At 41.6% G+C, this 144,179-nt stretch overlaps 4 protein-coding genes across 12 annotated transcripts in view; 2 read left to right on the forward strand and 2 right to left on the reverse strand.

Annotated features, from left to right (window-relative positions):
* Nucleotides 1-6,929: 6,929 nt before the first annotated feature.
* On the forward strand, nucleotides 6,930-23,208 carry Angel2 (angel homolog 2). Of its 5 annotated transcripts, none has more exons than XM_020185992.2 (9): nucleotides 6,930-7,166; nucleotides 9,411-9,736; nucleotides 13,869-14,125; nucleotides 15,052-15,121; nucleotides 16,457-16,878; nucleotides 17,720-17,846; nucleotides 18,370-18,427; nucleotides 18,996-19,159; nucleotides 20,730-23,208. In XM_020185992.2, exons 1-9 carry the CDS (start codon nucleotides 7,108-7,110, stop codon nucleotides 20,879-20,881), a joined length of 1,635 nt encoding a protein of 544 aa, XP_020041581.1. In that variant the 5' UTR covers nucleotides 6,930-7,107; the 3' UTR covers nucleotides 20,882-23,208. The 5 variants fall into 5 exon arrangements, with proteins under 5 accessions (XP_020041581.1, XP_073904462.1, XP_073904463.1 ...); XM_074048361.1 differs by lacking the exon at nucleotides 9,411-9,736 and adding an exon at nucleotides 11,211-11,461; XM_020185993.2 differs by lacking the exon at nucleotides 6,930-7,166 and adding an exon at nucleotides 7,252-7,314.
* A 236-nt stretch (nucleotides 23,209-23,444) lies between these two features.
* Nucleotides 23,445-61,036, reverse strand: Vash2 (vasohibin 2). Of its 3 annotated transcripts, XM_074048363.1 has the most exons (8): nucleotides 60,715-61,036; nucleotides 52,257-52,345; nucleotides 46,397-46,453; nucleotides 46,009-46,173; nucleotides 45,806-45,880; nucleotides 38,382-38,763; nucleotides 37,327-37,442; nucleotides 23,445-26,344 (listed from the first exon to the last, which is right to left on the reverse strand). In XM_074048363.1, exons 1-8 carry the CDS (start codon nucleotides 60,988-60,990, stop codon nucleotides 26,272-26,274), a joined length of 1,233 nt encoding a protein of 410 aa, XP_073904464.1. In that variant the 5' UTR covers nucleotides 60,991-61,036; the 3' UTR covers nucleotides 23,445-26,271. The 3 variants fall into 3 exon arrangements, with proteins under 3 accessions (XP_073904464.1, XP_020041601.1, XP_073904465.1); XM_020186012.2 differs by lacking the exon at nucleotides 46,009-46,173 and having other exon boundaries at nucleotides 60,715-61,034; XM_074048364.1 differs by lacking the exons at nucleotides 45,806-45,880; nucleotides 46,009-46,173; nucleotides 46,397-46,453 and having other exon boundaries at nucleotides 60,715-61,035.
* Nucleotides 61,037-96,611: 35,575 nt separating this feature from the next.
* Nucleotides 96,612-130,023, reverse strand: Flvcr1 (FLVCR choline and heme transporter 1). Of its 3 annotated transcripts, XM_074048365.1 has the most exons (10): nucleotides 129,038-130,012; nucleotides 124,525-124,669; nucleotides 118,084-118,224; nucleotides 106,924-106,991; nucleotides 105,611-105,714; nucleotides 103,464-103,574; nucleotides 102,865-102,970; nucleotides 102,533-102,644; nucleotides 99,303-99,370; nucleotides 96,612-99,138 (listed from the first exon to the last, which is right to left on the reverse strand). In XM_074048365.1, the coding sequence occupies exons 1-10, from the start codon at nucleotides 129,764-129,766 to the stop codon at nucleotides 99,064-99,066; spliced, it is 1,659 nt and encodes a 552-aa protein (XP_073904466.1). In that variant the 5' UTR covers nucleotides 129,767-130,012; the 3' UTR covers nucleotides 96,612-99,063. The 3 variants fall into 3 exon arrangements, 1 of the variants encoding a protein (XP_073904466.1); XR_012438993.1 differs by lacking the exons at nucleotides 96,612-99,138; nucleotides 99,303-99,370; nucleotides 102,533-102,644; nucleotides 102,865-102,970; nucleotides 103,464-103,574 and adding an exon at nucleotides 123,905-124,032 and having other exon boundaries at nucleotides 105,643-105,714; nucleotides 129,038-130,022; XR_012438994.1 differs by lacking the exons at nucleotides 96,612-99,138; nucleotides 99,303-99,370; nucleotides 102,533-102,644; ... (2 more) ...; nucleotides 105,611-105,714; nucleotides 106,924-106,991 and adding exons at nucleotides 123,406-123,496; nucleotides 123,905-124,032 and having other exon boundaries at nucleotides 118,178-118,224; nucleotides 129,038-130,023.
* The window catches only part of Spata45 (spermatogenesis associated 45), a 29,244-nt gene continuing 15,068 nt past the window's right edge, over nucleotides 130,004-144,179 (forward strand). Inside the window, exon 1 of the mRNA XM_074048366.1 lies at nucleotides 130,004-130,317. The gene's annotated coding sequence lies outside the window, so the exon portion shown is untranslated. The remainder of the gene's footprint in view (nucleotides 130,318-144,179) is intronic.

A 144,179-nucleotide genomic window follows, 5' to 3' on the forward strand; every position in this document is an offset into this window, starting at 1 on the left:
TAGCACAATGAGGGAGAAAGATAAGCTAATGAAGGAGAGGAATATTCATGTCTTTTCTGGAAATTGGCAGAGATCTTCCAGGAACTTACGTACCATGTACTTTTGCTCCATTTATGGTTTGGTGTTTACAGACATCGTGGCTGGTAGTGTCTTTAGCGCAAAGGTAAAAGCCACAAAGGAGTCAGGTACAATATGAAAACAGCAATACCAGTCACCACCCTATTGGACATCTGAAAGTTGGAGTTTTCAACAGAAGAAGCTTTCAGGTCCTGTGAGAGGAAGGCAGGGAGGGGGAAGGGAGATAATAAATGATATTGAGAGTTAATGAGTGCTACAGTAAAACAAAGAAAAACCAGAGTTGAAAAATGTTACCTGGAGATCAAAGAAAGGTCACCTCACCCCAGAGGTTAAAGCAGCCAATGAAATAACACGTGATTATGTATGGGGCAAGCTGTACACCCCCCCATTTCTGTAACCTGCTCTAAATGGTATATAAATAAAGCCCCCTTTGTTCTCAGGGCTCAGCATTTGGACTTGAGGCCACTGAGTCACTGCCAGCTTGCTTAATAAACGCTTCCTGAAAGCTTTGGTGTCCTCTCTGTATCTGTCTGATCCCTCCTGCAACATTTCTGGGGGATTGTCTGGGATTTGGAGGGTGGTGTTTTCACATTCTTGTCACTGCCTCAGTGTCCCCAGCCCACCAGGAGGGCTGTCCCTGCCAGGCACCACTAGACTGGTTGATCAGAGGGGATGGAGCCTCTCTCCCAGCAAGCCAAGGAGGTGAGTTCCAGTTGCACAAAGGAACCCAGAAAGGCTCAGGAACCAATGTGAAAGCCCCGCTCATCAGACTGGTAAGAACCTGAGTTCAAGTTCAGACCTGCCTCAGGAGGCAGAAGGGGAGTCTAATCAACTCCCAAAGACACCCTAATAACCCCCTTTTTGGGGTGAAACCATGTCTTTCAGGTTCAGGGAGCTGGGTGGAAGTACTGTGCTGTGTCAGAGTGTGTGAAAGTATGAGCCTGAGATGTAGCCTGGTTAGAAAGTGAGTGTGGACTCCCAATCCGTGGGTCTGTGGTGAACTCATATGGTCTAGGGTGTGCCCTAACAGGGCCCCCAGTCTGGGGCTTATACAGACTCACTATGGCAAAAAGACACATAAATCCCCATGAGAGGAGAAGCTAAGTGAATGGTGTTATTTGTTTTCCCCTGTGTGCCAGAAAGGAGGACCCCTTACCTTATCTCCATAGCCCTTATCCCTTCTGTCTTTGTCTCTGTCTTGATTTCTGGCAAATTGGAGGAATGGGAGGAGGTCAGAGTAAAAACACCCCCCTAGAGTACATGTTTATGAACTTTAAGGGGGATTTAATGGAGACTATGGGGTCAAGCTGACTCCTGGCAAGCTTAGGACCTTCTGTGAAATAGACTGGTGTAGGATGGCCCTCAGAGGAGTCATTAGATAAGGTCATAATCAATAGAGTTTTTAAAGTGGTTGTAGGGGAGCCTGGAACACCCAGATGTTTCCTTATGTTAACTGCTGGCAGGATGCAGTCCTGAATTGGTCCACGAGGCTAAAGTCCCACCTAGAGAAAGCATGTAAGGTTATGGTAGCCAGGGCAGCAGCAGCTTCCAAGTATAGGGAAAAAAATGCAAAAAGCCAGAGAAACTCATATTAATGGGGGACACCAAAGAGTCCCTGTCCCTTTATGCCACTGTACAGATTAGAGAATTTCTAGGAGCTGCAGTTTCTGCTGGATCTGGATGCCCAATTACTCTCTCTTGGCAAAACCCCTTTATGAAGCCACAAAGGAAGGCGAACAGGAACCCATGGTATGGGGAGAGGAGTAAGAAAAGGCCTTTAAAGAAATTAAGAGGGCACTCACAAACACCCCTGCCAGATGTGATGAAGCCCTTCTTCCTATATGTACATGAAGGATTGGGGACAGCTATAGGAGTCTTGACCCAACTGGTAGGTTCCTGGCACCACCTGGTGATTTATTTATCAAGCAACTTGATGCAGTTTCCTGAGGCTGGCCACCCTGCCTGTGCACCCTGGCAGCCACTGCCGTCTTGGTGGCTGAAGCAGACAAACTTACTTTGGGACAAAACTCACAGTCTGAGTTCCCCACTCTGTTTTGACATGCATAAAATATAAATAATTATTGGTTAACAAATTCCTGAATGGTCAAATATCAAAGCATGTTGTATGAAAACCCACATGTCTGGATAGAAATTGTTAAGTCTCTAAACCCAGCCATGCTATTATTCAGGCCCCCTGGAGCATGACTGTTTAGAGGTTATGGATGAAGTGTTCTGCAGCCGGACAGACTTGACTGACTAGTCCATTAGTCATCTGGATGTTGAAGAGTTCACAGATGGCAGCAGGTTTGTCTGGGATGACACATGTTTTGCCAGATACACAGTAGTGACACTGTCACTGAAGCATGACTACTGCCAGTTGAGACCTCTAACTCAGGAGAGAATGTTAAATATGGACAAAAAAATTCTAAAATTACTAAAAGCTGTATGGGCCCCTAAGTTAGTAGTGGTCATGCACTGCCAAGGGCACCAGGAGGAGTAGACAACAGTTGTTTGGGGAAATCAAAAGGCTGATAGGGAAGCCAAGTGAGCAGCCCTCAAGGAGGACAAACTTCAGCCTCACTGACAGCTGCCTTGTTCTCAAGACCATTATCTGAATGGGGCCCATGGTATACTTCACAAGAACAGGCTTGGTTTGAGACTAAAGGAGGAAATTCTCTACTGGACAGATGGAGGAAGTTTACTGATGGCTGCACTGCCATACCTGAGTCACTGGCTCTCACATTTGTCAAGCCGTTCCAAGAAGGAACTCACTCAAGGCAGACAACTCTCGAGACGACCTTGGCCCAGCATTTCTATGCCCTCAATCTCTCCAACATAAGTAAGACAGTATGTAAAAGGTACAGTCTGTGTGCCAGAAACAATCCCTAACAAGGACCAAGCTATAAATATTTGCTGGTGTTTGTCGGCACCATCTCAAGATATTCTTCCCCACTTGACTGCAAAAGCCCAAGAAGTGCCAGGTGCCTATTAAAGGAAATCATTCCTTGATTCAGGATACCTGTGTCTATTGGGTCTGTTTTAACCACATCTATTGCCCTTAGTATCAATGACTAGAGGTCCAAATATCCACCAGCAGTGGGAAGCTCATTAACTGCGCCCAGGTTAATGACCCCAACAAACCTGTGTCCATATACTTTAATGTGTGTGCCACAATAGTTGAAAACACCAGGCCTTAGGGCAACGGTGGGGGGCTAGCCTAGAAAAGGACCTATAGGTTAAATGACAAGTATATATGCCCAGAAGATGACAATGGGACATCCAGTTGTGCATACTATAAACAACTCTATTGCTCTTATTGGGGTTATAAAAGGTGCACAACTTGGCTAAAAGGAGAGGTCCATACCTCACATGGAACTGCCACTCTTTTACAAAAAGGAAACAACCCTACTGCACTTTTGGTGCCTATAACCCTATAAATTTCACTATTTTCAATCTCAATGAAACAGGTTGGGAAGTTGGGAAAAAGTTTGACATTTTAATCTATGAAAATGAAACAGACCCTGGTATTTTACTACATTTTCAACTCATCATGATCACTCAGGATGACATGAGCGTTCCTCATACCAGGGCTTTCACTCCTTTTATGAGGAGATATAAAGTGAGTTTCCTATCTTACTTAAAACCAAAAACCTGTTCCTCTCACTAGCTGATTCCATAATATAAACCCTAAATGTAACTTTGTGTTATGTTTCTGGGGGAACGAATATAGGAGACCATTTGGCTCCTAAAAACCTTTATTATTGTGAATTATTGTATCTCCCGTCCTAAAGGCCAATTCTCCACCCTGGTAGGGGACTTGATCTGTTTGGGACAAAAGTTTTATGATGATGCTACTCAGGAGACTCAGTGTTGGGGGGCTCCCAATCACACAGAGCCCCAACCTCACCCATTGGCTACCTTCCCTAAGCTTACAACAGCCTGGAATAATCTAACCACAGACATAGAGTGGTGGGCCCCTATGAGGCCATATTGGAACAAGATCCTTCCCAATGACTGGTTTGGATCCTGTGTGCTGGGCACCATCTGGCCTTGTTTCTTCTTGCTCCCCCTCAGACAAGGCAAAAACCCTACAATTTTCTAGCCTCAGAGGGTGGAATATGTGAAAGTCCAACCTGAGTAACTGCTGTTTACAGATTGATGATGAGGAATAGGTACTTAAAGAGATTACTAACAAGATAAAAAAGCTTGCCCATGTTCCTGTGCAGACCTGAAAGGGATGGAGTCCCAGTGACCTATTTGGGGGCTGGTTCTCAATCCTAGGTGGGTTCAAAACCTTAATAGAGACAACATTCCCTGTCTTAGGAACATGCCTGATATTAACCTGACTAATCCCCCCTGGTCCTGTGGTCTTTGAAGACCATTATGAAAGCCACTCTAAAAAGAAAGACAGCTGCTTATGTAATGGTACTATGAAAATATAAACCCCTAGATCAGATGATGCTCTTTGACTAAGATGTGGGTCTGAGCATCAAAGGGGGGAATGTGGCAGGAAGGCAGGGAGGGGGAAGGGAGATAATAAATGATAATGAGAGTTATCTTCCTGAAAGCTTTGGTGCCCTCTCTGTCTCTGTCTGAGCCCTCCTGCCACAGTCCCTGAGGAATAAACCTAGGCAACTGTTACCATAACCCACATAGTAGAGGTGTCTACAGCAAAGCTAGTGGAAAACTAATAATGTATTACCTAGCTGTGTGGCCTCCAAAATTAGTGATTTTTAAGTCAACTAAAAGCAAATGAAACTAGTTAGATTTTTCCTAAATAGACTAGGTCCATTAAAATTTGAAAATAATGGGTCATAGTGAGGCAGGCTAAAAATAGGGAAAGGTGCCATGGGATACTTCAGACCCCAAGTCACTTTCATGCTAAACTCCTTATCTCAACCCAATTGCTATCCTTTGCTGTTGTAAATTATAAAACAAGAAGCCTTGGAGTGATTCTGCCTTCTATTATCTCTCAGATTAAAAAAACAAACAAATATTGGGCTTGTGAATAAAGAATGATAGAGGGGGTGAATTCAAGCATGATATATTGTACGAACTTTTGTAAATGTCAAATGTACCCCTAGTATAACAAAAAAAAACTGATCATGCCCCACACATATGATTAAAATACTTCAAGTGTATGCAGAGTAACTGTCAATCAACCTAGTCCAACCCACCAGAACCTCCCAAATCTTCCCCCAGAGATTATGTGGTTTAAAATGCCTCAAAACAGTCCACTCTCTTTTCTGCTTCGATCCCACCTGGTTTACCTATCCAGGTGGGGCTACCATTGCTTTTTTTGTGATCCCTTCCCTTCCTTTTTCCTTTTTCCAGCAAGTGCTTCCATCCCACCTGGCCAGATGGTGCTACTATTGCTTTTGTAATACCTTCCCCTTACCTTTAATAAGCTTTATTACTTCCCTTATTATATTGTGGATGCTTCCATGCAAAAAATTTGGGAATCTTCTGGTCAGAAACTACATGAACCTACAACAATAGTCCTTACTCACAAGTTACTCACAACGTCATTGTGGAGACAATACATATAGGAAACAAATAAATACATAATTAGTCAAATTTAATAAAATGCAAAATTGTGACCACAATTAGAAAATAGGGCAGTATAAAATAGAAACACAGTCAATACTCATTATTTGTGGAGTCTGTATTTGCAAATTTTCCCACTCACTAAAATATATCTGCAACCTCAAAATCAATACTTAGTGCTTTTGCAGTTATTCTTAGACATGCACCGAGCAGCGAAAATTTCATTTGTCCAAAGTGCTTGTTCCAAGATAAGCTGAAGAAGGCACACTGTCTTCTTTTTCAGCTCTCATATTATAAGCAAGTGTCTTGTTTCAGTCTATTTATTGCCACTTTCTCACATTTATTCATTTTCCCGTTAAAAATGATCCCCAAACATAGTGCCAAGTGTTCCTAAGTGAAAGAAGACTGTGATGTAAAGACAAAATATGTGTGGATTTAATAAGCCTTGTTTAGGTATGGGTTATAGTGTTTTTGACCCTGAGTTCAATGTTTATGAACTAACTATATATTTTTTTCCCATAAATTTATTTTTTTTTATTGTTTTACTATTCATATGTGCAAACAATGCTTGGGTCGAACTAACTATGAATTAAATATGGGATTTTTAAACAGAAACACACATAAAGCAAGATTACACATTGATCAGAGGTTCACAGGAACCTAGCCTATGTTTCCTTTAAGAGCAATGGTTCATATTAACTAATTCAGTGTTCCAGGCAACTTTCGAGACCGAGACCATAACTACCGCATACTTGCGGTATACAGTGAAGGGGAAAGTATTTTTTGAAATGAGCACAAGAAGAAAGAAAAACACAAAAACAAAAGCCTTCCCAAGAAACTAGTACTCTACTCTGCCAAAGAACCTATCAAAGGAATGATTCTGCCTTCTAGGATCCCTTGCCTGTCTTCTCCCCATCTTACTCCTCCTGTGTCCTGCCTCTTTCTCTATTTAATGTTTTCCTAGAGTCTACAGTCCTATACCAGATTTGATAGGGAGGGATACCCAAGACACATTAAGTACACCTAGAAGTGGGTGTAAAGAAATCTGTGGTACCATAGTTCCCCGGGAACCCAGAAAAGGGTATTCCCTCAGCTTAGGCATCCACTTTTAACTCCCAAGTACGTTATGAAAACACGATACAAGAATATTTTGCTTTTTAGCTCTCACACAGTAACGGCAGAGCGCCTGCCCTTTCTGTTTCTTTAAGACGAAGACCGGGAATTTTGCCCTATTCCTAAATGGCTACTCGTGCGTCACAGGTTCTGCGCATGCCCTTTGGACGCAATTCCGCGTGAAGGAATTACCGACTCTCACTGGGCAAGATGGAGACTTGGCTAGCGAGACTGCATCTCCCGGCATGCCTTGCAGTCGGGCCCCGGAGCCGGGACTTGGAGTGATGGGGTCCCGGTGGTTCCGAGGTAGTTTGTAGTGGTTGAAGGGAATTCCCGGGCCTGAGAATTGGACGCCCGCGAAGCGGGAAGATGGAAGCGTGGCGCTGTGTGAGGAGAGGCTACGGCCGCTGTGTGGTGGGGAGAGGCCGGTCAGTAAGGCTGGGCGGCTGGAGGGAGGAGGAAGGGGCGGGCGGCCCAGGTGAACCCGGGGCGGGGCGGACTGGGGGAGGAAGGAGGAGGAAGAGGGTCTGGGCGGTGGCGCGGCCGGGACGTGCCCCAGGAGTTCCTGAGGGAGAGGTAACCCGGACGCGCGGCCGGCGGGACGGTCGTCTACGCGGGCCGGGGGCCCGGGGACGGCGCGGCCTGGAAGCCACGGGCTTCTGCTGCCCGCTTCCCCGCCGGCCTCGGGCTTCCCGGGCCGCCGGGCCTGACCCGGAGGGAGGCGCGCGGCTCGTGCACCCTCCCGGGGGCCGTTTGTTGGTGTGTTTAGTGTCTCTCCAACTTTTGGTCACTTGATCGACTTCTGTGGTCATTGCCAAGTTCTCCTTCCGTCCGTATTGTTTACTGCATGTTTTCCTTTAAATTGACCCGGGATCAAAAAGCTCTACGGCCCCTGCTGCCGAAGTGGTGCCCGCGGAATCTTGGGGTTGATGTATTGGTTGTATTTTTTTCCCCCTAATAAACTTTACAATGCGGACTTAGATATTGCAAACGAAAAAGTTCAGTTGTGTAACCCATGAAACCAACTGGTGTTCCACGCGTGGGAAAACGGCACTGTGGTGTTCCGTAGGTCGTGGGAATTTATCTGGTTTGACTCCCCGAGACTTGGGCTCGGTGGCATTTCAGCCCAGCAGTGTTTCCTGAGTACCAGCTGTGTGCCAGGCACTGTGCTAGGCACTTGTGAACAGACGGGAATCTGCCTGAGAGGGCGGGGAATGGCCCTACTTCAGTCCCCAGTACCAGAAAAAATAAACTAATTTAGTTAAAAAGAAGGCTCTGAACCGGAAGGAGCTCAACGTCTTAGAGAAAAAGATACCTGCACAAATAATTACAGACACAGAGAATAAGTGTCGTAGTCCCAAGTATTACATTTCAGTACGTGAACCTATTAGGATAGAAAATGCACGGACCAAGTACCCAAATCTCAGAGGCTTTCAGAGTTGTCACCAAATAGGGAGTGCCCATGTCGTGTCTTTAAAGATTTATAATTAAGTTGGTTTTAGAGAACATTTTGTTTGAGACTTACATAAACTGCAAAAAATTAAATGTTTTAAAAATGAAAAATAACAACAAAAGTCAAATAACAGTAAATACAATTTAGACAAAATTCCATTAGTGGTAGACATTCTTGACATTATCTTAGAAATGCACTTAAAATGAATTTCAGAGGAGACGATAGTCCTCAGAATCCCAACATTGTGCAAAAATAGTAGAGTAAGAAGATATTTAAGCCATAGTGTTTTTGAGAACCTGAGAGCAGCATTATTTATTAAAAATAATTTAGCACTACTTTGAGATCTTTTGAATGATAGGTTAAATTGATTCCGTGGGTTTGGAGTGTTGGTAAATTCTTAGTAAATAATCTCTACCTTCTTTAATTTCCCCAAGGAGACGCATGCTTTAAAAAAGAAAAGAATGGAAAAATAAATTGTCCACCCCCTGATTAGCAAGAGAAGTAGTCTTGTAAGGTTGTGATAGGTTTTGATTTTCTTAGCTTCACATATGTTTGGAAAGAAATCTAACCTTGATACAAAAACTGTTCAGCCTGGATGCCGGTGACTCACAGCTGGAATCCTAGCTACTTGGGAGGTTGAATCAGGAGGATTGAGGTTTGAAGCCAACCTCAGGAAATAGTTGGCAAGACCCCATCGCCAAAATAACCAAAGCAAAATGGACTGGAGGTGTGGCTCAGGCTATAGAGCACCTGCTTAGCAATCGTGAAGCCCTAGTCCCACCAAACAAACAAAAAACTGTTCAGAAACATTTTTATTCCAAATCCAAGTTGCAGTAGAGATTCCCTTTAATTGTAGTGCAATATGTGTTCCATATCTGATTTAAGTGTTGTTTGATGTGGATTTTATTTTTCCTAGTGCTAGAAAGCTACTCTGAATAGTAGTTTGATGGTTGATTAATCTCTCAACTGGACTATGGACTTTTTGAGGAGTCTGTGGCATTTTGGGAGCATTGGTGGCATTCTCTTGATTGTTTAGGAAGAGAGTATTGTGTTATTGATGCTGTTAGTTACACCATGGATACTTTTCCCTCCATCTTTCATAGATTTAGAAATCAGATTTTAGATAGATGCTATCTTGCCTTGAGGAAACAGATTTACATTTTGTGTACTATAGCTGAACTAAAAGTGGTGCCTCAAGGAGTGTATTTATGTTTTTTAGATACCCCATGTTTCCCAATCACCCGAAGAGTCTGGGCAGAGATTGGACTACTCCGTGGGAGAATCTGCAAAGGTGTTGCTGGAACAGACACATTTCTAGTTGTATGAGGTGGCCTGGACATTATTCTCGTGCTCCTTACCCATACTTCAGTAGTAGGCATTTTTCTCTAAAGTGGAGACCACCTTGTTTGTTTGAGTCTAGAACTCAGTATCAGTACTATAACTGGAGACCTGACCACCTGAGCCAGACATCCTTCATTCATCTCTCTAGTTACGTCATGAATTCTGAGGGAGATGAGCCTTCATCAAAACGAAGAAAACACCAAGGTAAAGGTGACATTTGTCTTGATGAAGAAACAGACATAAATGATAGCTAAGTTGAAGCTTTCATATCTAATCCTTAAAACCTCCTGCAGGTTTTAGAGGTGTTTAGTATTTATTTTTAGTGAGTAGTTTTCTGATAGGAAAAATAAATCCTTTTTAAATGAAGTATTTTCATTTTGTATTTCTGGCTATAAAAGTAAAAGTGACTCTACAGATAGAATAAGGCTGAAAGAGAGTGGAGAAATAGATTAAAACACTAAGTTTAAGTGTAATTTCACATCCAGCATTTTTGAAACAAAAGTCCTTTGATAACTTAGAAACTGGTGAATGTATTCTTAGAAGTCACAGATCTGAAAAAAATTATTTTGTGTTTTCGTTTTTAATACTAATATAAAAGAATTCTTTTAAGTAGTACTCAACTTTGAGATTTGTTTTTTTTCTAATTGTTGATTATGTTTGTTTTCCTCAGCCTTTTTACTCTAAACAATTCCTGAGGCTCTCTCCATGCTGTCAGCCATTCCCACACCCACACCCCACTCCAACTCCAGAAAACATAAATGAAGTATCTAACTAGAGTTGGGAATTATTGAACTAGAGTTTTCAGTGAAGATAATTCCTTTGAAGATATTTGAGAATAGATTGTGTGGGTGTTAATATGCAGGGAGCTGACAGACAACTTTGCTGAAGGAAGACACTGAGAGTCAGACTCCCGGAAGTCAGCTAGAAGTAATAAATTGGTTAATGCTTTTGGGTTCCTTCTGCCTGTATTGCCTAAAAGTAGTCTATAGGCTTTCAGCTGGGTTCCTGGCAGAGTTGTTAAACTAATGTTCAAGTAAATGTATAATTTATTGCTAAACAGTTACAAAGAACCTAGTTAGAATAAGTAAACACATATAAATAGAAATTCTAAGCACTCAGAAGTAAAAATCTATTTGTGTAGTTTGTAACCCCAACATATGGAGATAAACAAATGCTTGTTTGAAGGAATGAAACCTGTATTTAGAGGCTTTAAAGTCAAGTTCCTAAGAATAATTCATGATCTATAAATTCAGGTCTTTATGGTGTCCTTACATTGTTTTTCATTTATATATTTTCGTTCATCAGGTCAGCCAGCACACGCTGTTTTGTTTGTCCTTTTATAAATCTGGTATGCTCTCAGATACAGCTAAGGTAGTGACATAAGCATGGGCTTAAGAACCACTCCCTTTTCTCATTTATGCTCCACCACTAGTTTTATAAACTTGGAAGGTTACTTAACCTCTTTGCTCCTGGTTTCTTAGTATTAAATAATGCCTACTTTGAAAGTCTGTTGAGGAAAAAATGAGGTGTGTCAAAGTGCCTACCACACTGTTGGCTTCATAGTAGGTACTCAGAAAATTGTGGTGGTGGTGTTTTCCCTTTATCACATGGGGAATTACATTTGCATACTGATAATTGATGATTGCAACCTGACTCTTTATATGTCCATTCTTCCTAGGTGTTGTGAATAAGGAAAAGGCTCTTCGTTAAGCCATATTTGTGACTTCTGATATTTCACTAATACTTTTCAATCAAGAGAACAGCATTGCTAACTTGCCTGTCACTTTAAAGTGGTATTTGAAGGATTTGTGTGACACAATTATGACTTTTTAATTAGGCACCCCAAAAACCTGATCAGGCCTCTTGCTTCCTTTCTTTGATTCATCTATCTTCTCTGCTGTGATCACCTTGTTCCTCCTGACATGGAAGGTATATAAGTTTTTGCAGTGTGAATTTATGTTGTGAAGTATATGAAGGCCAAAGACTATTCACTCTTGTCAGTGATTTTGAAATTGTCTTCCATGGAACCCTAGCTTTTGAACACATTTATGCATGTTTATTAAAAGCAAATGTGGTAGGATAAAATGTGTGTTTACCCCTTTTTTCTAGTCCTGATGTGCCAGAAATTGGTGTTCTGTGACATGAAAAGCAATGCCAAAGATTTCTATAAGCTATAGAAATTTGAAAGCCACTGTATTCACTAGATTATCCAATGGTCCTGGTTCTTTAAAAAGTGGAATTGCAAAAAGAATTTGTTTACAAACTCATTCCCAGGACCCTAAAAAATCTTATATGCCATTAAATTAAATTAAACATACAATTAAATGCCATTGTATACATGTTTTATAAGGAACCAGGGACAAGTTTTTTAGTCCTTTATCTTCATATTTTAATATGGCAGTGATATCAGCATAGTACTCTTATTTGTAAGGACAGCTTATATTTTCTTGCATGATTAGAGAGCCCTTTGTATTGTATATATATAAAGACTTTGATTTGTGGCTAGCACCGTCATAGACAATCCCCAATTTATAAATGGTGGTCTGCAAATCTCAATGTAGCTCTGTGAAATTAGTACGATTAGCTTTTGTTCTGAGCTAATATGGAGGTAGGATTCTCCATATTCAGTGAAGGAGTGGGAAGGGGTTAGTTTCTTTCCCTTTCATGGGCACATAGGACACATACTAGGCAAAATTCTGTAATAGTTGGAAAGCTTTGTTAAGTTTCATTTTGTTTCCTTCCACCTTTTTGTCTTTACACTTTTCCTTGTACCTTCATGGCATCACATGTCTCCAACTCCCTTGTTCTATCCAGACCTGACTAGTTATAAAAGTTATCTTCTTCTTCTGTCTTGTCAGGATTTCTGTTCCTTCGATGCAGCAGATATCAGATCTTTAAATATTGAGGAAAGCAGTCTGATCAAACTAATTTAGGTATCTCAGTTATTATTTCATTAGTAGTTGTGTATAGTATATTGATAATTTAATTGCAAATGTGCCATCATTGTAGAAGATGTGGAAAAATCTTCCACAATCCTACAATTCAGACAACTTTTTAAAAAAAATAGTGGTGCAAACAAGTGGACTGGAGGAGTGGCTCAAATGGTAGAGTGCCTGCCTAGGAAGTGTGAAACCCTGAGTTCAAACCCCAGTGCCACCAAAAAAACAAGCAAACAAACTGGTGCATTTTCTTTTTTAAAAAAAAAAAACCATTTGTAACTGTACAGAATATTTTAACCTTAATTTTTAATTGGTAAGATTTTAGGTTTTGTATTCCAGTGAAGTGATTATTTTCATGCAGGATAGAAGAAGATATTTTAGGACAGAGTTTTCATATAATCTACTCATACTTGGCATTTTATCTCCAAATCTATTTTCTTCCCATTATTATATTTTCTCCTTTTGAGCTTGTGGGTTGATAAAATTTCTGTGTTCTTCTTCACGGCTTCATAGCAATAAGAGTGTCCCCTTTAGTGGTGAAGTAAGAGATACAAGGTCAAAGGTACATGTATATATACACACACACACAATGGTCATGTCTAAGTTGAGAACTACTTATAACTGCAGAATCTAATGCTTTTCTATCTTCTATTCATCACTTTTTCAGAGTGTGTAATGTCTTTATAGCATATAAACCTATGACATGTTCCTGGCTGTTGCATGCTAGATTCATTAATCAGCCATTATCATCTGCTGGCATTCTGTAACTGTCACATATAACTTGTGCTTTGGTGTACATTAAAAAGATTTCTTATGTTCATTTTGTTTGTATTCCACTTTACTATTTCAGACACTAAATACTATTTCCACACACTGCTGTTACGCAATCTTTATTCATGTGTAAACCAGAATTCTAAACTAAGAGTTGTTTCTGGAACCTAATCACTTGATGATCTTATCTTACTAATAGAGAATAAAATACAATGTGAAATCATCTCATTGAAAAGCCAACAGTGACATAGACTATATCATTAGGGTTATGAAGTTGCTAAGTTTGTCTGTAGTGAGACCACTTTGTAACCAAAAAGAAGTGAGAAACCACACTCCTGTATAGGCTCAGCTTTATTAGCATGCACTCTTAGTCTCCAGAATGATTTGCTAGGTCCCTTTAAACCTATTGTATGTTCCCTTGGTCAGTTAATGTATTAGTTTTACTGCCTTTGTAATTAATTTGATGACAACTTGTAGTTACTCAGTACTATGTTGCCATTTCCTAGGGGAAAACATATTACTTGTGGACTATGGGAATTTTAAGAAGCAAGAAGGTATTTATATATAGAAAAGTATATGTCTCTTTTTGATTAATTCCTCATGTTTTGTTCAATATATTTTAACAGGCACGATAAAAAGGAATTGGGAATATATACATAACCACAGTAAAGAAAAAATGAACATCCCAGGAGACAAAAATATTGACCCCAAATGTGAAGACAGTGAGAACAAGTTTGACTTTTCAGTGATGTCCTATAACATACTTTCACAAGATTTATTGGAAGATAATTCTCACCTTTATAGACACTGCCGCCGGCCAGTATTACACTGGAGTTTTAGGTTTCCCAATATTCTGAAAGAAATTAAACACTTTGATGCAGATGTAAGTGTAAAATACTACCAAAATTTTTCATACAATGCAAAGTTGGATTAAATATTTTATTTGTGCATTTGTGGGGTACGAAGGGGAGATTTAAAAGAATAGTTAGTGATGGAACAGTTCTTAACAAATGATTTCCTTGCTTATGGTTGTTGGGATAAAGTAACTTCAAAAAGATCTGAAGCTTTAAGTATTAGTTCATTTTGAGACAGGGACTAGAAACTTAAATATTTTCTTTGATAGTTTATAATTCATGCAAAAATTTCATCTATAATTGATAAGGTTAAAAGAAATTAATCTATTTAATTTTTGTTGAAATATATTAGTTGTTCAGAGTGAGGGGTTTCATTGTGATATTTCCAGTACATGCATGTATTGTATTTTGATCATATCTACTCCTCTATTACTCTTAAAGAAATCAATCTCTTAAGAAAGGACCCAAAAAAGGTTAGTACCAATGGACATGTAAATTCACACCTGTAATCCTAGCCACTCAGGAGACAGAGATGAGAATTGTGGTTCAAAGCCATCCCAGGCAAATTTTTGAGACCCTATCTCAAAAATACCCAGCACGCAAAAGAGTGGCTCAAGTGGTAGAGAGCCTGCCAAGCAAGTGTGAGGTCCTGATTTCAAACCATAATACCACTGAAAGAAAAAAAAAATCAGGAAAGATAGCTTGACTTACAAATTTAAATTACTCTTTTAGGAAATATTAATATTGGACAGTAAGATTAAAGGCCAGGGTTTTGAGATTGATCATATTTGGAAGTATTAATTTGATAGATCTATTAATAAGTAAAGAGGATTATAGGTCTTACTTCAACTCTCATCATATTTGGAATTTGAGAACCTATTTTTAAAGATGAAAGTGCCTAAAAATTTCTGTTTGCATCTATATGTTTTAATTCAAGCCATTGTTCTCTTCCAAGGTACTTTGCTTGCAAGAAGTTCAAGAGGATCATTATGGAACGGAAATCAGGCCACATCTGGAATCACTGGGTACAATACATAACTTTTGTTTTAGCCAAATTCACTTTTGAAGATTTGTGTGTTAAAGCATGTCTTGCTAAACAAAGATATTTGGCATATTTGGGCTAAAAATCTTAGTTTGAAAATTTAATACTTATTTTAAAAAGTCAGGAAAAGATTGAGGTATTTCAGTTGGAAAATTTATAAGTAATTTTAGTTCAAAGGGAAAAGTATATTAGAATCTCTTAATAGCTTCCTTTCCTGGATGTTGCTCTGCCCACCAGTAGACCTAAGATTCTGTGCTGCATGAGATCAGGGACCATTCTGCTTAGTTCATCGTAACAGCAGGGCCTATGCCTAATGGATAAAAGATTAAGGCCTCTGATGAAGAAATACTTCTAGAAACTAATAGCATATTAAGTGATGATAGTTTTCTGAAGAGAAGCAGGAAAGTGGAATGGGAAATATTTCAGTTTTAAGCAGAATGATGGGACAGAGTGACATTTGAAGAAGGACTTGAAAAGGTGAAGAAACAAGCCTATAGCATTCCGGGCATAGAAATAGTGTGTTAGGACAAGAGAGGAAACTGACATGGTTGGAATGGAGTGAGGAGAGAAAAGATCAGAGATACAGAGTGGAGAGGGGGTAGGTTATAAGAGCTTACCAGCATTGTTATGACTGAGTTTTACTAGATTGGAACTGGTTGAGTGGTAATGCACATTGCCACATGAAGGACTTAAGTCTGTCAATGGAGAGACCTATTAGGCCTATTAGCTTTTTGTTTGTTTTGTTTTGCTACTTGGCACAGGCTATCCTAAAACTCTTGATCTTTCTGCCTCTGCTTCCCAAGTCTGGGATTATAGGTATGTGCCATCTTGTCCAGCTTAGAAATGGATATATTAGGGTACCTGGTATGGTGGTAGAGACTCATAATCACAGAACTTAGGAAGTAGAGGCAGGAAGATCATGAACTTGATGCCAGCTTGGGCTACATAGGAAGTCTGTGTCTCAAAAACAGAGGGAGAAAGGAGTTAAAAAGAAGGAGGGAGGAAGAGGAAGAAAAGAAGGAGGGAAAAAGGAAGGGAAAGAAGGAATTATAGTAGTTTTTTTATTTTTGTTTTGTTGTTTTTTGTCAGTGCTGGGGATTGAACCCAGGGCCTTGTGCATACTAGGGAAACTACTACTGAGCTACATTCCCAGCCCTCGTCCCAAGTTCTTTGATTCCAACCCTCATTAATATTTCTATTACTAATGTTCTGCAGAATACACTTTGTAAAACATTGTTCAAAAATACTAAGGGAGCTGTATTTTGGCACATATGTAATGTAAACAGTCCCTGGTTTAAAATTCATTTCTTTCTTATAGGTTATCACTGTGAATATAAAATGCGGACAGGAAGGAAACCTGACGGCTGTGCCATTTGCTTCAAACATTCCAAATTTTCACTCTTGTCAGTGAACCCAGTGGAATTCTACCGCCCTGATATTCCTCTGTTGGACAGAGACAACATTGGATTAGTTTTACTCTTGCAGCCCAAAATTCCATGTGCTGTACCTCCTGCAGTCTGTGTAGCTAATACACATCTGTTGTATAATCCAAGGCGAGGAGATATTAAGCTCACCCAATTGGCAATGCTGCTGGCAGAGATTTCTAGTGTTGCCCATCGGAAAGATGGCAGCTTCTGTCCTATTGTTCTGTGTGGTGACTTTAATTCTGTTCCTGGTTCTCCACTTTATAGTTTCATAAAGGAAGGAAAATTGAATTATGAAGGACTTGCCATCGGAAAGGTAAGTCTTGCTTCGTCATTGTTAGGAGGTGGACTTAGTTGCTTTGTTATCATAGTGTGAGAATGTGGCTGTTTGAAAAGCTTGGATTATCCAGTACTTACTTTACCAGTCTGTGATGATTTTCTACAAGTAGGAATAAGTCACTTTTATTCACTGAGGTTAATTCCATCTTTTTCATCTATCAATCTGTGGAAATAGTCTATGTGGAGGTGTTAGAAGTCAGGAAAAGACAAAAAGAAAAAAGCATTGACAGATCTGGATATCTCACAAATAAGGAAGTATTCACAGGGTAGAATTTTGAATGCTGGATATGGGCAATACAATTGGCAAAACAGTAATTTAATATTTATTATGTGAACTTTCCTTTACATAATGATATTTTAATTCTTTAGCTTAGTATAACTTACCCCACATTATTATTTTTATTGTGCTTTCCTCTACTTATTTTAGATCATTTAATCTTTAGCATATTTAACCAAATTAAACTCTCTACCACTGGAGTTTTGGATGATAATTTTGCTTTTATAAGATTTGATCTCTTTTAGTATTTGATAGTAGGAACCATATTGCAGCTAACAAAAGAGGAGGGACAGTATTAGTCCGAAGTTACAGATCACTTGAATGTTCAAATTAGAGAAAAATATCAGAAAAGACTGTCATTTTCATGTAAACAATAAGCCCTTTCTGAACTATATTTGAACATGACTTAATAAGCACAAAATAATACAATGAGTAAAGGATCATATTTACCATTTTTGGTGTACCTTTTATTAAGGCGTAAAATTTTCAATACATAATTTAAAATCTATTCACTTAAGATACCTGTTGAAATTTTGTTTAGGTATCTGGCCAGGAACAGTCTTCACGGGGACAAAGAATTTTATCTATTCCAATTTGGCCCCCAAACCTAGGTATCTCACAGAACTGTGTGTATGAGGTACAGCAGGTACCAAGAGTAGAAAAGACAGGTAAGTGTTTGGAGTACATTTGGTGGTCTACTATCAGTGTTATCTTTGAAGACATAAAACTAAATTTTCAAAGAGATAACATCTCAAGAGATGGATATTTTTACATATATATACATATATAAATATGTAGTTATTTGCTCATCCTTTTTTTTTTTTTTTTTTGAGATAGAGCCTCTTTACATAGCCCAAGTTTGCCTTGAACTTGTGATCTTCCAGCCTCAGCCTCCTGAGTACTGGGACCTCTTTGTTTTTTTAAGTGCTCCAAATTTACTTTTTTAAAGTTGAGCTTTCACAATTATCTATGCATGAATTACTTGCATGTTGCTTTTGAAGTGTTTGTATTTTACTTTTCCTGATTCTGGAGATCATCAAAACATAGACCCTAGGATAAAAACACTTAACTAGGCATCTGCCTAAACTAGATATATCTTAAGTATTTCCTAAAGTAAGAGGACTATACTAAGGCAAACTAAAACAAAACAGTATTCCAGTAGGATTAATACCTTTTTCTCTGTTCTTACAGACAATGATAAGACACAAGTACAGCTGGAGAAAACAGAGGTCCAAGTGACGGCTGAAAAGTGAGTTCTGAATCAACAACAGTAGACATTTCCTGACTTTAGTGGAGTAAAAAAATTATTTCTCAAAAAAACACATGGATCGAAGATGATGATAGTCCCTGTTGGTAAAGAATGCTGGCTCTTTTCTTTTTTTTTGTTTTTGATGTTACTGGGGTTTGAACTCAGGACCTCACAGTTGCTGGCTAGGTGCTCTACCACTTGAATTGCTCTGCTGGCTCTTTTTGGGTTGGGTATTTTTGAGATAGGGTCTTGTGTTGGCATCAAACCTTGATCCTCTTAACCTCTGCTTCCTGAGTAGCTAGGATTATAGGCATGAGCCACCAGCACCCAGCTAGTGTTGGCTGTTAAGTCAGATAGACACAAAATCCAGTCCTGAGTCTGCTGGGTTTTAACTGTGGTTTTTTGGTACAAGAAACATAAAACCCTGATGTTCAGTTTCCTTACCTATAATTTGGGTTATTGTGAGGATTTAGAGACTGCTGCAGAAAAAAAAGTACTTTAAATAGGATGAATTACAGAAATCATGAAAAACTTGATGGATGCTAAATACTTTCTTTTTTCAATTTAGATTATCTTCAAATTTGCAGCATCATTTCAGCTTGTCATCTGTTTATTCACATTATTTTCCTGACACTGGAATTCCAGAAGTGACCACGTGTCATTCTCGAAGTGCCATAACTGTGGATTATATTTTCTACTCTGCAGAAAAGGAAGATGTTGCTGGGCATCCAGGTAAACACTACATGTAATCTTCATTCTGCGGGAGAACATAGCAGCAAAACCAAGACTGAAGTTGAGAAAGTTATCTAAACATTTAGATGAAGTTCTAGATTTAGAAGTTAAAAATATTTTTAAATACATTAGTAGTGTAGTTGAATAAATCAGTTAACAGCCTGCATATATTGAGGGAAACAGTAAAACACCCAAAGCAAATTATTCTAAGATTTATATCCTCAGTTCTACCATCGGGTTCCAGTCAGCTCCTGAGTTATAGGTCATTTATATTGCCCTATTTACTTGTTATAAATTTACAGTTTTTCCTGTGCTAGAAATTGAGTATATTATGGTTATCATACAATTTTGTTTTTGTTTTTCAGTAGGACTGAGGCATTGCATTCAGGGCTTCACACTTGCAAAGCAGGTGCTCTACCACTTTAGCCACACCTCCAGTCCATTTTGCTCTGGTTATTTTGGAGATGGGATCTCATGAAATATTTGCCAATGCTGGCCTCAAACCTCAATACTCCCAATCTCAGCTTCCCAAATAGCTAGGATTACAGGCATGAGCCACTGCACTCAGCGATCATCATATGGTTTTTTTGATCAAGTTTTGACTAAGGCATATTGCCTTCATTGTAGGACCATGCTTACGCCACCAACAACAGATAGTTTTGTTGTGTTGGCCCTGGAATACTGTATCTGAGGAAGAAAAGTCTATAATATGACAGTGTATTTTCAAAAAGCAAAGGCGATAACACTTTTCCTTGTATTACTCAAAGGAAATCAGGATGTATACACAAACCAAAGAATTTAAAGTGAAGAAGAAAATTTAACTAGAAATTTTAAAATAACATTCAGAAAACGTTTGGAAATCCTACATATGGGTGGTGATTTCTCTCTTCTGATTTTTTTTTTTTCCTCTTCCAATTTTGTGTGCTTCTTTTCCTCTCCCCTCCTGGGAATTACCTTATTAGTAATACTCAGGAGATGTCATACTCCTCACCTAAATCAGCTTTACAAAATGTGCTTGCTGCTTGCTGTCTATGAATTTGCAGTAAGGTTCTAGATGCCCTGCCTACAAAATTTCACTAGGTGGCAGGAGATCAGCATCTCAACTGTCTTAACATTGAGAGCAAGTTACCTTGTACTGTACTTACATGGGAATGATTCTTTGGGACTAAATTATACTAATTCTCCTGTCACCTCATGAATCCTACATTGCTGTGGTTGGATCTGTTTGGTTTTATAAAGTTACAGAATGCTTGTTGGACTTCTTAGGTAGTTATCAATATCAAATTACTCATAACACTTTAATGTATCACATTAGTATTTTCTTCCAAAGATTATTTGCAGTTGAAATAGAAAACATATCTGACATAGGAATAACACCGGAAACCACCGCATTTGATAATTCAATAAAACTTTTAATTGTAAAAACTTCCATATTAGTCTTCTGGAGGGGTGTCAAGTTCTTTTAATCTTTTTTTTTTTTTTTTTTTTTTTTTTTAGGAAAGAGACTTGTATGATTAATTTACAATAACCTGTTGACAGAGTTTCACTAAATATGTGCTTCTTAATGTAGGAGCTGAAGTTGCTTTGGCTGGTGGCTTGAAGCTTCTAGCTAGACTGTCACTGCTTACAGAACAAGACTTGTGGACTGTTAATGGGCTTCCCAATGAGAATAACTCCTCGGATCATCTGCCCTTACTGGCTCAGTTTAGACTTCAGCTCTGACTCTGACTCTTCCTCAATTATGTATATAATTTCTTTCAAAGAATGTAAAATTGTTCTTAAGTGTTTGCATGTTTTTTTTGTGCTGTGGGGTTTCTGAAGATGTTAAATGCTTGAAACGTATCAGAAGAAACAAGTTTACAACAGTTTTGTTTTTTCAGTGATGAAAAATATTTTCCTGACAGTTGAGGACTAAATACTCTTTATTATAGAAGAGATATATTTTTATTCTAAATCCCAGTAAAATTGACACCGGTTTTTAAATACAGTGTACCTTCTTTAATCCTCTAAGTAAATAAGTTCACTTCATGTTTTTGGCAAGCTTTCCAGTGGTTCCAGAATACCTTGCAAATTTTACAAGTTGTTTCCTTTTCAGAAGGCCTTATTTCATTGGGAGGACCCTATGTTGAGTCCTGATGAGTCATTTCAAATTCACTGAGTCAGAAGTGTCCAACCTAAAGGGGCTTGATGCTTTTTAATTATACAAAATACATTATCCTATTACCATTCTGAACCATATTATATGCCTCTAGGTTGTTGGGTAAATGTAGGTCACCATAACTGATAAGAGGACAAGGTCTTTCCATAAACCCACTCTTTGCAACCTGTAATACACAGTGGTGGGCTCAAGAAAAGCAGAGACTCTGGAGTTAAGCCTTTGTTTCCCAAGCATTTTTTTTTCCTTTTCTCTTCAGTTGCAAGAAAAGATTCTGGGTTAGGGAAGACACTTTATTTTATTGAACCAATTCTGTAGAAATTTATTTTATTAAGAAAATCATCTTTGGAACAAAATGGCAGCTATACTACTACTTTTGTTATGCTTCGGAAATATGAGGATGTTGTAAAATTCTAGTAGGAAGATACCAACTTGGAGTCAAAATACTCTTTTAGCAGTCATTTTAAGGGTTGGTTTTAATTGTTTTGTTTCTCAAATGTTTTACACTTATGCACCAGCACAAGATGGTGCTTATACTTTCTATGAAGTGTTATGAGCAGGTCTAATAAATCCTGTAGTTGACTCTGTACAAGTGTCAAAAATTATTGAAACATAAAAAGTGGAAGTTTCCTGGTTTTTAGATCAAGGAATTGTAGGCATTTTTACTAAGTAGTCATTTTGCACTGAATTACAACTTTTTAACGGAGTTTTATTAATAATGTTTTAAATTGGAAAACAGTAAGTCTTGAACTTTAAATTTTTGTACTAAATAATTTACTACAATTATTTTTAAATAAAATAAAGTGGATAAAAGCCTCAAAGAAGGTATATGGGTTATAAAGATATGTCTAGTAAAAATTGTTATAAGCAAATGCTTTTAAATGTTTCTCACTTTGTTTTTTATAGTATTAACTATAGTTCCATAATTTTTCATATCTCTCAGTAGTAATTTGTGGAATATTATGTGTCTTTACTAGCAGATATAATCACCATCAAATTATAATGATACATAGTAATCCCTTTTTAGTATTTAGTATTAGAGAAAGAAAAATGATTCTTTAATTACTGCTTTGTGACAAGTGAATTTATTAACAAATGACTTTATTATCATTAGGTCATTGTTAACAAACTAACATTCCTGAAAAACCTGTGTGAAAATTTAATTTTCTTAACATCTAATTAATATATTGTGAATTTAGGCTCATTTTGTGTACTTCACTTTGATAGTTAATCCATAAAACTGCTTCCTATATTAGCTTATCAAAGTATTATTTCATGGACCTGAAGCCAATGGGTACATGTAACCTTCTTGCAAGTTTTTAAAGCTCCACTAAAAATAATTATCTACTTTACTTTTTTTGACCAGAAGAGTTGGTAACTTTGCTGGAGCCTTGTATTTACCTGCCAAAACAATTAAATATGGTTGATTGCAAAAAACAAATCTATCACAGTCTTAAGGGTTATAATATCCAAGTTTTAAATGCAAAGGGAAATTGTGAAGTAAAATGATTCTGGTTTTACTACACCTTTTGATATCAAGATAATGTGAGTATTTGAAATCTTGTCTTTATTTGGAATTAGCTTACTGCTTTTAATCCTTTGGCTTCCTTTAAAAAAAAAAAAAAGTTAGAAACCAGAGTTCAAGGGATTGAAGAAACAGGCATCAAATCATTCGCACTTTGTACCTGTAAATTATGTAATAAATTATCATACTCATACATCTGTGCCTGAAGGTTTTGTGGCAGATGTACTATTCATTTCCTTTTTCAGTCTTTATTAGTTAGGGTAAAGCTAAAATATATAATTTGAGATATGCCAAAATAGAGTAATATTTAGCACAGAGTTTGAAAATTGTGAAAGGTGAGAGAATGATAAACTAGGTCACTAGAACAAGTGTGTAATAAGAGAACAAGAAAAAAAATCATATCATCTTGCAATTTTAGAAGAAAAACAACCTTAAGTTTCCAGGATGGTTTTATTAAATTCCCATGCTGTGTATAAACATACAAGTGACGAGAAAAACATATAATTGTAACATGCACTTATCTGGCATTCTCTAAAATACCATTATACAAGTTTTAATTTACTTAGAAAAATACCCACTAAAACGATCACAGTTTTTCTGAAAGATTTAAAAAAAAATGTATCAGCCAGAACAAAGTTCAAGAGAATAAACAAGATTCTGAACTGTAATTCAAAAAAACTGTACAAGGTTGTACATAAAACTATAGCTTACAAAAGGCTCGGGTATAGTAAGAATACTGAATTAAGATTCCCAAAGTTCTGTTTACCAATATCTGTTAATAAAATCCTTATGAAATAACTGACTTAGAAAAAGTGAAATGCTTATGATTTCAGTGTGTATAGAAAATGCTAAATATCACTAGATACCACTGTCTGAAATAAAGTACACTCAAAACAGCACAACATACAGTTTTAAATAAAAAAATTTCTGTTATCCATTTAAACTTTGCATATATTGCCATGGTAGCTTACACATAAACTTTATCTTGCATAACTTTTTAAAAACTGGATTCCAAATCTCTTCATAGTTTTATGTCTTAGTCATTTAAATTATAGCCAGTCTTAAAATCAGTTTGGGAGATAAAACATGTTGGGTTTTTTTGTCTATTTTTGCTATATTATTATTTTAATTGTTGCATTAGAATTTAAGAGTTTGGTGACTTTCCTGTGTCTTTTAGAAATTACCATATCCTATAGGCAATAAAGTAGAATGACCATGAACATTTTCAATGTTTCTGTGACTAACTCTTGCTTTGGAAAATGAATCCAAGTACTAAAAAGTGAGTGTGGGAGAAATTAGATTACTAATTGAATCATCAGACCAGTTGGCAGTTTCAAGGTTATATGTCAGCATAATAGGGACCATTTTGCACTCCTATTCTTTCCCCTTTTCTTGAGGGAAACAAGAGGCTACGTAGCTACATGACATTTTGTGTTTTAGATGGGATATTCCTCAAGTAATACTTGACAAATGAGATCCTAGGCATTTTAATTAGTTTACTTACTGGGTATAATAAAGTTTTAGATGAATAAACAGAAGATAAACGGCTAAGTCAGTATTGTTTCCAGATGAAAATGATTCACTTGCTACTCTGAACATCTAAAGACGTGTGGCCATGAGGCTGCAAATGGGTTTACTATGTGAAGATGTACAAAGATAAATGCTTTCTTTTGGTGCTGGGCATCAAACTTGGGGCCTCACACATGCTAAGCATGCACTCTGCCACTGAGCTCCACCCCCAGTCCCAATTACTCACTTTAACTCTTAACTGATAATAATACTGTTCTTGAAGAAAGTGATTAATTTTAGAATTTTGAAACTTACGCTGTAAGATGGATACTTGGTCCTGTTCACTAAAGGATGTTGGATTTCCTCTTTCAAGAAAACAATGTTTTCATTAATAACACTGATTTTTAGGGTAAAGTGAGCACCTTTTGCTTCCTTTGTTACCGCCCCACTTTTCACCTTGATAAAGACTCTTCAATTGTTACTTTTCTTTTTCTTTCTTTTTTAAAACACCTTCCTATAACCATTTTAAGTTAAAGCCAGAGGAGAAGCACTTTTGTGGACCAGCAGACTTTCCTTAAATATGTCCTTTGATCTTCTGAGTTGGTGTGGTTGCAAAGATAAATTAAATAGAAGCTCTACCAGGTGTTCGTAACATAAAGACTGTGCACTCCTTTAGAGTTACCTGTGTGGTCTGCAACCAGGAGTTACACTGTAACTACCAAATGCAGGTCAGGTTCATGGACTGAATCACACTATAGGGTATAACTGTACTGGAAGACTTTTTCATTTAAGAAAACAGTCTTGCTCTTAATAGCCCATTGTATTTTCCAGTACTTCCTAAATGCCATCAATGGTGCCTAAAAGCAAGGTGCTGGAAATAATCACATCGTATCACATTTGGCCTTAATATAAGACATCAGAATACAGCTTTAACAGCAGCCAAGTTCTTCAGAATCGAAGCCTGACTCAGAGTTCAGTTTACAAATCAGAGGAAATGTGAACCAGAAAGGTTATCTGCTTCTCAGAACCGCTGACTCATTCCTAGTGTCTGCCTTTCTAAGTGTGTGACTGTCAGGGGTGATCTCAGTAACTGGTAATTTTGTGTAACAAGTGCATGACCTCTTGTGCTTTTTGTGTACTTTGCAAAGTTTAAATGTTAGTGACAGAACATAGACTACCTTCTGAAAGTGCTTGTTTTGAAAGAAAAAAACTGCCTGCTGTCAGTGAATGCTTTATGAAAGATTAACTCCAGTATCCTAGAAATGGTTTCCCGTATTGCCAGAAGAATTTCAGTGCTTTTTTTTTTTTAGTAAAACATTTGCATATAATACCTTAAATCTCATCACATGTGCACCAGGAAAAAAACTCCAGGCTGTGGAGATCCCCATTGGAAAAACTGGGGAAACAATACAAATAGAATATAAAAAACCAAAATGCCATCAAGTTTGCATATCTGATGTAAAAATGCTGAGGTAATATTAACTGCTTAAAAAAACTCACCCATCTTTGCTTCTGTTATTGCTGAAAAAGACGGTAATGCTGATTGAGTTACCTTACTATACCAGAAGTGGGGGAGAACTTCATGAACATTTACTACTGGTGAGGCATAATGTCCAAAGCAAGTCAGAGAAAGTGGGTAAATGGGAAAATAGAAAACTGCAGTTAATGTTAGTTATCCTTGAGATCGTGAGTGAGGGAGACAGTCCAACCCCAGCGGGGTTTTTACTCTAGCCTTTTCACGGTTGCCCCTTAGAAAGTTTATAAAGCTAATTGTTCCCACCAACTCAGATTCTATTTCCAGGTGAAGCCTTAAAAATAAACTTCACAAGCTTGTAATAAATAGTTGCAGTTCCTCCTGAAGATGCTGGGTAAAGTTCAAAAAGAAGCACCACGGAAACCCTCTTGCTGGCCAGTATGGCCTGGCTAGATTCGGATTTGATAGCCAACTTCATTCAGAGTGCTGAGGTCAGCCACCTTCTTTTCAGGCAGAGCAGGCCTAAGGGTAAAAAAGAAAGTTGGGGAGAGGTCATGGAAGAGAGATAATGAGCTTTTCCAAAGAATTTCACTCAGTTTTGCTACCCTTCTGATACTTTTCTCTCTCCCTATATACACACACACACTCTGTCTCTCTCTGTCTCTCTCCCTCTCTCTCTCTCTCTCTCTCTCTCTGCCACTGTTGTCTCCCAACTCTACTTGTTCTTAAGTCTGCCTCTGTAGGTTTTAAGGAACATAACAGGCTTTCAATGTAGAGATTAAAAAAAATAAAAGGGTGTTGAATGAGCTTCGTCATCTTTAAGCTTCAACTTAATAACTTGAAACCCAGTATCTTGCAAGAGTCCAACAGGTTACATATACTGCAAGACTACAGCTTTCAGTCAGCTTCTCCCAGAAGTTGTGCCCCAGGGAAGTCCAAGAGTTACAGGGTGACTCAAGTAACAGGTTCTGGGAGAGGTTCTCAGCTACTCTTAATAGACGGTTAATATTCTGGGCTTGAATGTATAAAATCAAGGTGAACCTCGAAATTCAACCGAAAAAGCATGTCATGTGGAAAATCGTTCAGTGGCAAAGCACCTCTCTTCCCTAGAACATTTTCTAAAGTACTTGCCGACATAAGAAATAATATAAGAGCACTCGAAGCTGGAGGAAAATAGTTTAGTAGCACACATCTGTCTTCATGAAATAGACTTTCTAAATGACTTTCCAATGTGACATTATGCCTAATAGTTTTTCCATTTTCTATTGAGCCTCTTGTTACCTTGAGTAAGTCATAACCAAGATTGTAAACCAAGTTTAGGATGTTCAATATGTGTAGTGAGTTCTAATCCAGAAGTTTCACACTTAATTATTTTTACAAGAAAATCAATGACATTTTTTGATTGCACATGAACCTTGTTTGTAAATGTTTAAAAAAATTGAAAACGTAGCTGTTAAAAGTTTTTTCTTTGAAAGATTTCCTAACTGCAGATGGTTTCCTTGGCATCGAAGTAGTTCAACTCATTCAACTGGAAATGAGCAGCTAGCCTCCCTCTATCAGCTCAGCTCAGCTCAGTCAATGCATTAGTCTCTGTCAACAAATCTCGCCCCTCTTCTATTTCTTTTGCTGTCTTTCCCTGGGTTGGGATCTTGACCATCAAAAGTCTGTGATCATTCTCTCTGAAACTTGACTTCAAAGCGGCCAAGAAACCTTGCCTGATTTGTTACTCGGCCCCACTAAAACAACTTGCAACCTTAATCGTCTTTGTGTTGCATGGGGCATTCTTTCTCAGCTTGAACATCGGCCCAGTTTTATTGGTCAGGACCCATGCCTCATTTCTTTAGGTCTTTTCTCTTGGTTCATATGTGACACACCGACAATGCTAATAAATAGACCTGACTGGTGGTAGAAATCCCAACACTGTTGAGGTTGAACCTAACCAAGGTACATTGTAAGAATATATGGAAATGTCACAGTGATACCCCCTGTACAAATAATATATGCTAATAAAAATGTTTTTAAAAAATAAATAAAATTGCAATAGAAGCTAAAAAAAAGAAAAAGAAACCCCAATATTTGTGTACAGACTCTTGGTCATGGTACTCAAGAGCTCAAACGACTCCAGCCTTCAGGATGATAGGGTCTTCCAGTCGAAGTCATGCCCTGGAGATTAGCTACTCCCTTTAAACAGGGCCATGCCGACAGGCTTGGAAGAGTGGCTCCCAGGGGCTGTATGAGGACCCTTCTTGGATTAACAGAGAACACAATGTTGCTTAAAGACTCAGATATATTTCTGCCCTAGCCCTCAACCCACTAATGTGGTGAGAATTACAGACCAGCCAACTTTAAAGAGCCCACATATATCTTGTTTATTTTGTCAGAAAACCTAAAATGAAGTCTCTCTTTTGTCTCCTGGCCTGAGATGATATCATCTTTATAAACAGCTCATTTGAGACTTTCTCTCTTAAAGCAGACTCCCCATATATTAGCATCAGTGTAAGGCACATGCTATTAGGAAGGTAAGTCGACTTCTCACCTCCCCAGTGTGCTCCACTTTTAGAAAATGAAGTGATAAAAAATTCACTTGCCAAGGGATAAACCCAAAAATACTTCCATGCAGATCATTTCCTACAGCAATTAAAATATGACTTCTATACTATCCTTTCTGATACTGTTAACTATGAAACCATATATCCTCATCCAAATATAAACTACACTTGTGTTAGATAACTTTTTAGCTGATGTTTTTAATGATCCGTGTATAACCCGCAATATCCATTCCCCCATTCTTCTTTAGTGACCCCACCCTGATTTTTAGCTGAGCACACAGCTACCTAGGACATAAACTGTGTTTCCCAGCCTTTCTGCAGCCAGGCTTGGTCTTGGGCTAACTTGTAGCCAATGAGATTTAAGTGGAAGTGTGGAGTGGCAGGTCAATTACTAGGACACCTTCAAAAGGTAGCTGGCACACGGTCCTTCATCTTTTTCTTTCTCTGTCTCTTCCTGCCGAGCGGAATGTGAAAGTGATGATGGAACTCTCTCTGGAGGTAGTCACTGGAGACAGTGGAGGGGGGAGAAGCCCATTACCACCACTGGGGAGCTGCATTTATATATAGTGAACCATGTTTAAGCTACCAGCTTCCACTTAACAACAGCCAAGCCTGGCCCTAATTGATTCTGGTTGCCTACATTAATTAATACAAGGCTAATTCATGTTGGATGCTAGTAACAGTGGGTGTCAAGCGCCTAAGGGAGGTTAATATGTAGAGTAAGAACATGTTCCTAACAAGTACTAATTACAGTTGGGAGAAATGGTCACATCCCCAGGAGTCACGCTCACTTTGTTTTTGGAGACTCACAATCCTTCTGCTTCTACCTCCCAAGTGCTGGGATTACAGGCATACGCTACTGCGGTGTCATGTTCACTTCTAGTAAGAATCAGTCTTCTTCCCTGTAACTGTAAACTATGTAGGACATAAGTCATGGTGGCTCCTTTGATCTCATATTGTCCCTGAAAATTAAGCAATTCCTATGCTTAGCAAGTGAATCCCTTGCTCCATGATCCTTGCAGGATTTACCAGTTGGCTTATCACAATTTCTGAACACATGTGTGCACACACATGTGTACGGGTATGTGTGCGTGTGTGTGTGTGTGTGTGTGTGTGTGTGTGTGTGTACTGGAGCTTGAACCCAGGGCCTGGAGCTTGCTAGCCATACACTCTACCACTGACTACAGCCCCCGCCCCAGCACCTTTCAGGTACATGCTTTCTTCCTGACCTGGCATCTTACTTGAAACCAAGTCACACATTCCCTCCTTCTGAAGCTATATGAAAGTACTGCCAGTAAGACTTAGTATTGTATCTGAGGTGCTGGAATCCATCTGCACTGGCCTATTTTTTTCCTCAGTCCTGTGCCTAACAGTGCCTCCTGGGAAGCCTGTGGCCAGGATGGTCTACAGGGTAGGGTCAAGGAGAAAACAAAGCTTGCCCATTGGCCCTGCAATGTGGCCTCACTGGGATCACTGTGGCTAACGACATAGGCCATTTCCTCTGAGAAGACACTTTTTTGGCCATTTGCCTGTCTTCCTCATATTGGAGCCCCTCAGCTGAGAAACAGAATTGTCATCACACTTTTTATAGTCCGTGTGTTCCTCAGACTTCACTGTGCTCTGCTATTGGCACATCTGAAAAGAGAGGAAATTTAATTTGCGAGTCTTTGGCCTCCTTTTTTTAGACCCTTCCTTAGCACTTTCACCAGTTCCCTCTGTGCCTTCCAGGAGCCAGTTTCTTCCAAGAAACTGCCATGATGAATAGCTTTTATTTATTAGGCACAGACATTGTGCCAGATGTTGTTCTGAAAGGTTTACATGGATTAATTAATCTCGTCATAACCTTCACACTCGGTCATCCTCTGTCTGGAAAGCCCTTCCCCATGTCTTGTCATCCTTCAAGGTCCAATCCAAAAGTCACTTACTTCATGCTATTTCCTGACTTCCAATTGTCACAGTCCACCACTTGCTCTGTTTCCTACTTGCACCTGTTTGAGAATACTTGCCAACTGACATCCCTGCACCTGCCTTACAACTGAACAATTTGAGAGCAGGGATAAGTAAATTCATCTAGGAATCCCACCATCGAACACGCACCTCAATAAACTGTGGTTGAGTTCTCACTAATGTGTAGATGGAAGACAGAACTTAGATCAGGGAATATTTTATTTTAACAAAGTCCTAAGCCAGGAACTCAAGTTACTGCAACAACATTTTAAGAATTAACAAGTAGAAAGCGTTGGTTGGTTTCTGTGCAGGAGAGGTTTTACCCCTGAAACCCATAGAGAAGCTACCTACTTAGTAAGCTGAATGTGGTTCCATAAGGACAGATAGCTTGTGTTCTCCCAAAGACAAGAGACTAGGCTGTTTCCTTCCTCAGTATCCCCACCTTCCCTGTCCCCACCCCAGGTACCCAGAACCCAGGGGAAGAAAAAGGCTAAAAGCTGAGATTCCTGGGGAACTGCCTGGAAGTTGAAGTTCTTTTCTTTCACAGTAGCAATGGCTGCAGTTTCCTGGCCTGGCAAAGGGCAGCAGTGGGTTATCTTAGCATACCACCTGCCCATGGGGCCCAGCCAAAGACTGTATTCGGTCACCAGCTCCTCTCAGGGGCAGGGCTGATAAGCCATTGTGTGTGCAGAGGCCTCTCCCTAGAGCTCCCCAATTTATAATTCGAACATAGCCAGGGGGTTATTTTTAAGAAACACAAGCACCAGGATGATGATTCAGCCAGGGCTGCACTTGCCCAGAGCCTCTCAGCAGAGCCTCGTTATTATTTTAGACTGAACAACACATTTCTCCAAGCCCCTCCCAAGTCCAAACAAGGCAAAGAAATCAAAGACTTTGCTTTGCCAGGCTCTCAGGCACCGTTGTGTTTGGGGGAATGGAGTGGGAGACTAAGTTTCCTTTGACTCACTGTGGGAGGACCAAGGGGACCTTCTCTCTCCACACACATGGATGATGACAACCTCATTAATAAATAAGGGTGAATTAGGGTGAAAATCTGATGGTCCAGTCCAGTTCCCATCTATGTATAACCCGGATTGCGGATTTGCATCCCAGGAGCCAGCTGGAAAAGGGCTGGGAGCTTGGGAAGGACAGCTTGGTGGATCCACAGGGAAGGTATTCTGTGGAAAGTAACCCTGGGCTGGTCTTTGCCACTACCTCTTCTTTGACAGTGGGACATCGAGTCCTTCCGCACCGAGGCAGCCTCGTTGTTGAATGTTGCCATCAATTCCTGAAGCCACAAGATGTCTCAGAACCAGAAAATGATGGCAGCATGTTGGGGACTGAAGTAGAAACATCACTGCATTCTGGGGTTAAACACACAAGTAGGTGTGAGACTACACCTCTCTCAGTGTTCAGAGGCCGGTGGCCCAGCACTTACTCGTGGAAGTAGAGACCCCAGGTCCTCCTCTCTTGTTAAGTCTGGTGGAAATCAGGTCAGGCCCCAATTTAGCATTTCTGGCCTATTGGGAAGGCTGCTGAGTCAAAAGCAGTGCCTCAGCTGGAGGAACACTGGAGTGGAGGAGGTGTTCATTCACACTTGTCACCCTCATTCAAGGCCAGTCCTGCTCCTCCCTCACATTCCTTACTTCCCTGGATGGCAGGCACAGCTGACAGGACATGCAGATGAAGTTGCTATGTAAACAGCAAAGCCTGGCCAAGACATATTCTCCTGCCCTGTGCCCATCCCTCGAGCCCTTCCCAGGCAGGAGACTCTGGCCAGAGCCCAAGATCCACAGGCCACTGTTTGAGATTCCAGGGCACCACTTGCAGGCTCTGATGTCATCTCTCCTTTTGGTGACTCAGAATCTTTCAGCTCTAGGAACCCTGACCCTGTCTGACCCACAGAGTTCACAGAGGCTCTGGGCTTACTCTGCCTGAAGTGGTCTTTCCTGTTAAGGCCCACCATTCCATCTTGGCCTCTTTACGCATCCCTAGGGACCCTAGGTATCCCACGAAATCCCATGGAGAGCTAGACAGGGAATTCAGGGAGTAGAAATAGCTCCTTCAAAATATCTTGGAGATTTGCTATTCCTTCCATAGCCTTCCTAGTTTTCTTTTTGTAAATTTCCTTCCACCTTTCTCATGCTAAGGAAATTCTCTATCCTGGAGAAATTTTCTTGCTTGGGACCTAAGACGAATGACTTTTTTCATGCCATTTAATGTCTCTTTAGTGTTTTCAGACCACGGAATCAAATTCCTTCTTTCCCTCCTTCCTCCCCCCCTCCCTCCCTCTCCTTCCTACCTTTCTTCTTTCATCCCTCCCTCCTTTCCTTCCTTCCTTCCAGCACTGGGGTTTGAATTCAGGACCTCAAGCTTTCTAGGCAGGCACTTTACCACTTGGGCTATGCCCCCAACCTCCCAAATGTATTCTCTGCTAACTTTATTAAACAGCCTCTTTCCCCTTTCATTGAGATGCCTGGAGATGTGTAATCCTCCCTGATAGAATGGAGCAGGAATTCCATTGTCCAGCTTATGGCTTTGTGGGGAAGGAAGACTTTACTTGAAGTGGGGACTTATTGACCTCTGGGACCCAGAGGGTCTCCAGTAGGTTGAGCAGAGCCCACTAGAGTCACAAGCTACCATGCAGATGATGATAAAGGAGGGAAATCAAAGAGGATGACAGAAAAAAGAAGAAAAAGAATCAAAACAATAAAGAAGAGGAGGAATAGAGGCTAAAAAGGAGCCATATGGGGGATAGAAAACAAACACATCCCTCTTGGTCCTCAGGGACATTGGCCCCAGCGGGGAAGAATGTTCCATGTAGTCACTCCAATGCATGAGCTACTGTCATACCAACACAGGGTGCCAAGCCAGAAAACTGCTGTCTACTTCCTCCTACTCTCCCAGACCCAGGTCGCCCAGGTCCCAGGCAGCAAGCCAAGAGCTGTGACCTGTGAGAGATGGAAGGACCTCGGAGTGCATATGTGTTTCTTAGTTGGAGTACTGTTGACATTCGTGGCAGAAGGTTAGGCAAAGTGGTCCTAGGTTGGCAGGACATCTACCATCCCTGGTTCCCAGACCCTATGAGGGACTGTTGTCACCATTGTAAGAAGCAAAAAATTCCCACTGCATTTTCTTCCTCTTCCTTCCCTCCCCTCTTTCTTCCTCGTATGTGTGTGTGTGTGTGTGTGTGTGTGTGTGTGTGGTTTTTTTTTGAGACAGAGCCTCACTATGTTTTCCAGGCTGGTCTCAAATTTGTGGACTCAAGCAAGCCTCCTGAGAAGCACTGTACGTCCACACCAGGTTCCTATCCCATTTCTAATCCTGCTCTTCTAGACCAGTCCTCGCTGTAGAGCCACTGTGAATGGCACTTAGGGAAGAGCGACAGGAGACTGATGCCCAGGACGGGAAGGTCTTGGTTTGAATCAGAGGGGCTCTGAATCATGGACCTCAAGCTCTACCTCCTCTTTAAGAACCACAGGGGAAAAAACCTGACTATTCTGTGTAGAAGACACTTTAAACACTCCTCAGGGAGCAGAGAAGGGACCGTGGGTAGAGAGGTGGGGAGCCCTGGCTCCCTCTGGAAACTTGATCTTAATTGACTATGGTGAAATCATCGTTCTTAACCTTCCCACTCAGCTGACTCTTGTGTCAACCCAGTGACACGGATCCTCCTTTCTAAAAGGATTATTCAGGCAAGTGCAAAAATGGAGCGGAATTTAGGGCTGGAAGCAGCGCAAGCTGTAGGGAGGGGGTGGACAGGGATAGAAAGCCACTAAAATTATCCACACACAGTCAGAGGCTGGAATCCCACAGCTGATGGGCCTCTCGCCTGTTATAGCCATTTTCTACCCTTTGGGACACTCCCAAGCTTCCTTAGGGCACCTAACACATTTAGAAATGACTTGTTAGCCACATGTAATGCTGAAATAATAGCATGATGGTGGCATCGGCAATCCCTTCCTGGTGCTTGACAGTCCCTCAGTAGAATCCCTAAAGCTGGTGGAGTTATTGGTCAGACCATACTTGTTCCTTTGTCCATTCCTTGCTGAAAGCAAGACTGCCTGGAGCATAGCCTGCTTGTCCAAGGCCATGCCAGGAGTAGGGGGCAGTTATTTTTCTCCATATACCCTCTGGAAGTCAAGGTGTGCTGTAGTCTAGCCTGTGGCAACAGTGGAAGCAGACATCTGGAGAAGGGAAGGCCTGGGCGTTCCCTTCTTCCTGTGGCCCCACCTCTTACAGGCCTTCCTTTTGTTCTTATGTCCTATGTGTCTCTTCCCTCTCCTCCTGCACAGTAGCCCTTGCCACCTCTTCCCCAGCCCCAGAAATCAAGGTTTAGGAGGAATTGGGGAGACAATGTCCCCTCTTGTCCACCTCAATCCATTTTAAACTTCAGCAGCCATATCTGCTTCTTTACGTTTCCTCCCAACCCACCAAGTGGGGAAAGAGAAAAGATGTGGCATGAGCTTCTGCCACTGAGAACAGTGATCTTACTGAATTTGCTGCTATGAAATATACCACAGGCACCCACAGCTACCCAGGCTCCCCTGATGGCCACACAGTACCAAGGCTACCTGGCCCTAATTGCAGGGGGAAAATAGCAATCCAGGATTCTGACTTATTGGGAAGGCTTTATGAAGGACTCCTGGGAATCAGTGCTCTGCCTTGGGGCTATGGTGCAGGAGCATTAGTCTGGGTGTCTTGGGGGCTGGTTGTAGTCACTCCTCAACTGTTTTTTGAAGTTTATGAGTTCATAGAACCATGAGCCCTCACTCGGTGTCCCTAGGGCTTCCTTGCTGGGGCTGGGTGAGCCTTGGAGGCACAAAGGGAGAAGGGTGATGGAAGAGAATACCCTCTTCTGCTAAGACCTCCCTCTTGACTGGGGGACCACTGCCTTCCCCTGGTCTTTCTCCCCATCTCCAGGCCCACTCTGATGTGGGCAGGAGGTAAGGGGCAAGTGGAGCCCCCCGCCCCCCGGATTGGGGCACCAGAGGTAGCTTTGCACTCACAGTTGTTTAAGGTCTGGCTCCTGCAAGCTCAGGGCCAACACCACATTCCCAAGCAAGACTCTCCCTCTGACTATTCCTTCCCCATCCCCTGTTCTGACTTTCTTCCTCTGGCCTCCTCTGGGCCTTGTCATTCCTTCTTTTTCTCTTCTATTTCTTTCCTCATTAACATATCCAGCTATCATTTCAACCGTCACTCTGAGTAGATGGCTCCAGTTTTATCTCTAGCCTCAGAATTCCAGATCTGCATTTCTAGCAGTTTCTAGAACATTCCCCCCAGATGCAGAGGAAGCACCTCAAACTGCACAGTCTAAACTCAAATTTGCCTTCATCCTGCACATTTCTCAAACCACTACCACCACCACCAGACTCTGACATCATCCTGATTTCTGTCTTCACACCCTGTTCCCTGGCAATGATGTTCTGGTTAAAAACTTCACGTGCCTGTGACTGCAAATTCCTGTGGGTCCAAATTCCTGTGGGATTGTCTTAAAAACTAATTACTGCCACTCTGCCCATGAATTTACTGCCAGGGGAATTCGTGGGCTTTCCTAGGCAACAGACTCAAGGAAGAGTGTGCCTTTGTAGTCTGCTCAACTCTTGCTGACGACTGGGGGCTCCCAAGGAATGGCTCATCCTCTGTGGACAGAGAGAGCAACAGATCAAAGGGACCTCCCTGCTTTGCCCCTCAGGAAGGGTTTCCATGTTCACAGTCCCCTGAGACAAACGCTACTTTGCTTAGTAACAGCTATTAGTGTATGCCTCAATCAGAGAGAAAGATGGATTAGGTTAGGGTTAGGGTCAGGGCCAAGGGTAGATAGCAAGATTAGGGTCAGGAGGTCACATCTGAAAGGTCAGAAGTCATTCAGCTCCCTGAAAAGATAAACCTAGGTTGAATTGACAGTGTGACATGGAATGGGGCTAAGAAAGAACATTCTCTGGAATGGAAAACTCTTTGTCCTGTTCTGTTTTTCCCAGACCCCTCTGTCCTGCTATCTTTCTGGAGTCCAGAGACCGTGGTTGACTCTCTGGTTTCTTCACCTGAAGATATTCCCTGAATCCTCTATAGGACTTACATACTGATAATGTGCTTGTGTAACAGTTCACCACGAGCAATTCACTCCCATCATGATCCTTTCAGAAACCTTAAGAGGTAGACAGGAAAACTTGTGTGTGTGTGTGTGTGTGTGTGTATGTGTCTTCTTGTGAATGAAAACTAAGACTCCCTAAGTACCAATGGTCTGCCCAGTGGCACTGCTAACATGAGGCAAAGCTGGGACTCAACCAAGATCCCAAAGCTGGGACTCAGAGGCATAGCTGATCCCCAGCAAGCAAGTGGGTCCGTGATACCATATGGTGCTATATTAGGAATCACTATTTTTTCCCAGTGTAGTTATGGCTCAAGTATTTGCCAGTGGATTGTTGCTGGTTACTTTGAGAACCCTCGGCAGCAACAATCTGTCATACCTTAAGTGGGTCATTTTGACATAAGAAGTAGGTGTGGAATCATTAGGCCTGGGACTAACATGGGACGGTAGAGTTAGTCAAGAAATGGATGAGCCCAAGGGCATTTCTGATGCTCACCCACCAGTAGCAATCACATTTTTTTGCTGGGCAGAGGACTACAGAATTTTAAGAGATTCCTAAATTCTAACAATCTCAGTTTATTGGTGGGGAAGCTTAACCTCAGGAAGGTTGTAGCACATAACCAAGATCACACAGCTCCTAAGTGCCTGTGCTGATGCCAGATCCAATGCTTCTTCCATGCTACCTGGATTTCAGCTGTTCTTCCTCTAGGACCATTTGGGGCTTATCCCTTCCATGCGTGCACAATCCACAGACAACAGAGTGAGACTAATGGGGGTGACCTGCCTTCCTGCAGATGACACCTGAATGGGGGCAGTCCTCTTGGAGAGGAAACAACTATGACCCCACGGGCCAGGAAAACCCTACAAATGTGTGTTGCCAGGTTTTGCACTGGAGAAGAAGCAACATTACTCACGACTTGTCTCGCCTGCCGAGCCTTCTTGGGGGGCTTGCTTGTCTCCTTCTGGGGGACAGGGATTTCCCCCGGCTTCTCACTTGGGTTGGAGAGTGGGCACTTGCAGGTTTCAAGATCTGAAGGAGTGATGAAGAGTTAGCCACACTGGTTCCTAAGGGACTCCCACCCTCCTCTCCCTACCGCACGCATCCGAGCCTCCAGCACATCCATGATCACTGAGCAGGAAGGCTTCCAGAGATACACAAGTCCCTCATTCTGTGCTAGAAGTAGTGTACTACTCCCAAGAGGGTGCTGTGGATGTTATTTGTGTCCCCTTTTCCATGGTGGAATTGGGTCTATGTTTGGTTGCTTAGAAGTTTCTCTTCTCATGAGGGCAAAGTCTCATCTACATTGCCCCAAACCAGCTTCCTCTGACTCCCCCATCTCATGCCCATGCATAGAGCAGCTTCAGTTTATCAAAACCTCCACTCCAGTTTCCTCAGAGTGAAGGTGACAAGTCCCCAGGTGCTAAACATAACCAAGCCTGAAGTCAGCAGAATCCTTTTTCCCAGGTTCTGCATGTGCACAGGCTTTTTGTTAGTGACTCCACTAAGAGAGGAGGGACAAGGACAAGCTGGCATTGTGTCACTGTGGAGGTAAAACTGGTAGAGGGAAGAAAGGCTTATGAGTAAGTCTACTTAAGGCCAGTTCAATGAATTTTTTTTTTTTACAGTACTGGGGTTTGAACTCAGGGCCTACACCTTGAGACACTCCACCAGCTCTATTTTTGTGATGGGTTTTTTGGAGACAGAGTCTGGCAAACTATTTTCCTGGGCTGGCTTCAAACTGTGATCTTCCCAATCTCTGCCTTTTGAGTAGCTAGGATTACAGGTGTGAGCCACCAGCAACGTAGCAAATGACTTATATTTTTCACTTTCACAGGTTGATCACTAAGCAAAATAACCTCAAGAAACTTTTGACCATTCTAGAAATATGGGACCTGGAGCAAGAAGGGGGAGAGAGAGAAATGGGAAGAGAGTTCTGATATATTACTCATTTCTCCTCCCAGCACCTACCTTCATTCTCATATCCCTGGCATATTTCTCCAGCTCCTTCCTTATGTCAGCCCTCAACATCTTCGAGACATTGAGGACCAGCTGCTTCCACTCAATGGGTTGGAAGCTGTGAGGCTCATGAGGGACATACAGCCCAATCTTGACCTTCTTCACCGTGTGCAAGTATTTCTTGTAGGAGTCTTCAAAGTCAAAGACGAGATCACTCAAAGTCCGAAAGGTCAATGGCTTGTCCATCAGCTCAGCCCTTCGGCTCATGCCCAGTGAGCCATAGCGGCCATTGCAATAAATCCCCAGCACGACATGATGAAAATAGTTTCCTGAGAAGTAGGTTTTAAAGCTGATGGGGAATCGCTCGATGGAAGGCTGTCCATTGGTTAAGTATCTTAGACAATCGGAGTCAAGGAAGAGACAGAAGGTCTTGAAAATTCACAAAGCATGGATTCCCAGGAAGGGAAAGCATCTCCTAGGAATCAATGAGTCCATCCCTCTGTCTCTGAGCAGGCCCATGTCTAATCTTTCCAGAAGAATCTTTTTATAAGGGATTCACTTGGTATCTCTGAGTATCAACTATCTGGTACGTATCAAAACCAAATTAATATGGGACAAAGAGAAAAACTGAACATCTTCTTGAGCAATTAAGTGCAAAACAAAACAGTAAAAAGTCATTTTTAACTTGCTCAGTTTTCTACAGGGCATTGGGAGCTATTTAAGGTGGGGTTTTTTTGTTGTTGTTTTGTTTGTTTTTTGTTTTTGTTGGTTTTGTTTTTTGAGACAGGGTCTCACTATGCAGCCCAGGCTGGCCTCAGTCTCCTGAGTGCCTGAATTATGTATGTGATACCATGCCCAGCTTTTTTTTTTTTTTAAGGCTATCAGAGGGATGGACTCAGAATGCCATATGTGTAACAGACCAGAATTGAATATCCATGATGGCCCAGGTGAGAAATAAAAATCCAGCATCCACACAATGGAAATGTGAGACAGAGGCTGGCTGAGATCCAGATGGCCAGAGGCAGAAGAAGTCAGAAAGGGCCACGTCTACACCTTGTCAGCTGCTTGCATTGGCCCCGGTGCACTTGTGCCAGTAGTCTAGGGTACCAAACAGAAAGCTGTCTCCACACCTGGATCCCCAGGCTCTCCTCAGTCCCCAGTGCACAAGGCATCACTCAACTGCCTCTACTTACTGGCCCATTTGGATTTGGTGGCAGCCTCTCCTGTTACCTTGACTTTGACCCAGCAACTCCACAGGTACAGTTTGAAGTACCTATCCTACTGTCTCCATGCACTGGAACTATGGACAAGAGGCATAACATCCCCCAGCCCATCTGGAAATCCCACACCAGCCCTGGCTTGGCTGTTGTGACCAAGCTTTTCTAGAGAGGAAAGCTGGAAAGTCATCCTCTGCTATAAAGCTTTGGTGATCCCCCAGTGTTTCTAAGGTGGATAAATTTAGTCGCTTGACATAGTGCTTTATGCATGGTGAGTATGAATAAGTGATTACCATTCTCCACTTTCTGAGAATTCAACTTCATCACTGTATGCCCCATTCCAATCCACTTTTCCACAGTGGACAGAATGCCATATTTAATCCAAAATTTGGTATTTCTCACCCTTCCACTTAGGAGTTTCCAATGTCTCACCATCCTCAGAACTTTGTCCAAATTCTTGAGCCATGATTTGGCTCTGCCCATTGATCCTCTGTAGTCTCATTTTCCCTACACCCTTGGCTAGCACTCTGATGGACAGGACACCCTTGACATTTTTCAAGAACACACCCTGAGACAATAAAGAAAGCTTGGATCTATGCCCATTGTCCTTAGCGCCTATATTCAGTCAAATACAACTGAACAATTAGATGACCTTTCACTGATTTTTACATGACATAGCCCTTTATATCACAAAGATATGAGATTATGATACTTTAAAAAACATTTTGCTGTTAAACGAACAACGCACCATTAGATCCTATCGTAGCCATGACTGTGGCCACACTCACACTCCCTATAGCATAAGGGATTCAAATCCCTTTGGGGATCCTGAGATCTTTGGGATCCCACAGGAATCATGAGTGATAAGGATGCTTCAAGCTTGTGTTCTCTGTCCCCGAGGCTCACACAGGCTGTACCCCCTTCTTGAGTGCCATGCCTGCTCTGGCTTCCCTTAGCCTAGTTGTCTTCTCCCACTCCCTCCCCATCCAGAATTCCCATAGCACCTGGCGCATACCCCAGCCACACTGTAACTCCATATCTTATAAGGGCAGGGGCTGCATCTAGCATCCTGATATTCCTAGGGCATGGCACAGGTCCAGCACACAGGGGCTTATTTAACACTTGCTGAAAGAGTGAACCTTGGCTGGGAGCATGGCTCAAGTGGTAGATTGCCTGCTTAGCAAGCATGAGGCCCTGAGTTCAAATCCCAGGCCAACAAAAAAAAGAGTGAACCTTACAATTCCTTACACTTAAAAGGACAGCATTCGGTGGGGGCCAAGTCAAGGTACTCTGAAAAGAAGGCTTACAGAACCCAGCCACAGCCCTGAGGACAGCTTTGTACCTAAGTTTAATCGCAGGTGACTCCTCTGTATAAAAATGTAGCAGAAATAACAATGGTCACCTGCCTTCTCTTTTTCTCATCACGTTAGATTAACTGGTGCAAGCAGGTGGGGTCACATCCTCTGAGTGCTGTACATAAATTCTTACCGGCCTTCTGGGTGAGTTCCTTGGGCTGGAATAAGGTTTTCTTCAGTTATCTAAGCCAATAGCCAATGCTGTGAGTGAGTCCCCTGTGCCTGACAGCCTGTCAGCTAGGGCTTGTGCAACCAAAGACAAAGAATATGGAAGTATGGTTGGAGACAGACTCAAAAATGACCTAGGTAATCAAAGAATAAAACAGAATACCATATTATCCAGCAACTCCACTTCTAGGTATACACCCAAAAGAACTGGAAGCAGGGATTGCAACAGGTATTTGTATACCCATATTCACAACATTCCTGAAAATAGCAAAAAAAAAAAAGGAAACAATCCAAATGTCCATCAATGGGTAAATAAACAAAATGTAGAATATATATATATTTATACAAGGGATTGTTCAGCCTTAAAAAAAAGGAAATACTCGAATATACTACATCATGATTTAAGCTATCATGCTAAATGAAATAAGTCAAATACAAAGAACAAAAAGTATGTCATTCCAATTATCCAAAGTAACTTGAGTAGTCAAATTCATAGGACAGAAAGTAGAACGGTGGCTGCTGGGGGCTGGGAGGAGAGCACCGGGAGATGTTGGACACAGAGTTGCAGTTGAAAAGATGAAAAAGTTCTGGAGATGAATGGTAGTGACATTGCACAACATTACAAATGTACTTAATGCTTGGTGAACTACACTTAAAAATGGTGACAGTCGTAAATTTTATGCTGTGAATGTTTAAAATAAAAAAAAAATCAAAGTCAGGCATGGTAGCTCACATCTAAAATCCTAGGTTACTTGGGAGGGTTGTGGTTTCAGGCCAGCCTGGGCAAAAAGTTTGCAATATCCCATCTTGACAAATAAAAAGCTGGGCATTGGTGGCGTGTGCCTGTCATCCCAACTACACAGGAAGCATAAATAGGAGGACTGTGGTCCAGGCCACCCAGGCGCAAAAATGAGACTCTATTAGAAAAATAACTAAAAAGGGCTGGAGGCATGTCTCGAGGGCACCTGCCTAACAAGCACAAGATCATGAGTTCAAACACTAGCACTGTCAAAAAAAAAAAAACTAAACTAAACAAACAAAACCCCAACACACAATGTGACACAAGCTGTGAGAGAGGCAAGCCAAGCAATCACTGGGTGGGCAGAGAAGGGGCCTCAGTATGGGAATTAGTCTTATGGGACAAATAGAGTCAGCCAAGTGGGGAAGTGGAGGTGTGCAGATGACAGGAGAGACTAGCCATCATGTCACAAGTCACTGGTCTCTAGGATTTATTCCATCATCACTGCGACCAGCAAAGCCTTGGGACCTGGAAAGGGAGAAATGGAGGAAGAGGGAAGAAAGTACCTTGAGCTTGTCCAGAGAGGGGAGAGCAGTAGCACCTGAAGCCTTGGAAAACATGCCAGCACCCAGGGTCCTGGGCAAACCATGAGCCTGCACTTTATAATGTACCTGTTACTGGAATAAACCACGGTACTTTAGTACCATGAGCAAAGCTCACCATGATCAGCTAGCCCCTCCAAAAATAGGTGCCATAATTTAGAAAATAATTCGGAATCAAAGATCTATGTATCCAGTATGCACATAAAGGATCTATGTATCCAGTACGCACACTTGAGCAAGATAAAAATAAAATCTGGCTCTTCACAAAGGAATCCTGAACTGGGCTAAAGTCAAAACAGAGAAAACAAGGAAGGACAGGTGCAGGGATACAAGCTTCCATGCAGCCAAACCGACCAGTGTCCCAGATGTCAAGGCACTGCTTGCTTCCCAGGACCAATGGCAGGCTCTGTGAAGCATAGGAGGATGATCCAAGGCATCCTTCCTCATGCCCGAGAGGGAAGCAGCACACAGGGTGCTGACATAAAGCAAAGAAGAGACAAAGATGCTGAAACTTTTAGAATTTAGGTGTGAGTCCAAGAGTCACATTTCCCTGAGTTCAGCAGTGTGCGCTGAGTCTCCCCACCTACTCTGCACTTTTCTGAAATGTCACACGGGAAAGAACAAAGGAAAACCAAAAACACAGGCCCACAATCCCAAAAGGTTATAGGTAGTTCTGGTGACACAATGCTTAGATGTATAAAACTGTGCAGGACAAGACGACCTAGATACCCAGGTGCACTCAGATATCCAGCAGCAAAGAGGCTGTTAGTTCGTCCGCCCAGTGAAGGGCCTGGGCTTGCGTTCATCTTTGATTTCCTCCAGCAGATCCCTGGTCAATGGCTCACCCCCATTAAACTAGCAAGAGGCTCTCCTGAACAGCTGAGGCTGATTCCTGCCACTCGAGAGTTGTGGCCTGGAGCCATCTGTTGTCAGACCCCAGCCCTGGCCTCTTGCTGGGTTCCCCAGGCACATGGTCCATCACTTTTGTGGGGAGCAGGGAGGAGCAATGGCAGGGGGGCTGGGGAGGGCCTTCATTAAAGCTCAAGTTTCTATTTTTCAAGTGTCAGCCATGGCACCTGTGGACAGTTTCAGATCAGGCCTGCCAGTGGTCTGCAGAGGGCAGAGGGGCACAGAAACTCTCCTGTAGAAATAGATCCCCAGAACCACACACACACACACACACACACACACACACACACATGAATGTGCTCAGTATAAAACCCTATGAAGCTTTTGGGCTGGGGGTATAGCTCACTGGTAGAGTGCTTGCCTAGTATCCAGAAGGTTCTGGGTTTGATCCCCAGCACCTCAAAAAACAAAAACGAATCAAGAAAAAAGAAAAGATCCAGGAGACAAAGACTAGACAAATCTCACTGGCCCCAGTCTAATTCTGAACCATGTGTTCTTCCACTGTAGCTGCTGTTATCTCCTTCGTCTCCTGATTTTCCTTCTACCTCTTTGAATTTCCTTCCTAAGTCTCTTTCATGGGCTCTTTGTATTTAACTACAACAAAACATACTGAGATACCATCCTTGATAGTTTTCTCTTCTTAAACAGGAGCCACAACCCCACCCCCTCAACCACAATTCCCCAACTTGCATTTCCAGTGAGATCCCCCTCCTCACGAGCTTCTCTCCAAATATTCTATCTCAACATCCCAAATTCAATGACTCAAATCCAACACGTCTAAATCTGAATTAATGTTCCCATAAATCTGATTCTCCCCTTTTAGGACCTTTTCTTGAACCATGGCATTATTACACAAGTCAGAAATATGGGGTCACTGCTTTCTCCTCTAACTCCTCAAATCAAATCAGTTCACAGTGGTGTTGATGATATATCACCAACCCTTTCCCTCCACCTCCGCTGTTACTGTCAAAGTTCCGGCTTGCACTGAAGTCTCTCCCCTCTCTGTCACTCTCATTTCTTCAGTCCATCCTCCACAGACCATTGCCGAGTCAGGAAACCTGTATTTGTTGGCTCCTTATCAACTCCTGTGTCCAGCTGGTATCCAGTCCTGGACATTCAATCTCCTTGATATCTTGAAATCTCCCCTGCACCAAGTCCATTGCCACTGTCAAGACCATGGTTCAAGCATCACCAGCCCCTCCTGTAACAGCTTCCAGGTGGCTTTACAGATCCAGTCCCAGCCTGCACCAATCTGTCCTTTTCAGTCTGTCCTTTAGAAAGCTACTCTCTACAGGGTACATGTGACCTGGTCACACCTCTGGTTCAGGGCATCCATCTGACCTACCCATTGTGCCTCTCAGTGCAGTACTCAAGGACACAACTGGTTTTACCTGGGACGTCTGTCAAGCTCATGCCTTACTGTGTTTCCTTTGCCGCTGTCCCTTTCAGCTACCCACCCCAGAGGACTTGGAGTTTCTTGGCTCTTCTGTCTGATCATGTTTAACTGCTATCACAACCAGTAAGTGGGCGTCGTCACAGTTGTTCTGGACTATACTCCTCTCAAGCCAAAGAGCCAAGAGTGTGGTGGAAAATGGAACAGGAAGTGTGAGAGACCAGATCTGTCAATTCAGGACACATTTCCAGTGCTTGCTCTCCTCCACAATCTGCTCTTATGTTTCCCTTGGAGTTAGGTTCGGATGCCAGTTCTCTTGGTCTTGGCCACTTTCCCTGGAGTGTCTTCCCTGGCAATGTCAGATTAATACAAGAAAAAGCCACATACACTCTTAAATTCCTCTAAGAATTCTCCTGATAGCCAGGCACTGGTAGATCATGCCTATAATTCTAGCTACTTGGGAGGCTGAGATCAGGAAGAAGGCAGTTCTAGGCCAGCCCAGGCAAAAGGCTCACAAGACCCCATCTCAACAGAAAAAAAACGGACGTGGTGGAACACCTGTCATCTCAGCTATGGTGGGAAGCATAAAATAGGAGGATCTCTATCTAAGCTGACCTGAGCAAAAAGTATGACCTATCTCCAAAATAATTAAAGCAAAAAAGGCTGGAGGCATGACTCAAGTGGTAGAGTGTCTGCCTAACATGTGCTAAGCCCTGAAGTCAAACCCCAGTACCACAACAACAACAAAAAAGAAAGAAAGAAAGAAAGAAAAAGAAATTCTCTTTGTGACTAGTGAATCTGCCATCTGCATGGTCACTAACCTGATGTCTGGCCCCCACAGAGGCTATAGATGACAGGTTAGACTAATGGTCCAAGGAGTCAAACACTGATACAGTTCAATTTCTGAAAGTTAAGAGGAGCACCAGGGGAGTTTGACACTTTCATCCAAGGAAGCAATGCCATCATCTCTGTGAATTGAGGATGCTAAAGGCACAGCCCCATAGTGGAGTCACTATCTCTGCAGTAAACTTGAGCACATAACTTAAAGGATACATGCCCAGGATGACAGCCTCAAGGCATTTGATAGGCAAGGACTCTCGGGTCATTTCTCTCGCTGTTTCCATTAACCTGTAGGATAGAGCACAGCAGAGGATCTCAGGCCTTATTTAATTACGCAGTCAGGCAGTGTGTCAATCTGTCAGCATGCTTGTCTCTACACTAGGCACCATGCAGGAATACAGAGGAAAAGGGGAGACCTTGCCTTACAGGAAGTCACCAAAGCACATGTGCACTTGGTAGAACTAAAATCCTCAGTTCTCTCCTTTCCTCTCCAAGAGATCTTGGAAGTGAGTGCCAGGGGTTCATAGCATCTGCCCAACGTCCCAGAGCCAGGGGGATTACAACGGACCAAGAAAAGAGATCTAGTAAAGCCAATTTTGCAAGCTTCATTAAATGAGTTAGTCTTCACCACTAAACTGTCAAAGTGGCCTAGTCATTATCCCCACCTCCACCACAGCCCTGGAGCACCCTCCACCCCACCCTCTATCACCCAGAATATTTTAGCACCTAGAATACAGGGAGAGGGAGTTGGCAGCTCTCAGGTAGGAGAGAGGATGTCTGGCCCACAGACCATGCACCACTTACCCACTCAGAGGTCTCATTTTCCTAATTTCAAAGAACTGGGTCCCTGTGTGATTGTATCTGTATGAAGTACGTAAAGGGAAAGTAACAGAAAATTTGAAAGGTCCCAGCCATCCAGCAGAAGATAATAAACATTCTTATTCTCAATGGGTAAGGAAATAGGGGCTTTTCAGAAGCAACCAGTGGCCAGAGATCATCAATAACGCCTCGCTGTCCTGTCCTGGAAATCTAATTTCTAACAAGTCTCAAAGGGCCTTCAGCCTTTATAATAGTTCTTTTCAATATGCTTTGTATTCTGGTTACTTGAATGCATACCTTAATTTACCTGTTACACCATGAGCTCTTTGAGAGTTGGGACCATTCTTTTATCATCTTTAAACTACCTATAAATCTGGAGAAAGTCCAACATATTGCACAAGTTAACAAAAATTAAATAAATGAGGAGTAAGTGAGTGAATGGATGGGTGGATGGATCAATGGATGAATGAATAGATGAAAGGCTGGATGGAAGATGGATGGATGAAGGGTGGATGGATCAATGGATGAATGAATAGAGGAAAGGATGGATGGAAGATGGGTGGATGAAGGGTGGATGGATCAATGGATGAATGAATAGAGGAAAGGATGGATGGAAGATGGAGGGATGAAGGGTGGATGGATCAATGGATGAATGAATAGATGAAAGGATGGATGGAAGATGGAGGGATGAAGGGTGGATGGATCAATGGATGAGTGAATAGATGAAAGGATGGATGGAAGATGAATGGATGGGTGGATGGATCAATGGATGAATGAATAGAGGAAAGGCTGGATGGAAGATGGATGGATGATGGGTGGATGGATCAATGGATGAGTGAATAGATGAAAGGCTGGACGGAAGATGGAGGGATGAAGGGTGGATGGATCAATGGATGAATGAATAGAGGAAAGGCTGGACGGAAGATGGAGGGATGAAGGGTGGATGGATCAATGGATGAGTGAATAGAGGAAAGGCTGGATAGGTGGAGGGGTGGATGGCTGAATGAATAGACAGATGAATGGATGAAATGGAAGGGTGGATGGAGATGGTGACAGGAAGAATGGGAGGGTAGATGAATGGCAGTAAGGGTTTTTAATAGCATACAGATTTTGCAGCAAAACTTACTGCGGAAACATGATTTTATTTCATGCCAGGACTGACACCAGTCAGTCAGATAGCACCATTATCCACATCTTGAATTTGGTTGATTGCCCAGTTCTCAGGGACTGGCAAGCCTGTACCAGGTCATTCTGAGGAGACCAGAGACTCTGATGTTATGCTTTCTGGGACTGGATATTAATTTTTCTGATCTTAAAGAAAAGTTGTAGCAGGGTGCTGGTGGCTCATGCCTGTAATCTCAGCTAGTTGGAAGGCTGAGAGTGGGAGGATCGTGATTTGAGGTCAGCCCAGGCAAAAAGTTTTCGAGATCCCATCTCAACCAATATCTGGGTGTGGTGGCACACACCTGCCATCCCAAGCTATGCAGGAGGCTGAGAACGGGTGGATCATTGATCAAGGAGAGTCCAGACAAAAAAGTTTGCAAGACCTCATATCAACAGAAAAAAGTTGGATATGGTGGTGCACACCTGTTATCCCACCAACAGTGAGGAGCTTAAAATAGTAAGATCTTGGTCCAGGTTGGCTTGAACAAAAAACAAGATCCTGTCTCCAAAATAACCAGGGCTAAAAAGGCTGGAGGCGTGGCTCACACTCACACAGTACAGCACCTGCCTATAAAGTATAAAGCCCTGAGTTTAAGCCCCGAGTTTAAGCCCCGCTCCCTCCAAAAAAAAAAAAAAAAAAGTTGTTTTGTATGTTTTGCTCTTCTGCCTCAAACAAAATCCTATAGAGAAAGTGCATGCTTGTTGTAGCTTAGTGGTAGAGAGCTTACCTAGCATTGCAAGGCCCTGGGTTTGATCCCCAGTACTTCAAATAAACAAAAACCAACAACAACAACAACAAAAAGTGCATGCTGGAAGGTTGCTAGGGGAAACATGAACTTGTAGGCCCCTACAGTGGCTGAGGCAGCTGCAGAGGAAGCACTTCACACCCTCCTGAGAAGGACTGGTCCTCTCCCAGCACACATATGCTTAGATCTCTCTTTTTTTTAACTTTTGGCAGCACTGGGACTTGAACTCAGGGCCTCATGCTTGCTAGGTAGGCACTCTAGGCACTCAACCACTTGAGTCACTCTGTCAGCTCCTGTGCATGGCCTCTTGGACAACATACAACCATCCTGGGAACTCAAAAGCAGCTTCTGAAGACTCTGATTTCAAGTTATGGTTCCTAATCCTGAGTGCCATTCAGAGTCAGCCTACCTCAGATTACTGAATTGGAAACCCCACAGTGAGGGTCAGGGTGAGTTTAACTAGCTCACCAGTTTGGGAGTCACTGACCTGGTCTATAAAAATAACGACTACAGCCTTGTCTGGCATTTCTAAAATACGATATAAAGAAATCTTAAATGGTTTTAAAAAAAAAGAGGAAAGATATCTTAGAGGTAAAAGAAGAAAATAAGGGACTAAATATTCTTATTGTTATTTTTTAACTTTAACAAAGATTTTGTTCAAACAGTGAGATTCTCTGTACATTTAAAGTAGAATTCAATTGGCAAAAATTCAGTTGTATGAGAACTTTCTCTACTTACAGATCTAATTTATACATCTAATGCGGGAGGTAAGATAAGTCTGTAATTAAATAATGAAAAGTTACCTGCCATCCTCTCTCAGTTCCTTACAGTTAATAACTGAATCCCTGGAAGTGAGCAGGTGAGAAAAGCCTACCCCAAACCCCCCAGCCCCTACAGAAGAGTTAGAGAGCCTGTCAGAAGGCTTCTTCACATCCAGCAGAGCCAAGGTGGCAACTCTCTTTCCAGAAGCCATGTAAGGTCCGCACTCCACTTGGCTGAGAGGTTGACCCAGGGAAGCAAAATTAGTTTTTTCTTACTCTACTATCAGCTAAGCACATCTACAGTCAGGATCTGGCCCCAAATGGTCCCCAGACCCTGAGACCAGTGTCCAAGCCAAAGTAGTAGAAGGTCTCTAGAAACTAATACATCAGGTCAGGCGGTATCAGAGTGTACACTCTGCCTTCCTTAAGTGATGGCACCAAAGGCCAGGTGATAGACTAGGAGCACAGTCCCCACAGCTTCCTGCTGCTTTCTCCAACTCTCTCTGCAGTCAGTGACCTAAGCCAGTGACCACTGTGATGGGTCAGAGAAAAGAAAAATTAAAAAGCAGATTCTTTAGGGCAACAATGAAAACGTGGCTGAGTATGTGCTGCAGGGCATGCAAATTACCTCCCATTAATGCATTCTCAGCCAGACTCATTCTCTGAAATCTCTGGCTAGGTGATCGTGTCCTAGATAGAAGCGGGAGCCATTTTAACTTCTGTCACCTTCTGGAATAGTCTGTGAGGAGTTTCTTGTTTTTTGGTGGTACAGGGGCTTGAACTCAGGGCCTCACACTTGCCAGGCAGGTGCTCTACCATGTGAGCCACTCTGCCAGCAAGGAGTCTGTCACATTCAGAGTAAGTCAGCTCTTGGCGTCCAGATCTATTCTGGCAGGAATTTGTGCCTCTGGACTACAAGGTTCAACTCATGTGTGGGGGGGGGTCTCAGCTTGGAGATCAGCACCAACACTCAATAGCTTTCCAGGCCCAGGGCTGCTGGCCTCCCTCCGTAGGCTTGTGCAACCTTCTCCTTCTAATATTGCTGAGGGATTCCACTGGGAAGGTGCCATGCAGGGGAGGTGATGCATGAAGTGGGAACTGAGAGGCTAATCAAGTAATCTCTCTTCTCAATGAACAGAAATTGGTGTTATTCCCATCTATCAATATCCAGCCCAACAGGGAAGGCACCTGTGTTTGGTCCCTTTCACAGGAGGCACAAGAAGATTCTTGCCTGGGTTGAGAGTGAAGGCTCACATCTGTAATCCCTGATACTCAGGAGGCAGAGAATGGAGAGGACTGTGATTTGAGGTAAATCTGGGCAAAAAGTTAGCAAGATCCCATTGCAACCATAGCTGGAATTGGTGGTGTATGCCTGTCATCCAGCTATGTGTAAATAGGAGGATCCTGCTAGCCAGGCATAAACTGGAAACCCTATTCCCAAAATAACAAAAACAAAAGGGGCTGGAGGTGTGGTTCAAGTGGTGCAGTGTCAGCCTGGCAAGAATGAGGCCCTGAATTTAACCACCAGAGCTACCAAAAAAGGAAAGAAAGAGAAGGAAGGAAGAAAAAGAGGGAGAGAGGGAGGGAGGGAAGGAAAGAAGGAAGGAAGGAAGGAAGGAAGGAAGGAAGGAAGGAAGGAAGGAAGGAAGGAAGGAAGGAAGGAAGGAAAGAAGGAAGGAAGGAAGGACTTTTGCCTATAGCACAGAGAGGAGAGAGCTCTTTCAGGACAGGTGGAACACTACTCAGTGCTCCCTGAAATCCTTTTGGCCTCAAGGCTGGGTAGGAACAGAAAAACAGAAAGCAAGCCAATGTGTCTGGGCCCTGTAGGATAGGCTAAGTTTTAGGAAGGGCAGAAGTCAACAAAAGCTTGATCTCCTGGACAGTGTGCTGCATCTATTCCCCATCTGACCCCTGCCCCTGACAAAATATCAGAAGTAGCAAGTGGACCATCACTTCTTGCCCCTATGTTCCTAGAATGTTACTTGTGGGGGCCCTCAGAACTGAGCTAACCTTGTCTGCAAACAGCCTGAGCACCCCGGAAGAGAAAAGGACCAAAAGTCTGGATGAATAATAGAGGGGATAAACCAACTCAGGGTATAATACTTGCATATAATGAAATGTCACAATGAAACTTCCTTTATAACCATTATAAACAAAGATGTCTTTTTTTTAACAAATGGAGGACAGGAAGGTAAAATAAGTCCTGCCCAGGGTTTGGTACCAGTGAGAGTTGGGAGGGCATAAGGAAAGGCTGAAGGAGGGAGAATATGCTGGAAGTACTATGGATTCATGTATGAAAATGGAACAATGAGACCTGCTGAAACTGTTCTAAAAAGGGGGCAAGAAGGGATAAAGGAGAAAGATGAAGGGTGAAAATCTAAGATATACTGTAAACAATTTTGTAAATGTCACAATGTGCCCCCAGTACAACTATATTTTTTTCAATGAAAAGAAAAATATATAAATAATTAAGTAAAAAAAAAAAAGGTCTGGCTGAGGTCTGGAGGAGTGGCTCAAGTGGTAAGAGTGCCTGCCTAGCAAGTGAAAGGCCGAGTTCAAACCGTAGTACAGCTGGAAAAAAAAGAAAAAAACTGACTGATCCAAACTCAGCCTGGATGCACAGGAGTCCTCAACAATTCTTCAAATTTAAATGAGTAAAAAGTAGAGCCCCAGTCATTCACACAAAACCTGAGCAAGGTCACCAGCCTGGGTTGGCCAGGTCTCTTGAGATTATGAGTGGTCAGGGCTAAGGTAAACAAGTGAGAGAGGAAAGAAAAGGAACAGAAGAACAGTAGGGGAAAAGAGGGAGAAAGAAATTCAGAAGAAGATGAGAAGGGGAGGGGAACAAGGATGATCAAGAGGAAGGAAGTGGAGAAGGAGAAAATGGAAGAAAGGTGGGACCTCAGGGAGGGCAAAGGAAAGGACGGGGTGTGCGGGAGGAATGAGAAGCCAGAGATGAACCACTCCTGACTCACTGCCCCTTTGCCGTTCTTACCCACACCCTATTTGAAGGGAGAAGGGCTTGGTAATTGCAACTAAATCTTTTGTTATCGCTCTTTCTAGGCTCTCACCCGAGGACATCCCTCCATGCCTGAATGACCAGCTGGGGAAAGACATGCTATCAGGCTCGCAATCCCCTTGCCAGGTCTGCTCAGACCCTTATTGGAAGGATACTGTAGCGTCTTCATGTAGTTCTGGATCGCCTGGAGCCAGTCTGGGATAGTCATCGACAGCCTGTAGTTTGGGACCTGGGGTACAGAAGGCTGCAGAGAAACACAGAGAGGGATCTTTTATCAAGAAGATTTTCTGGGCCCAGATCCTAGGGACAGACACAGGGATGAAACCACCTAATAGAAAACAGCATCTGAGAGCAGATGGCCACCTGGCATGGTCACCTGTTCCAGTGGTGTCCCCTTTACATGGTCTCCCTAGGACGGCTGGTCGGTCCATCTCTGGAACTCTCCCTCTGAGTCAACTCTCCACATACTCTACTCTGGTTCTTTATGGCCCTCCTGGTGTTCAGTGTTAACACAGCTTACCTCTCCCATGGGAGCCTAAGGGTCTCCTTAAGGCCAGGGACCTCAAGGAGATGTAGTGTCCTGTAGTGGCCCCCACTAAGCCTAACCCAGGATGGACACAGAAGTGCTCCACAAATCCTCACATTTTTATTGCATGACACATTTTGCTTCATAGCTAATGACGACCTCCCCCAACCCCCATTATACGTGCTCCACTGCAGGGCATCTTTACACAAGATAGCAGGTGATATCTGCAATATGGCACCATTTCTCAATACCACGCTCCTCGAAATGCCCACTGGGTCCCCTCCCCAAGTGGATTACGAATGATTCCTCCTCTTGCCTTAACCTCCCCCACCCCCGAAAAGTGCAGCTCCTCTGCCTCATAGCCTTCTTACTCTTTTACCTCTTGGCAAACCAGTTAACTTTATTTCCTGGTCTGCTTCTTGGTTAACACTCAAACAAACCACTCTTGGGAAGGAAGGGACACCAGTCAGGTATGATTTTGTTTTGTTAGATGTATGATTGTTTTGTTTTTGCTTTATTTCCCCCTGTGTTTCTCAATCCTCTGATCTCCTATCTGTGAGGTGAGATGAGTCATGGGTGACAAGAAACTCAGTGTCTGTGGGCCCAGAAGGGAGAGAGGAGGTTCCTTCAGGCCTAGCCTCTTAGGGAGCAGGCAGGGCTAAAGGAAAGATTAGTCCCATCCTTGGGGAAAACGGGGCCAGGGAGGCCCCAGGGATTTAAGGCTTAGCAGATAAGAAAAGCTGCTGGTACACAGACTCAAGACAGCTCTGGGCAGCTTGGCCAGGCAGCAGCACTGCCTGAGGACATTCCTGGCTATCTAGTACAAGCCCCTCAGTGAACTGAAGGTGCACGGCCCTGAGCAAGGGCCAGCAGGCTCTTCCTTCGGCTACATTCACTGCAACTATTTCTTAACATTCTTTTCCTCTCAGTGACAATTCTCCTTCTTGGCTTTTTCACAGCAACTACTCCTTCAGCTGAAAGGAAACTAGTCACTTCCTACCTCACAGCCAAGGCATTGTGTGTGTGTGTGTGTGTGTGTGTGTGTGTGTGCAAATGTGGACGTGGCTGTGTGGGCAGCACACAAGCACAACTGTTCTGCATGCTTCACTTTCTTTACAACATCTCAACTCAAATAGATCACATTCCTGTCTGGGAGAATCACTGAACAAAATGTTCAAAGTGGAACATTTTCTTCTGCTAAATGACTTTAAACACACTCTGTCTCACACACACACACACACACACACACACACACACACTATATATATATATATATATATGTATATATATATATATATGAAATGTGTCCTTGTGTTTCTGCCCAACAAACCCTAGGAAGTGTCAAGCTTGTCTGACACTGCTGAAATATCCACGTGCTACCCATACATGGAATTCTGTGTTAAGAATGTGCCAGAGATTTCACAGAGAGGTGAGGAAAGAAGGGTGATAGGAACAGACACTTCCCTAGCACCTCCTGTGTTTCACACTCCAGGCCTGGTACAGGAGGACAGAATGTACAGGAGCAAAGGAAGGGAGAGAGAAGGGAAATGACACCTTACTAAGTTATGAGCAGTTCCACACAGGAAAGGGCTGTTTGTCTCCACTTAATAGAAAAGTTGGTAAGTGTGGGAAAATGTCAGAGTGAATCCTTTGGCCTGCAGTATGCAGCCAGTGACTTGGCTCAGAGTCAGCTATGGAGACTGACCACCAGATTATTTCAACTCCCCTGAAGCCCACGGGGCCCACAAGTCAAATGGTCGGATGGGAGTCAGGCAACAGCTGGTCCTCAGAATAGCAGCCCAGTGGCGCCCAAGAGCTTTAAAAAAACAGCTGCATGGTTACCTTAGCCAAGCTGTGAGAGAATGAGGGAGCTGTGGCCACACTGGCTCCCAGCTGGGAGGACAAATGTAGACATTCCCCACACCCAGCTGGGGAGCAGGACTGTGGTTGAGAGAGGAACTGAGACTGCTGAGGGGATGATGTCATAGGCTACAACTCACCCTGATGTCTGTGGGTGCTGACTAGAGGTCTCAGACTGGGAGCAGTTTCCAGGCAGCACTGGAGGCTCCCACTGGACCTGGACTATAAGCCAGGTGGGCTCCTTGGAGTGTTATGACAAGACACACACAACCAGTTAACAATCCCTGCTCTGCCTCCTACTAGCTGTGGACCGTGGTCAAGCTACATGGCCTCTCTAAGCCTCCATTTTCTTCCTGATAACATAGGAATACCATCACCTGCTTTGAGCCTTCCTGCTGGTTGTGAGGAATATGGGAGCACGTGGGGCCTGGCACCCAGTGATCATTACGTATAGCTGTGTTATTATTTATCAATAGTGTATTCTCAGAGGTCTAGACTAGGGAGGGCCAAATGGTCTATACTTTTCAAGAGCTGGAAAAGAGAATTAGCAGGGGCCCAAGTTCCTAGACACTCAGCTCCCAAGCTTTACATCATGAAGACGCCTTCTCACTCTAATGGAAGGGGCTAAGAACACTCACTTTCCCCTGGAGACACATGGTGACAGTGAGTTAGTGTCCTTAATTCACCAAGAGTTGGTACAAAGGGATAAGAGAGCTCTTTAGGCCTCAATGAGAAACATGGCCCCCAAAGGTGGAACCAATGCAAGGATCTGTGGACGGATGAAATGAATAAAAACAACGTCATGCACACATACCATGGAATGTGAGTCAGCCTTAAAGAGAAAGAACATTTGTGACACACTAAAACATAGATGAGCCTTGAAAACATTTTGCTAAGTGAAATAAGCCAGTCACAAAAGGGTAAATATTGTATAATTCCTCTTACTCATGATTCCTAGAGTTGTCAGATTCATGGAGACAGAAAGTAGAGTGGTTGCCAGGGGGTTGGGAGGAGAGGGGCTGGGGAGTTAATGCGTAATCTGTACAAGTTTCAGTAGAAGAAGAAAAAAACGTTCTGGAGATGGATGGTGATGACAGGAGTATGACAATATGAGCATCCCTCATGTCACAGAACTGTTGTGTTAGTCAGCTTTCTATCACTGTGGCAAAATACCTGAGATAAGCAGCTTCTAAGGAAGAAAGGGTGATTTGGGTAACAGTTTCAGAGGTTTCAGTCCTTGGTCACTTGGCCCTGTTGCTTTGGACTGTGGTGGCCCATCACAGTGGGAGTTTGTGGTAGAGGCCTGTTCACTTCACGGTGGCCAGAAGGAAGTGGCCAGGGTCTCAATATCCCCTTCCAGGGAACACCCCCGATAACCACTAGGTCCCCACCTCTGAAAAGTTCCATTGCCTCCTAATAGCTGGGGACCAAGCTGTCAACATAGGAGTCTTTGGGGAATATTCACAATCTGAACTACAGGGGCAGGTGGAGATGGAAGGATCAAGATTTGAGGTCAGCCCGGGAAAAAAAAGTTATTGAAACCCTATCTGAAAAAACAAGCTGGGGAGGAAGAGATGGCTCACACCTGTGACCCTAGCTACTTGGAAGGTAAGATTCCATCTCAACAAAATAAGCCAGACGTGGTAGTGTGTGTCTGTATAATCTTAGCTAATCAGGAGACATAAGTAGGAGGGAGGATTGTGGTCTGAGGCTGGACCCAGGCAAAAGCTTAAGACCCTATCTGAAAAAAGAACTAAAGTAAAAAGGGCTAGGGGTGTGGCTCAAGTGGTAGAGTGCCTGCCTAGCAAGAGCAAGGCCCTGAGTTCAAACCCCATCACCATCCATAACACAAAAACACATCTGAACTATAGCAAACTATACAATTAGAAATGATTAAACAGTAAATTCTAAGTTATGTTTCACTGTAACAAAGGACACAAAAATGATTCATAAAAGAGGACTTAGCAGAGTGACTAAATATTTGAAAAAAATGTTCAAGCTCATTAATAATTTAAGAAATACAAACTAAAGCTACTGCAAAATGTCATTTCTCACCTTTCCAATTAGCAAAGATATTGTGAAATGCAGATACGCAGTGCTGGCCGGCGTGCTCTCCTACAGTACTGATGGGAACATAAATCAGTGCAACCTTTTCAGGAAAAGCCCAGGGCTCTCCCCAGATGGGGTTCTGATGCTATTTCCCTGTCAGATCTCATCAATTACTACCTGAAACTCCAACTGTGACTTTCCGTGGCTCTTCCCCTCAAGGTCCTCACCTCCAGCCACCTGCATCCTGCCTCACAAGCCCCAGGCCAGCTGACGAAGGCAGAATCCAGAGGGAACAGATCAGGACCAACCTCTCCAGACACTGCGCCTGTGACCTGAGGGAGGGTCCTGGAGGCTTAGGGAGGAGGAGAGAAGAGGGAGGTGAGTGGGCAGGAAGATGGTTGTTCAAGAGGAACAAGAATGAAATGGATCACAGGCAAGGCTTTTGCAGCCAGCCTCTCTTCCACTCTGTTCTTGCCAAACACGATTGAGCTGTCAGAAGAATGCAAGAGGAGGGATATGGACGAGCACAGGTGTGTAACTGGCATCACCATATGGAATAGGAAGGGAGGCCAGGCAAGGAGCCAGGGAGGAGCAAGCAGCCCAGACACTAGCAATCTTTGACAAGAACCAGAGAAAGCAAAATGTATTGTCATCCCCGCTCAAAGAATACAGCACAGGTGCCCAGCAAAGAACTTTCCTGGCAACCTGGGAAAAGCAGAGCAGCACCCATGAGTCCAAGATGGGCCCCGAGTTCCTGTAACAGGGTACCCAGCCTCTGGTCTGGTACAGAGATCCTGTCATAGCCTTGGGCTAAGCAGAGTGATAATTCTAAATCCAGGACAAGGGGAGGGAGGGAGGAAGCTGCCCATGTAAGCCCACAGTGGGTGGGTCTGGAGCTCTCCTACAGCAGCCTCAAGTCCCCAGGACTCACACTTCACTCAGGCAATGCTCAGATCTCTCCACATGAATTACTTCCCAATATGAAATCAATGTGAGAATGAGGCACAAACGTGAGGCCTGGAAGAAACAACTGATGTTTCCTGCTCAAGTCATCCTGGTTTCCTGCCTTAGTGGAGTCTGGCTCTGGCCAGTCAAGGAATACAAGGAGTGTTTCCTATTATACCCAGCTGCTGCTCTGGGCCAGTCACTCTCTGCCCCTGTCCTCCCATTCTCTGCCATCCTCGAAATGATTCTTGCTGTTTTCTTAAACTATCCTGGACTTGACCTAGTCAAGTGCTAACTTCAGACTCAGCCACCAGCAGAGGAGAGGCCTGCAGTCACAAATTTGGAAGTAACTCAGAGCAACTGACCCTCTACCTCTCCAGGAAGAGACACTGGGCCTTCAGGTAGACCTTACCATGGCCACTAATGGAATGTACTTCAAAGTAAGAGTGGTTCAGTCCTCCTCTGTGGCCCTTTAAACCTTCCCCTGGCCACTTCTGCTTCTAGTCCACATTCAATTGCCAAAAATGATTAATCTCCCTGAAACTCTCCAACCCTTCTCCATCACCAATATCCTGCCACTCCCTCCTCAGTATAAATTCTTCAGCAAGGCATTGATTTGGTAGAAGGAGAAAAAGACTTGGCCCTAAAGGAAAGAATGTACTATGAGCACAGGAAGAGCCCTTGAACCAGAGGAGTGGATCCTGGACATGGAAGTTCCTGAACCATCTCCATGTCAGGGTTTGGGAAAAGTTGGGACTAGGGAGATGCCATGATGGTTGGGGATGGAGCACCAACTATTAAGACACCAACTGACCCCTATCTTGAAAAAACCTCTCACAAAAAGATGCTGGTGGAGTGGCTCAAGGTGTGGGCCCTGAGTTCCAACCCCAGTACCAGAAAAACAAAAAGGGTTGGAACATTCTTTTGGTTTTTTTCAGTACAGGTCTTATAGCCCAGACTGTACTTGAACTCATGATTCTCGTGCCTCTAGCTCCTGAGCACTGGAATTTACAAGTGTGCAGACCACATCTAGCTGGACACAATCTTTTTAAAGAACATAACATTCAGCTATCATACTGGAACTATCAAGTAAAGATCTCAGGAAGTAGAAATCTATGTTCTGAACTACATGGGTAACATCTGGAATATTGTGTTTCATATGTGTTTGTTTTAGGGAACTGCTGACAAACTAGCAATCATCCTAGAAAGAGATCAACGAGTGAGAGCAAGTTGGTCTGGGAACAATGACACATTAGAAAGGGTGAAAGGTGTTACTTGTGGACCAGGACGACAAAGGGGAGATGTAGAATGTCACAGTTCTGAGGGTTTATAATCCACTAGACTGCTAGCATCACACAGATTAGCATTTGAGTTCTGCCGACTCACTCATGATCATAACATCATGGGATGTGAGAATGGGAAAGAACATTACATGAAATCTGTTCCCATTTTATAGATGAGAAAAGTAAGGCCAGAGATTTTTAGGTGAATGACCTGCCCACAAAGCTAGATACAGCACAACCAGGACTAGATTCAGTCTCTTGATTTTTTACTGTAACTTCCTTGTAACATAAGAGCCCAGTCTCCTAGTCAAAGCTGCTATGAATAGCAAGAGAAGTCAATCTCTGATTCAAAGGTCAACACACAGATCAGTGGTGAACTACGACTGGGGAGGGAGTGGGGGGATTCTGTCAAAAGAGTTTCCTCACAACCAAATACAGCCAGGCCTTGGTCACCTGCCCTGTAGGAGCCAGTGAGCCCCTCATTCCCAGGAGGAAGATGGAGGAAGACTTCCCAGGAGGTCTTCAGAAAGAGGAATGGATTCATCTGAGAGGTGACAGACTATTTCACCCAATACTAAGATTCCACGATTTCCACCCACATGGAAGAAGGCTCCTGCACACAGGCTGGGAGAAGGACGAAGGCACAATTACAGGCAGGGTCTGTGCTGAGGATACAAGTTAGAAAGGCAGCATGGGACAGAGGCATCTGGCCTCTACGCCCTGTGGCCACCTCATTTAGGCTTAAGGGCTCTGACTGCTCATATAAGTAAAGAAAAATTCTGAAGTCAGAAATGCAAACCAGAAACAGAGCTGAGCAAGAGTAACTACGGCTGATACTCAAGCAGACAAGCTACTAGTTAGACATAATGAAGACTCCTTGACCAGTAGAGTAATAAAACATGAACTGATGCAGCAGGAAATGTGGAGCCTCTGTCACTTCCCCAAGGGCACACACAGCCTTCTGGTTGGCAGGCTCAGATGCTCAGCTGTCACCAGGTTGGGGACTCTACCAGATGGCCTTCCGGTTCTCAGATCTGGTATTCCTAGACCTGTCCAGGAATCTTCTCAGCCATACCAGTGTCCTGGCATCCAGGAAAAGCTATCCGACATACTATGTCCCCCCAACTTCTGGGGCATTTCTCTCCAGTTTGCATTCTGATATTTTATATAACTTGGCTTCTCCCACCCACCAGGGGACTCAACCCCCTCCCTCTGTAATGATATCCTTGGACACCAAGCCCAATCTGCTCACTGGCTTCTCTCCAAGGTAAAAAGAGAACTTCACCCCTGAGCCTCTTCCTTTATCCAGTGAGACTAATTTATCATGTGTACTGGAAAGTCCCTTTTAAGCCAAAGCCAAAATTCTTCCCCTTTTTTTTGTCCTGGAGCCCAGAGAAGCTGGGAAGAGACAGTTTGCTGTTTAGCAAGTTTCAGAGGTGAAAGTCACTGTCACAAAAAAAAAAAAATTGGCAGAAAGTCTAGAAATGATTCACACTGAGAAGTCTGACTGGTTGGTTGCTAATTCATTCATGGCTTAATAAATCAATTGCCAGGGGGGATGCGGGAAGAGCAAGACACTCCGAAGAAGACAAGGATGGACCCTTAGGGATCTATGCATTCTTGGCATTGGTAGTGTTACCTGGTGGCGCTTTTGCTGAAGGTGTACATGGGGCTGAGTAAATAATCGAGTTTGGCTTGAGAGTCAAAGAAATCTTGGCCCGACCAACCCAACCATATAACTCCAGAATAGCAGGCCCCTCTCCAGATCTCCTGCCCTCATTCTAAAGCTTCCAAGGCAAACATGGCAATTAAGAAAAGAGCTGCCAGAAAGAATTGGAAGAAGGGAGTTTGCAGCGGGACCAGCGACCTGGAGATTGCGGCTATTTGCTGTGTACAGGCTGAAATGGTCCCATCGCCGCCCACCCCACCCACCCCTCTGAAACCACTAACCTTTGCCAGGAAGGCGGCGTTTCTGATGGCGCCCACCATCTCTCCCCCCTTGGGATGCACCTTGGCCACGTGCATCCACATGCGCTCCCAGGTGTGGCTGTCGATGGGAAAGCCGCTCTTGTTAACGTGAAACAGCACCCCACCGTCTTTGTCCTCCTCCTCCGAGCCCCCGCTGGTGGCGAGGCTCACGGGCCGTGCGTGGCTGCTCCGAGACCGAGTACCTTTGGCGCCTTTGGGGTGGGGGCAGCGGTGAGTGTCCGCCGCGGAGCCGGTCATGGCGGGGCGGGGCAGGAGCGAGGTGCGGGGGGCGCGCGGCGGTGGCAGCGGTGGCGGCGGCAGTGGCGGCGGCGGGGGGCGTGTGCGCGCGGGCGCGGCGCTGGGATCAGCGCCCCGCGGGGGTGGCCTTCTCCATGCCTCTCGCTGCGGCAGGACGCGCGAAGGGGAAGCGGCGCAGGGGCTCGGCGGAGGCGGCCAGGCTCCCGGCTTACCTGCGGTGCCTGCAATCAGTGGAGACAGCAGACACCGCGGCTCAGTGGACATCGGAAGAAACCGAGTGGGGGGCGCTGGGATGTCTCCACGTCCCCCGAGCTGACCCTCGCACGCTGACAGACCCCCCCCCCCCCTCAAAGAATTGAATCCGAGCTTCCAGCCTTGCGATTACCTAGAACGACGGCTGGGAATTTGCCACAAGGCTTCACACACATCTAAACACCGGGGGTGGGGAGGAATACAAGGAGCGTGTGTGTGAGTGTTGGGAGGGGATTGCGGGATGGTCGCCGAAGGCAAAAGAAAGACAACTCGTGTAGCGTGATGAAACAGGAGGTCCCCACAACGCTCCATACATTCCCTGGTCCCCAGATGTGGCCGCACGACGAGCCAAGCCAAGAACGTGCCGGCACGTGAGCGCCCGGGGCTGGCGCGAGGGCGCTGCAGCAGCCTCGGCTTGCATAGGGGACCTGGCGAAGGAGCGAAGGGATGACCCCAGTTCCACCCGCCCCTTTCCCCCGAGTTCCAAGCGCCGGGCACCCGGAGGGACTGGCAGCGGGTGGGGCGCGGGAAGGGTGCGCGCGCTGGGGGACCCACCTCGGGACGCGCGGCTTCATTGCTGCAGAGCCTTTCCCGGCGGGCGGCGGGGGCGGTGGCGTGGGCGGCTGCAGCTGCTGCTGCCGGGCCTGGAGCTGGGGCTGCTGCGGCGGTCGCCTCATTCCATGTCCCATTCTCGAATGTTATTCTGTGACATATAACCGAGTCACCCGGGCAGCCGCTGATGTTCCGAATGCGTCCATTGGCCACCGCAACAAAGAGGGGCGGGCCCCAGGCTCGGGACTCTACAACCCCGAGCGCCCCGACGCTCTGATTGGCTCCGGGATTCCCGGGCGGGAGGGGATCTGAGGAAAGGAGGCTGGGCTGCCACGCGAAATCCGATCGCTGTCGGGTCCTGAGGGCCCCGCTGGACTGGAGTTTGTCCATGGGACTTAAGATCTAGTTTCCCCAGGGGTCGTGGCACGGTGAGGGCTTGCAACCGTGGGAAGCAGAGGAGGAGCGAAGTGACCCTGGGGTAGAGGAGAGCTTGGCGTTGGAACCCATTCCCGGAGGAGGGCTGGACACAGTTGACTGCACCTACCTGGAACGATGGGTGGTTTTCACAGGGCCTGTGTAAATGTATGCACAAAATTAAATATTCTTTAAAAATCCCATATCAAAGTTTTCCCCACGTTAACAAATGGGCATTGGATCTTCTGTTACTTTTCGTGGTTAATAAAGTGCCTGTAGGCTGGAGATATGGCTCAAGTGGAGAGCGCCTGCCTAGCAAGCATGAGGCCCTGAGATCAAACCCCAGTACCACCAATGAAAATAAAAATAAACAAGTTTTTTTAAAAAATTAAAAAATAAAGTGCCTATAAACCCAAACTGATAATGCGACACTAAAGCCCAGGAGGTCAGCCAGCCCCAACTGTCACTTGGTTAGAGGAAGGCCTGGATAGGCGCTTCCAAACTATGATGAAGTGAGTGACCTTCCTTTACTCACCACTGAAACACCTTTCTCTTAAAGGTGGCTTTTTTGTTTTTGGGTTTTGTTTTTTGTTTTTTGATAGAGAAGGGCAAAGTGAGGTGGGAAAATCATATTGACCTGTCACTCAGCAGATTCAGGTTTGCCTCTTGCTGAGCTGTGTGACCCTAGACAAAACACTTGCCTGCTCTGGGCCTGGACTTCTCTTTCTAAAAAGAATAGATCCCTCACTATCCCAGACATTTGGCTCTCAGGTTCTGAGACTGCTTGACTTGCTTTCTCCTAGACATTTAGGAACCTGGCCGTTATATCCTTTCTCTTTGAACTCTAGGCCAGCATGCCAGCTTCGGGAGGGTGAAGCAACTATGAGAACTATGTGAACCTCCAATACAAGTGCATGGGCACTGGAAGAAGATCTGTTCCTGGCTGCTCAGCACTATAAGGAGCCTGAGATGAACTGGAACTTCTCCAGAGGGGGAATTAGGGAGAAGCCAGGGTCCACAGAGGCCCCTGGGAAGTAGCCAGGACCTGGGTGAGGAGACCGGGGTTCTGAATCCCACTCAGAGCCCATGCCTAGAGCTTTACAGAATCAATGATGAGATCAATAATTTAGGTCCATACATAGATAAAGGAAATGGACAAGTCCCTGAAATGATCTGAATAATCCAATTGGAACAAGCACGTTAGAAAAAAATAAGGAAACAAAATTATTCTTGCACTATATAACTGACTCTGTGGTTTGGGGCTTTTTTGTTGGTTTTTTTTTTTGTTTTTGTTTTTTGTTTGTTTTTTGCATGGGACTGGGATTTGAACTCAGGGCTTTGAGTTTGCAAAGCAGGCATTCTACTGCTTGAGCCACACCTCCAGTCCATTTTGACCTGATTATTTTTGGAGAGGGGGGTCTTGAAGAGGATTTGCCCAGGCTGGCCTCAAACCATGATCCTCCCAATCTCAGCCTTCCAAGTAGCTAGGATTACAGCTACTTGAACTTCTGGGGCCTGGCCAGTTTTCGTTTCTTGGTGAACAGAAATCATGTCTCAGAGAGTGATCTACTTTCTGATCTTGAATATTTTTCTTCCCTTTTGTCTTTATCCCTCAAACCTATCCCCCTCTCCAATTTCCCTGGAATTTCCAGTCCAGGATACTAGAGTTCCAGGACCAGGTCCGGCAGGCAGAGGTTGAGAATTTGGAGAATTCGCAGGAGAATACAGCTCTCAGCTCAGTGGAACAGATGCTATCAGTGAACTTCAGAGGAGTCACCTTCCTGGTAATTACTTCCTGCTATCCCCAGGCAAGCCAAGTCCAAATAACTACAGTTTACTTTGTTAAACCAAAGCCCAGATCCCGTTAAACCAAAGCCCAGATCCCGTTTCCTTCTCTTGCCTAGAAGCACCTGAGAACTTCCAGACAGCTGATGCGGAGCTCTTCTGTTGTTAATCTCCAATATTTGAATTGTCTGTTTTCTTCTTTCCCAGAAATGGGGTGGGTGGAAAGCCAAGTGATAGTAGTATAGGAAGAGAGGGGCAAGATTTGGCAACTTTTCCAGTGAGGTGGTACAGTGGCTTCTGGAGTGAACTGTGCAGTCCTTGGGAAGCTTCAGTGAGTCACAGGCACTCTCATTCAATATCCTTTTGCATTTGAGAGCCGTGTTAGGTTGCATGAACAGCCAGGTTTTTTTTCTTCATTTTCTTATATATCTTGCGTTACATGACTGTCAAGGAACCCAGGCCATATAATTAGGGGTTTTGAAAGTTCCAGTAGTAGTGGTACTGGCCAATTTTTTATTTAAATAAGGATACATGGTGACTGGATGCTCTGAAGGTGACTTCAGCCTCTGAAGGCACAGTCACTTCCCTTCATTGGCATAACAACTGGTGCAGCAGGGTAGTGCAGGGGAAAGGCTTGGATTGAGAAGAACTGAGTTCACATTGTACCTCATCTTTCAAATGGCAGCTCCCAGAATCACAAAGAAAACTAAGATAAAGCCAACCCTGATGGATCATATTTCTAACTCTACCATTTGTTGATGCTGCAATTTGGGGTAAATTACTTAATAGTTCTGAGCCTTACTTTCTTTAAAAGTAGATACAGTACTACTCTGGTGGGATGTTATAGATTCAGAGGTAAGGTGTATCATTCAGCTGTGACAAAATAGCTTACATGATCAACTTAAATAAGGAGAAAAGATTTATTTTGACTTGTGGTTTCAGCCCAGGGTGGCCTGGCCTCATTGTTTTGGGCCTATGACAAGGCAGAATATCATGGTAGGGAGTAGGTGTGGGGTAAAGCTGCTTGCTTACCTCATGGTCTCCAGAAGGAAAGGAGGGAGAGGGAGGGAGGGAGGGAGGAAGAGAGAGAGCAGGATCCCAAAATTCCCTTCATGGGCTTTCAATGACCTAACTTCCTTCCACCAGGCCCCACCTCCTAAAGGCTGCACCATCCCCCAAAAGCACGACTACCTGTGACCAAGACTTTAGTGCCTGGTTTTTGGTTTTTTTTTTTTTTTTTTTGGCAGTACTGGAGTTTGAACTCAGGGCTTCATCCTTGCTAGGCAGGCACTCTACCACTTGAGCCACTCCGCCAGCCTAGTGCATGGTTTTTGAGGCCACTTCACATCCAAACCATGATGGAAGGTGTGTGAAGATACATGCTAAGTGCCTAGCATGTGTTAGTTGGGCCTTGCTCTGAATCTGACACTGTTACACAACTAGATTTGGAAACATCTGTTCCTAGGTCATTGTCTGAGAGTCAGGCCCAAGAAATTACTGCAGTTGCCCAGGGAAAGGAAAAAACATTTAAAACAAGCCATGGGTGTGTAGAAGGAACAGAAAAAGCTAGGAGGAAGTAGCAGGCACACAGGGACTGGCAGAGTTTCTCTCTGCCTCCACTGTCAACATCAGAAAAGACTCAACTAATTATGGGTGGAAATGCTCCACCTTCCCCCTAATTCATATGGCAAAGTTCTAACCCTGGAACCTCAGAATGTGACCTTATTTAGAAATATTGTCATTGCAGATGCATTTAGTTACGATGTCATACCAGAGAGGTTGGGCTCCTAATCCAATATGACTGATGTCCTTATAAAAAGGGAAAGTTTGGGTGCAGAGACTGACATGTGAGCAGGGAGAATGCCATGTGAAGATGGGAGTTCTGATGCCACAATCAAGGAAATTTCCAGAAGCTATGAGAAAGATCTGGAACAGATCCTTCCTTAGTGCCTTCAGAGGGAGCCAGTCCTGCCAGTTTCTTGATCTCAGACTTCCATCCTCCAGAAGTATGTGGTGATGAGCTTGTTTATTCCACTGTTATGGTCTGAATATGAAACATCCCCCACAGGCTTATGTGTTGACTGCTTGGTCCTAGCTAGTGGCACTATTTGGGGAGGTGCTGGAAACTTTAGGAGGTGAGGCCTGCTTGAAGGAAGTAGGTCCCAGGAGGGATAGCCTCCTGGTGCCCAGTTCCTTCCTCACTTTGGCTTCCTGTCCACCATGGGGTGAAGAGCTTCCTCCATCATGTATTCCCAACTCTATGATGGCCTGAGAACATGAGATAAACAGCCAGGGATGGAACCTTCTGGAACTGTGAGCCAGAATAAATCTTTCCTTCCTTAAATTGTTTTGTCAAGTATTTTGCAATTTGTCCAAGACCCAACAGCAAAAGGAAATGCTATGGATTGGATCTTGCGTGTCCCCCAAAGGCCCATGTATTAAAGGCTTGACCCCCAGTTTGGCAGATAGTGGAAACTTTAAGAAGTGGGGCCTAGCAGAAGGTCTGAGGTCATTGGAGGCATGTCCTCTGAGGGGACTGTGAGAACCTGGTCTCTCCCCAGTCATGAGGTGAGTGGTGTTGCTCAGCAATGCACTCCCACCATGATGCACTGCCCCTCCACCAAAGACCTAAAAGCAATGCATCTGCCCCATCATGGACTGGAATCTCCAAAACATGAGCCAAAATAAACCTTTTCTTTTTATAAGTTGATTTTCTAAGGTGCAGTGTTATGGTGGTGGAAAGCTAATACCAGAAACCACAAAAACATTGTGTCCATTTGAGCCTCAGTTCTGAATGGAAAAAAGCACAATAATACAAATGGTTCCTCCAGGAATTTGTAACTATGTATCTGTTCTCACACTGAACTTACACTTCTCAGAAAATTCAGGAAAACTCAGGGTGAAAAACTAAGCTTCAGTGGTACCAAGTTGATAACATGGTTAGGGGCATGGGAGCAGCGATGTACACCTTTTCTAGAGAAAGAGTAACTCAACCCCAACCCACCAGGAATCCTCAAGAGCTCAGGCAAACAGAAACCTGTATTCAAAAGTTACTAAGTCAGAAGGAAACAAGCCATCAAGACTAAGATAACCAGAATTATCATTAGCCTAAATAATGGGAGTTAAACCTCCGCAGACTTCAGGTACTGAAATTAGGTTCAGAATATTAAATGTTCTTGTTTAAAAATTTTTCCAGGAATAAAAGAGGGACTTAAAAACACAAGCAAGGAACAGGAGGAAGGATGAAATTGGCCAGCCAGACTTGAAAAGAGAAACCAGCTAGAACTAACATCAAAAAAATGATCATTGAAAAAGAACAAAATAAAAGGAAATTTAAAAAAAACACAAAAAGAGCAACTTGGCTAGCAAGTACAAGGCCCTGAATACTGTAAAAAAAGAAAAATATGATTTTTTTTTTTTGATGGTGCTGGGGTTAGAACTCAGAGTCTCACACTTACTAGGTGGGTGCTCTATCACTTGAGCCATTGCACCAGTGGAAAGTCTGATTATTGAAATTAAAAGTTTATTAAATGGTTTACAGGTTAAAGTGGCCTAATTTCTGTAACAAATAGATCCAACAGTTTTTTGTGTGTTTGTTTTTGTTTTGCTCACACTATGCAGGTGAGCAAGTAGTTGAGGCAGATTTCCTATACTTAGAGAGTCAGAGGCTCTGCCATTTTTAGCACACAGCTTTTCAGATTTCCCTAAATGTTTTTATTCTAGCCATCAGAAGGGGGGAAAGTCCAGAGGACTAGATGTCCGAGCGGTTTTGTTTTGTTTTGTTTTAAAGACCATTCCTGGATGGGATACATATCACTTTTGCTCACAGCCCAGAATTGAGTGGACTAGAATTCAATCACAATGACTTCCATACACAATGAGCAATGGTGGAGCATGGACAAGGTAGAGTCCATGAAAAAATAAATAAACAAATCTCTTCCACTTATAAAATACAAAATTGTAGAAATATAGAAGTCACTGGGAGTTTATCAATCATGAAACCCGGAAGGGTAAGCAGTATAAACTCTTCCCTGAGGACAAGAGAGCTTCTTGGTTAGACTCTGAATCTGTTCTCTGGAAGGATTCATTTCGCCTTGTTAACCATGGTCCCTCGTTCTTCTCTTGGAGGGTCTCCTTGTCTATCACCTTTTAGGAACACATCTAAAGTGGCCACATTTCTGGGGTGGAGGGCTGCAGAATTCTTGTATCTAATGTCATCATGGTGTGAATTTGGGGACACTCATAACATTTTGAAGCTTTAAAAAGCCAATACTTGGGAAGCAGAAACAAGATCATGGTTTGGGGCCAGCCTGGGCAAAAGTCAATGAGACTCTACCTCAAGAAAGAAGTTGAGTGTGGTGGTGTATGCCTGTAGTCCTAGTTATAGGCTACAAGGACAGAGGGAGACAGAGATAGGAGGATCATGATCCAAGGCCTACCCTGGGCCAAGGTGTGAGATCCTATGCAAAAGCATGAGACCCTATCTAAAAACAAAAGAGGCTGGGAGTGTGGCTCAAATGATAGAGTGCTTGTTGTGAGGCCCTGAATTGAAACCCCAGTGACAATACCTAAAAGAAAGAAAGAAAAAGGCAAAGCTGTATTCATGACTTCTTTATAATTGCTCACACATGTAGTAGGCTTCTAATCTGTCTCTTTCTAGATAGTTCCATATGCCAGCAAGTACAACCAAATTTCTCTCCTAAATAAAACTCCCAAATTTGCTTGGTTTCCTTGTCCCATGCCTTTCTATTTCACTAAATAGTGATTACTTTGAGACCATGATCTTTGCTGCATGGCCTTGTTTTTGTAAGTGGTGTCATTGGCCTTAGTCACTCAAGACTTAGTCAGTCTTTCTTTGTGCTGCTTGAGCTGGAGACTCAATCTTTTCCAACACAACTAAGTTTCAAATATCTGGGAGCTAAGCTCTTCTTTTCCATGTGTTTACATCTTAGCTCTTTCTTGCTCTGATCATCTCTTTATCTAAAACTTTGCTGAACACAGGAAAGGGCAATCAACACACACGAACATTCCAGCTCTTTCCAACAATTTCCTCCAAAGTAACAGAATCAGTAGTAGGTACATGTTCTGATTAGCAAGTCACTGCAAGCCACCATTTTGTCCAAAGTCTTGTCACTAAATATCCTGGGTCTCTATCTTTGTAGTTATCTGAGAATCTCCATGCCAGGTGCCACCAGACCATGATGCTAGGACCTCATATTTCAGGTTGGACCCCACTTCAAATGCTAATAGGGAAGTCTGAAGTGTGTGAGTTGAGCATGCAACTTGAGAAGTTACTAAACAGCAACCGAATAAGCTCAAAGAAGATGGAAAGAAAGGGAATAAGAAACCAAAGAAAAAGTAAGAAAGATATAGGAGAAAGGATCAATAAAACCAAAAGTTGTCTTGTTTATAGAGACTAATGGGCTAGAGAAACCGCTGACAAAGCTAACAAGAAATAAAAAAGAGACAGAAAGAGAAATGAGGGGCTGTGAGGGGCTGTTGGAGTGGCTCAACTGGTAGAAATTCAAGGCCCTGAGTTCAAACCCCAGTACCACCGAGAGAGAAGGAGAGAGAGAGAGAGAGAGATGACTTAAGAAATAATAGATAGTAAAATGGATTTGGAGGAAGAACTATAGCTGTAACAGATTAAAAAGATAAGAAAATACTATGAAGATTTTCATCTTATGCTGATGAATTTGAAAGCAAGAAGTTTGATAATTTCTAGGGAAATATATTATCAAAGCTGACTTGAAAAAATAGAAAAACTTTGAAGTTCTGTAACTGTTAAATTTTACACTCTAAAAAATTAGCTGACCTTATAAGCTTTACATGAGTTAAATCACATATTAAAGGAATAAATCTTACATGAAACTTTTGAGAAAATAGGAAAAGAAAACCATCCCCCCACTACCTGTATTAAACTGTTAAAGTTTTGGTATCCAAAGTAAGATAAGGAAAGTATGAGATGGATAAATTACTGGTAACCTCAGTTTTGAACCTAAAGGAAAATATATTAAACAAAATATCCACAAATTGAATCTAGCAACGTATAAAAGCTATCATTCATCTCAACCAAGTTGAAATTAGATTCTTGCTTCCCACTATACAGAAAAATTCATTCCATGTGGGTTTGCCAGTCTTGGCAAATGACTATAAAACAAAACATAGTTTTGTCATTTTGTTAGATTTCATGGTGACATTATCAAATTTTATCAGAGATGCATGATAAAATATTTAAGGGGGAAATGACACAATGTTTAAGATTTGCTTTACAATGTCAAAGTAAGAAAAACTTACAAGATGTTCATAACTGTTGAGCTGAAAGATGAGAACAGCATTAAATGATTTTCTCAATTATTATAAATTTTTGAAATTTTCAAAAATTAAAAAAAAAAGACATACCCTGAACTAATAGCCATATCAAATGGCTATTCCTCTCATTCCCTAGACCTTGCCTTTCTCCTTGAACCAACAGCTGCCTCCATGGCCAACCAAATCTGTACACTCAGCCACCTGGACTGACTGGTCACTTGCCCAAGAGTGCCGAGCTGTCCTTCTTGGCCATTGCTGCATAGCCAGGCTGTCCAGACACTTGGTCTGGAGTCCTTGATCCTTCACCACTGCTGGGCTCAGACGAAATGCCATGCTTGGATGTGGGCTCTGGCTTCTAAGCTGCCATCAAAGGGGCTAGGTGCTAGAACCTAGGGAATTCAGTCCCTGTGAAGAGCATTTTGACCATGACAAACAGGAGATGGAGGAATCTGGGCAGATTCTGTTCTGAGATGGTTTTTCAATACAACTTGGCTAGAGACATGCCACATGACTGAACAGACATACTTACTGAGTAATATATCCTGGCCCTTATAGCTGGATGTGAAGCAGTTAACTGTGTGAGAACACACCACTCTGCACTGTTTCTCATCCTAGCCAACCTCATTTCCCCTTTTACTTACTCTTGCTGTCTTCCCAATCAGCATTTAATCTCTGCTTTGGGTCGTGTTTCTTAGGGAAACCGAGCTACAGTTCCATAAGTAGTTTTAGACAGCAGATCCTCATGATAGATTTTGAGGATGCATTACCCACTCATCTGAAATCAGGAGAGATCCCTTTGCTAGTATAAGAGGGGTGGAACCCTGTGTGCAATAGCATCACAGCTTTCACATGGGGTTGATTGGGATGAATTGGGTGGAGAGTGAGACATTAGGACACCAAATATCAGTGGCACTTTAGTGTAGAAACATTGATGATTATAAGATACTATCCAGTCTTTTCACCAAGATGAGACCAAAAATGGAGAAGAAATCTCTAGTTCCTGGCAGAGCCAAAACCAAAGCAAAGCTCTGAAGGCCAAGAAGGCAAGGCTGAACGGGGTCCCCAGCCATACATGAAAAGTTCTCCACACCATCTACCTTCTGGTGACCCAAGTCATTGAGGCTCTGATGCAGTTTACATATCATCGGAAACAACCTTGACCACTGCCGTCATCCAGATCCACCTACCACTTGAGTGTGCCAGGAAGAAGGCAGAATGCAACAGCTCTCTTGTGTTCACTGTGGATGTCAAGACCAACAAATACTACAAAAAAAAATTAGGCTGTAAAGAAGCTCTTGTCAGAGGTGGGAGGGGAAAGGTAAATAGAGGGTAAATAGAGAGGGTGAAGGAGGGTAAATATGGCCAATGTACTTTATGTATGTATATGAAAATAGAACAATGAAACCTGTTGAAATTGTTCTAAGAAGGGGGGAAGAAGGATGAGGGAGAATGATGGAGGGGGGAATCTAATAAAGATATATTGTAAGAACATATGTAAATGTCACAATGACTCCCCCTGTACAACTAATAAAAATGTAAAAAAACAAGGAAAGAAAATATATGAAAATGATTCAGGATAGGGAAAGTTTATGAGGCAGAATTCCTTATAAAAAAGCTGACTCTAGTTGCCCATGTAGAAAAAAATAGTTATTAAATGATGCTGAGTGACTCATAGATCTTTTGGGAGAACTAGATTACAAAGCTTGAGGCTAAGCTCAGCATCAAGATCATTGTCCAACCCCAGCAGCCCAGCAACTAAGAGATAGCGTAGACAAACGGGACTTCATAAAACTAAAAAGCTTCTGCTCAACAAAAGAAATGGTCTCTAAACTGAAGAGAACATCCACAGAGTGGGAGAAAATATTTGCCAGCTACACATCAGACAAAAGACTGATAACCAGAATATACAGGGAACTCAAAAAACTAAATTCTCCCAAAACTAATGAACCAATAAAGAAATGGGCAAGTGAACTAAACAGACTTTCTCAAAAGAAGAAACTCAAATGGCTAAAAAACACATGAAAAAATGCTCACCATCTCTAGCAATAAAGGAAATGCAAATTAAAACCACACTAAGATTCCACCTCACCCCTGTTAGAATAGCCATCATTAGCAACACCACGCAGGTGTTGGCGAGGATGTGGAAAAAAAGGAACCCTCTTACACTATTGGTGGGAATGTAAACTAGTACAACCACTCTGGAAAAAAATTTGGAGGCTACTTAAAAAGCTAAACATTGATCTAGCATTTGATCCAGCAATACCACTCTTGAGGATATACCCAAAAGACAGTGACACAGGTTACTCCAGAGGCACCTGCAAACCCATGTTTATTGCAGCACTATTCACAATAGCCAAGTTATGGAAACAGCCAAGATGTCCCACTATCAATGAATGGATTAAGAAAATGTGGTATTTATACACAATGGAATTTTATGCAGCCATGAAGAAGAATGAAATGTTATCATTTGCAGGTAAATGGATGAAACTGGAGAACATCATTCTGAGTGAGGTTAGCCTGGCCCAAAAGACCAAAAATCGTATGTTCTCCCTCATATGTGGACATTAGACCAAGGGCAGACACAACAAGGAGATTGGACTTTGAGCACATGATGAGGCGAGTGCACACAAGGGAGGTATGAAGATAGGCAAGAAACCCAAAAAAACAAGATAGCAATTGATGTCCTCAATGCAAAGGAACTAATGCAGAAACTTGAAAGTGACAGAGGCCAACAGAAGGGGAACAGGAACTAGAGAAAAGGTTAGTTCAAGAAGAATTAACCTAGAAGGTAACACCCACGCACAGGAAATTAATGTGAGTCAACTCCCTATATAGCTATCCTTATCTCAACTAGCAAAAACCCTTGTTCCTTCCTATTATTGCTTAATACTCTCTCTACAACAAAATTAGAGATAAGGGCAAAATAGTTTCTGCCTGGTAGCAAGGGGGTGGGGGGGAGAGGATGGGGCGGGGGAAAGAGAAGGGGTGGCAGGGGAGGGAAGGGGGGAGAAATGACCCAAACATTGTATGTATATATAAATAAAAGAAATTTTAAAAAAGAATGTATTTCTAAATTTGGCATTGCTGTCTGTGCTGCTTCAATTTGTTCCTCTGTAAACTGAATTTTTGCAAATGTAAGAGCATTTAATTCCTCTTTATTTCTGTTTCCTCTCTGTCCTTTGACAACTTGAGCTGATGTGAAACAAAGGTACAGAAATCACCACATTCTTCAGATTTTCAAATTCATAATCATGTTTTTGTTTGTTGTTTATTTACTGTCAGAACTACTGAATAATATGGCATCTCAGAATATAGTGTTGTAAGGATGCTCAGTCATTTAGTCCCATCAGTGCTTATTCTTTGACTCTACACTCTTTAAGTAGAATTTACACATAACTTTCAAAGCAAGTTGTAAGCCAAAATAAACCTGCTTTGAGCCAATAGTGGACTAGCCTTCCTACAGTTGTTTTTAATTTAATTGATACCTGGACTCTGTGTAAGTATATATGTGACAGGGACTAGACTGTTCTTTATTTGATCTCAGCTGTGTGTGCTATTGGCATTTTGCAGAGGGGACCTTCTTTATTGGCAGCTGTGAGCAACAGTTATGACATGACTGTCATTTCCTAACTACTGCCTGGGAACCCACCTTCTTTGCTGCTGTATTTATAAGAGAGGAGCTGCTTATATATGTTTATGGCAGATTGTTTAAAACCCAGAGTGGGGCTGAGTATACTCAGTAGTAGACCATGTGCTTAATATTTGAGAAGCCCTGGTTCAATCCACAGCACTGGAAAGAAAAAAACTTGTAAGTTACAGAGCTAAATGTGAAGGGAGGAGATTAAATGTGTTTTTATTTTTCTTTTTAATCCTGTCCTATTTGTAAATAACCATTCTGTTTAAATTTTTTTCATTGAATAAAGTGATCCCAAAATGAAAAAAAAAAAAAGATCATTGTCCAAAACCATGCTTGAGAAGTAGACAATGAGAATTTCTGCTATTTGTTCCTAATGTTTTGTTCTGAGCCACTGTCTCACATGGGTGAAGGGACTGGTAGAACCCATGTCACTTGTATCGTACTTATAAAGAAGATTGAGGAAGGAATTTTCTACATCTTATGCTAAGGGAAAATGGCATACATGGTGGGAAAGTCCCCAGATGTAAAAAGAGTATGCACAAGAATCTGCATGATTTGGAAACTATTTTAGATGTCTTAGAGAGTACAGCAAATGAGTGAATGCATTGACGGTGTTGGGAGACAGTGTTCTCACCATGGAAGAAGGGACATACAAGCTGGGAGCCAGTGGCCCACACCTGTAATCCTAGCTACTTGGGAGGCCGAGGTTCAGAGGGTCATGGTTCGAGGTCACATCAGGCAAAAAGTTAGTGAAATCCAATCTCAACCAACAGCTGGGCGTCATCCCAAACTATGTGAGGAGCTGAGATCAGGAGTATTACGGTTCTGACCCATCCATGGCAAAATAGTTCGTGGGACCTCATCTCAACCTGGGAGGAAAGAAGCTGGGCATAGTGGTGTGCCTGTCATCTCAGTGACAGCAGGAAGCATAAAGAGTTCAATCAGTGTCGAGGCCAGCTTGAGCAAAACGTGAGACCCTATCACCAAAATAACCAGAGCAAAGAATGGATGGAGGCATGGCTCAAGCAGTACAGTGCCTGCCTAGCAAATGCCAAGGTGTTCAAACCCTAGTACTGCCAAAAAAAAGGGGGGAGGGGGATACAAATATAAAGTAAGGGGAACAAAAAGAGACCTCTGTGGGATGAATTGGAATTGTAGGTGTTGATATGAATCCATTATTTCTAAAACATAGGTATATACATATATATACACATACGCAAGTGTATACATGCATGCATGTGTATACTTACTACTACACATACATCTACTAGTGTGAATATGTGAATTTACTAGTCTATAAATGTATTTAAACATTTACTATTGTCATCTGCTGAAAGGGACAAGTATCAAGATTCCCAGTAGCAATGAGTGTATGTAGAACCCGTATCTTGGTTTCTAAATATGATTTTCTACCAGAAAAGATCAAGGTTTCTTGGTAAAAATAGCCAGTTTCATGACTGGTGCAGGGTAAATACATATCAGCCCATGATTATCTTTGTATTAGTCAGGGTTCTCCAGAGAAAAGGAATCCATAGACTATATGGAGGTAGTAGAAGAGGACATTTATTATAGAATTGGCTCAGGGGTTATGGAGCCAAGAAGGCCCACGTTCTGTCATCTCTAACTGTCCTCTGGAGAACTAGTAAAGCTACTTGTATAATTTAGTGTGAGTTTAAAAGCCTGAGAACTGGGGACGAGGATGGGGTGTGTGTGGGGAACAATGGTGTAAGTTCCAGCCTGAATCTAAAAGCCCAAGAACCAGTAGCATTGCCATGTTAGGTCAGCAGAAGATGGCTGTCTCAGATCAAGCAGAGAGAGCAAATTCTCTGTGTTTTTTTTTTTTTGTTTTGTTTTTTGTTATTGTTTTATTCAGGACCTCAATGGATTGGATAATCACACACACACACACACACACACACACACACACACACACATATTGGGGAGGGTCATGTGTTCTGTTGAGCTTCCCAATCTCTTCTGATAGACATACTCAGAAGTGATATTTTACCAGTTATCTGGGCATCCTTTAGCACTGTCAAATCGACACATAAAACTAGCAATCACAATCTTCTTATGTTGGAAAGTAACTGCTTTAAAAAGTGCTGAGAGTATTTCACAAAGTCATGAGAACAAGGAATTAGCTTGTGGGACTCTCACTGGTCACATCTAGACAATTTCACTAAAAATAACTAACCTTAGCAATGAATTACAGACCATAGGAAAATGGAAATCCATGAATCTATGTTGGTTATAAAGGACTAAATGAATGGGGAAGAAAGGAACTCTCTTGCTCACAGTGGCACGGCAATGACAAGATGTGCTACGTTTAGAAAGTCATTTGGCAACCATCATAGTAAAGATTAGTTCAGGCAAGAATCAGAAAGGAATGCTAAACCTAGGGAGAAATTTGAATGTGGAGTAGGACATATATGGCCTTAAAGTGTCTTCTTCCAGAATTTACTATTATTTACAAGGGAGAAATTAGTACTATTTGGCGGTGAAGTAACAACACTTTGACTAGGTAGTCAAAATTGACATTTCCAATGATGAGCAGGTGACATCATATGTCTTTGGAAGTGATGTCCTGAGGGCACACACCCCCCACAGCGTTCTGGATTCCCAATCCGTAGCGTGAGTCTCTTTATGAAGCAACACAGACCAACCCAAAATAGGAAAGTTCTGTATTTTTGTTAAACAAGGGCATTGTTTTAAAACTGTAAATGTAATAGAAGACAAAGGCTATAGAAATGTCCCACATGAAAAAGACACAGAATGTAATGATCATAGACTCGACCATGACCTCTGCAGTGTGGGGGAGGGGAGGGGTAAAAGGATGATGTAATGGTATTATTGGGTCAATAGACAAAACTGAAAGATCGATGTTAGATTAGATAAAAATACTGTATCTATGCCAGCTTTACTGAAGATACGAGTCACACTACAGTGACGTAAAGGAATACCCTTAGTCTTAAGAATACACACTGAGGTGTGTGGAGAAAGAGGCTCATGGTGTGTGCAAGAGGGCAAAAGACAGATGGGTGTTCTTTGACCTAGCCTTCCTCTTGCTTTTTTCTGTAAGCTCAATACAGAAAGTTTAGAAGGGGAAGGAATGAATAACCAGGAAACATAACAAATGTCGACAATAGTAACTCTGTGAGACAGATATTATTATTGCCATTTTACAAAAGAGGAAACTGAGGTTTTAAAACATAGGTAACTTGTTTATGATAATACAACTAGAAAGTGTTAACTCTGGGGATTAAACCTAGATTCCCTCAATCCTTTTTTTTTCTTTCACAATTCTAGGGATTGGACACAGAGCCTGGCATATACTAAGTAAGCACTCCATCACTGAGCTACACCCTGGTCCTCTTTTCTTTCTTTAATAGTAAGAACAAGAACTTAAATGGTAATCACAGACACTTCTTAGACATCCTTATGACCAAAGAGCTTTACTGCCCTGTTGCTTCAAACTTTTATCTCCCAGGGAATAAGTCTATAAATCCAGATTCATTTATCTCTCTAACCTGGGCTGGGGATGTGACTTAGTGGTAGAGCACTTGCCTAGCATGCCTGAGGCTCTGGATTAATCTCCAGCACTATTCTACCACCACCACCACCACCACAATAACAAAACAACACCATTTATTAATCTCTATCTCTTGTAAAGAGGATGCTGGCAAAAGGGGAGCATGGAGTAGAATCAAAACCTGAATGACCAAGCCAGATGGCAGTGGCTCATGCCTGTAATCCTAGCTACTCAGGAGGCAGCCAGTCTGGGCAAATGGTTCACAAGACCCTATCTCGAAAAAACCCATCACAAAAAAAGGCTGGTGGAGTGGTTCAAGGTGTAGGCCCTGAGTTCAAGTCCCAATACCACAAAAGAAAAAAGAAACCTAGATGACCAAGCCTGGGGAAATGACCAAAATAAAGTCTAAATAATCTATTGGCAGCGCCTCAGGCCCTGACAATGGCTCTTCCTGAAAATACAAGATTCTAAGGTGCTTTGAGGACAGTTGGCTAGAGGGAGCAGAAATTTAAGACTTTCTTGAATGACAATTCCCTTTTCCCCAGAGAAGAGGCTCATCTACTGTAAATGACTGCTTGCTGTGACAATGGCAGCAGTGAGAAGCCCGTTGTCCTCCTGTTGGCGGTGCACTCGCAGGCTCTGTGCCCTCCTCTCCCTTGGAAAGCAGTCATCTTGCAACCACAGATGCTCCTCAACTTACAATGGGGTTCTGCCTCAATAAGCTTATCATAAATGGAAAACACTGGAAGTAAAAAATGCACTTAATTCACCTAGTTACCAAACACCATAGCTTTGCCTCATCTACTTTAAACGTGCACATAACACTTCCATTTGGGCAAAACCATTTTACAATAAGATGTTGAGTCTCTCATATATTGTTTTGACTACTGTGCTACACTGTGGAGTGTTGGTTGTTTACTTTCGTGATCTCTGACCTGGACCTCTGGCTCATTGTCCCTGCCCAGCACTGTGACAGAGAATTGTACTAGACATCATTAGCCTGAGAAAAGATTGATATTCAAAATTCGAGGTTTGGTTTCTACAAATGCATGTAGCTTTGCACTCTTTTAAAGTTGAAATACTTTTAAGTCGACCCATATAAGTTGGGGACTGTCTTGGCCTTTGCAGGGCTTTCTGAGCTGATTCAGAAGGAAACAAATGCCTTGGGATGATCAGGGTTGGGTGGAGATGCTCCTCTTCTGGCTTTCCAACACTTAGGAAACAACATTCAAGTGAATTTAACAAGATAGCATGGATATCCCAGAGAAAACTGGGAGCACACTAGCAGACTCATCCAGTCAGATGAGAGACCTTGTAGGGGTTGCATTGGAGATGCATGATGGAATTGCTTGGGAGCTGCACTGAGGAGTTCCAGAGGTTCAGAACCCATTTGATTTGAAGAAAGATATCTGCTAATCTTAGTGCTGCTTAGAAGATCCTGGGAAAGGCAGGTAGCAGCTCCTAGGTATTAGGGGATGCCAGAGGATCTGTACTATAAATATTCACGACGAGCGCTGGATACTCTTCCCTGAATAGGACAGTGCCATGCCTGGTCACTGAATAGAGGTCTCTGGGTTCATACTTCTCCATAGAAAACTGGGTACTCTCAGATTCTTCCCCTATCTGTCAAGGGACTAAGCAAGGGTTTGATGGAATGTTTTTTTGTTTTTGTTTTTGTTTTTTTACGATACTGGTGCTTAAATTCAGGGCCTACACCTTCAGCCACTCCACCAGTGGAGATAAGATCTCATGAACTATTTGCCCCAGCTGGCTTTGAACTGCAATCCTCCTGATCTCTGCCTCCTGAGAATAATAGGCATGAGCCACCAGCACCCAGCTGATGGAATGAATTTCTAAAGGGATGGAAGTGCAGGCAGGATTCAGGGAACCATCAAGACAGGTGAAGCTGCCATGACTAGCCATACCTGAGAGCTGTTACCACCCTGGGCCTGAAGGAGCCTAGTGAGGCCAGGATCCTAGCCTCCCCCTGGGCAACCTTGTGGGCCCAGAGCAGAGCAGGAACTGGATGTGGGGGACAAACAGAGGTTACTTTGTGCAACCTCAATCTTCAAGGCACTGGTCCAGGCTCCCTTCTAGGGAAATGTCACACATGGAGACAAGGGGAAAGCAAGGAAGATGTAACAAGGACTTCATACAGGGGGAATAACAAGAGGTGGGTACATTCAGACCACCAGCATGAGTTTATTCTGAGGTGGACCATTCCTCTTGGGTGTACTGAATGGAGACCTTGAGCCCAGTCACACAGGAAGGTATCTAACTTTCTTCCTTATGTTCCCTGAGTATCAATTTTTTCTTATTTTTTATTAGCATATATTAATGTACAGAGGAGTTTCATTATGATATTTCCATACATACAAATGATGTACTGTGATCAAATTCACTCCCTCCAAGTATCCAATTTGAGGAAAAGTCAGCATTAGAAATGTGCCAGCAGGTCTTCCTTTTTTGTGTGTGTGTGGCACGGGGGTTTGAACTCAGGGCTCAAGACTTTGAGCTTGCAAAGCAGGTCCTTGAGCCACACCTCCAGGCTCCAGAAAATGGGGGGAATCTCTCAAACTATTTTCCCTGCTGCTCTTGAACCATGTTTCTCCTGATCTCAAAGTAGCTAGGATTACAGGCATGTGCCATTGCACTTAGCTAGGTCTTCCATTCTCAACTGTACCATTTCCCTAGGTCTTGTGAATCATGGCAGCTGTTTGGGAAACAAAGTGGGAGTCCATGACAAGCATATCTTTTGGGGGAAAGAATGCTACAGTAAGTTCAAGAGGAAGCCGAGCCTCAGTACCATCATCACATTTTGACATTTACTTAGCATTATTACACAGGCACTGTTCAGAGTGCTTCTCAAGCTTTTGCTCATTCCACCCTCACACAGCACCTGGGGAATGCGTGCTGTTGTGGACTGGTTGTTTGTGGCCCCCACACATTCATTATTGAAGCTCAAATACAGCATGGTTGTATTTGGAGACTAGGCCTCTAAGGAAGTAACTGAGGTTAAATGAAATCATAAGGGTGGGGTCCTACTCTGTCTGACAGAATTTGTGTCCTTATGAGAAGAGACACCAGAGAGTTGCTCTGGCTCACACTCCTCCCTGCTCCCCACCATGTGCACACACCAAGGAGAGGTCATGTGAAGACATGACTCTTCTATGAGCCAGGAAATGAACCCTCATCAGAAGCTGAATTTGCTAACACTTCGATGGTAGACTTCTAGCCTGCAGACCTTTGGAAATTAAATGTCTGTGAGTGAGCTGCTAGACTGTGAGCTTTGTTATGGCCGCCCAAGCAGACAACACAGGCACTGTCAATATTCTGTTTATAGACAGGGAAATTGGAGCCTGGGAAGCTGAGTAGTTCACCTGTTTGCCTTTGTCCCTGGTCTCCTCATCTCTTGGGGCCCTGCTTTCCTTGTGAAAAGAGGGTGGATAGGAGTAGGTCAGGGCTCATAAACTCAAATGTCAACAGGGGTCAGACAGTGTTGTTACCAGGGAGGCTGGCTGAGTGAAAAAGACAAACTGAGAGGGCAGGCCCCCTTGGGGAGGATGGCCAAGTGGCTACTGTTCTCAGAGCTACAATTTTTCAACGCAGACTTGGAAGACTGAGATCTTTGGGAGAAATGTTCTGATTTTTCAAATAGTGACAACAAATTCCCTCATAAGACACCGTGTAGGTCAATTAAAACATCTATGGCCATGGCTGCCATTTGGTGTGTAGTCTGCCTCCTCTGGACTGCTTGATTTTTCTACACTCTTTTTTCCTCCTGCCTCTCCCTGCCTACAGTCATCTCGCATGGTGGCAGTGGGCAGCATTCTCGTGTGCAGATTCCAAGCCCCTGCCTTCATGAAAATGAACAATCAAATGTTCTGGAGTTGGTGTAAGATAAGTCAGAGCCAGACAGGTAACTTACAGTTGGCTTCCTCTTTTGATAATTGTTTCAATAACACCCACTTCACAGAGCTCTGTAAGAATTAAATAAGACAGTACACGAAGGGGGTTGGGGGCTGGCTCACGTGGTAGGGTGTTTGCCTAGCAAGCGCAAGGCCTTGAATTCTGGAAAAAAAAAGTGGAGGAAGCAATTGATAGATAATGGATTAATAAATTTGCTTTGTACTCAGCCCTTGTACATGAGAGAGACACTAGCCATGCTTTCCACATATCACGTGTCTCAATGTGAAGTGTTTGAGCTCCTTATGTATTCTTGACTGAAGGTTTTGTCGACTCTCACATGCTTGAAACAGAAATGACTCGTAACATTTTAAAAAGCCACAGAGAATGCTCTGTAGAGCCCAGGACCGTGGCTGGAGGGTAGAGAAAGAGTCAGGAATGAATGACAGCAGCAGTGATGTCACCTTTTGAAAATAGGACCAAAACAGCCCCCTCTGCTCCTAAGGGCTGGGGAAGCGAAATTGGTTAAGAGTGTTTGCAATAACACCCTGGAAGTTCTGCTCAGTGGCCTCTTAGGTGCATGTGAAAATTCCAGTAGTCCATTTTCAGTTGGGGCAATGAGGGTTAAAACTCTCCAGATGCCCAAAATATGCTCAGTGAGGCTCCCCTTGGGGATTTATTTACTGCTCTGCTGCTGAAGGGACATTTTATCAACTCTGGATCGTCTTTCTCCAAAGTCCTTATCAGTGTATTTTCTTGGCTGCTGGTGGTGTTTGAAATAAATGAGAGCAGATTGTTTGTGTTCCAAGGCGATGACTCAAGTTCACTGTTTGCCAGCTGTGGGGAAGATGGTGGGGATGTCTGGGACAGCCTTCCCTTTGCAAAGCTGGAAAGGAGTCACCAGTGAGAAGGGAAAAAAGAAGGAGGCCAAATTCCCTGATGTGCAAGTCTTGCTGGGGAGTAGCTCAGTGGGGCAGGAGTGATGTGTAGAAGATGTTAGCCAGAAGAAGAATGAGTGGGCAGAAGGCCAGCCAAGGTGGAGGAAGGAAGGCCAGGCACAAATGAGCAAGGGACAGAGAGGTAGAGCAGGGAGAGGCATCAGAGGAAGAGCACTGGCGTTTTCCCCAAGACACTGAGTAAATTAGTTGCCATATCTATAAAAGGAAGACAGCACAGAACAGGCAGGAAGACCCAGGTGAGGCTGTGAGCTCAAGTGGATTAAAACTAAATCTGCTCTGCGCAAATACAAGAAATCTTGATTCAGAAGAACTTTCAGCCAAAAAAAAAGAAAAAAGAAAAAAATCAAAGTCCCCCTCAATTATATTTTCTGAACAGATGATCGAGCTGCCTTGTGAGTGGAAAAGAGAGCTCATGGATTTGGGGCTTAGTCTATCCACTAACCCACTGCACAATTCTGGACATGCCCCTCCTCTCTGAGGTTCAGCCTGTGAAATGAAGGGTGGAGCTGCTAAAAATCCCCATGCTAGGTTGCAACCTAGACCAACTAAACCAGAATATTTAGGAGTGGGGGTCCAGACACTGGAATATTACACAGTCAAGTGGGCAACCCATAGGGCTAGAAGGCCTCTAAAGCCCTGCTATGTATTAAGTCTTAAGAAAAGGAGTGGGGAGTTGGCAGGTGGACTTAGTAAATCAAGGCAGGGACCAGATGGCCTCTGGAGGGTTCCACTTACTATAAAACTCGATGATTTGAGACTCCAAGTTCACTGTTGCTGCAAAGTTCCACCAGTTGTCAATCCCTCCTTCACTCCCCCACACTCTGTTATTCATTCCACAAATATGTACTGAGTGCCCACCATCTGCCCAGTACTGTTTTAGGTGCTAAAGGTCCAGCAGTGCATGAGACAGACCCTCTCCAAGGTTCAACTCTTAAGACAGACCAGAAACTGGGAGCCTGAAGAAGAAGCAAGATGGTGCAGACAGTGAAGGGATAGGACGATGAGTGGGATCTGCTGGGCACAATGCCTGCCCACTCTCCTCAGATCTGCATCTGTGAGATGGGGTTGTAATATTCCTGCTTTTACTCCCTTTTAGAGTGTTGTGAGGAGAAAACTATTTGAAGACGGCAAAGTAGTCACTCGTAAACAGTGACTCTCCTGGAACAAGAAAGGTTAAATGTGCTTATTCTGGTGAAGTGAATGAATGAGTAGACCAGCAAACGCGTGCCATGGCTGGTATCTCTTCTTTTCCTCATTTCCCATCAGAGGGGGAGTCGGGAGTGTTAGTGAAGGTAATGGCAGATGCTGTAACGAGTAGACCCTGGCTCTCAGCAGCTTCACTCAACAGGAGTTCATTCTTCTCTGATGGGCCTGGGAAAGGGGGCTAGGCTGCTTGCAGCCACTTGGGGTGCCAGAGGTACTATCATCTTCAACGTGTGGCCCCTACAGTAGCTCAGGGCTTGCACGCAAGATGAGAGAGTGGAGGGTCGCATGGGAGGTTTTTGCCGGCCAAGTTGCCTACTTCCACACACAATCAGTCATGTCCTGCAGGCTCCTGGGAAAGGGGCACCAGAGTGCAGCATCTTCTTAACCCACTAGGCTGCCATCTCCCTAGTTCAGGCACTCAACACACACAGTGCCTATATGACTATCTTGTCTGGAGTGGCACTGGAACTCACTCCTCCCACTCCCTTCCTCTCTGACCTTCTCCAGTTACTTTTCTCCTCTTCCTGTTCTCTCTCCAGTGGTTCCTCCCCTCTGTTGAACTCCTGTTATTGGAGAAAGGTTGATTGTTTGGCCATTGAGGCCTTTGGTGAAGAGGTGTCCTGGGGATTCACTAACAAGGTATCTTGGGAAAGGGGGTTGCCCCTAGAGGAGCCTTCTAGAGACAGCCCTGGTCACCTCTTTCTGTGAGATCAGACTGCTGGGCTGCCAGGAGCCTGTAGCCCCTGACACTGTCCTCTGACACTATCTCCTGACCAGCAGCAGCCATATTACCTAGGAACTTTTTAGAAATGCAAATATTCAGCCCCAGTCCAGAATAGCTGAATCACAAACAACTCAGCTCAGCAAGAATAGTAACCTGCCCAAAATCACACAGCTAGCAAGAGGCTGGGTAAAAGTGTTTGGTACACATAGTCTGAGCCACTCAGCTGTAGAGGTGGAGCCCCAGGGCAGGGTGCTTCTCACTGCCACCAAATGGCCATGGAGTGAATGGCAGCCAAATTCCAGCTCTGGGGACAAACTAGGGACTGAAGAGACCCAGCAGATAAGAAAGCAAGTTCTGTCCAACACAGTGGTTGTGGGAGACTTTAACACCACATTTTCATCAATAGATAGGTCATCCAAACAAAAAATCAATAAAGAAATCCTAGATCTAAAATATACAATAGACCAAATGGACCTACATGATGGCTACAGAACATTTCATCCAACTTCTACACAATATTCTCAGCAGCCCATGGAACCTTCTCCAAAATAGATCATATCCTAGGGCATAAAACGAGCCTCAGCAAATATAAGAAAACAGAAATTATACAATGCATACTATCTGATCACAATGCAATAAAACTAGAACTCAACAACAAAAGTAAAGACAAAAAACATGCAAATACCTAGAAACCGAATAACTCATTGCTTAATGAACAATGGGTCATTGATGAAATCAAAGAGGAAATTTAAAAGTTCCTGGAAGTCAATGAAAATGAAAACACAACCTACCGGAACCTATGGGACACAGCAAAGGCAGTCTTGAGAGGAAAGTTTATAGCCATGAGGGCATATATTAAAAAGACTGAAAGATCCCAAATCAATGACCTAATGATACATCTCAAACTCCTAGAAAAACAAGAACAAGCAAATCCCAAAACAAATAGAAGGAGAGAAATAATAAAAATAAGAGCTGAAATCAACGAAATAGAAACCAAAAAAACCATACAAAGAATTAATGAAACAAAAAGTTGGTTCTTTGAAAAAATAAACAAGATCAACAGACCCCTGGCAAACCACTAAAATGAGGAGAGATAAAACCCAAATTAGTAGAATAGGAATGCAAAAGGGGAGATAACAACAAACACCACAGAAGTCCAGGAAATCATCAGACTACTTCAAGAACCTATATTCAAATAAATTCAAAAATCTTAAAGAAACGGACAGATTTCTAAATACATATGATCATCCAAAACTGAACCAAGAGAATACTAATCACCTGAATAGACCTATAACACAAAATGAAATTTTTTTTTTGTTTTTTTGTCTTTTTTTTTTTCATTTTTCTTTTATTATTCATATGTGCATACAAGGCTTGGTTCATTTCTCCCCCCTGCCCTCACCCCTCCCTTACCACCCACTCCACCCCCTCCCTCTCCCCCCCCCCCAAATACCCAGCAGAAACTATTTTGCCCTTATTTCTAATTTTGTTGTAGAGAGAGTATAAGCAATAATAGGAAGGAACAAGGGTTTTTGCTAGTTGAGATAAGGATAGCTATACAGGGCATTGACTCACATTAATTTCCTGTGCGTGGGTGTTACCTTCTAGGTTAATTCTTTTTGATCTAACCTTTTCTCTAGTACCTGTTCCCCTTTTCCTATTGGCCTCAGTTGCTTTAAGATATCTGCTTTAGTTTCTCTGCGTTAAGGGCAACAAATGCTAGCCAGTTTTTTAGGTGTCTTACCTATCCTCACCCCTCCCTTGTGTGCTCTAGCTTTTATCATGTGCTCATAGTCCAATCCCCTTGTTGTGTTTGCCCTTGATCTAATGTCTGCATATGAGGGAGAACATACGATTTTTGGTTTTTTGAGCCAGGCTAACCTCACTCAGAATGATGTTCTCCAATTCCATCCATTTACCAGCGAATGATAACATTTCGTTCTTCTTCATGGCCGCATAAAATTCCATTGTGTATAGATACCACATTTTCTTAATCCATTTGTCAGTGCTGGGGCATCTTGGCTGTTTCCATAACTTGGCTATTGTGAATAGTGCCGCAATAAACATGGATGTGCAGGTGCCTCTGGAGTAACAGTCTTTTGGGTATATCCCCAAGAGTGGTATTGCTGGATCAAATGGTAGATCGATGTCCAGCTTTTTAAGTAGCCTCCAAATTTTTTTCCAGAGTGGTTGTACTAGTCTACATTCCCACCAACAGTGTAAGAGGGTTCCTTTTTCCCCACATCCTCGCCAACACCTGTTGTTGGTGGTGTTGCTGATGATGGCTATTCTAACAGGGGTGAAGTGGAATCTTAGCGTGGTTTTAATTTGCATTTCCTTTATTGCTAGAGATGGTGAGCATTTTTTCATGTGTTTTCTGGCCATCACAAAATGAAATTGAAGCAGCAATCAAGAGTCTCCCCAAAAAGAAAAGTCCAGGACCTGATGGATTCTCTGCTGAATCTATCAGACCTTTAAAGAAGAACTGATACCAACCCTCCTTAAACTGTTCCTCAAAATAGAAAGGGAAGGAAAACTGCCTAACACATTTTAGGAAGCCAGTATTATACTTATCTCAAAACCAGGCAAAAACACCTCCAAAAAGAAGAACTATAGGCCAATCTCCTTAATGAACATTGACGCAAAAATCCTCAACAAAATAATGGCAAACCGAATTCAATAACACATCAGAAAGATCATTCACCACAACCAAGTAGGCTTCATCCCAGGAATGCAGGGGTGGTTCAACATACGAAAATCAATAAATGAAATAAACCACATTAACAGAAGCAAAGACAAAAACCATTTGATCATCTCAATAGATGCAGAAACAGCCTTTGATAAGATCCAACACCATTTCATGACAAAAGCTCTAAGAAAGCTAGGAATAGAAGGAAAGTACCTCAACATTATAAAAGCTATATATGACAAACCTTCAGCCAGCATTATACTTAATGAAGAAAAACTGAAACCATTCCCTCTAAAATCAGTAACTAGACAAGGATGCCCACTATCTCCACTCCTATTCAACATAGTACTGGAATTCCTAGCCAGAGCAATTAGGCAAGAAGAAGGAATAAAAGGAATACAAATAGGTAAAGAAACTGTCAAAATATCCCTATTTGCAGATGACATGATCCTATACCTTAAAGACCCAAAAAACTCTACTCAAAAGCTTCTAGACACCATCAATAGCTATAGCAAGGTAGCAGGATATAAAATCAACATAGAAAAATCATTAGCATTTCTATACACTAACAATGAGCAAACTGAAAAAGAATATATGAAAACAATTCCATTTACAATAGCCTCAAAAAAAATCAAATACCTAGGTGTAAACCTAACAAAAGATGTGAATGACCTCTACAAGGAAAACTATAAACTTCTGAAGAAAGAGATTGAGGAAGCCTATAGAAAGTGCAGAGATCTCCCATGCTCATGGAGCATGTCTATACTCCCAACAGTAACCTACATGTTTAATGCAATTCCCGTCAAAATTCCAATGACATTCATTAAAGAGATTGAAAAATCTACCGTTAAATTTATATGGAAACACAAGAGGCCACGAATAGCCAAGACAATACTCAGTCAAAAGAACAATGCTGGAGGTATCACAATACCTGACTTCAAACTATATTACAAAGCAATAACAATAAAAACAGACAGCATGGTACTGGCACAAAAACAGACATGAAGACCAGTGGAACAGAATAGAGGACCCAGATATGAAGCCACACAACTATAACCAACTTGTCTTTGACAAAGGCGCTAAAAATATACAGTGGAGAAATAGCAGCCTCTTCAATGAAAACTGCTGGTAAAACTGGTTAGCAGTCTGCGAAAAACTGAAACTAGATCCATGTATATCACCCTATACCAATATTAACTCAAAATGGATCAAGGATCTTAATATCAGACCCCAAACTCTAAAGTTGATACAGGAAAGAGTAGGAAATACTCTGGAATTAATAGGTATAGGTAAGAACTTTCTCAACGGAGCCCCAGCAGCACAGCAACTAAGAGATAGCATAGATAAATGGGACTTCATAAAACTAAAAAGCTTCTGCTCAACAAAAGAAACGGTCTCTAAACTGAAGAGAACACCCACAGAGTGGGAGAAAATATTTGCCAGCTATACATCAGACAAAGGACTGATAACCAGAATATACAGGGAACTCAAAAAACTAAATTCTCCCAAAATTAATGAACCAATAAAGAAATGGGCAAGTGAACTAAACAGAACTTTCTCAAAAGAAGAAATTCAAATGGCAAAAAAACACATGAAAAAATGCTCACCATCTCTAGCAATAAAGGAAATGCAAATTAAAACCACACTAAGATTCCACCTCACTCCTGTAAATAGCCATTACTAGGAACACCACCAACAACAGGTGTTGGCGAGGATGTGGGGAAAAAGGAACCCTCTTACACTGTTGGTGGGAATGTAAACTAGTACAACCACTCTGGAAAAAAATTTGGAGGCTACTTAAAAAGCTAGACATTGATCTACCATATGATCCAGCAATACCACTCTTGGGGATATACCCAACAGACTGTGACACAGGTTACTCCAGAGGCACCTGCACACCCATGTTTATTGCAGCACTATTCACAATGGTCAAGTTATGGAAACAGCCAAGATGCCCCACCACTGATGAATGGATTTAAAAAATGTGGTATTTATACACAATGGAATTTTATGCAGCCATGAAGAAGAATGAAATGTTATCATTCGCTGGTAAATGGATGGAATTGGAGAACATCATTCTGAGTGAGGTTAGCCTGACTCAAAAAACCAAAAATCGTATGTTCTCCCTCATATGCGGACATTAGATCAAGGGCAAACACAATAATGGGATTGGACTTTGATCACAAGATAAAAGCGAGAGCACACAAGGGAGGGGTGAGGATAGGTAAGACACCTAAAAAACTAGATAGCATTTGTTGCCCTCAATGCAGAGAAACTAAAGCAGATACTTTAAAGCAACTGAGGCCAATAGGAGAAGGGGACCAGGAACTAGAGAAAAGATTAGATCAAGAAGAATTAACCTAGAAGGTAACACACATGCACAGGAAATCAATGCAAGTCAACTCCCTGTATAGCTATCCTTATCTCAACTAGCAAAAACCCTTGGTCCTTCCTATTATTGCTTATACTCTCTCTTCAACAAAATTAGAGATAAGGGCAAAATAGTTTTTGCAGGGTGGCAAGGGACAAGAGGGGGTAAGGGATGGGGCAGGGGGAGGGGGGAGAAGTGACCCAAACATTGTATGCACATATGAATAAAATAAAAATTCAAAAAAAAAAAAAAAGAAAGCAAGTTCTGGAAGGCACAGGGCCCAGCATGGGGCTCTCAGGGGTCTGCTTGGAGGACAGGTTTTTGTTTGTTTTGTTTTGCTTTTTGGCAGTACTTGAGACTTCAAAAGTCTTTATAAGAGGCGCTTAGGGAACCCATGTGTCCCAAGGAAGAACTGTGGGGCCAGGGAATTGTCTAAAAGCATATGCACACTGTTTAGTTGGGTGGTAGGTTTCTCAGAGGTGGCTTGGGGAACTGGGAACCAGATGAATCTGAAGCCTCTCCCTGCAGTTATTTGATGCTCTCATCTCCCCCTTATTGTGGTTGTTTTTGTAAAGGGAGAAAATATGGTCAAAGCCCTGTTCTTGGGAGACCCTCCCTACTTCTCAGCAGCCAAGTCCTCCAAACAGGTGACAAGAGCCTTCAAGTCTCCAGAGCTTCATTCTGGAGGATTCATGGTCCTCAAATGTAGCCACTGTCTAATTGTTTTCATGGGATGAAAACTGAAATCCCAGGGCCTCATCCTGGGTCTAAGGAATCTATTTCTGTGAATGTGTCTTAAAAAAAAATTACAGCCACACACAGTGGCTCATGCCTGTAATGCTTGTTATTTGGTAGACTGAGGTGGGAGGATTGTGGTTCAAGATCAGCCCAGGCAAAAAGTTCTCAAGACCCTATCTCAAAAACAAACAAAAAACCCTGGGTGTGGTGGAGCATGACTGTCGGATTCCAACCATGGTGGGAAGCATAAAATAGGATTATAGTCCAGGCCATCCAAGGCAAAAAGCAAGACCCTATCTCAAAAATAACCAGAGCAAAAAAAAAAAAAAAACAAATACAAGCACCCTTAGTTATCATTGCACACTAAATTTGAGGTTGGAAAAGAATGGCTCCCTGCCCTTAATGGGCTTCTTACCAAACATTTGAATTCTGAAAAATCTTTCCCATTTCCAGTGATCCCATCTCTCCCTTCAAGGAGACAGAGGTTGAGTAACCCAAACAAGCAGATGAGTGCCCTTTTACGGGTAGAGCTTAATGATGGTGCTGTGCAAATGTACATAATTGTGGGGTTTTCCAAGAAATGGGAAGTTCTTTTTCTAGAATTAGATAATGGGGAGTGGTTTCACCTAGAAAGGTGTCCTCAGAGCCAAGATGGGGAGGCACATGCATGAAACTGCAACTGCCATAAAATGTAGATGAATCCTTTGGGGTTGGGAAGTCCCTGTTGGGGGACTATTGGCCACTGTACCAAGAAGTAACCTGAACTGTGGTCAACCTTTACTCCAGGATAATGGTGGAGCAGGATGTTTGGCAAAAAGTACTGGGATGCAATGCTGCTCCTGTTTCCTGGCTCCTTTTGATATTTTGTTCCCTTTCTGCCTGTCTGCCCCCAGCTAACCTCGAGGGCAAGGAAGGGACAGGAATGTATCACACAAACCAGCCACAGCAGTGCAAGGGAAAACCTAGATGAGAAGAACTGGGGAAGTCAGGTTTAAATCCATGTGGAGCTTTCACTAAGGTGCCCTCCTTTCTCTAGGGTAAAAGGCAGAAAGCTAGGGGAGGTTCCACTTAGGGCAATGGGTGGATGTCACCATCAGCGTCAGCTCCATCATCAGCCCTGCCAGGTCCTTCCCTTACCCACTCATTCACACTATACTCACCTGTTCACAGGGTTCACGTGTGAGCCTCAGCTTGTTGAAAGGACCCCTTCTCAAATTCCCTGTCTGCCTGCCCTCACCAGGCTCTAAGCCATCTGGCATCAGGCCTCACTTGACTCTGCAACCCCAACCAACATCCCAAAGAGCTGTAAAATGTTTGTTGAATCAATGAACAAATTCCATCTTTAATTTGTGGGACCCAGAGAGAGTTTGAATTTTAAGAGATAATCTAAAGAGTAGAAGGGAAAAAGTCCTCATCATATAGCCCATTATCCTTCTAAAGAACAGATGGAACACGTAAACAGAAGAGGGGCTAGGGACCCCCTAATTGGCAGTTCTCGAAGCAAATAAACCAGGGAAGTGAGGCCTTGCATGAATCTGATCCACAGCAGCAATCCTGGGATAGCTAGGGATTCCTGGAGCAGAAATGTCAAGACTGAGTGTCTCTCTCTCCCTCCTCTACTCTTAGAAGAAAGCTCAACTTAGTTGAGGGTCTAAGAATTTCCCCTGTTCAAAGTGATGGATTTCCTGTCCAGTTTTGGAGCTGGGACTTCTTCTCTCTTTGCTGTATCTTCTCCCTACCAGGTGAGGGGATTGCTTACTTCCTCCCTAGTGACAGTCATAGGCCACTTGGGCAGGACACTGCTTTTCCCTGGAGGCTGGCTTTTCCACCTTCCTTTCCTCGTGGTGACCTCCTTTGCTCCCTTCTCAAACCCTCTCTTTTCCTGTTCGGAACCAGTCAGAAGGAAAGGAAAGGGAGGGAGGATAAAGGACGTGTGATGGGAGGAGGCCCAGCAGACAATGACAGCCAGACACACCAGGACAGCCTGGCCCTCTGCAGGGCTGCCCTGGGGACTGGAGTTTGTTTCTCCTCTCAGCAGCTGCCCATGGCTTGTGGCTGGCACAGACTGGAGACAGCCTGTTGGTACCATCTGGGTTCCTTTGCCACCACAGACAGAGATGCACCCATGGGGCTTGGAACTGTTGGGGTGTCTGAGAAACCAAAATGCCACACTGTTCCTCTTCACAGGGGAAATACAGAAGCCACTCATCCAGATAAAGAATACTAACAATCAGGCCAGAGGCAGGGGAGCATCTCTCTGTGTGTGTGTGTGTGTGTGTGTGTGTGCATGCACACAGGCACTGGGCCAGCCTAGACCCACAGTGCATGCTCCCAGTCACCTGGGGAAGTAAAGCTGAGGCACTTACTGTGGCCAGGAGCTCTGAAAGTGTGGTCTCCAGGCCGGCAGGAACTAGTTACAAATCCTTTTTTTTTTCTTTTTTGTTTGTGGTACTGGGGTTTGAACTCAGGGCCTACATCTTGAGCCATTCTATCAGCCCTTCTTTTGTGAAGGGTTTTTTGAGATAGGGTCTCCCAAACTATTTGCCGGGCTTGTTTCTAACTGTAGTCCTCCTGATCTCTGCTTCCTGAGTAGCTAGGATTACAGGGGTGAGCCATTAGTGCCTGGCTACAAACGCAAATAGAATCAGAACCTTTGAGGATAGGGCCTGGCCCTGTGTTTCATCAAGCCTTTTTCTGGGTGATTCTGAGGTATCCTGTAAGTTTGGGAAACTCTGGCTTAAGCTATTCCATGGGAGTGAGCTCTTGGCTGGACAGGAAGGTGGCACCACATCCTTCAGTTTGCCCTGTGTGCTGTGAAGCCTGCTGTCCTCCATGAAAATAGCACGTGCTTCTCCCTGGGAATGCAGGCAGAAGATTGAGGAGTGAGGTTATCTACCCAAGGATGCTTTCAGTCTTCAGGCACCGGGAAGCCAATTTGAAAAGCTTGTCTTCACAGGTCCCCAGGTAACCTGGCTTGGAGGCAAACGTCAGGGTTAAGTTCTTTTGTGTGTTAGTGTTGTGTGGGCCCTGGACTTTTAGATCTCTGATCAGCAGGGATGGGAATAGAGAAAGCTGGTGGGCTCAGGAGAGGGGTGTCTGTAGAGGAGCACCCCTCATTGTGCCACAGAAGTGGGCTGGAACAGTGTGGCCAGAGAAAAACAGGGGGTTGCATGGAGGAGCAGCTATCCAGTGAAAAATACCACACCCCCTGCCATTTTGCAGAAGTGGTGACCTATGCAAATGTCTACACACAGTTAAGCTCAGTCACTGGTTATTTGCCACACAGATCATTCCATTATTTTGCTTGGATGTGACACTAGAAACCTGAAAGGTTGACATATCATATTTCACCCATGCACAGGTGGTAGGAGTCCACTCATTTGTTTAGCTGTGTGTGTGTGTGTGTGTGTGTGTGTATCCAACAAGTTTGGGATGTGACTGAAATGAACTAACACATTCCTGCCCCTCATCCTTAAAACACACACACACACACACACACACACCCCAGAGAGAGAGAGAGAACCAGTTCATAGAATGACCAGTAGAGGGAGAGCTTTCCCCATTTTTGGAGTGGAAATTATCTCTAGGCACTTGCCAGATTTTTAGTGTTTGGAGAAAGCCAGGTGTGTTTGTAGATCAATGAGGCACTGGCCTAACACAGAGTTATTTCATGAACACTGGCCTCACACACAATCTTTGGGCAGCTGAGGCTGTTTGAGCTTTATTCATTTAGCCTATGTAACAATAAAATGCAAATATGAGTTTACATTTGACGCTACTTACCTGTGCTTTGAATCTCATTGACATGAAAGGAATTAAGTTTTGACAAGCTAGTAGGAGAGGGTGCATGTTGCAGTGGGCAGAGAGATATAGAGCACTCCCCGAAGAAAAAAAACCCTAAAAACCCAAACAAACAAAAAAGGAATTGGGGCCTGCAGAGTAGAGCATCACAGTCCTCCACTCGGTGAAGAGCTTTGCCTGGTCCAACAGTGAGAGGTGAATCCAGTCTTGTGTGTCTGTGTCCAGCACAGGGGACACCTCCTCCTTAGGGCTCTTGCTTCATTTGCACATGTACAAATTCTGATCAAGTGCTGTGGACCAGGATGATTAGTTTTCTTGTCTGAGCATTTGAGAGAGGGACATTGTGTTTCTACTTCTGGCTTCTAGCACAAACCCAGACAAAACTGACCTCAACAAGTGCTGAATGAGGGAATGAATGTCTGCATGTAGGCGACCATTAAGTATGCTATGGTGGGTCAGCCTTATCAGAATACTATATGATTATTTAATAATGGTTGTAAAGATCACATAGCCACACCAAAAATACTTATGATACTGTTACATATGTAAAATGTGATACAGTTATGGAAAATTATGCATGCATATGAACTAAAGGGGAACAAGGAAAAATGAAGAGTTGCATTGGGTCATGGGTTTGTTGGTGACTTTCTTTCTCAGGTTTTGTAGTGCTGGAATTGAACCCAGGACCTTTGACGTGATAGGTAAGCACTCTACCACTAAGCCTTTGGCTTGCATTTTTGTTTGCTTAAGCCATAGCCCAGATATTTTGCTTTTAGTTTGTTTTTCAAATACAGTCTTGTACTTTTGCCTGACCACCCTTGGATCTCAATGCTTCTTCCTCCATTTTCCAAGTAACTGGGATTATAGGCATGCACCACCACACCTACTCACAACAGCAATTTAATTTTGCTCTTTTAGTGCTCAAGTCCCTTGACTACCTTCTTTCTTGCCCCAATCTCAGAGTCTCTTCGGGATTCATTTTTGTTTCACCACGTTTGCACAATGCACAGCACTGGACCCACATGCATGGAGAAGTGGCTAAATACTTTAGATGGTGATGGTTTTAAACATTATCCTGTTAATAAAGAAAGAAACAGAAATTCAGGGGGTTTAAATTATTTCCCCAAGACCACACACAGTCAGACTTGAAACCTAAGACTTTAGGTTTCCAAAAGTCCATGTTTTTATCCCAGCTGGATGATGAATACTTCAAGTCCCAGGTGCAGTTGAGGCAGTGAGACAACGCACACCTGTAGCACTAAGGAAGCTTTCTTCTTTTCTCAGGGCAGGTCTTCCTTCCTTAGTGAATCCTCTCTGGAAACACCCTCACAGACACCCAGAGGTGTGCTTTCCTGATCTCCTAGGCACTTTTTAATCCAACCAATTGACAATCAAAATTAACCATCATGTCTACCCCTTGTCAACTTGACACCTGAATATCCTTTTCAAAACTCCAACATTTATTTCTGTTCTGATTTTTTTTCCCTTCCTTCTTCTACCTTTGAGCTTAGTTTATCTTATTTTTTATTTTTGGCCACACTGGGGTTTGAACTCAGGCACTCTTACTGCTTGAGCCACTCTGGCAGTCCTTAGTTTATTAGTTCATTTGGGATATAAAGTTCGGTTGTTTAGATTTTTCACCATGTTGATCATTTTTGCTAATAATATTCCTTCTTAGAAATACTTTTGCTGCATTCCATAAGTTTTGGTATGACATATTTCCATTTGTTTATTTTGAAATTTCCTTTTTGATTACTTTGATTTTTTTTAATTTCAATTCATTCTCATGTTCATGAGTGTGTTGTTTAGTTTCCACCTCTCGTTCCTTGAAGGAAATTCTTAAGATTATTTTTCTTCCTTCAGTCCTGCAAAGTCAGGTCAGGTGTTCAGAGCTTCTTGTTTTTCCTAGGATAGCATCCTAAAATATTCAAGTTTTGGTGCCTTCTCCTAATCCTGAAGAGTCAAGCCACTGTCTGCATGAGACACTATCCATGTAGTTACTATCCATGAGTGTGAGTTTGAGGAGTCAGGCTGGGGAAGGATGGAAAGTAAGGGGTATAGATTATTTGGGTGTCTATGAGCCATTTGGGGTGAGGGGAATAGGCAAGATATCCCAAGTAGCTGTGAGCTGGTTTCTGATGGTCTGTGGAGTGGTTAATAGAACCACAGCCTTTCTTCTCTGATCCCAGCCTTTCCCAACACTTAGCCATGCCAATCACCGCAGTATTCTCGTTGGGACAAGAAAGAAGAAGGCCTTTGGAGAAGCATCCAATACAGCTGGATGAACTCTTAACATTCTTAGTTTCCCTGCTAAGGACTAATGGAGTCTCTCTCAGGGCTGAGCTGTGCCACTTTGGAGGAGGGATGATATGGCTGAAGTGAAACTGTTCCTACCTTCTTCAATGCATCTATTCTCAGATTTTTCACTCAAACTGTGTGCTGAAACCTCTATGCTGGATTGCTTGACCTGCCACAAAGGTACTTCTGTCCATAGGCAGTTGTTAGAAGCAATGCTTCAGCAGGAGGCTGCTGATAGAACATGCCTATTTCTGCCATCTTGCTGACATCACTCTCTGAAGTTATTTTCAAATGAATAAAAAATTTTAATTTGTTTTAGCCCTGAACCTAGTAACTTTATTTCCTTGCATTCCATAAATTACCTCTTCCCTTTCTTGACCCATTCTGAAATCTTATAATCCCCTTCCACTCTCCATATATAGCTTTGTTTTTAAAAAGGCATACAAAGTTAACATTAAAAAAATAAATTTATTTTGAGCCTGAAATAACAAAGAACAAGCATACACATAAACTGTAAAAAGAGCAAAAATGAGAGCATGAATAATGACATAGGCATTCTTCCAAGTATTGCACACAAACACAGACATTTCTTCAACATTTTCAAAATGCTGTATTTGCAACATTTACAAATGCAATACCTTTTAACACATCCAATTTTTACCTAAATAACTTGATTAAAATTTACACAGATGAGGATTACCTACTCCACTTTCCAAAGTTATGACTTAGAATTACATGACATTCTTGTTTAACATATTATCAATCACTTTTGCTCAAAACACAGAAAAATTTTCAGTTCATCTCACATTGTCACATTGTATTTCACTCATTTTTGAGACAAGGAAAACTACATACAACACATATGTTTATGCTTTTCAGAAATAAGTTCTACCTTTATTTGTAATTTATTAAAAACCACAGGAACTCAACAAGTACATGATTATTTTAAACAAAAATGACAATTTAAAATAAAAGCAATTATTTTCTGGGGAGGTTGGACCTTAATATATTTTTGGCTGCTACAACCTGTGATATAAATATTACAAAGTAACAATTTAGATAATTGCTTCTCTAAATGTCTAGGCAATTTTTCTCTAGCTAGATTTAAGTTCCTGTGGTACAACGATTTGTTCTACTCCATGATGAATAGCATTTAATACTTAAAGATCTCTGAAAGGGCTGGGGATAGAGCTCAGTGGTAGAGCACTTGCCTAACATGTGCAAGGCTCTGGGTTTGATCCTCAGTATGGGGATAGGGAAGATTTTTGAGATCAAAGTGAACACAGTCATTTCAAGGGTCAGGAAAATGCTGCCCAGGGAGATTAAATGACTTGTCCAAAGTTAGAGTGAAAGAAAACAGAACCAGAGTTCCTGATCCTTGGCTATGTTTTTTTGTTTAGTTTAGTTTTGGTTTTTTTTGGTACTAGGGTTTGAACTTAGGGCTTCATGCAAGCAATTTACTACTTGAGGCATGCCTCCAGCCTAGCTATGTTCTTTTACTAACACATATCGTAGTGTCAGATTCCACATAATTTAGTCATTTGGTAACACAGAATTATTATAATTTTGAGATTAAATCAATGCATATATTCTGCCTAAATCAAAACTCAAAACTGCTATTCACTTCAAGTATATCCATTACTTGCTGGGCTTTTTGTGTGTTAATGTACACTAGATAAATATTATGATTGAGCAAATGTCCTTACTGTAAGATATTCCCTATAAACTTAGGTCAGGACACTAACAACATTTAAATCCTCACTGTAAACAAAACACAGTCATAGGCACTGTGGAAATACATTTAGTCCTATTCTTACCCTGAGCATGTCAGAGAGCAGACTGTTCTAACAGAGCGGTGACTACGTACATACTCTGTGGTGAAGGAGAGAATCCATTCCATAGCACATTGATGGAACATGTGTCTGGACATAGTATTCCTCAAAGGACAAAGGTCATAAAAATGATACTGCAAAATCAGAGCAGTTAGTATTTCAAGAGGTTTCCACTAAAGGGGGCACCAGGGCCATCTAAAGTTATCACAGATTTCCTTATCTCAGGAGTCTTCAAGGCAAAATATAGGATATGATATATGAAATCATGAAATAATCAACAGCACATGATGAAATTGTCTTGCAGAAAGTTACATATTGAAAAAAAGTAGAAAGTAAAAAAGAACAATGAGTTCTTGAAATAGCTACTCTATTTCAAGTTGGAGTGAAAAAATACAGCACTAGCATTTGTCTGAATGCTAATGAAAGAGGGGAACTGGAGGTAATAGTTCAAGCCGTACAGCACGTGCTTTGCAAGCTGGAGGCCCTGAGTTCCAACCCCAGTCCCATCACAAAAAAAGGGGAACTATCTTAGAGTTCATCTGAAAGCCTGATCCCAACACTGTCCTCTGATGGGTTAGGAGCATCCCATTGTTACACTACACTAGTGCTGAGGTGGCCTCGACAGCTGGTCAGCACAGTGGACAGGTAGTCAATTAGGAGTATTTGGTACATTTAGTCTTACTGAATATTTTTATATATAAATGGCATATCTTAGGGGAAGTGGACCCCTACATTATCATTTACAAAGTCTTCTAAGCTCCCATTTTCTATAAAACAAAACAAAAAATCTCACTTCTGAGTAAGTGTTAAAAAGCTTACTTTCAGACACAATATACAAGTAAAAACAGGACACTAGTTAAATGGTAGTGTTACATGATATAAGCAAATTATTCTAAGCAAAATATTGCTCAAATTAACAATTAAACAAAATAACCACTGTTCATTTAGAGTTTACACAGTAATTTTCAAGTAAATGTCCATCTCCACCACCTGTCAGCCTAGCCATACTCTCCAAAGATCATCGTGCTGCATCCCAATTTCTCAGGGATCCCAACTTCTTCTTCTGCTTCAAATGGATGATTCTGACTGCTTGGGTAATATAACTGCTCTTGGTTTTTGATCCATGGGACTATCAACTGGCACCTGTAAAAAGAATCAGAACATAAAAAATGTAAAGCCCTAGCATAACTACTTTAACAGATCAACAGTCAACTTGGGGAAAAAGGCTGACTAAGTAAGAATGATTTCACACTTATTCAACATACACTTTTCTCTATAGTATAATCATAAAAGTACTCATTACTTACAGCTTTAATTTCACCATTTGTAAGTCCTATATTTATGTTGTATCTTCTCAGATCAGACTTGATTAATGCTGAAACACAGAAACATCAATGGAGTTACCACAAACTGTTTGCAAGTGTATTATTCGCTAATCTTTTTAGCAATATCAAATTTAACACACTCTAATACTACAATTTTCAATAAGCATCCTTGTGGCCTGAAAAAATATCTAATCCTTTAACTTAATTAGCAAGTCATTCATTAGTGAACAAACATGGGATATGAGGAGCCAAAGTTACAAAGATTAAAAGCACACACTTTTCCTTAAAGGATTCTCCATTCTAAGGAAATACTGACATGTAGACAATTATAATATTGTATGACAACTGAAATATTGCAGATGTATACAAGATATAGTGAGAATATGGGAGAAAAATATGCCTATGTCAGTCAAAGGAAACCAGGGAAGGCTGCCTGAGGAGACACACTTGAACTGAAACTTGGAAAATAAATAGGAATGTAGCAAGCAGACAGGAAGGCATAAGGCAGTGTATACAAAGAAAGTGGTGCAGGAAGACTACAGCCTATTCTCAACACTACAGGTAGTTTGGAATCAATGGAGAAGGGAGAACAAGAGAGAGGTGGCAAGATATGACAGATGTCATGCATACCACATACGGGAATGACGCTATCAGACCTATACATTAAGGAGTGCAATTTCACAGCAATGAGGGAGACGATAATCAGCCAAGACTAGAGGGAAAAAGCTCAGCCATCAGTTACCCTGCTGAGTGAGAGACAGAGCCTGAATGGGTGAACAGTGGTGATGTTAGAGACAAGTTTCAGAGATATTTTAGAATAGAACCAGTAAGATTTGGAGATTTGACAGGATATGTAAAGAGGGGGAGGGGGAGGAAAATTGGGTGGCTTCAGAGTTTTTTCACTTGGGCAATCAAATGGATGGCAGCCTTAGTTACTGAAACTGAAAACACAAGAGAAAAGGTGTACTGGTAAGATGATACTCAGTGCTGGACAGGTTCTTACAGTTTCATTATTTTGGGTCTTAAAACATTTAACATTTGATTCACTTTGATTTGATTTTCATATATGATGACAGGGTTCTAATTTCATTCTTCTGCATATGGGTACCCCGTTTCTCCTGCAGCATTAGAGACCTTCCTTTCTCCATTGCATGTTTTTCCTGCCTTTGTAGAAAATCAGCTGCTGCCTGTAAATGCACACACTTATTTCTGGACTCTATTCTATTCTAATTTTTTTTGTGTGTGTGTGGTACTGGGGCTTGAACTCAGCACCTACACCTGGAGCCACTCCACCAGTCCTTTTTGGCAATGGGTTTTTTTGAGATATGGTCTCATGAACTATTTGCCTGGGGCTGGCTTCAAGCCACAATCCTCAAGATCTCTGCCTCCTGAGTAGCTAGGATTACAGGCGTGAGCCACCAGCGCTTGGCTGTTCTATTATTTTACGTGTTTATTTTTATGCCAGTACCATGTTGCTTTGATACTTATTGCTTGGTACTATGTTTTGAAGTCAGGCATTGTGATGCCTCCCGCTTTGTTGTTTTGTTCAGTATTGCTTTGCCTATCTGGAGTCTTTTGTGGTTCCATATGAATTTTAGGAGTACTTTTTTCTTTTTTCTGTGGAGAATGTCATTAGCATTTTTGGTAGAGACTGCAGTGAATTTATAGATAGTTTTGGGTAGTATGGATATTTTAACAATGTAAAGTATCACAATCCACAAACGTGATCTCTCTCCATTTTGAGGGGTGTGTCTTCTTCAGTTTTTTTCATCAGCATTTTACAGCTTTCATTGTAGAATTCTTTCCTTTCTAATTAAATTTATTCCTAGGTATTTTAGTTTTTTGTAGCTATTGCTTTGTAGATTTCTATTTCATTTGTATCTTTATGGGTAAAGTGGGTTTTTAACAGGAACTATTGCTATTCCTCCCTCCTCTCTCTTTTCTCTCTCTCTCTCTCTCTCTCTCTCTCTCTGTGTGTGTGTGTCTCGTTCCTTCCCCCGCCCCTCTTCTAGAGATCAAATCCAGGGCTTTGCACATGTTAGCTGAACCCTGTCCCACTGAATTACATCCCCACCCAGTTAAAGAAGGATTTCTTCTAAGTCTGGTCTAGTAATGATGAATTCTTTCAGGTTTAATTTATTTAAGAAAGATTTATTTCTTCTTCATTTCTGAAAGGTAACTTTACTGGCTGACAGATTTTTTTCTTTTAGCACTCTGAATATGTTATCTCATTTTCTCTTTGCCTGTAAGTTTTCTGCTGAGAAATTTGCTGTTAGTCAAGTGGAGATTCCTTTATATATGGTTTGACATTTTTCTCTTGCTACTCTGAGAATTTTTAATTTACAAATGCATTGGAGGATCTCTTTGAGTTGAGTGTAATTGGGATTCTTTGAGTTTCACGGATTTGGGTGTCCATACCTTCCCCACCTCCCGACATTTGGTAAGTTTGTTTTTTTGTAAGGTTTTATGTATCATTTTGTTAAATGTGCTTTCTTTGCCTTTCTCCATCTCCTCTCCCTCTGGAACTCCCGTAATGTGAATAACTTAACTGTGTCCATAGGTTGCATAAGTTTTCCTCATTCTTTTTTCTTTTTGTTCTTCTGACGTGGCTAATTCAAAAGACCTATCTTTAAGTTTGGAAATCCTTTCTTCTGATTCACTTAGCCACACTGATTATGTTTACTGGTTACGATTGACCGACTGTGAATGGGAATGGAACCCTACCACTGAGCTAATCCCCAGCCCATTTGGTTCTTTTTCATGATGTCTCTGGGTCGAGCTTCTCCTTTGATTATGGATTATTATCCTGATTTCATTGTTTGTCTCAAGTCTCTTACATCTCACTGAGCTTCCTTTATTCCTTTTCAGACTTTTATAAGTTCCTCCCCTTCCTCTTTCCCCTTCCTCCTCCTCCTCTTTGCCGTTCTCTCTTTCACACTCCACAGGGATCTTGCCACTTTGCTGCTACTCCAGTATATTTCGTCAGTCACTCCAGGTCATTACTATTCTTGTTACAATGGTTTTGTTTTCTATGCAGAGTAATTACACTGAATTTAAAACCTCCAAATGAACTGACAGATTTATATCTTTAGAAGAAAATAATGTCCTGCTTTTCACTCCATTTTTAACTCCTAAGTTCTGCCAAATTATCAAGAAGTAATACTCATGAAAATTAAAGACACACACTTTTGCCAGAAAATACCTTAACTTACCTGTTAAGATAATGCCTACAAACATCCAGACACAGAGGAAAATGTTCCCAGCCCTAGGACTATAGGCTAATGTGAGCCTTCCTTGAGCCAATGTGAACAAAATTCCAAAAACCTAAATTAAGAGAAATAATCATTATTAAGTTTGCTTCTTTAAAACAAGTGTACAGTTTATTTCTAGAACTTTGCTTAGTTAATTTTCTCATATGATTTTGCATCTAGAAACTATCATTGAAAGGTAGGATTATTAAAGCAAAGACTATGGTCAGACCCATTACTCACTAAACTATTTGGTAAGACAACTGCCTCAGGTTTAACAGAAATCAGAAGTTTACCTGTGCTGCAGCATTGAGAAGACCAGACGAAGTGCCCTCTGATTCGGGGTAAGTGATTTCAACAGCAAATTCAAAACCCAAGGGTAAGTAACCAGTCATGAAGAAACTAGGAAAGCAAATCCATAATTAAAGAAAGAATTATCACAAAGACAACATCACACATTGATTCAATCGTCCTCTATCTCAGATCTGCCCTAATGATTAAGTCAATATTTTGAGGATGCTGTGTGAAACTAACTATTACTACTGTCTAACCAGCTCAAGGTTGGAAGAACTGAGAAGCAAAACAATTTCTAAGGTTTTTTTTTTTCCCCCTGAGAAAAATTTAATTGTAGTTTTCTAAGTTATCTGTCTTTATAACCATGTAAAATTATTTGAGTTAAATAAGGCTTGTCTATTTTTCACCAAGTATACCAAAAACCAATTTTAAACTATTTTTTATGGTTCTAAAGAATTACACATTTATATGCATGGAATGGATCTATTAGAGTTTAACATTTAAAAAAAATCTTTGGATGATCTTAAAAAAAAAATAGAGAAATAAGACTTCAGAATTTTCATGGCATGGCACTGTTTCTCCTGAACACTTTGATACATACCCAAGAATCCCTCCAGTAACAAACACGATGATAATGTATTCAAGGTCCAATGTGAAAGTAAATACCACCATTCCAATAAAAGATAAAATATAAACTATCAGAGTAGTCTGCCTAAAACAAAAACAAAATTGTTAGCATTTTTTTCTGATTCTTCTAGGCACATAAAAATAATGTGGCTAGCCACTGCTGTATCTGTACAGCAATACATCTTTTTCAAAATGCACCCTATTTTTTGTGGAAAATTTATCCATCAAAGCATGAACTTTAAAGATTAAGTTTGGCCAGGTACGGTGGCTCACACCTAAAATTCTAGCTACTTGGGAGGTGGGAATTGGGAGTATTATGGCTTGAGGTCAGCTCAGTCAAAAAGATTCCATATCTCAATCAGTAAGCCAGACATGCTGGTGTGCACCTGTGATCCTGGCTACGATGGAGGCTGTAGATAGGACTGTGGCCTGATGCCAGCCTCAGGCAAAACCACAACACCCTAGCTGAGAAATATCTAATGTAAAAAAAGGCTGGAGGCATGAGAACATCTGCTTAGAAAGCACAAGGCCCAGTACAGGAAAAAAAAAGAAAAAATTAGATTCGATAGCAGCAGGAAACAAAACTCCATGTTCAATGCTCAGACAGGAAGGGATACTCAGAAATAAAATAATTTCTATCCCATCGAATAGGAGAGGCTCATTATTTTAGAATTCAGAACAAATTTCACCTCTTCCAAATGCCTTTCCTAACCACCACAGCTTACAAGGTTCTCTCTTCTAAACTCCCTTACCACTTATGCCTACATAACAGGCCCTTAGAACATTAGTTTTACTATTATATTTCCATTTAACTTTTCATATGTTAGTGCCTTATTTTCTAAATTTAAGTCACTTAAGGACAGGGGATCATATATTGCTTGCCCTAATTCCTTACCAAGAGAGATGCACACAACAGGAGCTGGGTGAATGAATGACAGTTACCCTGAAAAGAAAGCCAGGGTGACAAAGCACACATTTCTATGTTTACAAAGTTTCTAAATATGTAGTGGGCCAAAGACTACTAAGAAATTCAATTCTTTACATACATTCTCTTCACCTACAAATTGAATGGATTTCACTCTAAGCTATAATTTTATAATAATGAAGCCACAGCAAGTGTGGTCTTAAATTATGGAAGAATTATTTTAGAGAATTTTAAGATCAGAGATACTTTTGGAAGGGTTTAGAACAACAGTATAAATGCATGCTGGGTCTTGAAAGGTATTTATGACATAATTCCATAATTCATTCATTCATTTATTTCATTTCATTCATTCATTTTCCAAGCAGATGAAGGAGATTTTAGCCCATTAAAAAATTTACTCAATTTATTTACTCAAAAAAAACCAAAAAACAAAAAAACCCCAGCTCAACTGCTGGTATGGCTCAAGCAGTATAGTGCCTGCTTTGCAGGCAAGAAACCCTGAGTTCAAATTCTATTCCCACCAAAAAAAAAAAAAAAAAAAAAGCAGACTTATACACAACAATAATTTTTTGATAACAACTTTTTCGTTTTATCTAAGTCTTCAACATAAAAAGACAAAAAAGGAACACAATAGCCTGTTGGTTAAAACAATGCTTCTCAGAAAGGGCTCTTTTTAGATAGAAGTAATCAATTCAAGTTCTCAAAAGTTGAAATTAAGCCAGGTGCCAGTTGCTCACACCTGTAATCCTAGCCACTCAGAAGGCAGAGATCAGGAACATTAAGGTATAAAGCCAGCCCAGGCAAATAGTTTGAGAAACCCTATCTCAAGAAAAAAAAAAAAAAAAAAGACTGGAGGAGTGGCTCAAGTGGTAGAGCACCCACCTAGCAAGTGTGAGGCCCTGAGTTCAAACCCCAGGACCTCCACCAAAAAGAAAGTTGAAGTAAAATACCTAGACTATTTGTTAAAAAAAAGAACCTAGAGGTGTTAAGAAGGGATGGCAGTGTGGTTCAAGAGGTAGAACTGCCTAGTAAGTTCAAGGCCTTGAGTCTAAATCCCAGTACCCCTCCCCCAAAAAAAGAATCCAAGTCTTGAAGTAATAATAGCACTTCTTATATCCCTTAAAACAAAAAGTACAGTTTCTTTTAAAATCAAATACCTTTCATTACACACCACATATGTATGTACTTTCACTTACTTGTATGTTTTCGTATGATCCAGCCACAGACCACAAAGAATAGAGCCTACCATTCCAGCCACCACCAGTGTCAGCCCGATCCTTCCAGCATTCACTTCTTCTCCCTAAAACAATTTGAAGAGGAAGCTCAGGCATTTCTAATTCAAACTGATCCTTCATATTCCCATACCATTACAATAGAAATGATCAGACAAAATTAAGCACGCAACAGAAAGATTCAGTACATGGGCTGGTGGGGGGAAGTTAAAAAATACATAAAGGGTATTCTATTTTAAAATCAGAAAAAAATCTAAAATAGTGGAAGAAGTAAAAAAAGGAAATTTTTCTTGGCCCTTCATTGTTAGAAAGCACAAAGATTTTTGTGAGGATTCTGAAATAATTTATAGATGTCTGAAAAAGAGGATAAGCTCATAGCTTTTACATAGCAAAACTGGATCTCCTTTTAAAGCAGAGAGATCCGTAACTTGAAAGTTATTTCTTCATATTTACGTTGATTTCTCTTAAAGTGTTGTCTTTTTCCATAGAACCAACAATATTACTTTTTTAAAAAAAAAAACCTAAGGTATTGTCACAATAATAATTAATTTCTGCTTTTAATGTTGTATGTTTTATAAATTGGATTAAGCATGTTCATTAAAAATGACAAGAGAGCCAGGTCCTGGTGGCTCACGTGTTTAATCCGAGCTACTCAAGAGGCAGAGATCAGTAGGATTGTGGTTCGAAGCCAGTTCAGGCAAATAGTTTTCGAGACCCTATCTCAAAAACCCTTCACACACAAAAGAAAGGGCTGGTGGAGTGGCTCAAGGTATAGGTCCTGAGTTCAAACCCCATTACTGCAAAAAAAAAAGAAAAAAAGACAAGAGATCATTGCTTTGGACTGAGCTTGTGCACTAAGTCCAACAGAGCAGACCAAACCAGAATGGAGGTCCAGGGCAAGGTGCCACCCAATCATACTGAACTTCAAGAGGGGCCAGAGAGTCCCAGCAACCAGTCAGAAGCAGCCATAAGGAAAGCAGCTGTGTAATAAATCTGCTTTTTGCCTGTTTCTGCTTTCTCCCTTTTCTGCTCATAAAAGCCCACCTCCTCAGCTCACCTCTGCAGAGCTCCTTCCTAAACCTTCAGTTGGGATGGAATCAGACCTTTAAATTTGTTGAAAATCTTTTTATAAATATATTCTCAATTAAAATAAATGCAAATCTTTTCTAGCAACAAGGTCATAATCCCTTAGCTTATGATCATACTAACAGAACTTATATTGATAAAGAAACAAATCTTTGGCCCAGGCACGCAATATAATAAAAGCAGAAGCTCACCTGATAATATGCCAATATCATTTGATTTAACAATGTTGAGACTGAATAAAATGCTCCAGTCATGATACCTACAACAGTAAGGAAAAAGTTATGACTGCATCATATGCCAGTTCATGAAATGACATGGAACACTATGAGACATTTGTAGAAATATATTTCTTAGACAGTTGAGAAAATTAAAAACTCTTGCCATTCTTTCAGAATGTGGATTGATCACTGGGGGTGGTGGTGCATTCCTGTAATCCTAGCAGTGGGAGGTTGAGGCAGGCGATCTTGAGTTCAAGGCCAGCCTGATCTGTATAGCGAGACCTATCTCAATCCTCAAGTCCACCTCCCCCTCAAAAAAAGAATGTGGACAGATCAATTTAACACCTAAGTTGGCTAGAGGTACTTGCTATGGTTTGGATTTGGCTTGAGTGTGTTTCCCAAAGGTTATATGCTGGAATCTTGGTCCCCAGTGTGAGCAGAACCAGAGGTGGCACCTAGAACAAGGTGACTAGGTCATAAGGGTAATACCCCTGGAAAAGATTAATAATGGTCTCTTAGAGTGAGTTAGTTCTCCTGACAGGAGGGTGAGGAGACTGAAGACACCCACATGTTGGCCCATTTAGCAGACAGTTATCTCCCACTCTACTTCTGCCCCACATTGTGATGCAGCCACATGCCCTCCCCAGAGACTAAACAGACATGACCCTGATCTTAGACTTACTTTCTCTTTCCCTCCCTCTCTCCTTCCTTCCTTCTCTCCCTCTCCTCCTCTCCTGTCCCCTCCTTCCTTACTTTCTTTTGGTTGTGCTGAGGTTTGAAATCAGGACTTCATACTTACAAGGCAGGTACTCTACAGCTTAAACCTCCTTTCTTTATAAAGTAACCAACCTCCCAACCTCAGGTATTTTACCATAGCAACAGAAAACAGACTAATACAATATGATAATAGAATTCTGTCATAATACTATTATTATCTAGACTCAGATATGCTGAGCATAAGTCATATCCCCACATATAACACTATGTATGGCACTAATTGAGCAATGGAGAATTACTGAGCATCTATAATACATTGTAGCCAATAAATGCTAAAAGTCTAACAGGGATGTAGCACAGAGGTCAAACACTTGCCTAGCGTGCATGAAGCCATGGGTCCAATACTCAGCCCTGTCATCATCATCTCCCCCACCCAAAAAAATAAAGAAAGAAAATCTCATTGGGGCTGGCTGAGTGCCTCAAGTGGTGGAGTGCCTGCCTAGCAAGTGTGAAGTCCTGAATTCAAATCCTGGTGCTGGAATTACAAGATAGCGGCTAGAGGAAGGAAGCAGAAAGCGAGCCTCCTACAGTGAAATCTTGGAGAGAAGCTGGAGACACACTCTGCAGGCATAATCACTGAGAAGAGGCAAAACTTTGACCCCTCCACACCTCCAGCCTGCGCAGAGCATCTCCACTTCTAGTTAAATGGAGAAACCAGGAGGGCCCCCAGGCCGCCAGTCGCCAGCGCCCAGATGCCTTGGGAAGACGCAGACAAGGTGAGCTTTGTGTTACCGCAGAACTCCCACAGACAACCCTGGGCCAGAGCAGCATAGTCCCCTGCACAGATCGACCTCCACCCAGGGAAAAAGAAAAACTGAGTAATAAGCAATAAGAACAATAAAGACACGTTGCAAAGAGGGTGGGGCGACCTGAGCTCTGAAGAGCGGGGGAGGGGAATCCTTCCAGGAACTGTAAATAAACAAGGCGGGCAGGCCGGAGAGGCTCTGGCGGGAGCAGGGGCGCGCCCAGCAACCAGGAGCAGGAAAGCTTGTGAGAGTGGAGGAGGGAGAAAAACTCCACAGGAGAGGAGGGAAGACCCACTTCCCACGTGAACTGTAAATAAACACACAGGCCTGAGAAAGCAGGTGCGGTGTCACCTCCCCCAGTGTGCTTGGAAAGGGGAAAGCTTGTAGCAGAGGCTCACGCACAAGAGAACTCTGAAAAAACAAAGCCTGCAGGGCCAGGTGAGGGCTAAGCTCACCCCAGAGATCTGCATAAATAAAGCCTCCAGCAACAGCAGGCTGACAGCAGCGGGCAGGCAAGCCACAGCCGCAGATAGCATTCTCAGAACTGTTTCCAGACTCTTTTTTTTTCTCTCTCCCTACCCTTGATGAGAGAACAACCGAATTACACCTGCATGCTGAAAAACTCACTGAAATTGTATTGCATTTCAACTTGGGACACTTTGTAGTTTTTGTGTGTGTGTGTGTGTGTGCAGTTTTGTTCTACTTTATGCATCCCCTTTGATGAGACAACTACAGAACAACATCTGAGGCACCATCTCCAGGATAGGAGGCTGAGATGGACACCAAAATTATTAAGACTGAAACTTCATTGCATTTGAACTTGCAGGTTTTTTTTCTATTTTTCATTTTATTATATATATATTTCTTTCATTTACTTATTTTTAAGTTTTATTCTTATCTTTATTCTTTTTATTATTTTGAACCCTCTCTCTGTCTCTCTAATGCCTGTTCAGCTTACTGTTGATTAGTAAGCATTACACGAATGCTCCCTGTTTATATTTTTGAAACATTGTTTGATTCTGTTTTGTTTTTTCCTACTTGTCTATTTGTTTTTCCCTTTTTCTTTAACTTCTTTGCTTTCCATCTCCTCTCACCCTTCCATTCTAAATATCACCACTGTTATTATTACAAGCTAGAAAATACTTAATTGCACACAGTACGGGGACAGTAACAATACCAAGGGCAATGAGGGGAAGACAGAAAAAACAGGGAAACCAGTATCCCCACAGCAAAAAATTAGTACAGGAACCAAAGGGAAATGAAGAAAACAGATACTCAGACCCAGACTCCAACAAAATGAAGATAAAGTATAACAAAGAAACCAGTGAAGCCCACAAGAATAATTTAAAAGAAGACATACTACAGGTACTCAATGAGAATTTTATAGAGATGATACTGGACAGGGTCAACCAAAATGTACAGGAGACACTCAAGAAATTCCAAGACAAAAAAATAGAGAATTGGAAAAAGCAAAAGCAGAAATAAAGGAAACCATAGAAGCACTGTATAAACACCAAGGTGAAACAGAGAACACGATTAATAAACAGATAAATGAACTCAGGACAAAAATAGACATTAAAGAGGAAAGCACCCAGGATATGGAAAACCTCAGAAAAAAGAACGAAACAGAACTGCAAAACAAAATGGAAGGCCAATCCAGCAGAATAGAACAAACAGAAGACAGAATCTCAGAACTTGAAGATGAAATGGTAATTAAAGGAAAAACCGAAGAACTATTAATTAAACAACTCAAGACCTGTGAAAAGAAAATGTAAAAGAACTCACCGACTCCATCAAAAGACCAAACTTGGGAATCATGGGCGTCAAAGAAGGAGAAGAGGTGCAAGTGAAGGGAATGAATAATATATTCAACAAAATAATAACAGAAAATTTCCCAAATCTAGACAAAGATATTCCCATACAAATGCAAGAGGCCTCCAAGACACCAAACAGACCAGATCAAAATAGAACTACCCCACGACATATCATCATTAAAACAACAAGTTCAGAAACTAGGGAAAGAATATTGAAGGCTGTAAGAGAGAAAAAACAAATAACATACAAAGGTAAACCCATCAAAATCACAGACTTCTCAACAGAAACATTAAAAGCAAGAAGAGCATGGGGTGAGATCTTAAGGGCACTGAATGAAAATAACTTCAACCCCAGGATACTCTACCCAGCAAAACTATCATTCAAAATAGATGGAGCAATAAAAGTCTTCCATGATAAGCAGAAACTAAAACAATATGTGACCACAAAGCCACCACTACAAAAGATTCTGCAAGGGATTCTGCACACAGAAAGTGAAACCCAACTTAACCATGAAAAGACAGGCAGCACCAAACCACAGGAAAAGAAAAAGCAAGAAAGTAGAGAGTAACCTCAACTTAGGTATACACAATCAAACCTTCAAACAATTAAGACAACTAAATGACAGGAATCACCACATACCTATCAGTACTAACACTTAATGTTAATGGACTTAATTCACCCATCAAAATGCACCGCTTGACGAAATGGATTAAAAAGGAAGATCCAACAATTTGTTGCTTACAGGAGACCCATCTCATTGACAGAAATAAGCATAGGCTTAGGATGAAAGGCTGGAAGAAGATTTACCAAGCCAACGGCCCCGGAAAACAGGCAGGAGTAGCAATACTTATCGCTGACAAAGTTGACTTCAAACCTGCATTGATCAAACGAGATAAAGAAGGACACTCCATACTAATAAAAGGGGAAATAGACCAAAAGGAAGTAATAATCATCAACCTGTATGCACCCAATGTCAACGCACCCAATTTCATCAAACATACCCTGAAAGACCTAAAAGCATATATTAACTCCAACACAGTGGTTGTGGGAGACTTTAACACCCCATTATTATCAACAGATAGGTCATCCAAACAAAAAATCAATAAAGAAATTCAAGATCTAGAATATACAATAGATCAAATGTACCTACTTGATGTCTACAGAACATTTCATCCAACTTCTACACAATATACATTCTTCTCAGCAGCCCATGGAACCTTCTCCAAAATAGATCATATCCTAGGGCACAAAGCAAGCCTCAGCAAATATAAGAAAATAGAAATTATACCATGCATACTATCTGATCACAATGCAGTAAAAGTAGAACTCAACAACAAAAGTAAAGACAAAAAACACGCAAACAGCTGTAAACTAAATAACTCATTACTTAATGAACAATGGATCATTGATGAAATAAAAGAGGAAATTAAAAAGTTCCTGGAAGTCAGTGAAAATGAAAACACAACCTACCGGAACCTATGGGACACAGGAAAGGAAGTCCTGAGAGGAAAGTTTATAGCCATGAGGGCATATATTAAAAAGACTGAAAAATCCCAAATCAATGACCGAATGATACATCTCAAACTCCTAGAAAAACAAGAACAAGCAAATCCCAAATCAAATAGAAGGAGAGAAATAATAAAATAACAGCTGAAATCTACAAAATAGAAACCAAAAAATCCATACAAAGAATTAATGAAACAAAAAGTTGGTTCTTTGAACAAATAAACAAGATCAACAGACCCCTGGCAAACCTGACTAAAATGAGGAGAGATAAAACCCAAATTAGCAGAATCAGGAATGCAAAAGGGAGATAACAACAAACACCATGGAACTCCAGGAAATCATCAGAGACTACTTTGAGAACGTATATTCAAATGAATTTGAAAATTTTAAAGAAAGGGATAGATTTCTAGATACATATGATCATCCAAAACTGAGCAAAGAGGAAATTAATCACCTGAATAGACCTATAACACAAAATGAAATTGAGTCTCCCTAAAAAGAAAAGTCCAGGACCTGATGGATTCTCTGCTGAATTCTATCAGACCTTTAAAGAAGAACTGACACCAACCCTCCTTAACCTGTTCCACGAAATAGAAAGGGAAGGAAAACTGCCTAACACATTTTAGGAAGCCAGTATTACACTTATCCCAAAACCAGGCAAAGACACCTCCAAAAAGGAGAGCTATAGGCCAATCTCCTTAATGAACATTGATGCAAAAATCCTCAACAAAATAATGGCAAACCGAACTCAACAACACATCAAAAAGATCATTCACCACGACCAAGTAGGCTTCATCCCAGGAATGCAGGGGTGGTTCAACATACGAAAATCAATAAATGTAATAAACCACATTAACAGAAGCAAAGACAAAAACCACTTGATCATCTCAATAGATGCAGAAAAAGCCTTTGATGAGATCCAACACCATTTCACGATAAAAGCTCTAAGAAAGAGAGGAATAGAAGGAAAGTACCTCAACATTATAAAAGCTATATATGACAAACCTACAGCCAGCATTATACCGAACAGAAAAAAACTGAAACCATTCCCTCTAAAATCAGGAACTAGACAAGGATGTCCACTATCACCACTCCTATTCAACATAGTACTTGAATTCCTATCCAGAGCAATTAGGCAAGAAGGAACAAAAGGAATACAAATAGGTAACGAAACTGTCAAAATATCCCTATTTGCAGACGACATGATCCTATACCTTAAAGACCCAAAAAAACTCTACTCAGAAGCTCCTAGACACCATCAATAGCTATAGCAAGGTAGCAGGATACAAAATCAACATAGAAAAATCATTAGTGTTTCTATACACTAATAATGAACAAACTGAAAAAGAATATATGAAAACAATTCCATTTACAATAGCCTCAAAAAAAATCAAAAACCTAGGTGTAAACCTAATAAAGGATGTGAACAACCTCTACAAGGAAAACTATAAACTTCTGAAGAAGAGATTGAGGAAGACTATAGAAAGTGGAGAGATCTCCCATGCTCATGGATTGGTAGACTCAACATAGTAAAAATGGCTATACTCCCAAAAGTAATCTACATGTTTAATGCAAGTCCCATCAAAATTCCAATGACATTCATTAAAGAGATTGAAAAATCAACCCTTAAATTTATATGGAAACACAAGAGGCCACGAATAACCAAGGCAATACTCAGTCAAAAGAACAATGCTGGAGGTATCACAATACCTGACTTCAAACTATATTACAAAGCAATAACGATAAAAACAGCATAGTACTGGCACAAAAACAGACATGAAGACCAGTAGAACAGAATAGAGGACCCAGATATGAAGCCACACAACTATAACCAACTTGTCTTTGACAAAGGGGCTAAAAATATACGATGGAGAAAAGACAGCCTCTTCAACAAAAACTGCTGGGAAAACTGGTTAGCAGTCCGCAAAAAATTGAAACTAGATCCATGTATATCACCTTATACCAATATTAACTCAAAATGGATCAAGGATCTTAATATCAGACCACAAACTCTGAAGTTGATACAGGAAAGAGTAGAAAATACTCTGGAGTTAGTAGGTATAGGTAAGAACTTTCTCAACGAAACCCCAGCAGCACAGCAACTAAGAGACAGCATAGATAAATGGGACCTCATAAAACTAAAAAGCTTCCGTTCATCAAAAGAAATGGTCTCTAAACTGAAGAGAACACCCATAGAGTGGGAGAAAATATTTGCCAGCTACACATCAGACAAAGGACTGATAACCAGAATATATAGGGAACTTAAAAAACTAAATTCTCCCAAAACTACTGAACCAATAAAGAAATGGGCAAGTGAACTAAACAGAACTTTCTCAAAAGAAGAAATTCAAATGGCCAAAAAACACATGAAAAAATGCTCACCATCTCTAGCGATAAAGGAAATGCAAATTAAAACCAAACTAAGATTCCACCTCACCCCTGTAAATAGCCATCATTAGCAACACCTCTAACAACAGGTGTTGGCGAGGATGTGGGGAAAAAGGAACCCTCTTACACTGTTGGTGGGAATGTAGACTAGTACAACCACTCTGGAAAAAAATTTGGAACCTACTTAAAAAGCTAAACGTTGATCTACCATTTGATCCAGCAATAACACTCTTGGGGATATACCCAAAAGACTGTGACACAGGTTACTCCAGAGGCTCCTGCACACTCATGTTTATTGCAGCACTATTCACAATAGCCAAGTTATGGAAAGAGTCAAGATGCCCCAGCACTGACGAATGGATTAAGAAAATGTGGTATCTATTGCACACCCATGTTTATTGCGGCACTATTCACAATAGCCAAGTTATGGAAACAGCCAAGATGCCCCACCACTGACGAATGGATTAAGAAAATGTGGTATCTATACACAATGGAATTCTATGCAGCCATGAAGAAGAACGAAATGTTATCATTCGCCGGTAAATGGATGGAATCGGAGAACATCATTCTGAGTGAGGTTAGCCTGGCCCAAAAGACCAAAAATCGTATGTTCTCCCTCATATGCGGACATTAGATCAAGGGTAAACACAACAAGGGGATTGGACTATGAGCACATGATAAAAGCGAGAGCACACAAGGGAGGGATGAGGATAGGTAAGACACCTAAAAAATTAGCTAGCATTTGTTGCCCTCAACGCAGAGAAACTAAAGCAGATACCTTAAAAGCAACTGAGGCCAATAGGAAAAGGGGAACAGGTACTAGAGAAAAGGTTAGTTCAAGAAGAATTAACCTAGCAGGTAACACCCACACACAGGAAATCAATGTGAGTCAATGCCCTGTATAGCTATCCTTATCTCAACCAGCAAAAACCCTTGTTCCTTCCTATTATTGCTTATATTCTCTCTACAACAAAATTAGAAATAAGGGCAAAATAGTTTCTGCTGGGTATTGAGGTGGGGAGAGGGAGGCGGCGGAGTGGGTGGTAAGGGAAGGGGTGGGGGCAGGGGGGAGAAATGACCCAAGCCTTGTATGCACATATGAATAATAAAAGAAAAAGGAAAAAAAAAATAAAGAAGTACATAAAACACAGTATCTAATAAATTATTATGGAGCTATAAAAAAAAAAAAAGAAAATGTGGTATCTATACACAATGGAATTTTATGCAGCCATGAAGAAGAACGAAATGTTATCATTCGCTGGTAAATGGATGGAATTGGAGAACATCATTCTGAGTGAGGTTAGCCTGGTCCAAAAGACCAAAAATTGTATGTTCTCCCTCATATGTGGACATTAGATCAAGGGCAAACACAACAATGGGACTGGACTTTGAGCTCATGATAAAAGCGAGATCACACAAGGGAGGGGTGAGGATAGGTAAGACAACTAAAAAATTAGCTAACATTTGTTGCCCTTAACTCAGAGAAACTAAAGCAGATACCTTAAAAGCAACTGAGGCCAATAGGAAAAGGGGACCAGGTACTAGAGAAAAGGTTAGATCAAAAAGAATTAACCTAGAAGGTAACACACATGCACAGGAAATCAATGTGAGTCAACTCCCTGTATAGCTATCCTTATCTCAACTAGCAAAAACCCTTGTTCCTTTCTATTATTGCTTATACTCTCTCTACAACAAAATACTTTCTGCCGGGGGGCAGGGGGGAGAAGTGACCCAAGCCTTGTTGTATGCACATATGAATAAAACAATTAAAAAACCCCAACAAATCCAAGATATCTTATACTTCTGACTGCTATTATAAAAGATATCTTTTTGGGAGTGTCAAGGCAGGGTCTCGCTAGGTAGCCCAAGGCTGGCCTCAAACTCACATTCCTCCTAAATCAGCTTGAGTACTGGGATTATAGACATGTATCACCACACCTGGCTAAAAGATATCTTTTCATTAGGAACATAATTCCCATAAATAGAAAGGAATGTAATTGATATTTTCACATTGTCAGGTATGTAATAATCTCAGTGAACTCACTCTTATTAGCTTAATGGTTGTCTCTGTGTGCTCTTGCATTATTTTACTAGATGAGGGGGTCAGTAAACAGTCAATATTTTTACCTTTGCAAGCTGTAGGGTCTCTGATGCAACTACTCAACTAGGTCCTTATAATTCAAAAGCAGCTATAGACAAAATGTAAAAACAAAAACCAAAAAAACCCCTTTATTTCTAAAAATGGGTGGGGCTGGCTGAGTAGCTCAAGTAGTAGAGCGCCTTCCTAGCAAGTATGAGGCCCTGAGTTCAAACCCCAGTACTTCCAAATAAAACCCAAATAAATCAAAATAAATAAATAAAACAGGCAACAACTAGATTTGCTGGCTTCTGATACATGTAATTATCTGTATTATTCTTTTTCCTGCATTACTGGGCCAGCCAGCATGTCCAGTTGGACACTGGCTAGAATCAGTGCAGTGAGTGTTTGCATCTTCAGGGATGCTTCTCATTATTAGGACTGGTTCTCAGGTTTTGCCTTTAGCATGTCTGCTACAGGGTTTTTGTAACTATAAGGTTCAAAAAGTTCACTTTTATTCACAGTTTGCTAAGGTTCTTTAATCAATGGGTAATGAATTCTATCACATACATTTTCCTTAGTAATTGAATCAATCCCCTACTCTTTTGTTTTGGTGGAACTGGGGTTTGAATCTAGGGCTTCACTCTTGCAAAGTAGGTGCTCTAACACTTGAGCCACACTTCCAGTCTATTTTTCTCTGGTTATTTTGGAGAGGGGGGCATCTCTTGAACTATTTGCCTGGGCTGGGCTCAAATCTTGATCCTCCCGATCTCAGCCTCCCAAGTAGCTTGGATACAGGCAGGAACCACCATGCCCAGCTAGGTCTTCCATTCTTAACCATAGTACTTCCCTAGGTGGGCATACATAACACATGATGGGTACACAGGAATTCATTAGATTCAATGTTCTACTTTTGTGATCGACAATTACCACTAAAAAAAAAAGAGGAACTAAGTCTACTTAAACAGTAAGAGTTCAGGTTAAGGCATAATCTGTTACAATTTAAACATATTTATATACTAGGGTATGCACCCTTCCCCCAAATGTATAAAGCAGATTAGCAGTGAGTGACTTCTGAAGGCAAGTAAGACAGAAACAAGTTGTAGTGGTTTATGTCAATAGTGTTAATATAAGAAACAGAAAACAAATGGAAAACTGAAAAGCCAAGTGTGTTGGTACCTGCAACAACACTACAACGCTAAGGTCTTTCAGCTGTTCTGAAGGATAGAAGGATGAGAATTGGTTTTCAAGGGGAGAAGTGCTTAAGGTGACCTCCTTAATGTCTAGTTTTGATGGTGTAGCCAAAACAGATGCATTTGCACAGAAAAGAAAGGAACTGATGGTGGCATTTCTCGCACACTGTAACAGTTATAACTGCAGTTATGGATAAAACAGAACTCATAAAAGAAGGCAACACTTCTCTAAGATCTACTTTTTTCTTTTATTTTAAAAACATGTAACCTGGATCTGAAATGTAGCTCAGTGGAAGAGGGCTTGCCTAGCATGTGTGGGGTTCTGGGTTTGACCTCATCATCAAAAATGAAAAGTTAAAAAAAAAAAAAAAAAACCCCACATGTAACCATGTACCCCAGTACTCCAAAAACAATGATGAAATAAAAAGCATGGAAAAGCTCTGTCTTGGCTTTTTTGCTGTTAGCTCAGACTTAAGTTCATGATTATGCTATGGAGTTCACAAACCAATCTTGTAAATTAAGGTTCAAACTAACTAACCTTAGTCAATCTTGTAACTAAGGTTACATGAAAAGAATCCACAGTGTTCAACAGTGGTTCAGACGTCAAAGAAGAAAACCACTTACCACTTACCATAAGTGATCAACAGAAGGACAAAAGGAATGTTTGTAAACAGGTTTCTTATCGATTTCAGATAGGAGTACTCTTCAGGAGGACTGTCTTGAAGAGCTGCTTGAGCCTGACTCGGAGGGTATGGAGGCTTTTCTTTAAACACTGGGAATGTACGTGAAGAGAATTATATATGATTAATATATATGTAACACACTGTCACATATAATAGATAATTGTATGTATCTTTCTTAGTAAGCAGATGAATTCAGGTTAAGTTTAAAGACGTGATGAAAGTCTTATATGGTGGGGTTTTTCATTTTCACTGATTTCTAACTGAAGTATAGTTTGGTAACTCTCTAAAACTGACTAAAAGTCTGAGATTTGGTCACTTCACATAACTGGGCTCAAACCTGTCAGTAATGTGCCACCACCTTGTCTACTGATGACTCCATTTTTAGTTAATCAAGATTAATTTTTACTACCCAGAGATTTTGTTTTTAAACTGAGTTCAATTTGTAATTTGAGCTAAGTATCAGATATAAGCAAACCAACATAATATGGAACTTTTGGAGGACTGTCCTGAGTTAGAAACTTTTCTTCTGAAAGGTGATATAAAGTTTACCTGATCAATTACACCAGTGGGACTGAAAGGGCCCAGGTGGATTGATTCCTGGGAGGGAGCAGGACGAGGTATTCTTTGCTGACTCACTTGAGCTACACATGGAAAATCTAGGGGTACAACCTGGAGACCTGAAAGTGTGGAACAGCCATAGCACTCTCAGTCACACTAGAGATCCCATTTTGAGGAGCAGGGAAGGTTCTTTCAACTTCCTACATGGATGGCTAGAGAAGATTTCTGTAGGGTTACTCCTATGGTTTGGACAAGTGTCTCCCACAGGTCTGTGTGCTAAAGGCTTGGTTCCTAAGGGTGGCTAAAAACTCCCCGAATGGAACCCTTCAGAGGTGGGCCTTAGTGGCAGGAGGTCCTTAGGTTACTGAAGGCATGACTTTTTAAAACGATTGTGGGACACAAGCCCATTTCTCTTTCTCTTGCTTTTAACTCATGAGAAGAGCAGTTTGCTCTGCCATACTCTTCTGCCTGTTGCCATCCAGTGCATGCAGAGGCCCTGTCATGGACTAGAACCTCCAAATCTGAGTCAAAAAAACCTTTTCTTTTTATAAGTCAATTGTCTCAGGTATTTCATTACAGTGACAGCAAGCTGACTAACATACTTAGTTATGACTAACAAGACTTGAAGTACTAAAATTTGGTATGTCAGAAATTAGAATCTAGGGTTTTTTTTTTTTTTTTTTTGTGGTACTAGGGATGGAATCCATGCCCCCAGCCCTTTTGTTTGTATTATGTTTTTGAGATAGGATCTCATTAGTTTTGCCTAGGCTGGCCTCAATCTCACAATCCTCCTGCCTTTGCTACAGAATGGCTGGGATTATAGATATGCACCATCACACTCAGCTATAATCTAGTCCTTTTAGTGGCTCAAAATTTTAAACTATTCACCCAAAAATTTTAACTACAATAAAAGGAAACTATTGAGATCTCAGTGATGTTGCCCAGTATCAATAGAAAGTTTTCAATAACTGTCTCCATTACCACAGATTTTTGGATTCCAATGATTATTAAAGGCATATCCATTTCAGAGCTTTCATGAAAAACACACACTGTAGAATTCATGAAGTAGGGAAATTCAAAAAGAAATAAAGTGGTAAATGGATTCAGAAAAAATGTAAGAATTTCTGCTTCTCTCTCTTTCCTTTCTTTTTCTTTGAGCAATTTCTAATTTCTGCTTTCCTTTCTCTTCCTTCCTTCCTTTCATGACAATTTTTTTCTTCCAAGAGAGGCCTATTTTGTAGTCTGAAAGTACGTTAAATTTAATGAAATCTAACTGTCAACTGGAATCACATGGAAATTTAAAAATAATTCAGATTTTAAGATTCTACCCTGGACTCAATAATCAGAACCTCCAGGATGAAACCTGAGAATCTACATTAAATACAAAACTCTACAAATGCTATCCATATAGCTGACCAGATTTGAGAATTATTGGGAAAGGAAGCTGGGTGCTGGTGGCTCACACCTGTAATTCCAGCTACTCAGGAGGCAGAGATCAGGAGGATCCAGGTTTGAAGCCAGCCCAGGCCAAGAGTTCACGAGACCCTTATCTCAAAAATACCTAACACAAAAAGGATTGGTGGAGTGGCTCAAGGTGTAGGTCCTGAGTTCAAGTCCCAGTACTGAAAAAATTAAAAAAGAAAAAAATACCCTTATAATCCCCCAAAAAACACTGTGATTCTTTAATTCTCATATTTGCTACTAAAAATAAAGTTTTTTGTTGACCAAAACATTATGATATAACTAAATTTTATTATGCTAAAACATAATTCTATATTTATAGATCTCACAAATGAAGAAGAGCTATAACCCATACATGGTTACTATCTAATGTCCTTACACTGGAGAACTGGTAGGCAGAACTGGTAGGCAAAACTTCCTCTTCTTTTCACCCTGTCTGATCCTTGCACTGTTATGACCTCTGGTGTCTTTTCCTGCAAGTTTCTTTGTATCTTAGTTAGAGAGGAAATATCTCTTTTTATTAACATTGGTAACATAGAATTTTTACAGCTGTGAAACAAAGTTTCGGACTGTAAAAACTATGCTTACAAAGTAGCAGTCATGGAGATTCAGTACAACTGAAGTTTCTTAATGGATTTGTATTTACTATGGTAAAATAAGTCTAAAAGTGTAAGTCTGAACTCAAAATTTCATGCAAAAGTGAAAACAGTTTTTACTAGTCTTTATTTTCTGAATACAAATATTATCTTTCAGTTTCAGATAGTCAAACTATCTCTTGGTAAACTCGAACGTGTTTCTATCCGCTACATTCAGTTGAAAAGTCAGACTTAAGTCTGAGGAACCAAAAGCCACGGACCTATGCATGACTTTGTTTACACTGAGCTGCTTTTGTTTTCACAGGATGAAATTTGGCTTTTCCTTTGTTCTTCAAAGCTGAAAAACAAGAGCCTTCTACTCTACCCTCACCAAAACTTCATGCCAAAAAAATAACTGACTAGTAAAATAGGCTGGGGATGGTGGTGGAGAACCTGCCCAGCAAGTGCAAGGCCCCGAGTTTGAACACCAGCACCACTAGTGAAGTGGCTATCCTCCACATTGACATTAGAGATAGAAAGCAGCCAAAGAATTCTTGGACTCCACATTTAAACTTCATAAACCCACTGCTGTTCAGAGCCGCGTATATTGTTGGAAATCAGATTATAACATTACCTTTCATTTTCTTTATTTGTCTCTGTGTGATTCAAACAGATGTTATTATTATAAAATCGATATAGCTTTGAATTCTGGCTCTGTCCCATCTCACTGTACTACTTTGGTTTTAGTCTTCTCGTTCATGAAACGAAAATAACAGAAACAAGCTTCTATGATAATCACATGGCTACATAAGAACAGATTTTAAATACAATAGGAGGAATTTAAATTGAAATAAGAAATAAGGGTAAGTAAAACTTAAAATGATCTAATTAACTATCTATGTTATTTTATGGATGGAAATAGATTGCCTACGCTTAAATCTGATCTTGAGTGCTTGCTTCTTTGTTTATTTGGCCATATTGCGGTTTGAACTCAGGGCTTCAAATTTGTGAGCTAGATGCTCTATCATTTGAGCCACGCCTCCACCCCTTTTTGCTCTGGTTATTTCGGAGACAGGGTCTTACTTTTTTGCCCATGCAGGTTGAACCACAATCCTCCTAATTTATGCTTCCTGCTGTTACTTGCTTACTTAAGTTCTGTACCCAGTTTCCTCATCTACAAAATAGGAATGATAACAACAGTACCTTCCTCAAAGGGGCTTTAGGATTAAATGAGATCCAGCATGTTGTGTGCCTTTAGTCATGTTTGGCACATATGAACAACCCAAATGTGAGAGGCTAAGACAGTTTTCCCAGTGAGAATGAGGTATTCAAGTGAATTGCAGTGGAAGGCTGGGATTAATTCCTAGGAATACTAGAAGGTTATATTCATATATAAGCCCCATGAGAGAGCAGAATAGCGTTACATGACATGAACCTTCAAGACAGTATTTCAGGGAGAATGCTCAACATGTATCAATTCAGTACATGTCACATTGCTGAAAAACTTTAGCCAAACTAAATCATTACATAAAAACTTGCTTGGGTTTCCAAGAAATTGTGGGCAGGGCAGGATTTAGAGGAAAGTAGGATCATTTCCTAGTAAGTAAGAAACTTTAAGTAAAGAGTTTACAAATAATATAAATTTTTCTCCAAAGAAAAATTTGGGTATGAGGAAAACAAGATTTTCCATTTAAATGTTATAATTTTCAATATAAGACTTTCCTATCACAACTGTGTATTATCTTGTTTTTATGCCATACCTGGTTAAAAGACTAAAATTATTGGCCATCAAGACAAACTTGAAAATAAGTCCTTTTTTTATTCCACTGTTTGCTTTCTTTCCCCCTATTTCTATTTCCACTTTCTGCTCATAAGTAATGAGCATGTGAATAATTAAGTATATAACTAGCTCACTCTTTTTATTTTTCAAACAACACAGGATAATATGTCAATAGTCATATCTATTATTACTGGTGTTTTTTTTTGTCCTCTTCCCTTAACAGATACAAATCTTACATCTGTAGCAGTTTAAACACACACGCACATACATACCACATAAAATTTCACACCTATAGATAACTTGTTTATAATTTATTACTCTCACTTCTTCCTAATAGGCAACTAATTAAAGACAATATAAAAAACTAGAATTTGTTTGCCACTCACTTTTACTTGTTCAGTACTGTAGGAAAACTGTCTTTCTTAGAAATTAAAGACTGCCTATATTTTTGGTGGAGTGGGAATTGAGTAGGGAAAATAAAAGGTGATGAAACTATAAAAAAAAAAAACCAAACTAGAATTTATGTGATGATATACAAGCAACCAAAGGAAAGCCAGTTTTGTACTTAAAAAAAAATCCCTATTGCTAATACAAGGTCCACCTATACAAAATGTACATAAACAATATTTCCTATTTTATTTAACACATCAAATATGGTAACCTGAAAAGCAGATTTAAGACCCCTGCCACACACAGAACAACTTTGCTAAACCACTAAAATAGTGCAAGGAAATTTTGTCCTTTTTTTAGTAGTCTGCACACTGCAAATATGCTACTCCCCAACTAACTGAAAATCAACAAGCAGACTGGACATGTCAGAGTGCTCTATGTGCTACTAGAAAACATTTGCTCATCATCTTAAGGGAGATTAAGTGTGTGGGCTGAGCTTCCTATACCTGGATCCTGCAGTTCATCTACCAGGCAGTCTCTACTGAAATACTCCAGAGTCTTCAGCATACATTTCTCTGAAAACTGAGGACTTCACATCTGGAGATTATAAAATATGAATTTTTCATTACTATTATGGCCATTATAAAAGTTAATAAATAAATCGAAAACCTCCAACTACAATCTAGCTTAATGATGTTACTGATTAAAAGATGGCCTTTCAACCTTGTAGTTCCTTTCCTCTTTAAATCCATTTATGATACACTGAGTGCCTAAAGGGCACTATTAGCATTTTGTTTACAGCTATATAACTTAGATACACCTTACCTATCTTACCCTTGAAATCAAAACTGCTTCCCATTAAAGATAAACTTAAAAAGCAGATCTTCTCAGCTGGTCTAATGGTAGTTGGTTATCAGAACTTAATAATATTAGTGTCACTAAAGTTGGTACACAATCCCCCACTGCTAAATTTAACTGGCTTAAAAAAAAAAAAAAAAGGCAGACCTTCCCAAAGCTTCTTCCATACTGGTGATGGCTGCTTGCAGTTGATTTCTGACTGACTGCTTCAAGAGACAGGCCCAGGTGAGAGGACTCAGTGATGCATGGTGGCAGCCGTGCTTTGCTGGAGAGGCCTAACAAGCAGATAGTTTCCACAGTTTGAAATTCTGCGGAACAGCTTGCTGCTGCCCAGGATCATTCACTGGCCAACATTTTCAGATGGAGTTAATTTGAAGTTGGGGACCCTTGGGAGGATTTATCATTACAAGAAGATGGTAGCTTGTCAGTATCATTTCAAAGCATGACAAAGGACTTGCCCCTGGTCAGGTAGGCATGTAGACCATGTAGACAAATATGGGAAGAGGAGGCAGGTAATATGTTTGAAGTCAATACTTACCAGGAAGAAAGTTAGTAGGGAGATAATAAGATGGATAAGTCTTTAAACCCTTTACAATATTAAAATGCATGTAGTGGACCATCACATACCCCTAGGGTTGTACCATTCATTACCTGAGCAAGACATGCACATGTGGCATTTGAGATATTATGAATAAATATTTTCAGGGTTAGTTATTCTCATATCTGTCATGCATTTATCTAAGATACAGGGAAAACACTCCACTTACCAATTACTGTTAAGATACATAAAAGTGTGGCAACAGCTGATGTTCCATAAAACATGACGCTGATATTATAAGCCAGGAGATCTGTGTTGTTTTGTGTGTTGGGTACTAAAACAGGTGGTAACAAAAAGCCAACTGCAGTTCCAAGCTGTAAAATAAATAATTCTGTTAATAGCTATTATCACTGGGGTTGGAGGGGGAGATAAATACTGGCATTAACAGACTATAAAGCAAACAGGTGATATTTATAGAGATGCACTGTAAAACCTTCTCTGTTCCAATGTTTTTGTTACTATTGTATTACTAAAGGAAAATTGTTGACAAATTTCCTTCCTCTTCAGCATTTACTGAGTTTCTACTATCTGAATGATTCTACTATGAAGTAACAGAATCATTTAGATACTTATAATCAAAAAGTGAGATAAGAATATGCAAAATATGGCTGAGAAAAAACAACCCACAGAATGGAAAAAAATACTTGTAAATTACGTATCTGATAAGAGACTAGCATCCAGAATTTTAAAAAACCCTCTTACAACATGGGAAAAAATACTTATAAATCACACATATGATAAGGGACCAGCATCCAGAAAAAAGAACTCTTACAGCTGAATAAAAAGACAAACATCCTAATTTAAAACAGGCAAAGGACTTGAATAGACATTTCTCCAAAGAAGATGGACAAAGCATCAAGCATATGAAGAAATGGTTAATATCAGAAGTCATTAAGGAAATGCAACTCAAAACTACAATGAGATTTTACCCACTAGGATGGCTATAATAATAATAATAACAATAAAAAATCCTAAGTGCTTACAACAATATAGAGAAACTGGAACTCTCTATACATTTGCTGGTGGTATTGTAACTTGGTAAAGCCTCTGTGGACAACAGTTTGGCAATGTCTTAAAATGTTTAGTATGATACAGACATGTAATCCCAGCACTCAAGAGGTTGAGGCAGGAGGATCACAAGTTCGAGGCCATCCTGGGCTACATAGTGAGACCGTGTCTCAAATAACAAAACAAAGAGCTCAACATAGAACTGTCATATGACCTAGCAATTCCACTTCTATGTACTAAATAATTCTATATGAATATTCATAGCAGCCCTATTTACAATATTCAAAATGTGCCAACGACCCAAATGACTAGATAAATAAAATGTGGTATATTCATACAAGGAACTGGAGTACTGATGTAATGCTACACCATGAATAAACTTTGAAAACGTAAGGGAAAGAAAACAGATCAAAGGTATTGTATAATTCCATTTATATGAAATATTCAGTATAGGTAAATCCATATAGAGAGGAAGCAAATTAGCAATTGCCAAGGGAAGGATAATGAGGAGTGACTACTTAGTGGGTACTGGGTCTTCTTTAGGAGTAAATGAAACTGCTTTGGAACTACAAAGAGATGACAATAACAAAACATCTTGAATAAGGGGGGTAAAGGAGGGAGGGGGTAAGGGAGGAGGTGGGGGTAAGGGGGGAGAAAAAAAAATCTTGAATGCACTCCATGCCACTGGATTGAACACTTTAAACTGTTAATTTCATGTTATGTGACTTTCATCTCAATTAAGAAAATAAGGCTGAAAACAATAATCACAATAACAGAAATAAAATTAAAAATTAAGGAAGTTCAATAGTGAGAGAGAGGATTTTCTGGAGCAGGGAGATGAGGAGAAAATGCCCAAGAAAGTTTTCAAGGAGACTGAGGCAGAAATGGTAATATTTACCAAATATTTAATTTTCTCCTGTTCATAAAAGCTGGGTAAAGATAATTAAACAAGTAATTATAAGAGAGCATGGTAATCTAGTACTAGTATAGAAAGACCATGTGATTTATCATCTAAACAACAACACTGTTCAGATTGAAAGAAACTCCAGCAGTAATCAGGCCAAACAACAGATGTGTATCTAGACTAATCCAGGTAAAGTGGGACACATGGTCACCCTAACTTGGGGACTATTTTGTAGTAGCACCTTGTATAAACTTGCAGTTAAAGGAAAGTTTCTGGAGGAGCAAAGATCTGAAATAGAAATTGGAGTCAGCCAATGAGAAGTGTTCTCAGCCAAAGGACATTATGTACAAAGGCCACGAAGCCGGAGGACATGACCTGTGGGAAACTGTCTGGTTCAGAGGAGAGAAAGTGTATGTGTGTGGAGAATGAGTGTGGGAGGAGAAGCGAGATGAAGAGTTGGCAGGAGACAGATTTGGAGGGTTTTATACGTCACGTTGGAGCTTGAATTTTATCCTAAGGTCAATGAAAGCCACTGCAAGGGGCAAGGGAGTGCCCAGAACAGATCTGCACATCAGAAAGACCACACTGGACGACTATGGAGAAGAGAGGGAAGAGAGCAAGGGTTGCAGATGAGAGATCAGTTAGCAAGCTCTAGGTGAGAGATGAGGGTGGCCAAAGCTAAGACTAGCTACAGGGGTGAAGAGAAATGTGCTAGGGGATAAGGCTAATGTTGAGTGTAGGTGAAGTGAAATATCCATCTGGCCAGTGTCCAGATGAGTGTGAAGCTTATTTGCTTATTCATATTTTTATGGAGAGCCTATGATGTGCAAGGCACTATGCATATTCAGACCATGTGCCTACAGTCATGAAACTGAACAATTTCAGGTAGGGAAGGGAAAAGAGTAACAGACAGTGAACACATAAATATATAATTTCATAGACAATAAACATGAGACAGTGATCAACGCTGTATGGAGAATGAAAATTTAATGACATAGTAAGGGAGTGACTGGGTAACTCTAAATGGGACCAAGAAATGCCACTGGCTATTTAAAATGAATTTAAGCAGAATGACATTCAAAATATCATCATGTGCTCCTAGGAGGAAGTACATTCTCAGCAGAGGAATGTTTCAGAGTAAAGAGTTTACAGTTATAGTACGTGAAGTCACTGGCAAGCTCAAAGCAGGGGAAGGACATGACCTGATTTTCTTTTAAAAGGTTCTTTCTGCTTAGAGATGTGCAGTATAGATGCAAAGTGAAAATCTAATATTCAGAAACTAGAGAAACTTGAGTAAACGTCAAGGCCAACTAGCTGTGTGACCTTTCAAATTGAGACCCTGAAGCCTCAGTTTCCATATCTACCAAATGGGGAGACTAATAGTTCCTATCTTATGGCATTAAATTAAGTGACATAATGCATGTAAATCATCTGGCATGTCGCCAGGTTCTCAGTGCGTGCTCAATAATGTTCAATGTTATTATGAATGATCACTTCATAAACTAGACTAAAAATGCATACCTAGGAGTAATGAGCAACGGTACAATTATTGGAGCTAAGGAAGGAATCAGAATACCTAAGGAGAATATAGGAAGACCCACAAGTACGCTGTTGGAGGGAAGTCTGTGTATAAATAAAGGCTTCCATTTATTACTCATAAATTTGATAGTTTATAGGTAAGGAGTTGATATTTTTGTCATGCTTAGTAAGTATTAATCCTGAATTCTGAAAAGAGCTCCTACCAAAATACAAAACAATCAATACAAATATTAATCATAAATTGGAACTGAACTTAGAGCCCTACCACTTGAGCAACGCTCCCAGCCCTCATAAATTATTTTGGACACACAGCAACTAAGGTTCAAGCTACCCTTTCTTCTGTACTTTAAGACGTACAGGAAATAAATATAAATCAACAAACATGTACGGATAGTCTTTTCACATTTTCTAAATAAATAAAACCTACTGTGCTCCTGACACAAGTGAAACTTGAAGTAAGAAAGTAACATTCTTTTTTGACAGAGCTACCAGGTGAAGTTTCTGGTGTACAGATTTTTAAATAGATTACGCTCAAGATGAATGAATACTCAGTATCATTTACATAAAGTGCAGACAGATTAGAAAATCTGTCTGCAATTTTTAAAAGCACACACAAAAACATTCTACCTCTGCTTCTGAAATGCTACTGGCACTTGAATCTATGGTGGTAGGAAAAGGAAGGTTATTTCTTAGTGGAGACTTGGCAAATTAAGCCAGGGATTAATAATTAATAATTACATTCAGTAATGCCATGAGGTTTTTATCACCAGAATATTTATTTAGCAGTCATTTAAACATGTCCATTATGTGCCTGGTTGTGTGCTGACTACATATATAAAATAAAATCGGGGCTGTTCAGGATGACTGGTCAATATGGAAACAAACTTCCTTCCAACACCTTCCTTTTACAGAGAACACACTGATGACAAAACCAGTATCTATGCAATTTCTAATTCATGATCGCATTGACAAGTTCTACGTTAGGCAGATACAGGCCAATACAGTCAATTAATTTATAGGTAATTTTCAAAGGAAGGTAACTAGGTGGTCACTTTAAACTGGTGCTCTGAGCTTGAAAGTTCTGTCCTTCCAAAGGGTTTAAAACCTCTAGCCAAGTCTGCCTGTTATCTTGCTATCACTCTTCATTTATGTTCACATGCCTAGCTCACATATGGCGTGTGGCTTTTCCTGGTCCTTTAAGGACGTGACATCCTTTCACTCCAGCCCTTACCTGATTGCCCAGCACGGCGGTGGCACAAGCTGTGGACACCTCCTTGGGCCCAAACCACACAGAGGCGATGCGAGAGGGCAAGCCCAGGATGAACACCTGGGCTACGGAGCACAAGCACTGACCCAACATGGTGACCCAGAAGAGATGCTGCTGCACGCTGCCGCACTTCACCCAGGCACCCAGGCAGTTGAGGCCGGAGCCGAGCAGGGCTGTGAGCCGTAGGCCTCTGGTGTCCAGCAGCCAGGTGGCAGGGAAGATGAGGGGCACGTAGGCCAGCATGTACACCATGGACAGCCAGTCGATGTGCAGCGAGGAGACGCTGTAGAAGCCCTCGAACACGTTGCTGATGATGCTGTACTGAATCCACTGAAAGGCGTTGACCAGCGAGTACAGGCTGAAGATGAGGAGCACCACGAAGCGCCGTGCGGAGAGCGCCGTGCGGGGCAGCGGCGCGCCCTCGGCCCCTGGCGTCTCCTCCCTGGCGCCCATGGGCAGCAGCCGGGCATGGGTCTCCTCTTCCGGGGCCAGCACCGTCTGTGGCCCGCTTAGGGCTGCCGAGGCGGCAGCGGGGCTGTCCCCAGCCAGAAGCAGGCAGCTGGCTGTAGGCTCACTCAGCGGCTCCACGCTCGCCTCCCCCGCGGGGCTGCCCCGCGGGACCGGAAGGTATCCATTCGAGAGCCGGTGCCCAGATGCCACCTCCGCCCCCTCCTCATCGTCCGGCCGCGTCATGTCACTCGGCTCCCCGCCACTGCCGCCTCGCGCCCCGGACCTCCTCGCCGGCTCTGTACCCCGAGCCTAGAGCCCGAGGCCCTGCCGGCACCCCAACCTCACCTCTCCCTCGGCCCACCACCGCTGCTTCGCCTCCCCGTGGCGTGCGCACCCGCGCTGCTGGTGCGGGCAGTTGAAAGCTTCTCCTCCATGCACCGCAAGGCCGCCGATCACTCCACGGCAGGTTCCGCCCAGGCAGCGCGGCGTCTCGCGCGGTGTCTCCCCGCCGGCCAATCAGCGGGCGTCTTCTCCGCGCGCGGGAGCCAATCGGGGAGCTGCCGGGAGTGGGGGCGGAACAAATGTGCAAGGAGGCTGGAAAGGAAGACCCGGCTGAGCGCACTCCTCCCGGGAAGGGCGGGTGGTCCTCAAATCCTGTGGTCCGGGATTGGGCAGCTCCGGATTGGGAAGGAAGGGGCGAGGAAAACGGAGCGGGGTGACCAAGAGTGACCTTTACTACCAAAAGTGGCTTTCCCAAGGTCGGAGGAGGAATTTAGCCTCGTCCCTGCGCAGCTGTGAGTCTAGTGGGACCCTGGCTTTAGAACTGATAAACCACATTTCATAAATTCGTGCTTATCTTGGCCGAGGAAAAAGGCCACAAAGCGTTCCAATCCAGCCAGAGAGATTTCTTCAGAAATCTGCCGTTGTGCAATTGGAATTTCCTCACCACCACGCTGACTTGAATGGGGCAGTGATAGAGTGCAGACTAGCCTTGACTTTCACTGGTCTAGACAAAAGTCAGCACTGCTGCTCGCTGGGAAACTATATTTGAAAAAATGGGGCCCCAGTATTCATTCAAGTTCAATTGAAGCGGAAACCGGAGTTTTAGGATCCAAGGTTCAAACATGGGATTCCACATGCCAGGTCCAGCCGGTCACTCCTATACTCCAAATAAAGAGGCACAGTGAAACTAGAGAAAGGAAATTTGTTACACAGCTGGGGACATGCTGTGGGAAGAGGCAGAGTAAGCACTCAGCCCAACTTCACCCATCTGAAGAGCTGCATGAGCTACAGGTTTAAATAGACACAGAGCTGGGGGCACGGGACAAAGGTTTGCATTAACAGTTCCAGTCACATCTGTGCCTGGCTAGTCATTATCTCAGTCCTTATTTTGGGAGAGGTTCTAGAGTTATCTGGAGGGGGTGATTCATCCTGAGGAGGGTCTACTGTTGGGGGTAGTTTTGGTCCCTTGTTATGAAGATGTTATCATCTGTCTTTCTTGGAATCTAAGGTGATTGCAAGGTGACTAGGCTGGCTTAGAACAAAGACAGATACAAAATGAAGAGAGTTGGCAAGATTTTCTCCTGTGTTTAATTAATTCGTGGGCCTGAGTAAGGAGTCCATGCTTTTCAGCAAAAGCAGTTTGAGTACCTTTTACAAATTGGGTGTATATAAGATTTTTTTTCTAAGACACTGGGGGTTTGAACTCAGGCCCTGGTGCTCTATCACTTGCGTCACCACCTTAGCTTGGGATTCTTACTAAATATTTAATCTTTGAAATTATTGATATCAGCCAGGCGCCTGTGGCTCACGACTGTAATGCTAGCTATTTGGAAGGCTGAGATCAGTAGGATCAGGGTTTGAAGTCAGCTGGTACAAGTAGTCAGCAAGATCATCTCCAAAGTAACCAGGGCAAAATGAACTGGAGGTGTGGCTCAAGTGATAGAGTGCCTGTTTTGCAAGCAGGAAACCCGGAGTTCAAACCCTGTCGCTTTCCCCACCAAAAGTATTGATATCCAGAACCCTAAAGCCTGCACACTTGTTTATTGTCTGTTACATTATTATTTTGGATATGTATGGAATGTCACATGTCAGTACCAGCAAAGTGCTTCATAGTCCTAAACTCTGTGTATGTGTATCATGTATATTACCTGTGTCTTATAATCTTATAAGACACAGGTAGTATAATGGCTTCCTTGGCCAGCCACATGTCCTCCCATCCCTTCTCCCTGTTTTATTCTTCTTAGCACTTACCACCATCTAAAATATCTTCTATTTTACTTATTCATTTTTTTCTAGTTACTTTCTCCTTCCTACCAGAATGTAAGATTCCTAAGGACAGGCCTGGAAGTTTTGTTCCTCTTTCCTGCTACTATTTTTAGAGAACCTAGCACATGGTAAGTGTTCAACACTTACTGTGTTCAATAACTATTTATTGAAAAGGCAATTAATCAGCATTGAATTACTATTAAATATTTTAAATAATTACTTTGTAAATTGATCCATTTCTTTTAAAAAATCTTGTAAATTACCCCCCCCTCCCAATTTTCTAAACATTGATTTGGAGATTATTTTACATTGCTGACCAGTGTTCTCTGAACTAAAAAATAACTAAATGTGGGATCCCAAGGACTTTATCCTCAGTAAAGAAGTTTATTTTCTGAAGTTCTGAAAAATAAACCAATTGCACTGTTTAAATATTAAGCAAAATTTATATTCAATATTCACAGACATTTGAGTAATACTTTCAGGTGTCATGAAACCTAGCTACATAACTCACAAAAAAGCTGTTCCAGCCAGGCACAGTGGTACCTCCCTGTAGTCCCAGCTTCTCTGAGGCTGAGGCAGGATGATTGCTTTACCCCAGGGGTTTGAGGTCATCCTGAACAACACAGTGAGACCCTGTTTCAAAAAAAATGGGGAGGGGGCTAGGGGTGTGGCTCAAGTGGTACAGCGCCTGCCTAGCAAGCATGAGGCACACACACACACACACACACAGCTTCTTTTTAAAAATAAAAGCTCAGAAAGGGAATCAGCAAGTAGAATTTTTTTTGAAATTTCATTTTTATTTATTTGTTTATCATGATTTTATTGGCATGCAATAGTTGTACAGGGGGGATAGAGTGAGATTTTTACGTATGTGTTTAAAATGTGTCTTAGTTGGATTTACCTCCTCTATCATTCTCCCTCTTCCCCCTTTGCCTCATTCTAAGAACAATTTCGACAGGTTTCATTCTTCTATTTTCATATGTGGATGCAAAATACATCCACCATGTACACCCTCCCACTGGTACCCACTCCCAGAAAAGATGTATTTTTCTCCTGACCTTTTTTTTTATTTTTAATTAAGTACATATTGATGGTCCAAGGGAGTTTCACCTTGATACTTCAGGTCTGTATATATCATGCTTTTATCAAATTAACCCTTCTCCAATTACCTGCTCATTCTTTATCACCATGCTCCCTTAACAACAGCTTACAGTACAGTGCATTATATCATATATAGATGGGTTGTTTCAATATTTTTCATTCTCTAACATTTTCTCTCTCCCACCTCCTGTAGCTCCCTCAGGCAGACTCACTGATACAATTTTTGTTCTCTCACTATATATATATATAACCATTTATGTTTCTATATATGCATTTAATTTAGAGGTCTAGTTTCCACTGATGAGAAAAAAAATGTATTTTTTGAACTTGGCTTACGTCTCTTTAACATGAAGTTCTCCAGTTCCACCCATTTACCCAGCAGGTAGAATTTCAAATGGATTTTTCTTTAGTTGCCCAGTCACAATTCAGGTGTCTGCAGACTTCTCATCCCCTTCATGAAGCCCAAAGCTGGTAAATTATATTAAATCTTATTTCCCCATTATCCAGTGGGAGCTGGAGATCATTTCTTCCAGATCTAATAATTTTCTGTATATGGTAGCTTCCTGATGTACTCCAAGAGGGAGGCATTCTTGCTGTTTGTTTAGATTTCTTGTGGTTAGAGATCATTTGTCTTCTCTGTGTCCTTGGCAAGAAGGATTGGGTTGCCAGGCACCGGTGACTCATGCCTATAATCCTAGCTACTCAGGAAGCAGAGATCAGGAGAATTGAAACTTGCAGTTAGAAGCCAGCCCTGGGCAAATAGTTCCTGAGACTCTTTCTCCAAAATACTCAACCCAAAAACAGAGCTAGTAGAGTGGTTCAAGTGGTAGAGCACCTGCCTAGAAAGTGTGAGTCCCTGAGTTCAAACCCCAGTACTGCCAAAATAAATAAATAAAAGATTGGGTCGTGAGTTCCCTGGGTATCCTGCATAGCCAGTCAGCTGCTAATTTTCCTCCATAGTTTTACCTATCCCACTCTTTCACACTTTATCTTGTGTCTGTCCTGCTCACAACAGCTGTGTATCTGACACTATCACCATCTACATGGAACCTCCCCCATAAAGGGTCTATATAGGGGCAAAGCGTAAGATTTAGAGACAGATTACCTGGGTCTGAATTCAAACTTTAGTACTCACTAACTGTGTGATGTTGGGCAGGTTAAGTAGCTGTTTTGTAATAGAATAAGTGAATCCTGCTTTGTTGGAATGTTATGAGGATCAAAAGATTGAACACTGCCAGGCACATAGTAGGCATAGTTACAGTCAGTAAGGTGATCTAGTGTGGTAGCTAAAGATCCAGTTTCCAGCTGGGTACCGGTGGCTCATGTCTGTAATCCTAGCTACTCAGGAGTCAGACATCAGGAGTATCTCTGTTCTAGGCCAGCTGGGGCAAATGGTTCATGAGACCCTATCTTGAAAATATCTAACACAAAAAAAGGGCTGGCAGGGTGGCTCAAGTGGTAGAACTTGAGTGGTTCAAGCCCCAGTACCACCAAAAAGAAGATCCAGGTTCCAAAGCCAAATAGCTTGAGTTCAAATCCTAGCCTTTTCACTTTCTAGCGGCATGGCCTTGGGCTAGTTACTGTGTGCATGTGAGAGCAACTATAAAATGAGGGCAAAGCTCTTTATGAGATTATTATAATAAATAAATGGCCAGTGAATATAAAAATACTTGGACAGGGTCTAAGCTCTTATCTACAGGAATGCCTGGTAAGTGCTGCCCATCACCATTTTTTTAAAGAGCTTATCTCTTTGTGTTTCTCATAGTCATATCTTATTCTCCTTGTATTGACTTGGGTTTGACCCCACCTTGTCTACTGAAGTCTGCTTGGATTGTTCTGCAATTGTTTATCCAAGCTCTTTCAGACTGAATTTATGATTGTAGGGCCCATTCTTGGAGGGTGCTCTCAGGGCACTCTCTTCTTAGGCAGCACATAGTGGCTTATCCTAATGACCCTTGGCCTAGCAAGAGGTACTTTTATTATCATGAAAAGTGATCAATAGTTGAATGGACCCCTGTGTGATGTATAAAGACAAGTAGATGATCATCCTATAACATCCCTGACAAACAATGTAATGAGTTTGTCAGAACAGGTATGTTGTAGATAGGATTTCTAAATTCCATGGAAAGTTGAGCTATGTGAGATCTAGATTTGTTTTGACTTTGTTGTTATGATTTATGAAAAGTAAAATAAGATCTTTCTAATAAAAGAATTAAACAAAGTTCATATACCTGTTTCAACAAAGTTCCATAAAGAACGGAGTACATTTTGAAGAGGAATCTCAGCATTAGCTCTTTGTTGTGTCATTCTAATTTCTTAACCTTGAATCCTATTTCTTGAGGCTTCAGTGGTAGATACTTATTAAACAATTTAGGTGTGAGTCCTACTTTACATCCTATGTTTGGATGTATAACATGAGCCTTGATCTCTGTTAGAAAGAACATTACTGGGAGCATCACTTGGCTGGGATTCAAGATGAAGCCAGATTACATTACAAGTGTTGAAAGCCAAGTAGGAGAGGTTTGAAGAATAATCATTCAATGATATGAGGGATGAGGGCTGTGTGTGTGTGTGTGTGTGTGTGTGTGTGTGTGTGTGTGAGAGAGAGAGAGAGAGAGAGAGAGAGAGAGAGAGAGAGAGAGAGAGAGAATGGGTGTGGGTATGTGTCAGTGGAAATTGAATCCAGAACATCAGGCATGCACTCCACCACTTGAGCCATGCTTCAGCCCTTTTGTTTATATTTTGTTTTTGAGATAGGGTCTCCCTATCTTTGCACAGATTGGCCTCAAACTCATAATCCTCCTACTTCCACCTCCTGAGTAGCTGGTATTACTGGCATGTGCCACCACACCCACTTCAATGATATGAGATCTGAACAGCATCCAGCAGTCAAGGTTCACGATACCATTTGGAGTGATGTGGCTGTTCCTGGGCAAAGGTTTCCTATAGTCTAAGAGCTTCAAAGAGTGGGTGTAAACTGAAAAAATGCTGCTAGATATTTAGTCCACAATGCTTCATGAGGATTTTGGGCAGCTTGCCTTCACTTTCCATGTTCTGTCTCTCTAAGCAGCAGCAATCTTGTTCTAATGTCTGTTTGTCTGTTTTGGTGGGTGTGTAGTTTGAACTCAGGTCTTTCTGCTCACAAAGTAGGCATTTCTATCACTTGAGCCACACCTCCAGTCCATTTTGCTCTGGTTATTTTGAAGATGAGGGTCTTATGAACTGTTTGCCTGGGCTAACCTCAAACCATGATCCTTCTAACCTCAGTATCCCAAGTAGCGAAGATTACAGGAGTGAGCTACCAGCGCCCAGCCCCTGCTCTACTCTGTGGAAAGATCAAGTTGGGAATGAAGGGGTGGAGGAGAAGGCTGGAAATCAGAATCCTTCCATGTGTAATTTTCCCCCCTTTGAGGCATTATATTTGTATGTATTTATTGAATTCCTAGGGGAAAAAAAATCCCAGAATTTTTCCTTGTGTGAGTTTTTTGTTTTTCTTCCTGTTAGTCCATGATGCCAGTTGAGGTCACCAGCACAATGAAATGGATGAGAACAGATTTTCCATCGTTTTTCTAGAGAGGTTGAGTTGCATGTCAAATCTGGGGCTGATCATTCCACAGTTGTTTAGCCTGCCTATGAGGTCCACATGAATTTTTCCAGCTCTCTGATCATCAATGACTACAAATTCCTCTAAACATTTTAATGTCATTTACGTTTAAATACATATATTTATATTCCCCTAGTGATTCTGAAACATACTGTCTGAGTTGTAACAAGACATTTTTACAGGCAGTGATGTACTGAAGCCAGCTTGACAGGAGTGAGGAAACTTGGGAGAACTAATTGTTCTCAACAATTCTAATTGTTCCCAACATCAGCTTCAGTGATACCACCATTAGTCGTTTAAAATTGTCCATGATGGCAGCTTAGCACAGTGGCTCGCACCTATAATCCTAACTACTTGGGCAGCTGAGATTGGGAGGATCAAAGTTCAAGGCCAGCCCCAGGCAAATAGATTGTAAGACCCCCATCTCCAAAAATAACCAGAGCAAAATGGAATGTAGGTGTGGCTCAAGTGGTAAAGCACCTGCTTTGTGAATGCAAAGCCCTGAGTTCAAACCCAAGTCCCACCAAAAAAAAAAAAAATAGTGTCCATTGTGGAACCAGGTACTGGTGGCTCACACTTGTAATCCTAGCTACTTGGGAGGCTGAGATTGGGAGGATCATAGTTCAAGGCCATCCTAGGCAAATAGTTCAAGAGACCCCCATCTCCAAAATAACTGGAGCAAAATGGACTAGATGTATGGTTCAAGTGGTAGAACACCTGCTTTGCAAGTATGAAGTCCTGAGTTCAAATCCCAGGCCCACCAAAAAAAATGTCCATAATGGGAGTATATTTACATAGTGGAAATTGGCAAATGCTACATTTACCTGCTCAATGCCCTAAAAGTCTAACAAAACAAATAATCTGTTATGGTGAACCTTAAATAGCTCCTACAAGCTCACATGTTAAAGGCTGGTCTTCTGCTGATGGTGCCATTAGGAGGTGGTAGACCCTTTAGGAGGCGGAGCCTAGTGGAAGGAAGTTGGGTCAGTGGTTTGTATTGAAGGGACTGTTGGGACCCCAGCCCTTTCCTCTCTGTGCTTCCCTGCTGCCATGAGGTGAGCAGCTTTTTCTACCCAGTGCTCCCCATCATGATGTTCTGCCTCACCACAGATCCAAAGCAATGGGGCCAGGTGACCATGAACTAAAGCCTCTGAAACTGTGAGCCCAAACCAATCTTTCCTCCTTTATGTTAATTTTCTCAAGTATTTTGTCATAGCCATAGAAAGCTAACATATTATCCAAAGCACTTAAAACACTACTTACATCTTTAGTAAGACCAAGCTTTTAGCTTGAAGTAGCTTGTCTTAAGCAGAAAAATATTGTCCATAAAAGAATACTTTCAGAGCTTTCAAATAAAAAATACAAGTGTAATTAAATATGGATTATAAAGATAGGTTTAATAAATCATATTCTCTAATATACCAGGGTCTCTAAAATGTTCAAACATCTTAGATAATAAAACACTAACCAATTATTACAAAAATATTACCAAAAGTATTATATTTGATTTTCTTCATTTTCTTGTAGAGTCATGTATCCCAGAGGATATTTGCTATCTCAGTTTGGTTGAATTTATGACCAGACACCCTAGGCAGGGACTGAGGACCTGAGTGTTACATTTCCTAGTTGATTCCTCTCAAGTCATAAGTTAACACAAAAAGCCCTTTCTTGAAGTACTACCCATTAAAAAACCTATACTATCATCAGAGAAAGGAAAGGATGAGGATTCCCTGATGAGATAGAAAAGGAAACCCTAGACCAGGCTTTCCAATTTCCTCACAAATCACAGGAACTTGAAATCCATGACAAAATGCATTTTGAAAGGTTTCATAAGGAAAACTCACAAGGAAGAAGTTTAGGAAGGACTTAGTAAACCAGGGAAAATTGGAGAGAAAGAGAATGATAGAAACACCTCTGACACACAGGAGGTGGGAGCAAGAGGCTCAAAATGGGGGTCCTTGTCCCCGGTATTAATACTATCTAGACTAAGCTTTGAATCTGTTTTAATTTTTCCTAGGCAAGTGGTTATATCACCTGGTAAAACCTTTAATCTGAACATGATGGCAACGGGTTTAGGGTGGCTCTATAACCCTGTTTTGATTTTATATATTATTACCCAAAAAGAAACAATAGGTTTAGGGTGGCTCTTTTTTTTTCCCCCCTAGTGGAACTGAGGTTCTTAGGGTTTCATGCTTGCAAAGCAGGTGCTTGAGTCACACCTCCAGCTCATTTTGCTCTGATTATTTTGGAGATAGAGGTCTGTCAAACTATTTCCTCAAGCTGGCTTTAAACTATGATCCTTCCAGTCTCAAGCTCCCAAGTAGCTAGAATTACAGGTGTGAGCCATTGGGCACTAAGGTGACTCTTTAATACACAGGGTTTTGTGACATTGGCCATTCCTTTCTGGTCAAATTATTACCTTCAGGAAGAATGGCTCAAGTGGTAGAGTGCCTGTTTTGAAGCTTGAAACACCAAGTTCAAGCCCCAGTAATACCACTTCTATTCTCAGACTAAATTAGTCATCTAGGGAGATTGTAACTCACTTATCATCTAAAGAAAGGGAGGGTGATAGAAAGAATACAGGCATGTATCCTCTGCAAAAGATCAATTTAGCTTTTGTTGCTCTAGTGATTTTTTTAAGGCTTAGTTCCTGGTTTCTGTCTTAATTCCTAACATTTTCTGATTTTTTATGTCACCTGTAGTCCTATCTATACTATCTCAATACCTTTTTTCAAAATGTTCTTTCATAATTTTTAACTGCCTTATTTTAATTAACAAATTCGTGCTATCATCCTCAGCCTCTAACCTGGGGTTAGTTCAGGTTTTTTAGAGTCTAAGGCTTAATTGTCTTGTGAGGAGCAGTTCCTAAGAAACTGACATCAAAATTAAAATGCAAAATGACTTACAAACCCTTCAAATAAAGTGCTTAAGCTATACTAACATTATGGTAAAAGTACCTCTGCTCACACCTCCCGCTTATCTTCATTGCCAATTTTACACTAAAAATTGTAACCTCCTTACATGTTTCCTTTTCATTCACTGGAATTCATTTACTGAAACCTTGATAAGGGATTGAGCCAACAAAAACTAAACTTCTAATCTCCCTCCTTAGCCCAGAGGAATCTTCAGGCTTAGAGTTGAGAGAACAAATAGCTCCTGCAGTTAGAGGAAGTGCTAGATAGAGCAGGCTACAAGGAAGTCAGCCTTTTAATCCAAAGAGGTCTCAGCAAAGAAGGAGAGAATAAATGTGACATCCATCCAGAATGCAGCTATGTGACACATCAGTTCTGAAATGAAAATTAAAGAGTGGAGTGCAGCAGTTCTGAGTTGATGAGCAAGCAATAGTACACCCATGGTTGCACTCACACACACACACACACACACACACAGCATGCACTTGCAGACATCCTTTTCCTGCAGAAGATCATGGATCAAGGGCTGTAAGGTATCGGGCAGCTGTGTGAGGAAGGGAGGGAGGGAGGATGGTAGTAGTAATGGGGTTGAAGACTGAGTTCTTGAAAGTAGAGTCACTAACAAACATCAAAGATCACCTACTTTGCAGTTTTAACTTGAGCTAGATCAGCCAATGGACATTAGAAGGGGACATGGAGAGGAGGAGGACACTCCAGATGTTGAGAAAAGGCATGTAAAGTTAAGAATGGGAATAGCATAGGGGCGGGGGCAGGGACTGGAATGGTTGCAATGCCAAAAAGCCAGTCTGAGTCAAATTGTGTGAGGCCTTAGATTTTAAGTTAAGGAAGTTCAATTTCATTCCCTAAACATTAAGGAACCATTGAGGGGGAGATGGTGGGGGCAACCTAACCAAAGTACAGAGTAAGGCTATCCAGAATTGTCACAACGAGTCCCTTCTGTATAACGAATATATTCTAATAAACATGGAAAAAAATAGGAAAACAAGAAGAAATCATTGACCCCTTTTAATTGGAGAAATAGAATTATCAAAATATTTTAGTATACAAGATGCATAGAAAAGAGATAAGGCAAAGATCTTATTAATAGACAAAATGATACACATAATAATGTATATATAATATGTATACATATTATACATAATACATGTTAACTTGTGGTTCATTGAATGTTCCCCATTATTCCCACAAGAATTTGGGGGACCAGCACAACAAAAATTACAAGTGAGTAGATAAATTTATAAACCCTGAATTGTTTCCAAAATGACTTGAGGCAGCGCATGAGAACATATGCCAACAAGTTGTGGGGGTGTCTCTTCTCTCCTTATCCCATCATTATATTTATAACACTGTTTTTAGCATTACTCATGTGTATTACCTACCCCAACCAACTATACACTTCTAAGGGAGGGCAGCAACCTTTGAAGTTACCTTTTTTTTATTCTTAAGGTTTGTTACTTTGATTAAGAATTTTTTTTTTTTGAGATAAGATCTGGCTCTGTAGCCCAGGCTTACCTTTAACTCACCATCCTCTGGCCTCAGCTGGGATTACAGGCAACTGCTGGGATTGCAGGCATGGCCACCACACCTAGCTGTCTAAATCATCTTTGAATCTCCTGCCCTTAAGAGGAAAATAATGCTCACTAACTGTCTTCAGTGAATGAATGACTATCATTAGTGTAGCAGTGGACAGTTACTAGCTACTAAAACTGATTCCTGAGCTCCAAGCCTGGGACTTGCTAATACACCAGTCCTTTGGTCAGATGGGTGAAGAGCTGGGTGTGGCTCAGTATGCACTTGCAGACAACAGTAGCACAGCTGAAGCGGACAGAGCAGAGATAAAAGTGTGCCACATGGGTCCACTGTATGTCTCCGGTGTGACAGGTGCATGCAGCTTTCCATCTTCTGTCAACTTGGTCAAATCCTACCCATCCTTTATGGTCCAGGCCACCCAATTCCCATTTGCTCTTTAGCCTTTGTCTCTGACTGGAGACCAAGAGATCTCTGGATCTTCTGACCCTGATAGCATGGTCCAGACCACTCACTGAATTCCTTCAATTAATTTAGGTCTTCTTTCACATGTTGTATTCCTTGATGCTAGGAACTAGATCTTAGATATTCTTTCACAATACCCTCAGTACCTAGAAAAGCCTTTCACTTAGTAGCTCATTCCATATACTATTACTTGCACTTAACTCAGTAATGCATTTAGATCTGATTTGTTTTCTTTTTTTTTTTTTCTTTTTGGCAGTACTGAGGTTTGCACTCAGGGCTTTGCACTTTCTAGGCAGGTGTTCTACCATTTTAGCCATGCCTCCCACCCAGTAATGCATTTATGGGACAATGACTGATATTGAGAAAATGGCCAGCTCCATTATTGCAACATTTTAATTTTAATTTATATCACAAGTTAAATCATTCCTCTCCATCCTCTGAAATATTATGAAACAGTTTAAATTCAATTTTACATAGTTGGCCACAGAGTGCATGCCTGATATTACATCCTATAACAGAGTGGGAATGAAGGAAGACTTGGGTAAGATTTGGGGTGATTGCAAACTATAGCAAGTCTGAGAAAATAGGGATAAGAGCAGATTTAGAATGCAGCCTGCAGGGAGAGTAATCTCTGGTCAAGTAAGGTTTGATCCAAATTGGATTTCCTATGTGAAAAATGATCACACTGTAAAATAATGATACCGTGTTACTCAGGTGCAGCCTGCATGACTTTCTTAATTAGTAACATTTTAGAAAGAGCAATGCTCAACATCTTTTCAGCTATTATCTTATCTAATCCTTGGAACAGCTCTGTACTAAAGTCAGCCTCATTTTACAGCTGGGGAGCGTGAAGCTCACCTTATAGAAATCTTCTCCCAGTTGCACTGGAAGCAAGGTATAGTACCAGCCCTGCAGGTGCCAGAATGTGCCTAGTGGATTTTAGGTCTCTTGATAACCCTTTTGCATTATCTGGGAAGTTGTGTTAAAAACAAAAGAAAAGACAATGAAAGATGCGCTCATCCTTCCCAAGCACTCTGTGTTGGTCTTCATAGTTACGACTCCCCAAACTCATCATGGTTGGGTGGTCCAGCGTGCTCTATCGGACCTGTAATGTAGTTCTTTAGGGAACTGATTTCTTTGGCATTGTAAACTGCTTTCTTCAATGTCAGCCTTCCTGCCCCATCACTAATTCCTGCAAAGAGATAAAGAAATTCTGACTTTAGTATTTCTGAAATTTGTTTTGAAATATTTTTTAAAGGAGACCTTCTCTTTTGAGAAAATATATGAATAAAGTAATCCTCTGTGTAAAATACAAAGGGTTTTTCTATTTCTTTTTTGTAATGAGCTCTTGCTATGTTGCTCCTGTTAATCCTCCTGCCTCCTGAGTAGCTGAGTAGCTGGGACCTCAGGTTTGTGCCACCACACCCAACTTGACATTTTAATAAAATTAATAGAAAAAAGTAGCTACAACTTATTGCGAACTTGCAGTAAACCCTTAGATTAAAACTTCTGTCCATGGGACCAAGTACTTGTTTGTACCCAATACCCACAATGACACCAGGCACAGAACAGATTTTTAAGAAATGTAAGTTTATACAACAAATGGATGGCAGACACAATGTACAGAGCTTTACATGTAAGTATACATCATTTAATTCCAACTCCTTCCCCATCGTCTACCACACAACAAGCACACAACTTAATAAAATAGGTACCTTTTTGGTGCTAAGAGGCTGAATCATTTATCCAAGGACATGCGACTAGCAAGTAAATGGTCTCTCTGACTCCACAACTTCTCTTAACCAGTGTTCTATGGATAGAACAGAGTTGGGATGTCAAATAGAGCAGAACATTCCATCACCAGGGTAATATCCCAGTGGGCTGATCCATACCAGTGGATTTCAAATAGGCTTTGGGTTGCTGCCTGTTAAAGGTAATGTATAGTAAAAGACCTGTAGCGATAATATATATATATATATATATATATATATATATATATATATATATATATATATGTAATTCTTATTGTGATAGTTATGTCCTATAGAATCTGAAAACACTGAATTAGCAAATGCTAATCTGATAGGGAAATTAGGTTCCTGAAAGCCTTTAGTCACAAAATTTTTGTCAACTAATCAACAATCAACTTATTTTATGTGTGTTTCACATTTTTGCTGTTGTCTTTGAGATGGGATCTAGCTATGTTACCGAGGCTAGTCTCAAACTACTGGGCTCAAGCAATCTTCCTGCTTCAGCCTCTCCCAAGTAGCTGGGACAACAGGTACATGTACATGTACAGTAATAAAAATAGATGTAGTGACATCTAGTTTATGTTTCTGTTTAAAGACTCCTTATTTAATATACATTGTTGAGTCATTGATAATTGATTAATTGAACTCATAGCCAGCAGCTCTATAACTCATACCTACACAAAGCTCCTTTAGTGCATAAGCACATCACTGCCTTCTTGGGCTTAGAAACATTAGATAGGATTTCTAGACTCAGGCTATTTTAAACAGTGAAAGAAACAAAAATCACAAAAATGTAAAACAATATGACACTAAATAGAACATAAAAAAGACAGTATGAAAGCTGAAGCAAGAAGGCAGAGGCCTTATTTGACCTCAGCAGGGAATGTGGGTATCAGGAGAATCAAATATTTTGCTGCTTTGTACACATCCTCAAATGCCTATGAAATACCACAAATATTAATTTGGGTAGGTAGTAAATAAATTTTAGTGAGTAGGTAAACTTGCAA

This window comes from Castor canadensis, chromosome 11, assembly GCF_047511655.1.
Source record: "Castor canadensis chromosome 11, mCasCan1.hap1v2, whole genome shotgun sequence".
Classification (NCBI taxonomy): Eukaryota; Metazoa; Chordata; class Mammalia; order Rodentia; family Castoridae; genus Castor; species Castor canadensis.

Bases quoted from the DNA above. Each gene is read 5' to 3' on its own strand.
- Angel2 (XM_020185992.2), top strand. From the start codon at position 7,108: ATGGAAGCGTGGCGCTGTGTGAGGAGAGGCTACGGCCGCTGTGTGGTG. The intron at 16,879-17,719 runs GTAAGTCTTGCT...AATTTTGTTTAG, and splicing joins AAGGACTTGCCATCGGAAAG to GTATCTGGCCAGGAACAGTC. The intron at 17,847-18,369 runs GTAAGTGTTTGG...CTGTTCTTACAG, and splicing joins ACCAAGAGTAGAAAAGACAG to ACAATGATAAGACACAAGTA.
- Vash2 (XM_074048363.1), bottom strand. From the start codon at position 60,990: ATGACCGGCTCCGCGGCGGACACTCACCGCTGCCCCCACCCCAAAGGC. The intron at 46,454-52,256 runs GTATCCTTCCAA...TACTTCATACAG, and splicing joins AACTACATGAAGACGCTACA to ATACAATCACACAGGGACCC. The intron at 45,881-46,008 runs GTCTCCCCTTTT...TCTATCCTACAG, and splicing joins GTGACTTCCTGTAAGGCAAG to GTTAATGGAAACAGCGAGAG.
- Flvcr1 (XM_074048365.1), bottom strand. From the start codon at position 129,766: ATGACGCGGCCGGACGATGAGGAGGGGGCGGAGGTGGCATCTGGGCAC. The intron at 102,971-103,463 runs GTATGTATCAAA...TTGCTTTCCTAG, and splicing joins GTTACTGGAGGGATTCTTGG to TTTCTTCATGACTGGTTACT. The intron at 99,371-102,532 runs GTAAGTTAAGGT...TCTGTGTTTCAG, and splicing joins TGTAGGCATTATCTTAACAG to CATTAATCAAGTCTGATCTG.